General features: G+C 39.4%; 2 protein-coding genes across 3 annotated transcripts; both read right to left on the bottom strand.

The window, feature by feature from the left end:
* Positions 1 to 55,835: 55,835 nt before the first annotated feature.
* Positions 55,836 to 57,811, bottom strand: LOC147637608 (protein PLANT CADMIUM RESISTANCE 10-like). 2 transcript variants are annotated; one of them, XM_086798917.1, is made up of 4 exons: positions 57,472 to 57,811; positions 57,240 to 57,311; positions 56,900 to 57,145; positions 55,836 to 56,481 (listed from the first exon to the last, which is right to left on the bottom strand). In XM_086798917.1, exons 1-4 carry the CDS (start codon positions 57,653 to 57,655, stop codon positions 56,420 to 56,422), a joined length of 564 nt encoding a protein of 187 aa, XP_086655043.1. In that variant the 5' UTR covers positions 57,656 to 57,811; the 3' UTR covers positions 55,836 to 56,419. The 2 variants fall into 2 exon arrangements, with proteins under 2 accessions (XP_086655043.1, XP_086655044.1); XM_086798918.1 differs by having other exon boundaries at positions 57,487 to 57,811.
* Positions 57,719 to 94,853, bottom strand: LOC147637607 (uncharacterized). Its single transcript, XM_086798997.1, has 3 exons — positions 94,638 to 94,853; positions 94,270 to 94,530; positions 57,719 to 57,868 (listed from the first exon to the last, which is right to left on the bottom strand). Exons 1-3 carry the CDS (start codon positions 94,851 to 94,853, stop codon positions 57,719 to 57,721), a joined length of 627 nt encoding a protein of 208 aa, XP_086655123.1.
* Positions 94,854 to 144,179: the final 49,326 nt, after the last annotated feature.

The raw sequence follows: 144,179 nt of genomic DNA, 5'->3' as shown, positions 1-144,179 counted from the left end.
AGGCATTGTGAATGCATAATCGATATGGCACTTAAGCAATCAATCAAAGATTCTCATGAATGCATGAAGTGTGCAAAAGTGAATATTCTTTAGTCAAAAATTAATGATGGGGATCCAATTTGAATTCTTGTTTGGTTCTCCTAGCATATCAGGAGACATGACACCTTCCACCCATCTTGCATTTGGTTGTTTCTCATCTTCATCATCAGTTGACTCAGTTGGATCTATTGCATCTTCTTGTTGCTTCTTCTCTTTCTTGAGACCTTTCCAGGCATCCTTCCCAACAGAACCAACCTTTTGTATTACTTTTCCATTTGTCTTTTTCTGCCTAGGAATATCAATTTGAGCATTGCAGTATGGACAAGGCCATCTTGATGTCACGCCTTTAGCATAACCCATCATGCATTTATTTATATTCAAATCTCCCCCACGATGCCAATCCACCTTGAACTTTCGTATGTTTTCTACATCTAAAAGTTGACCATAAATTTGCTTTTTGATTACATCTATTATCCAGGGAGTCCTTTCAAACATCCATGTCAATACCTCATGTGTCTCCTTCAGTACCTCGAATGCACCAAGCCACTAGACCTCTTTCTTAGATTGCACACTAAAACTTGGTTTGGTAGTCTCTTCCCATGCACAGATCATGGCCTCATTCATGAGTGTAATGCTCATACATTCCAGCTTCCCACCTTTCACAATTTGGCACTCATCTAGCTTGAGCACAAATGAAAGTGTGCTTCCCAAAACTCCAAATAAAAGGTAATTTACAATATTCAAAACAAAATAATCGTCTTCATTTTCTACTGAAAAACATGAATAGTAGTAATTGCAATTTCTCACCTTCTAGTGAAAGACCATAGAACTTCACCATAGCTTGTTGTAGTCTCTCAATATGAACAAAGATGCTATTGTAAACATCATAGTGAAATTCTGTACTTGTTGTCTTGATTTTCTTTCTGCTCGACCCTGTGTCTAATGTTAGTCTCTCAATACGAACAAAGATGTTATTGTAAACATCATAGTGAAATTCTGTACTTGTTGTCTTGATTTTCTTTCTGCTCGACCCTGTGTCTAATGTTAGTGTTCCCTCAATGTGATAAAACTGTCCTATAGCTCGCTGCACATTATCATTATTGATACGCTTGACATTGTGAATCACCTTGAGTGTAGGAAATAAAATGCCATTGATTCCTTGTCTTAGAAATGCATCTTTTATAACCTGACGGATTGCTTGGTACCCTTTCATGATGATTCTAGCTGCATCACAAGCATGTTGAATCAATGAAGAATCGATGGAGGTGGTAATCTCACTCACTACATTGCTGACAACAGCTTGGCGTATTTTAGGATGATGAGGGTCAGTAATAATTGAGAGAATATCCTTAGTAATCAGAATGGCTTTGACCAAATCCTTCCAACACTCTTCATTAGAACCATACACCTCTTGGTTGCAGAAAATTCCTCGCAGAACACAAATCATGACTATTTTGTTTAAATGACTGAGTGTATAATGAAAGTTTATGTTACTTACTTTGTTGTACGAATCCTTTTCTTCCGTGCTCCACCTTTAAATGCAAGAGATTCTATACCAGCCAATGTCTTTTTGCATTCACGAGTACCACTTGGGGTTGCTTTGAGTCGTTTGATAAGTTCCTCTAGCCTTTGAATCTTTGCATCCTTCTCCACATTCTCTGCGAGGATCTCTTTCATTTTATCTGATGATGTTTTAAGTCCTTCTTAACATTGTAAAAGGCTGAATTATGATGCTTGCAATTGAGATTGGAGAATATGGGTTTGCCAAGCTCTACTTGTAGTCAATCTTCTGTAGTATTCTAACAAGCCAAGCTCTCCTTCACCAAAAAATTGCATAAAAGATGATAAATTGCAGAAAGGAGGGTTTGCTCTTAATGGAGGGTCAACTAGATAGAGATGCCCATCAACCCAAAGATCTACATTTTTCTCCTTAGCTATCCTACGAGCTTGGACAGATTGTGCATCAGTATGATGGGTTTTTTTAGAGTTGCCATACTCTTCAGGAATACGAATGTGTAAATTAACCTTCCATTTTCTAGCTTCACAACGGGCTACACACACAGCTTGCAAAGAAAAGCTCCATAGCTAAGCAGAGGAAGAAGCTAAAGCAAAGAGATTCTCATTGGGAGAGAGAGAGAGAGAGAGAGAGAGAGAGAGAGGGATTGAGTGAGAGAGACTATTAAAACTTTGCTGTTGCAGGTTTAACACAAATCCGTTTTTCTAAGTAGAAAATGATATTTTTGATATACAAATATACTAACATGGAGTTTTTCATCATAAATTACATTTATGAGAAAAATTTAAAAATACTAATTTTTGGGGTCTTCACAATTTCAGGATGTAGTGGTTCCTGATAGTTAGTTATGTTTATGGGGTTGTGGGGACTTGACAGTTAGTTATGGATGTACTGGCTCCTGACAAGCTTCTGACGTGACCCTTGAATTACAAGATTTTTTGAGGAAAAAATTTATTTTCATCATACATATTGGTTGGGTGGTGTTTTTTCCACCTTAAAATGTAAAAAAAATAAAAAAAAATCACTTTTTGGGGCCCCCTAAATACGAGAATGTTTTGTTGATGTGGAAGGGAGATATGGCGGGAGTTAATGAGAAAGGAGATTTCAAAGTGACAAGAAAGATTCAATTTGTAGTGAGTGAAGATAAAAAATTCAAAAAGTAAGAGAGAGAGTATGAGAATATTCCCTTTAAAAAGTGAAACTAGGGGGGTATGGTTGATGTGGCAAGGCAAAAAATAGGGGTCATCATAGCCTTTGTCTCCCTTAAGCCCAACTTTTTAAACTCTAATCCCTTAAAACTAGGAATCCTTAGAGGCCCTTTTTGGGTCCAACAAATTCCTAATGTTTGTGAGACTCTAAACTTCATTTTTAATTATCACTCAGATTGTTTTGCTTGTGGCTAATGTGTTTGCATTGTATCACTATTTAATGCAAGAAGATGAGGATGTTGAAAGTGATGACGATCATGAAGGTGATGGTGCAGGTGGTGAAGATACAGACGAAGATGAAGATGAAGACGAAGAGGAAGACAATGCATTAATTTTATTAAGGTCTTTGTCTTCCTCTTTTTTGGGACATAAACACTTTATGTATTTTGCAACTTTGTATATTATTTGCAAGTAATAAAAACCATGACATTGTTGTTTGCGGGGACACATGTCTCCCATGTATCTCACCCATTTTATCCCCGTTTATTTTTTTTACAAACAGTACGTGGCTATAGCCGTATGTGGGTATCCTTACTGTTGTATACGTGGTTTCTTGAATTGCTATAGATGCGGGGCTATATGCACTGCTATATAGAAGTCCATATATGCGCTGCTATAGACACAACTATATATGCTGTTGTAGACGTGGTTATTTGCATAGCTCACAGTGCAGCTATACACACTGTTATAGCCATATATATAGCTATGTTTATAGCTACGTGATTTTTTTTTTCATTTCAAATCCTTTGTAAATTTCACAGCTCTTCATGTGGTTGTTCTCTTCATTTCTTGTAGCGATCAAACAAATGCTGAAAATTACTAGGTGTCAAACTATGAAGCTCAAACATCCAATACTAGTATGAATATGTTGCCTCATTATTGCACAAAGTTGACGAGTAAATATGTAGAGGTCTAAGCCTTAAAATGCCAAAGATATGTGCGTATGTGGACGTAAACCTACAAGTAATGTAGCCGCTCATGCCTATCTTCCACCATTGGAAGTTACTGATAGAAAGTTAGATGGTTGAAATTACACTCTTTGAAAGTTTAGGATTAGCTCCATTATCAATTCATGGGAGACTTCATGTGCCCTACTCTGAATGCAACACATTCATTATTACATACTATACTTCTAGATCTTGCTCTTACTTTTGCATGGAGTTGAAGGAATGTAGATATGTTATAGGTGATTTATATGAGCATCACTAATTTGGTGATGATTTTAATTAATCGTACTACCATAGCTTCTGAAGCATGGAAAGTCATTAAGAACTAATATAAGACGAGTAATCAAACAAGAATACAAATTCTTGAGAATCATCTTGCTATAGAAATGCATTCTAAAGGAGAAGTAATAGAGGATTTTTTACCATGGAAAAAGAATATAAAAAATCAGATAGTGGTGGTAGGAATCACCAATATGGTGAAGAACTAGCATTGAGGTGAATTATGATAATTTGATGACTTCACTAAACATGTAGATGCACAACCTACCTCTCTCTTTAGAGAAGTTTTGATGTAACTGTTAGTGAAGGAGGAGATGTGTTTTAAATCTAGAGATTGTGGTAATGCATGGTGGTGATGATGCATTCTCACAAATGCAAAGAAAGGCAAGTGGTCTTGAATAACCCCTATGTGCTTCTGAAAAGAAGAAGACAAATTTTAAGTGTTTCTACTATATGAAAATCTTGGTCAAGTGATTGAATTATGTAGAATAAAGGAATAAGATGAGAAGAACATTTTTGAAGCCTTTGAAGAAGGCTTTGAAGAAGGAATCCAAGAATAGTGTTGATGCATGGTGAAGAAGACGAGTTGAAGAATAATTATAGTTGTTTGTTGAAATTAAAGAAATATTTGCTAAGGAAAAAAATTCGTCAATCAACACTTGATGGCACACCTACTAGCATTTTTGAGATGTCATATATATGTGAAGCTTATAGTAGTCTCGGTATGCATTTCCACAAGATAAAAATAATTGTGCAAAGGATCATCTAGAAATTTTCCATGTAGATCTTTGTGGTAAAATCCAAACCACTATATCCCTGTCGTCGCCGCCAATGCTCGGCCGTCGCCGGGGTGCCCGCTATCCTGTGCCTCTGGATCCGCCGCCCCAGCCTCGCTGTGTACTGAAAAAAGGGGGTGCCTGGGCTGGTAGGAGCCGAATAGGGATCTCACCAAAGCCACTCGCCTGGATTCCACTGAAGGCGAATAAGAGGCCTGCTGTCCCAAGCCCATAATCTCCAAGAATAGTCCTCCCCTATCGAGGCCGGTGAGGGGTCTACATGCCACTGTCTCTGATGAAAGCCGACCACCCGCACCCTCTGAAAGATATAACCCTGGAACTCATCCAAATCTAGTTGGGTCCTCTGAAGCTGGCCTCCCTCTCCCACCTCGAAGGTGAGTGGGGCGACTCTCTCTGCTAAGCCGCAGACCGCTAGAAGGATCTCATGCTGAGTAAAGATGCCCATCCACTGTGGAGGCGGAGGGTCCTGTACTGGAGTCCGCCACTCCCGGGTGATGGCCGCCTCAATGTCCTGCCTCATCAACTCTCTACCCCTCATCCCGCTGAGTCTCCTCTCCTGAACCTCTAGAGGCAGCTGCTGAAAACATATCCAGTCGTCTAAGGACTGGGCTGGGGGCCGGAGCTCAACGGGCCCCACGACACATGAGATCGCGATCCAACCATATGACCACTGGGAAGTCGGATCAAGGGGTTCCAGATCAATGGCTGCCTCAGGCGCTCCTCATCGGTGCCCGGGGGAGTCTGGAAGAGTGACGGCCCTCAGATGCTCCCAGGCCCTCAAAAGGCTAGCTGCAAAACGCTCCTTGAAACCAAGGCCCACTCCTCTGGATCGCTGCTCTGTAAAGATCCACTTGTTGATGCTGGGGGTCTAGGGGCCACTAAGAGAAGGAGTGCGGCTGAGAATCCTGGAAACAAGAAACACCTTCCACGGCTCAGCGCCTGGTAGGAGGCCACGAACCACCAACTTGCCAAGCAAAGCTCGGCTCTGACAAATAGGATCAACTATGCCCAGGCCGCCTCTCTCGCTCGGTTGAGTGATTACAGCCCATGCCACCTTGGCCCTGGCGGGCCGCCTGTCGCGCCACCGGACCAAAGAAAGTTCCTAGTGAGCCTCTACACTTGGCCAATGCACGCCCGAGAGAAGGCCCAGCGAGAAGTGATGTACCACATGGTAGCAAGCAGAACCTGGTTGGCCACAACCACTCGGCCAGCCAGAGATAAATGAGCGGTACTCCAATACAGAAGCTTCTTCCGAATGCTCAGAAGAAGGGGGGCTATCTGCTACTCCGGAGATATGTCAATGCCCACATAGCATCCCAAATAGCGCACTGTAGTGCCGGGGGCCAGCCACTGAAACCCACAACTGGCCTCCAAGTCGGGGGGCACAGAACTGACCCACAACCCACACAACTTGTGCCAGTTGATCAAAGTGCCCGAAGCTCTGCAAAACTTGTCCATGGCTGAGGCGGAGGTTCTCCTCCCCTCCTTGAAGATAGATAGCAGTGTCATCCGCAAACTCCGAGTCTAGGAGCTCCTCCGAGGTGCGGATGGGGAGCTGGAGGCCCCGCAAACCTATATCCTGTGCCGTCAAGAAAGTGCTCATGGCCTCCGCCACAAAAAGAAAAAGAAAGGGCACCAAGGGGCACCCCTGCCGCACCGAGCGCGAGAGCTGGAACCTCTCTCCGCGCATGCCCTATATCAGCACATGGCTATGAGCCGATGTGTAGAGTGCAGAGACCCCACGGACCATCCTCTCCATAGTGCCTTCCAAGAAGGCCCAGTCCACCCGATCATATGCCTTCTCGAAGTCGAGAAGGAGCACTACCAGATCCTCCTGTCGAAATCTAGCCAAAGTCGTAGCCTCCCAGAAAGAGAAGATGTTATCCAGGATGCTCCTATCCTAGATGAAGCCTGTCTGCGTGGAGTGGATGATGTCCGGAAGGTGAGGCTGAAGCCGCCTGCTGATTGCCTTAGCTAGGACCTTGTAGGCCGTGCCTAGCAAGGTGATCGGTCTCCACTGTCTAATCTCCAGTCTCTCTCCTCCCTCTTTGGGGATCGAGTGAATCAACCCCTCTGCCATTCTGTCTGGCATGCCTCCCGACTCCATGATCTCCTGGAATGCCAATCTGAAACCCCTATGCAAGAGACCCCAGTACCTCTGGAAGAAAGCCACTGAGAGACCGTCCTCTCCTAGACATTTGCCCCGAGGAAGTACCTGAAGAGCCGCCTCCAGTTTCGAGAAGGGGGAAAGAAGGGAGTGCTGCAAATGGGCCGGCACAACCGGTCTCGTGAAGCTCCAGACTGCCTCCCGAGCCTCTCTCACCGAGTGAATCAACCCCTCTGCCATGCTGTCTGGCATGCCTCCCGACTCCATGATCTCCTGGAATGCCAATCTGAAACCCCTATGCAAGAGACCCCAGTACCTCTGGAAGAAAGCCACTGAGAGACCGTCCTCTCCTGGGCATTTGCCCCGAGGAAGTACCTGAAGAGCCGCCTCCAGTTCCACATCCGAGAAGGGGGAAAGAAGGGAGTGCTGCAAATGGGCCAGCACAACCGGTCTCGTGAAGCTCCAGACTGCCTCCCGAGCCTCTCTCACCCTACCATCTGCTGGCTCAGCAGAGAGCAAATCCCTGTAAAAATCTATGGCGAACGCCCGAACCCTGGGGGGATCCACCACTACCCGGCCATCAGCCTGCCGAAGACGCCTGAGACCCTCTCGTCTGAAGCGAGGCCCTGTCACCTCAAAGAAATCCAGAGTCACTCTGTCTCTAGCCTGTGTCCAAAAAGATGCCTGAGCATGGAATCGGAACTCCACCCTCCTCGATGGATCTGATCTCTGTGCGAGCTGACTCCATCTGCTCTGAAATCCAAGGGCTCGTAGGATCCCTCTCCTGAAGTCTCTGAAGGGAAGCCAGACTCCTCCGCAGGCTCCTCTCCTGCTCTCTGAAAGCCTCCAGACAATCCAGGGTAGCCTGTCTGAGCATCCTACTAATCTCTTGCAAACCCCTGTCAAGATCGCTGGCTGCTGCCTGCCGATCCTCTCCTGAACTAGAGCTCCTGCCAGACCTGCTCAACTCTGGTCGCAATCTTGGGCTCCTCTATGAGACAATCTGGAATCCGGCGCTCGCTCTCCTCTCGTAGGGTCCTCGATCTGGAGAAGCACTGGAAAGTAGTCTGAAAAAGAAGAGCCTGCAAGTATACCCACAGTGCCACCTCTATCGCAATCCCACTCATCAATGTAAAACCTGTCGATGCGGGAAAGGTTAACTTCTGTGGCCCGTCTATCCGAGCGCGAGAAAGATAAACTCCCCTGCATCCTGCCAAACTCCGAGAGAGTCCACGGATCCTGGCCTCTCACCTGCAGCACTAGCTCCTCCTAGGTAGCGAGCTCTGGCCCATGAATGGTCTCTTGGCTGCCCCCCATCCTATCCTCTACATCCTCCAGCATGTTGCAATCCCCCCCTAGGCACCAATGGTCTGCCATGGGGAGGGACTGCCTAATGGTGCTCCAGAACTCAGCTCTCCCAGCGGTCGCCCCATTAGGGGCATAGAAGTTGAGGAACCCAATGCGGTCTTCCCCAACCCGAAGGATGATCCACTGCGCTCGACCCTGAACCAAAGTGCCAGAATCCACAACTTCCGATAGAAGCTGCTCGCTGACTGAGATGCATACTCCACCCTCGTTCCCCTGCTGGTGGGAGCCATATGCCGGTGACCAAAAAGTGTGACTCCTGTTAAGATTCTAGAAATGGGATTGATCATGGTGAAGGACATAGATTAAGCATAAGATTAAGGTGGATTAAACCACACTAAAAACTCCATGACGAGAGAGAGAGAGAGATTGCACACTCAACACTTGATCTCTTGTATTGCATATCACAATGAACCATACAATGATATAGGCTCTCTAGCCTTATCCCACTTTACACATCATCATCCATGTGGCAACTCCTTTTCCACTCTTTTGGTCAACTCTCACACACCATGCAATATTACATGTGGCATTCCTATCTCACCACAATATCTTGCACCTCTAGGGTGCTTTCCTACATACACATCAACACCACGATTACATCTCTCAACACCCCCTCTTAATCGAGGTGTTCCACAACTCACCCATCATCCATCACCCATATCAATGTAGCATTGCACAATCGCAATCGCTACCTCTCAACACTCCCCCTTAATGATACATTGGAGTGTCCATCAACCAAAATGTGTGCCTGTGTCTACCATCTTAGACACCTAATCCATTTTGAGCCGACTCGCTCACAGCGGAACCACTGAGTCCGATTTGAACATGGAAGTTCGGGTGGAAACCAACCCATGCGCATGCACCTCACATGTGCATCGATCTTGCACACATCACACAACAGCCATTTCGAGCTTCCAGGTGAGCTCGGGCAGGGCGACCCTCATACCATGGATGATTACAAAAATGTCCGTTTTGAGCACGCATGCTCGTGGATGTTTGTCCATCATCATTTTTGGGTGAAAAATAAAGAATTACAAAGCCTTTTTTAGCCAAAGCCGGGCAGCGGACCCTTATGCCGATGAGTGATCTCCATACATGTATGCATAAATTTTTTTTAAACCATGTTAACACCACCTAGTGGGGAACATATAAGGTGTGTGTGAATCAAAATCTAGGGGTTAAGGAACCTTAGATTTTTTATTTGATTTAAAAAAAATCCATTGAAGGGAATATACCCTTATTGCCAATAAGGGTTATATATAATTCTTTTTTTTTTAAAACTCTGAAATTCTCTGCACGCGCATTGAATGCATGAACTGCAGAGTCTTCTTCTTCCTCGTAGCTTCTTCATCTGTGTTGTTTCCTTCATTCGCCTTCTTCTTCTCCAGCATATCCTGTGCTTCTTCTTAGTTATCAGGTCGCCTCCAGCATTGATGTTTGATGTTCTGCTGTGAGGAAATGTTGCTGTTCGCTGCCCGCTTTCTCTACAGTTTCCACCGGTCTCACTGTCACGTCATCTACGACTTCCACCAACTTTAGTGCTCTATTGTTTTGAAGGCTCTTGCTTGCTAGGTCTTTTCTTAGCGCTATCGTTCTCTGCAGCTCACTTTGCTACGATAGTTGTTGGCCTTCCTCATTTATCTCAAGACTATAGCTTAGAGCTCTGTCATCTCTTGATTCCTCAGCCATTCCTTTATCTCTTCTTGTACTGCTCAGGTTGAGCAACCGGTTTAATCCTTCTTTCTCTGAGTTGTTGCAACCGTTGCTTTTCTCTGCAACTCGGTAATGCTACCGGTCTTGTTTCCTTTCTAACTACTGCTACTGACGCTTCTGGCGCCGTACACCATTGTCTATTCAAGAAGGCATAATAGACTTGCTTCCCTACCACTCATTCTTTGTGTGGTGGCAAGTGTACTCACGTTCTCATTTTCACTCTCTAAGTTGGCTAGGGCAGCTATTGCTACTTGCAAACACTGAGTTGTGAGTTACCTTTGTAGCAAAATGTAATCCAGTGTGTTGTCTTCTTGCTGCAATTAAGTTTGCCTCCTTAACCTCCAAGTTGAGGTTTTCCACATAGCCATTGACATGGCCTCTATGAGCTCCAAAATTGACCTCTAACATGCATGCTTGTCCTCTACATGCAAATCTTCAAGGGTGCTTTTCTGCAAGTTTCTCCCATTTGAGAAACCATAGGTGCATTCACATGTGAAAGTTTCTACTACTTCCACCACTCACTCATTTTCTATGAGCGAACACATGTGCATCCTTCTCTTATTCGCTCATTTTCTATGAGCAAACACGTGCATCCTTCTCTTGATGCACATACATGGACTCCATCTTGAGTCTCAAACCTTGCTTGCTTCAGCCAAGCAAAACATGCACCTTAAAACATGCTCTTTGCACAAATGCAAGAGCCATGGGATCCACATATCCCAACAACCAGCAACCCTTCAACATTGAGCATTTTTCCATGCTCAAATCCAAAACTTTGAGGCAAAACTTCACAAAACCAACCTTCTTGAAGCATAATCAGCAGCATATCTTCTCTTGGCAGCTTCTCCTTGACGATGATGAAGACTCCATAGCCTTCATAATGCTGAAAGCTCCATTTTCAGCTTCCTTGATGATGAGAGCTCTTCGTGTTGCAAAACTCCATTTGCAACTCTCTTCTATGCAACCTCCTTGTTGCAAGTCTCCTCTCAAACTTGAGAATGGTAGCTCACAAATCTCTCTCAAATCCTCACAAATGCAAATCCAAATGATAATATGAGTGTGCATAATTTTTTTTCATAATAAGCTAAAAATAATGCTTGATCAAAGAAACTCACAACCAAGCTAATATACATAAAAAACACCATGACCAAGAGCCCATTTGGCTCTGATACCATGTTAAGATTCTAGAAATGGGATTGATCATGGTGAAGGACATAGATTAAGCATAAGATTAAGGTGGATTAAACCACACTAAAAACTCCATGACGAGAGAGAGAGAGAGATTGCACACTCAACACTTGATCTCTTGTATTGCATATCACAATGAACCATACAATGATATAGGCTCTCTAGCCTTATCCCACTTTACACATCATCATCCATGTGGCAACTCCTTTTCCACTCTTTTGGTCAACTCTCACACACCATGCAATATTACATGTGGCATTCCTATCTCACCACAATATCTTGCACCTCTAGGGTGCTTTCCTACATACACATCAACACCACGATTACATCTCTCAACACCCCCTCTTAATCGAGGTGTTCCACAACTCACCCATCATCCATCACCCATATCAATGTAGCATTGCACAATCGCAATCGCTACCTCTCAACACTCCCCCTCAATGATACATTGGAGTGTCCATCAACCAAACGTGTGTGCCTGTGTCTACCATCTTAGACACCTAATCCATTTTGAGCCGACTCGCTCACAGCGGAACCACTAAGTCCGATTTGAACATGGAAGTTCGGGTGGGAACCAACCCATGCGCATGCACCTCACATGTGCATCACTCTTGCACACATCACACAACAGCCATTTCGAGCTTCTAGGTGAGCTCGGGCAGGGCGACCCTCATACCATGGATGATTACAAAAATTTCCGTTTTGAGCACGCATGCTCGTGGATGTTTGTCCATCATCATTTTTGGGTGAAAAATAAAGAATTACAAAGACTTTTTTGGCCAAAGCCGGGCAGCGGACCCTTATGCCGATGAGTGATCTTCATGCATGTATGCATAATTTTTTTTTAAAACCATGTTAACACCACCTAGTGCGGAACATATAAGGTGTGTGTGAATCAAAATCTAGGGGTTAAGAAACCTTAGATTTTTTATTTTATTTAAAAAAAATCCGTTGAAGGGAATATACCCTTATTGTCAATAAGGGTTATATATAATTCTTTTCTTTTTTAAACTCTGAAATTCTCTGCACGCGCATTGAATGCACCAACTGCCTGTAGAGTCTTCTTCTTCCTCGCAGCTTCTTCGTCTGTGTTGTTTCCTTCATTCGCCTTCTTCTTCTCCAGCATATCCTGTGCTTCTTCTTAGTTATCAGGTCGCCTCCAGCGTTGATGTTTGATGTTCTGCTGTGAGCAAATGTTGCTGTTTGCTGCCCGCTTTCTCTACAGTTTCCATCGGTCTCACTGTCACATCCTCTACAACTTCCACCAACTTTAGTGCTCTATTGTTTTCAAGGCTCCTGCCTGCTACGTCTTTTCTTAGCGCTATCGTTCTCTGCAGCTCACTTTGCTACGATAGTTGTTGGCCTTCCTCATTTATCTCAAGTGCAGCTTAGAGCTCTGTCATCTCTTGATTCCTCAGCCATTCCTTTATCTCTTCTTGTACTGCTCAGGTTGAGCGACCGGTTTAATCCTTCTTTCTCTGAGTTGTTGCAACCGTTGCTTTTCTCTCTAACTCGGTAATGCTACCGGTCTTGTTTCCTTTCTAACTGCTGCTACTGACATTTGTGGCGCTGTACACCATTGTCTATTCAAGAAGGTATAATAGACTTGCTTCCCTACCACTCATTCTTTGGGTGGTGGCAAGTGTACTCACGTTCTCATTTTCACTCTCTAAGTTGGCTAGGGCAGCTACTGCTACTTGCAAACACTGAGTTTGTGAGTTACCTTTGCAGCAAAATGTAATCCAGTGTGCTGTCTTCTTGCTGCAATTAAGTTTGCCTCCTTAACCTCCAAGTTGAGGTTTTCCACATAGCCATTGACATGGCCTCTATGAGCTCCAAAATTGAGCTCTAACATGCATGCTTGTCCTCTACATGCAAATCTTCAAGGGTGCTTTTTTGCAAGTTTCTCCCATTTGAGAAACCATAGGTGCATTCACATGTGAAAGTTTCTACTACTTCCACCACTCACTCATTTTCTATGAGCGAACACATGTGCATCCTTGTCTTGATGCACATACATGGACTCCATCTTGAGTCTCAAACCTTGATTGCTTCAGCCAAGCAAAAAATGCACCTTAAAACATGCTCTTTGCACAAATGCAAGAGCCATGGGATCCACATATCCCAACAACCAGCAACCCTTCAACATTGAGCATTTTTCCATGCTCAAATCCAAAACTTTGAGGCAAAACTTCACAAAACCAACCTTCTTGAAGCATAATCAGCAGCATATCTTCTCTTGGCAGCTTCTCCTTGACGATGATGAAGACTCCATAGCCTTCATAATGCTGAAAGCTCCATTTTCAGCTTCCTTGATGATGAGAGCTCTAAGTGTTGGAAAACTCCATTTGCAACTATCTTGGGAAGCTTCTATGCAACCTCCTTGTTGCAAATCTCCTCTCAAACTTGAGAATGGTAGCTCACAAATCTCTCTCAAATCCTCACAAATGCAAATCCAAATGATAATATGAGTGTGCATAATTTTGTTTTCATAATAAGCTGAAAATAATGCTTAATAAAAGAAACTCACAACAACCAAGCTAATATACATAATAAACACCATGACCAAGAGCCCATTTGGCTGTGATACCATGTTAAGATTCTAGAAATGGGATTGATCATGGTGAAGGACATAGATTAAGCATAAGATTAAGGTGGATTAAACCACACTAAAAACTCCATGACGAGAGAGAGAGAGAGATTGCACACTCAACACTTGATCTCTTATATTGCATATCACAATGAACCATACAATGATATAGGCTCTCTAGCCTTATCCGACTTTACACATCATCATCCATGTGGCAACTCCTTTTCCACTCTTTTGGTCAACTCTCACACACCATGCAATATTACATGTGGCATTCCTATCTCACCACAATATCTTGCACCTCTAGGGTGCTTTCCTACATACACATCAACACCACGATGACATCTCTCAACAACTCCTGCCTGGCAAGATCTTCCCACAGGTGCGGGTGTGCCCGGCAGAAAGGTGGTGCTCCTGGATGAAAAGGATATCTATGGGCCCTCCACCAACAAGAGCCCTCTGGATCTCCTGGCGAAGTCTGCCCCGACCAATGTAGCAGGGAGGTCCACCAAGACCCTGGATGTTCCATGAGAGAATCCTCATGGATGAGCTATGGCAAGTGAAGCAGTCGCCACTGGCTCACCCCTCTCAGCCGGATGAGCTGCCCTCCACTCTGTGAGTCTTGGGCGCCGGCTTGGAGGGAGAATAATCACTGTCTATCCGGGTGTGGAGTCTCTCCAAAAAGAGGGTGACCTGTCTCTGTGTCCAGCCCCACTCCACCTTCGCCCTGTCCAGGGCATAGGCGTGAGACCAATGCTCTGCACATATGTATCTAAAGGTAGGCTGCATCCTTGGGGCGGCGTGGAGGAGAATCAGCAGCACCGCCTCAACTGAGGTGTGGACCGGATCCGCCCGCCAATCTCCTATACCAAACAAGCTCATGCGGGCTGAGTGTAATCGGGTCTGCAATAGGTCCGTGAGCCCCAAGTCACTGAAGTGGTGAGAAAACTCCAGTATCTGATCACGCAAAACTTCCTCTATACAGAGTTGCAATCCCATGCTATGTCTGGGGCAACACTGAGAGGAAAGGAGAAGGCCACCGTGCTGCTCACCACTGAAGGAGAACGAGAGGGATGGCACACCACGCATACTCACAAGGGCGTGACCAGTGTCTCGAACGGGCCAACATCCAGCTGGAGACACCTGAAGAAATCGTAATACACTGGGCCCCCCCAGGGGAGGCTGTGGAGAGAACTCTATGTGGCGGGCGAAGCTAGGATCGCCATCTCCACCGGCCGGGAGTGGCGGTGGAATAGCCGCTGAACTGAACTCTGGCCTACCCAGCTGCGCTACCCCGGGGCAGTGGGTGGTCTGGAGGAGTATCCTAGAGAGGCCGAGGGAGGGATGGTGTCTCGCGGAGAGGAGGGGGGAGAGCGAGGAGAGGATGGAGAGGCATCTGCCAGAGGAGAGGTGTCAGGGGGGGCCATCGACGGGGGAGGCGGGAGGGGGGGCTGGGGGGGTGGAAGGAGTGCTCTCCGAGTGAGGGGAAGAGGGGCCGGGGGTCGCGGAGTGCGGCCCGGGATCCTCAGGAATCTGCTCCATGGAGGGGGCAGGGGGCCCTCCATGGAGGGGGTGGGGCCCCCCGCGGGGGGAGGCGGGAGCGGGGTCTCCACATGGGGGGCTCCACCGGTGGCCTCAATGGGCACTGAGACTGAATCCTCGTCCATCGGGGTGGGACCTGCTGGTCGCCTATCCCTAACTGGAGCATAAGTGCGGGTAGGTGCCTGGATGCCAACCGGAGTCGCCTGTCCGCCGCCTACCAGCCTGTGCTGCCTACCTGGCGTCTGCAAACGGTCCCTGCGGGCCAGGCGTTTCCGTCGGCAAATCTCCTGCCATCCGCCAGCCTCCTGGGTCTGTGCGGCATTCTCCGCCAGGGCCTGCTCGTTAGATGATGGCGCCTGCTGAGACGAGCCAGGGATGTCCGGTCTCTCAGGTGGATGGCCACCCCTCGGGCCTCCTGAAGGGGGCCCAGAGGCGGCAGAGCGTGAAGGATGAACCCCCTTGCGGGGACAGGCGCGTGCGAGGTGGCCCATCTCCTGACAGATGTAGCACTAGCCGGGGAGGCCCGAATACTCCACACGCTGTATCAGATGTCCTCCAGAAAGACAAGGGAGGAGGATCGTCTTCGGGAGGGACTCTGGTGATGGAACCACAACACGAATGGCCGGGAGTCCTGCTGCCCGAGCTATCACTGAAGCCGCTGTGTGTCCGAACGCCTTGCCAATGGATGACAAGAGGGGCAAGTACTCCCTGTGCGGAGTCCAGGAAAGCAGATAGTGATGGGAAAACCTGTCCCGCCTGCTAGCGGGTCAGAAGCGGGGTCGAAACCGTGAGTCCATTGTGCCAGAAACGCCCGAGATGAGCGGAGGGCAATGGGGCTTCGAGCCAGCACCGTCTGAGCTGCCTAGGGGACTCGAAATCCACATGGTAGTAGCCACATCCCAAAAAATTGACGCTGACGATCTTGGCAGGCATGCCAACGAGGCTGCCTTGCAGAAGGTCACGAAGCTCTCTCCGCATTCGGATGGCTACCCACTGTCTTGCAGACCAAGGAGGAGGCCTCAAGAGCGGATACTGTGGAAACAAACAACTGATGATCTGCATTTGTGAACTCCAGACGGAGATCAAAATCGGCAAGGGTAGTCGGAGCGGCTTCCATGGAGTCCTCCAGAGGGAAAAGGTCAGAGACTGGGGTCACCAACGGGAGGGACACAGTCCTACGAGGAAACGACGAGGCGGAAGGAGAGAGGATAGCGGGGGCGGAGGGGGGAGCTGAGGTGGGGGAGGAGAAGGGCTTGCACACCAGTTAGTTGGTTAAAGCAATTAGCTTTTCTATTTCATGAGAAGATAAACCATTAGCTTCTGCATAAGTTGAAAGATCTTCACAAACATCCAATACGTGATTAAAGATTTCAAGATCATCATCATATACATGATTTACACCGTGCTCAAGTTCAATAGGAAGATCAACATAGATATCAAGATCTGTAGAGCAGCCTCCTTTGAAACCGTAGGATGAACATCAATAGACTTGTGTCCCATATCCATCAAAAGAGTGTTGTCATCATGAAATCATTGTCCAAAAGTAGAAAAGGAAAAGAAGTGAGTAATGTTTTTGTATCATTAGCATCATCTGTGGACCATGAACCTCCCATCAAATATAGCATCTCGACTAATAATTACCTTTTGAGAACTTGGATCGTAAAACTTGTAACCCTTTGAGTTGTCAGAATAACCAATAAAAATAACCTTCAAACCTAATGATTCTAGCTTGTGTCGTGTCTCTTTTGGGACATGAATATAAGCAATACATGCAAAGACTTTGAAATGTGCAACAAAAGGAATTTGGCCTATCCAAGCTGTGATTAGAATCTTACCAGAAGGTGCAGTAGTTGGAAGATGATTTTGGCTGGCGACGAGCAGTGTCGACAATTGAGGCAAACCATTTGGTATCATCACTTTTATACCAATCTTTTAATACAAGATTCAAACTATGAGTATTACAGCCTACCGGAAAAACATGTGGATATTGTCGCTGTAGGATTTTGGATGCATTCTTGCAATTCTTTGCATTGTCCATGACGATTTGGACTACATTTTTGGCACCCACTTCCTCTATCATAGAGTCAATGACTTGAGCAATGTAAGCCCCAGTTTTGATTGAACCAGCAAAATCCACGGCACGGATGAAAGTCTCACCTCTAGGTGAAATAACCATTATATTAATTAATGGTTTTCTTTGTACATTAGACCATCCATCACTTACTATACTACATCCAGAAAGCTCTATATTGCTAAGAATTATTCTTTGTACACGTTCTTTTACTTGCGCATAACATTTCTCTAATAGATCATTTCGCATAGCATGGTACGTAGACGGTGAAAACCCTAGTCCAAACTCACCAATTTTCTTCCATTCTCTCTTCCAATGCTCACTGTCCACCATCATCATAGCACTCCCAGAAAAGTAAATCGCTTCAGCAAGGGCGAGTTGTGCATCATCGAGCCGACCTTGACGTAGGCTTTCTTGCAATGAAGTTTGACGCATGGGTATATTTCCTACATCAAAGTTCCGCTTGCAAGAAGATGCACTAGGTAGATTACTTTCTGGTTGCACATTGACGTTCGGAGTACAAGCAAGCGATGTAGCGAGAGTTTGATGATTAGAACAACAGTGTTCTTGCTGCCTTGATACATTAACGGTAGGAGTGTCATGTTTTCTTGAATCTTTCTTTTGAATTTCTTCTCTTATGGGTTTGGCCAAAACAGGTGCAAAGGGGTGGGTACATGACTTTTTCTTCGGTCCGCCTAAAAAGTGTTCTCTTAGTCGAGGCGCCCCACCTGATTTTACTGCATGGCATAGCTCACACTCCGAATCTATGAATTGATCACCAACGTTAATTGCATATTGCCACTCTATCCCAAGTGTCTTTTTTTTCCTACTATTTGGAATTTGGACTCTATTGGGGGTATCACTGGATCCAACATTGTCCTCCATCTCAACAAATAACCTATTCAACCAAGCATATAACAATGAATACACAAATGAAAAAATAACAAAGTCACTCACGTATTACAAAACATACATTAGCAGACAAACTACTTCAAAACTATCTTGACGAATAAAAAAGATCATCACATAACATAAAACTACTTCGAAACTATCTTGCAAGGTTTGACTACAAAACTACTTCAAAACTATCATGCACATTGCACCTCCAATGAAGGATGCCTTTTGTACCCAATTAAGGATACTTTACACAATCAAAGATCTATGCTTGCCCAATACTCTAGTATAGGACAATAGACCTTCTCTAACATTCACAAAGAAAATCAAAGATCTATGCTTGCCTAATACTCTAGTATAGGACAATAGACCCTTGTCTACTCTAAACTATATCAATTATCAAGAACCAATACAAGCCCCTAAGCAGGACTCTTGGCTCCATCAAACCATTCATAAAGTAGAATGAGGTAGATTACCTACGTAGCTCAAATGCAAAGCTGAATGACTCCAAATTTGTCCCTAAATCTCTGCAAGTATTAGCTACGAGTGCCCCCAATTCAAAGAACTAAGGACGAGTGGCTCAATAGCCTTAGGAATGCCTACAAGGAAAGACGACAGCCCCTAAGATAAGGACGTTCTTCCCAAGAGGACACTTCTAGCAACTCAAGAGCTCTACAAGTACTTTGAGGAGAGATATCATGCCCCCAAAACAAGGACTATCTCCCCAAAAGTTCCACGATGGGTGTCGGGCAGAGTTTATAAACAGAACAGAACCTCCGAGGGGTTATGGGACTAGTGGGTTCTGGCAGGTCATTGCTCAGGTCATGTGAATATACAATGTGATCACAAGTTTTAATATGTTAACAACAGGTTTTGTTAACGTGATCACGAAATTGTGAAGACGTTAATGAAATCCCTGTTGGTTATGCATAATGGTCAAACAAAGTCTATGTCAGATGTATTGTATGTGCCTTTGATTACAAAAAGCTTAGCCTCAGTTGGTCAAATGGTGGAACAGGGATTACAGGTCCGTTTCAACGAGCATGGTTGCTTCGTTGAGGATTTCAAACATGGATGTAGAGTCATTGCTAAAGGCAAGAAAGAAGGCAGGTTGTTTAAGCTGGATGCTGGAATTCCTGAGTTAAAATCAGCCATGTTCTCTAAAAGCAGAAATGTGGTACAGGACATTGATTGAAGCTTATGCATCTCCTCATGCATAATATCATGCATACTATATGTCAGGATAAGGTTTATGCATAGCGTGATGCATACTATACATACTATGCCTAGCCGTATGTATACTATATACATAGTATAAATGAGGCTTATGCATAGCCCCATGCATCGTTTGTATAATATGCATAGCCATATACATCCTATACATAAGGCTATAGCCTATCCCAATGCATACTATGCATAGCCTCATGCATCGTTTGTATAATATGCATAGCCATATACATCCTATACATAAGGCTATAGCCTATCCCAATGCATACTATGCATAGCCTCATGCACACTATACATACTATGCATAGCAGTATGCATACTATACATAAAATGTATGAATCTTATGCATCAACTCATGTATACTATACATGAGGATAAGGTTTATGGCATAGAATCATGCATACTATTCATAGCCATATGTATACTATATACATAGTATATACATGAGGCTTATGCATAGCCGCATGCAGACTATACATACTATGCATAGACATATGCATACTATACATAAAATGTATGAATCTTGTACATCACCTCATGCATAATATCATGCATACTATACGTGAGGATAAGGTGCATGCATAGTCTCATGCATATTATACATACAACCCATTTAGTTACATAGTATGAAACCATGATGATATAGCACTTACATGTTTTTTATTTTATAGAACTAAAGGGTTCAATATAATCCATTCCCCGTTTAGCAAATAGTTTGGCATACATGATTGATTATAAGGGCACCCTATCTCTTTATTCTGGTATTGTGAAGTGCTGGCACTAATCACATCTTTTGGCGTATCCTACAACATCTCGAAATAGTGTCAACCCACCATAATCCAAGATAGACGACTCTACGAGCAATGATTTCACTCCCAAAGTATCCCCCACATCAACTCCTACATTATCTTATTTAAGAATATCAATATACTCACACACACACACACACACACACACACACACACAATCTTAGAGTCCCTGCAAAAAACGCTTTTGGATCTTTACCAGCATGATCAAGAAACATAGGGTCACTCATCATGGTAGCCATCTTGTCTACTGAAAACCTCTCAACCTTGCAAACACATTGAAGGGTACTTCAAAGGCTTCCTTAGTGGGGGCACCAAAACAATGATATGTTGGGGGATACTTGCCTCTATATCTTGTCCGAACACACCACCATGAGGAGGAAACAACCACCTAGTACCACAATACCAGTAACACCCCAAATCAAAGCACCAATATAGTCACTCGGGGGGGGGGGGGTCACTCACAAAAAAATTTGAATATCACGTGCGTTCAACAGAAGCATATTTTTAATTTATGAAACTTATAGAAATATATTTACATAGGGGTATGATTTAAAAAAATTAAAAAAATTACATATTCATAAAGAAACGGGGATATTATATAGATAAAAAATTCACAGATAAGGGATTTAAAATATAGGCCTTGAACGCACACGATAGGGGTATTCTACATATAGTGATCCCCCCGAGTATAGTCAGCTGATGTCCTCTATCTTCTAGCTAACACAATCGGACACTTGAACACTCTCTAAACCCCTCAAACTAGTTCAACTCACTCCTTAACTGTCCTCCAAAGTTATAGTCCTGACCTCAAATAGCTCTTATCTTCACGTCAAACCCCTAAGATGACCTTAGTTGACCACCAAAAAAACTCCCACCTCACACAATCTAATAAGATGTGGTGACTAGAAAGTGAATCAGACACCTTCTTCTATTGACTAGGCCAAGATTCCTTAAAGTTCCTCCCACCTCTCAGCTATCTGTAAAGTACTTTCCTCAGGGCTTTACTAAATCTGTCACAGCACTTCCTACTGACTTCTTGCTAACTTCCTGCTAACTTGCTGACTTCTTGATGACTTCTTGATGACTTCTTGATGACTTCCTACTAATTTCTTCCTATGCTGACTTCTTCCTGCTAACTTCCTCCTATTGACTTCTTAACTTCCTACTGATTGTAATCTGACCTATCTAACTCAATTGAATCAATTTTGATTGAGATATTCACATGCTAGTGTCTGCTGACTCCTCCAATCCATCAAATACCTCAAATCCTACCAAGGCTCAACTCCATAGACCTAAGGATTACAACATCTGACACCTATCTAACTTGAGACATCCTCTCAGCTGACATCTAGACCATAATCCAACCCACAACCTATTCGACTGACTTCTGATTATTCTTTGATTATGAGATGAGAGTCACAGGCTTCAAACAAGACAAAATCTATTCTTTCACAACATGAGATGACTAATCCAAACACATAGCTGACACTAGCTAACTCTATCAAATGATGACTTCAAAATGATAACTTAAAAATTAGAGCTTTCTGACACAGACCTATTTGAAAAAACCTCAGATCCTCACTCACACATATTTCCTCAACAATCTTAAACCAAACAACAGAACGTAGAGCATATTATTTCATCCATCCAAACACATAAGGCACATATTGCATATAGATGATTAATGAGCTTCTCTCAACAACCCTAAGACATGGGCTTCAAACTGTAGACAGAGAGAGAACCTCAAGAATAAAGGGGAATCCACCTTACAAAATCCCAACAAAACTCTTAAAGTCTTCTTCTTCAATTCCACAAGAATCAGTATAACAAAGGTCTCTCCAACCACACTCTGCACAGCAGCAGGCCGTCACCCTCAACCACACCAAGAACAATTGAGAAAAGCCTTGGACCCACCCAGGTTCTATTAAAGATGCAACTCTTAGAGATCTTAGGGCACCAACCTCCTACAAGATCTTTTGTCACCCCTTGCACTCTCTGCTCTGACTGAGACCCACGATCCTAAATCAAATCCTGTGTCTCCTTCTTCCCAAAACGAAAACAATCACAAATTATCTTCCACAGAGATCTCTCTTAGAATTCCCCTGGCTTTCTGACAACTCTTGTCTTTGCTTCCCAATTTCTCTCCTCCACACTGCTTCCCGGCAACTATGCACCTCTCCTCCGACTCTCGAGCATCTCCTCTTTTTCCACTCACACATGCAAGAGTTATTTCTTCTTTCATTGGCATCTAACCAACGTTATTTCTTTTTAGAAGGTGTCCATGCAATAACCAATTACTTCCTAAGCTCCTAAACATACTCGATAATTTATTTTTATTCCTGGGTTTGGGTGGGGACACATCTATTGGGCACAATAGTCTTGACACAAAAAACCTTTCAATGGAATAGGGATGGTGGATGCGAGGAACTCTTGTGTTTATCTCAAAATATATCTCTCGCATAGATCCTTCCATATGCCATGATTATGGAGCAAGAGGAGGATGACCAACCAATCACTAATGTGCCACAAGGAAAAGGAAGGCAACAAAGACTAGATGTGAAAGATCCCTGCCCCCTCCGCACAACTAATTTCGGGTTGCTAGCAGCAGAAGTAGAACTTCTTGTGCAGCGCAGAAGCTCTCACTCGGGGCCTCACCCATGGATATCTAGACAAGAGACTAATCCCTCGGTTCTTCCAAAACTAAACCCAAAAAAACTTCCCTCACCCAACGGACATACGCGATTCCTCCAGGATATTTTATTCCAACGTAGTCAAGGTCATCACTAACCAAACTGATCCGACCGAACCCATAAGTCTCATGGTCAGCAGATCAAGGAAAAGTCTTGCAGTTGGATCATAGGGTCCAATGCTTTTTTTCTTATCAAGAGGCACATCTATTGATTATTTTCCATAGAACAAGGGTTATCTGTACTTCAACTATCGTAACTTATCAAAATTGAGTCTCATTTTAGGGATCCATTAGTCTAGCCTAACCCCATCCGATCCCATGGGTTAGCCAACCACCCAACCACTGTAGTGATAGGATCCATTTAGAAATTTGGTTATGTTTTACCTTGGGTACTAGGGAAAAGAGTTCCCAGGCCCCCTAGCCGGCACTTCAGGCAAACTTCAAGATAGTCACACCACTTAAACACCTAATATAAAATTGCCTGATTCTTTAAAACAATATGTCTTTAAAACAATCTTTTAATGAAACCATAGTATCACGGATCATATTTTCTCCAAAATATCCAGCTTAAATTCTAGTTTTTAATCATTCCTTCATCGGTGTACCTATGGCATCATTGGTACCCAAAACGCTCACCACCTGTTCACTTAGGGGCCTTTTCAATAGTTCCTAGCTCATAGTACCCGACAATATGATCACATAAGAAAATCCAGATGGACTCTCTGTTGAAGATTAGCAAGATCAACCAACAGATCCATAGACCAGGGATTTAATATTCACGTGATCACAAGATTTTTTGTGATAATAACACATGTGAACAAGTTATTCACATGTTCTCATGTTACCGTTCACAAAATAACAGGTCACTTGCCATTTGGGAACCCCTTAAAAGCTTGGCTACACATGGGAATAAGCTATTCACATGTTCTCATGTTACCATCTTCACATAATAGCAGGTCAGTGGCCACCTAAGAAGATTTTTTATGCCCGACAAAGATAATTTTTTTAGGCCCTTGTGAAAGCTTTGTCAATATAACATGTGATCACAACATTTTTTGTGTTATTAACATATGTTATTAACATGTTCACATGTTTTCGTTTACGTCACTAAAATACCTGCCATAGACTCATCCGTTGAGGACCAGCAAGGACAATCAACCAGATCCATGCCCGAGTTCAAAAAACAACTCTAACACCTTGTTCCATTTTTCTTCCCGACGCATGCGTGGGTATCTTCTGTGACCCAGAGCCCGAGCACCATATGGTCAGCACCCTCTAGGCTTCTTCACAGGTCACCTAGCGCTTCACTCATAGCCCGCTTCCTTGGTCCCTCATCCACCGTACCAGAAGCTCACCATTTAAATCGAAGCGAGGCTAGTCAAGACCTTGGCCGACCTTACTACGCGAGACGTCCTCCATTGACTGTCTGTCATCTGTTGCAACTTATCACTTAGGTCTCCACGACCTCATTCACAAGATGGTCAAAATGCTTCCCCAGCATTCTTGACATAAAACAGTCATTTAAAAACAGGTTTCATAAATACAGTTTCTAACAAACTCTCATCGTTCCACATTGTTCCACATCATTTCTCGTTATTCCACATTCTTCTACATCAATTCACATTGCTTATTCCACATCTAGTCATATGTATTCCCATCGTCCTTCATTTATTCTCATACAGTCATATCATATTACATCTCATCACATCATATTACATTCTCATACAATCACATCATATTACATCTCATCACATCTATCCTCATCACATCACATCACAATATATCCACATTGCATCTCATCCATTCATATCATATCACATCTATCTACATTCATTTTCAGATCCACATCACATCCACAAATCATCACATCACGTTCACATCTATTTACATTACTTCACATCCATTCACATCTACCCAAGTCCACATCAAATCACATCTCATCTATCCACATCATATCTCATCCATTCATATCTAACTAGATCCACATCACATCACATCCATTCATATCTCATTACATCACATTCACATCTCACCTAATCCACTCACATCTCATCACATCTATTAACATCCATCACACCCATTCACATCCCACATTTATTCACATGCATATCTATCACATCACATCTCATTCTCATCCATTTACATCACATCATATCCTTTCACATATCATCACATCTCATTCTCATCCATTTACATCACATCATATCCTTTCACATATCATTACATCTCATACATCTCATCACATCCACATCCATTTACATCACATCACATCCCATCCACATCTCATCACGTCCACATCCACATACATTTACATCACATCACATCTCATCCACATCTCATCACATCCACATCCACATCCACATCCATTTACATCACATCACATCACATCCATTTACATCACATCACATCCACATCCATTTACATCATCACATCTCATCCACATCCACATCCATTTACATCACATCACATCTCATCACATCGCACCATTTTCTACTTTCGATACTGATAAGACTTTTCTAAGTTTTTGCCAATTGCTTGGCCTAGTTAAAGGTACTTTTTCTCGATCGATATTTTCATATTCTTTCTCAAATTTCTCAAGTGAAATATATTCAATATTCTTCTTTTGAGTAAAAGATTCATGGGATTTACAAAAATCAATTCCACCCATGTTTTTCAATAAAATTAATAATGCTCAAAATTTCACTTTTGATAAATACTCATAATTTAAATTATGCCAAAAATTCCTCTTTTACCCTTTAATTACTTGGATCTCAAATATCATGGGAATTTCTCTTTTTGCATAAAAATAAATTTACCAAAAACTACTCTTCTACCATTTAAATACTTGGATCTCAAATATCATGGAAATTTCTCTTTTTTCATAAAAATAAATTTACCAAAAATTACTCTTTTACCATTTAAATACTTGGATCTCAAATATCATGGAAATTCCTCTTTTTGCATAAAAAAATTTATCTTTTACCATTTAAATACTTGGATCTCAAATATCATGGGAATTCCTCTTTTTGCATAAAAATAAATTTACCAAAAATTGCTCTTTTCTCTTAATCAATTAATTAAGCATAATTATTAAAAAATTATTTCTCATGAATATGATGAAAATCATTCTTTTTGCATAGAATGTCAAATCCTAGAACATGGTAGGAAGTTCTCTTTTAGCATTATGCATAAAAATAAGATATGTATTATTTAAAAAAAAAATTTACCATAGCTTCGCTACTATTACTAGTAATTCTTAATTTTTTTCTAAACAATAAAAGCTTGTAACTAAAATATGATAGTAGTTCCTCTTTTATGCTTAAAATCAAACTATGAATTTAAATCATAATTTTAACCATAATCATAAACTTAATTATGATTATCCCACTACATTAAGCTCATTCCATTATTTCTCTTTTCCCAAATTGATAGGATAATCTATTTCTCATTTAGAATCAATCAAAGTAGTATTAAACTACTTATAAATAATCTAAAAGAAATAATCATTATTTTGTAAACATAAAATCATAAAAATACCATTTTCTTAATCTCTAGCTTATCAAGCCTAGAGTTTAAGACTATCATTGAGAAGCATCCTTTTTCAAGGGATTTAGCTATAAAAATGGCTATTCTTTTAGAGAAGGAGATTTATTTAAAGAAATAATTACAAACAAGCATAAAGATTAACTTTCTCTTAAGGGAAAGCTTGATTTGAATTAAAACATTCATTTAGAAAGCTTCTCAATCTTGAGAAGAGTTGAGAAGAAGAAATTCATTGAGATAAATTGGAAAAAACCATAAAATTTGATTTTACCTCTAAGTTTGGCTTGATTGTCTATTAGCAGTGAAGCCCCCCACCAATCAATTGGTCCACCAAGAGGAGAAGAGCAACTCCAAGAGTTAGAGAGAGAGAGAGCTCCAAGCTCCCAAGAGAGAGAAAAATTTAAGGGATAATAAAAAATATGATTATTTTAATATAATATTGGCATAGTATAGCTCCAATATTTTATTATAAATGACTCAGGGGGGTGGTTGCAAGATCAGGGTGCCCAATTTTGTCCACTCAGGCACCTTGTAAACAGTAAAAAAACAGGCATTTGTTTACCTTTAGTGGCTAATCTCTCCTAGTAAATGAAGGAATTTTATTTCAAGTTCTTTTGTTGGAACATCATATTCAAAGTTGGTAATATAGTTGCATAATTTGATTAAGCATTAGATAGTCAAAAGTCCTCATTTTCTTAGGTACAAAGTCAATGTATACACCCTGTCCCAAATTTGAACTGATTCCATAAAATGCTAATATCTTTTACATATAAACTCATATGAGATTCCCACTTTGTACCTTAGATCTTCACATAATATGGAGCTTAACTTGATTTTTTGAGAAAATTTTAAGATATTTGTCTATTTACTTTAAATATTTCAAGGTCTTTAAAGTGTTATAATATACGCCACTTTTTGTACCCACAATAGCTACCACTTAGAATCCTCAATCTTGTACATCAAAAGAGTGGGTAGATACTGAGACATTAGTAGAATGTGGTGGTTAGTAAAAATTGCAAATCCAATGGTTGGATTTTTAATGATCTCTTTTTCAAAATTCTTCCAGACTATCAGAAGGCCTGCAAATATTAATAATCTAATTAGTAAAATTACATTTTTGATGTGAATCATCTAAAACCTATAGGGACTAGTGTACTTGTAATGGTGCATCTATGGAAAAATAAATTGGATCACTCTAAGTATGGAAAGATCATTTGTTTATCATTTGATCATAGTTTTGATTGATTTTGATTAACTAGACTAATTTATATTGATTTAAGTTATATTGGGTTAATTTAAGGACAAGGGTATTTTCTATTATTTGCTTGATCTCATTTTAAGTACCTTGCCCCCCAAAATTTTCTCTCCAAGCATTGTCCCATTCCAGCATAAATTGGATAAAACTGGACACCCTGATCTTGCAACAACCCAGGGTCTATTTATAGGTGAAGGAGGCCACTAACCAAGTCAAATTAGATTCTAGAATTTTCCAAGTTAAGTTTGACTCAATTTGGACCAGTTTAGCTCCCTTTTGTATTTGGTTTGATCCAGGAGAGAGGAGAGATAAAAATATCATAATTTTTTGAATTAAAAATCCTTCCACACATGTGAAATAGGCACCTACCTCAAGGGTCCCCCTTTCCTTACCAAGGTGTCAAAAATGCATCATTATTCTAAAATATCTTATTTTTTTAGTAATATCTCATAATTATTAACTAATAAACCTTGTACTTAGTCAACTCTTCATCTTATGTGAGCATTTACTCATTTTTTGTTGTTTTCTTTTATTTTGTTGGATTTATCTCATCCCAACACTTAGATTAATCCAATTGGTCCATTGGAACCTTAATTGGACCATAATCCAAAAATTTCTAAAAATGTAGACCCTTAGGCTAAGCTCCCTTATACCATTTTAAATTAATTCCTAATGCACATTGGAAAGTTCATTTTGAACTTTTATCTCAGTGGTATCTGTCGGGAGGCTGGGAAAAGAAGAAATGCCTCTAAAGCTACCTAGCAGCCTTGGAAGACACAACCAACATAAGGGGCACCACCAGCACAATGCTGGAAACAGAAATTTCTCAAAATACCACACAGAGATACCTCAAAAAAAACCTTGTATTCCACAAGATAATGAAAACCCGCACACTTATCCACAAATAATGCAAAAAGAAGATCCCTTTTTCACAAATCAACTGGCTCCACTCGGCTTCCTTCACTCCCTTCGGCCATGGCTCTCCTTTTACAGCACCTTCACAATTCAAAGCTTCTAAAAAGAAAAACTTTCAAACTTTCCACTTCGTTGCCAGCTTACTATCCTGTATGTTCAGTAGCCCTCGCCTCTGCTCTCCTTGTTTCCCAACCTGAGGCTCTCTCTCTCTTTCTTCACCTTTACTCTGCTCAATGACCCAAGAGACCTTTCTCTCTGTTCACAAGGCGGCTATATCCCTTCTCCTTGCTGCTGTACTCCAGCCAGGCTGTTTTTTCCACAAGGCGGCTCCATGCTATGCTCCCCAGAGCCCTTGACGGCCACCGTTGTTGACGACTAGCCCTTATACCCAAATGGCTATTTGCACTGCGCTCCTTTCACACCAGGCGACTGCTTTCTCTGTCTCGCTCGCTGACCACACCGGCGCACCCAGCCAGCTACCACACCAGCCGACACTTCACACTCGTCCCCTTGGCGACCACCACGCCTTCTCGCCAGCTTTGCAGAGTCACCTTTGAGCACCAGGCGGCTCCTATCCTTCTTTACGATGTCTGCCTGCAGTGCCTTTTCAAGGCCGACTCCCTTCTGGACGGCGACCAGTCCACTCTTCACGCCTGTCAGAGTCACCCTCTGCACTTGTCAGCAGCACCACCCGACTATCTCCACAAGGCTCTCCTATGTCCCTTTTGTGCCTACAAGGCCATTCCTACCTTCTACTCGGCGACCCGGGCTCTGGCGACCAACTTCTCCATGCTGTCGTGGCTGCAGAATTCCCCCTGATGCTTCACACACACAAGGCGGCTAGCTTTTCTTTTTCTGCACATTGATGACCCTAGCAAACGATCTCTTTTCCACCAGCGTCCCTGACGAGGCGGTCACCTCCTCTTTTCTGTCTTCGCGCCTCACACCCAGCAGAGCAAAAAACCATGTCCTTCTGGACCCCGGCAGTTTCATCTCTAAGCGGCCACCTTCGCCACCTTCTTGCTTCTTCGCCAGCTTCTAGACGACGTGCTGGCAACCACCGAGGCTTCCACATGGCCAACAAGTTGGCCACACTTAATCTATATATATATTTTAATTATTTTCCAAAGCCTCACTAATGGCTACCATCCCTTTCATTACCTTGCTTCCCAACCTGAGGCTCTCTCTACATAACCAGCATATCTACATTTATTTCCACTAGAGGCTCATCAAAACCCTATCATTGACATCCTCATGCCCTTCCACCTCTTATTTACACACATCCAAGACACCTTCTTGACAAATAAAAAGCTCATACAATAAAACTTCAAGTCTCCAGCAGCAGCTGCTCCAAAGAAAAATGCATGCACTAACTCACTCCAAAGCCATTTAGTCTGTACATTTGCTACGGTATTTAGGTCAAAGTTTTATTGCACACCATGCATCCCATATGTACACGGACTCAAAACACCTCTACAGAATTTTGCCTGACAGTATCCATTTTAGACACTAGGAGGATTTTTATATCCAAAGATATCTCAATTTAGGATTATCTTTCTCTAGACATTTTCTTTCTCTAGGCCAAAACAGGGTAAAACAAGACCTTTCTTCTATTTCGGAGAGGGGAATAATTACAAGAACAGAAGGGGAGGTTCTTACACCTTTACACCTCAAAAGCTATAGGGAGGAATCTTACAGGATGAAGCATTACACCAAAAGGTGAATACATTTTGCATTCTAAACAGTTCCATCACAAAGAAGTGGATTGGGAGATACAAGGATGCAATAAATAAACAAAAGGATGAGAGAAGAGCTTTTACGAGAGCAAATAGATGCTTTCCATTCTCGCCGGCGACTTAGAACCTCCACCAAATATGATTAATATAGAATGTCTTTGTATGCAATATCGGATGGCATCCAAAAATGGAGAGATGATCACAAGAGAAGACCATGAGTATGCATGAGGATGTGACCCTTAAGTAAGTTTATCCTTCATCTTCATTTGTTATATACCTTGTTTAATGCACTATCTTAAATATCATGCTTTTGTTTATTGCTAGTGCAAACTATATATTGCAATATGGTTAGAGGGAAGGCACTTTTGCATGGATCGTGTGGATTCTAAAATAAACACATTTGATTATGATGTGATGCTAACTTTTGAGCAAGAAAGTCGAGCTAGTAGACATGATACCAATGTCATAGAGAACAATCTTAAGGATTGTAGAATCAAGATCATGAATCTATCCCATCTTGTAGTAAGTCAATATGTGTTGCTTCATGAATGTCTATATCTAATGGAAGCTCAATGAAAAGATGGGGTTCCATATATCAATACCACTATCATTATCCAATGAAGCATCATCATGATTGATATGTGACTCATCATCTTCTTCGGGTTGATGTTACTCATGTTCTTGATGGGCCTCCTCCAAAATGTTTTCTTCATCGTCTTATTCCAATGAGCCAATTTGAGGTAGTACTTGCACCTCATCCAGAGATTCAACCTCAAGATCTTGATCTTGAAAGATATGTTTTGACTAAGGGAAAACATTCATAGCATACCACCACTTTGGAGCGATTCGATCAGCACGAAACACAACCTAATATCACAAAGCAAAGGGGTTACACTTTCATTATATGACATCAAGGTTTATCTCACTGGGGTTGGTTGGGTTACTAACTTGTTTTGATAGTATTGAGGTAGTATAAAAGTATCTATCTCATCATTCCAACACTTGGTGGAATCAATTTGAAAGAACCCATTTGGATGTTTCTTTACGGTTTCTTGAGCATCTCTATATATCACCTTGATCCATTTGACATCAAAGAAGAATAGACTAAATTCTCTAAACCCAACCTCAAGAATATCTTGAATAGTTCCACAATACTCAAGATTGTCCTCTATCACATTGGTATCATGTCTATTAGATTGACTTTCTTGCTCAAAAGTTTCCATCACACAATAATCAAATGTGTTTCTTTTACAATCCAGATGCTCCGTGTGAAATTTCCTTCCCTCTTACCATATTACATTATATAGTTTGTACTAACATTAAACAAAACCATGAAATTTAGTACAGTGCATTAAACAAGGAATATAATGATCGAAGGATAATACATAGATAAAGAATGTACTTACTTGAGGGTAACATCCTCTTAAATACTCATGGTCTTCTTTTGTCATCATCTCTCCATTTTGTGATGTCATTCTATATTGATCCCATTTTTTAGAGGTTCCAAGCCGAGCAGGAATGGCCAGCGTCTATTTCCTCTTTTGAAAGCTCTTCTCTCATCCCTTTGTCTACTAATTGCACCCTTGTATTTCCCAATCCACTTCTCCATAATGGGACTATTTAGAATGCATAATGTATTCACCTTTTGGTGTAATGCTTCACATCCAGTAGTTTTTGCCTTCCTCTTCCTTGTGGCACATTAGTGATTAGTCGGTCATCCTCTTCATTGCTCCACAATCATGGAATGCAAGGGTCTATGTGAGAGAGATGTTTTGAGATATACACAAGAGACTCTTGCATCAACCATTCCTCTGCCATACTTTCTTTTGGCCTTACACTTTGTCTCACAAAGTCCTTTAAGGTTTTCATGGACCTTTCAAGAAAAAACATACATCAAACATAAAAAATACCACAAAGTACCACTTCATCCAAACGCACTATAAGATGCAATTGGCTCTAGTGAGAATTTTTATGGGAAAGTTGTCCTCGATCATACCTCATGTAGCTTCCCATTTTATAATTAGTGTCTCTCACCTTCTTGTCTCCACAACCAACTATAACAATTGGAAGAATAAACTATGCATAGAAAAAAATTGAAGTTAGTACATGAGCCTACAAGTTATGTAACATTAAGAGAAAAGCAATAAGTGAATATCTATATACTTGTAATATCTTGTGCCAATCATGTGTCTTGAGGCCATATAATTGTACATGTCCTTTATTTTTGGTCTTTATGAAGGTAATATTCAATGAATGCATTACTCCCATTGGTGTATGAAAAGACGCAATCACACTTTTCACCTTACTGTGCTCATTCTTAGTTAATACCCATGGTGCCTTTGGTAGGACCATGTTACAACTCTCAATTTCAATTGGCCATGCACTTTGAAGGTGTACAATGTTTTATAAGTCATCCCTTGCACCCTTTGTATCTCTTTTAACAATTAAATATATTTGTTGCCACATTCTTGAAGATATTCAAGGAATCTAGAGATGATTGATCTTCATGTCACACCAATATGGAAGTCCAAAGAAGATTGAGTGTATAGACATCCCATCAGGTGGTGGATTGGGGGTGCTTCTCCATGCCTCAAAACAATATCTATCTCTTATCACATACTTGGGATCTGAAAGAGGGAGAAATCAATGATGTTTGTCATATACCACCTTCTTAAGTGTGGAGGGTCTTTCCAAAACAAGTGATGGTCCACAAATTGGACATGCATGATGTTTGGAAGTTGCCAAACCTATTATAAAATTGAGATGATTGAGAGGTAGAGATATAAACTTCAAGTTTAAAGTTTGAATCTTAAAGTTATTCGGTTCAAGTATGTACTCCGAGAACACAGGATAGTCATACATCATCCAAAGCAAAACTCCTTTCACCTCCACCTCACGCCTATATATTGGCCTTGAAACATACATGATGTGGAATTGAAGCCAAATGGGTTAACACCATCCATGCCCAATCCAAGACATAAGTAACGAGGCTTATCTTTAAACTCTTGCCACTATTGCTCCACATGTGGCCATGCCGGTGGAATCAGCTAGGATCCTCATGACTCCACTGGTTGAGAAATGAGTAGCATGCCACGTTATGAGTTCTACAATCCCCTTATATTTAAACATGTGTTGGATGCAAGGAATGATAGGGAAGTTCGGAATACCTTCCTGAGAATTTTGTCTCCTTGAAAAAAATCCCTATAGCGGCTCTCTCCACATTGTATACATTGTTTTGCATCTATATTCACCCCTCTAAATAGCATGAAATCATTGGGACATACATTTAGTTTTGTGTAATCCATACCTAGCATAGAGAGCATTTTACAACACCCATGTCATGAGTTCAGTAGTAGATTTAAGGGGGAAGAATCTTGTTGGAAAGCCTACAATATAACATAAGAAATCATATGTCAAAATATTTGCAAGGAGACATGAGACATTTCCTATTTAAGAGAATAGAATGAGGCCATCTTACCTAAGAAGACTTGTGACATTGCATCACTCCATCCATAAGTTGTTTGCATATTTAATAGCTCCAAGTTTTCTTGCAATGTGGAGTACAAACATCCCTTATACAAAGGGGTGTTTTCCTCTCTATGCAAGGTTTCCTCCTCTTGTGACATTGGAGCTTACTCACTATCATCTATGACCTCTTGTCTAAAGATGTCATTCACCATGGTGTCCATGATGAGATTCTCTTCCTCCTCATGTGGGAATGCTGGAGGCACCTCATTCATTGGTTGGGGAAGATGAGTCTCATCCATGCTTTCCATATGAAGCCTTGAAACCTTTTGGAATCTACCCACCAATGCAATCAAATGGTGTGGCATGTTACCTAGTACTCTCCTAGGGTTCTCCTCCATGCCATCATCTGCATTTGGTCATGCCAATGTCTCAAGATGCCCATACATCTAGACATGATCAATTGTTATACACCTTCTCATATATATTGGCCCTTGCATTGATCACACATACAACAAATGTTTTCTCTCAACCATGATTTGAAACCAAATTCCGGCCCTTGATCATTGTCAGACATCTGAAATCTAGCCAGAAATGATTATGTGTATAAAAACACGAGATATTCAGAAGTGGCACAAATAGAAAATTGCCTAGGGTTTCTCTACGAGACAATGATTACAACAATGTTTTTTTACTTCCCACGGTTTCCCTACTAGACAACAATTACAACAGGGTTTTTTCGCTACTCACAACACCGTAGTTAGTAGAAACATTTTGATGTTGGAAGACTCCCGCCTAAATCTCCATCAAGGGGAGTCTTTTCTTTCTACCTACTTTGACTCCTTGCACATGCAAAGAGGATGCCTATATAGCAACATTTCCTCCCACTAAACCTCTTCCATCAAGCCTCTCTTCCTCTCCAAGGTAAGTGCCCCTTTCCTTTCTTTCTTTCTCCCAAGCTTTCATGGAAATCTTAAATTCTTTCCTTCATTATTCTAAGCTGTCATGTAAAGCTTTTACATAGCTCTATGTGAGCTTTTCTTTCTCATCCCCTCTCTTTACTTTCCCTTTCTCCCTTCCCCTATCTTTCCTCTCCCTTCCCCTAACCCTAGCTTTATGATTAGAATGCTTAATAGATATCTTGATGGAGAGCTCTCCTTTCTTGCTAATATTTTATAATGAGCTATCTTTTTTATTTATTATATTTCTTTTTTGTAGGTTTATTCAAGTAAACAACTAAGAAGGGTTTAGGCCACTCGTCTCCTATGAGGTAAGCCCTCTTTTTCCATTATTTGTTTATGCTTTTCTATTTGTGTTATTTCACGCTAGGTTGTGCCGAAATTAGGGTTAGGTCAAGTTATGCATAAGCCTTATGCAAGTTTATTCATAAGGTTTATGCATAAATATTATGCTATAGGCTTATGCATAAGCCTATGCACAAGACTACTCTTAAGGCTTATGCATAAGCATATGCTTAAGGCTTATGATTAAGCCTTAAGCCCTATGTACAAGACAATAATTAAGCCTTAAGCCCTATGTACAAGACAATAATTAAGGCTTGATCATAAGCCTTATGATTAAGCCTTAAGCCCTATGTACAAGACAATAATTAAGGCTTGATCCCTATCCATAAGGCTTTTTCATAAGCCTATTCTTAAGGCCTATGCATAAGGCTTAAGCTTATTCTAATGGCTTATGCATAAGCCTCATGCTGAATGCTAATGCATAAGCCTATGCTTAAGGATTATTCTTAAGGCATATGCATAAAGCTTAACCTTACGCTAATGGCTTATGCATAAGCCTATGCTTAAGGATTATGTTTAAGGCTTATGCTTATTGCTTATGCATAAGCCTATGCTTACGGCTTATGCATAAGGCCTAAGGATTAAGGCTCATGCTTAAGGTGCATGCATAAGCCTTTGCTTGAGGTTTATGCATAAGAATATGCTTAAGGCTTCTGCTTAAACCTTATGTTTAACGCTTATGCATAAGCCTATTCTTAAGACTTATGCTTAAGAATTATGTATAAGCCTTATGCATAAACTTAAGCATTATGCTCAAGCTCTATGCATAAGGATTAAGCTTATGCAACGAAATTGAAGTTTATGCATAGAGATATAGGGCATTTATGCATAAGCCTAAGGGTTCATTATTTTTTGATGTGGCATGCTATGTATGCATGAAGTCTAAATGTGTTAATAATTATTTTTTCTCATGTTCTGTTTTGTAGGTCTTGCATTGTTGTCCTCTCCTTCGGCTTGACCTTGTCGAGGTAAGCTCTCTTGTTCATGTAATTGTTAATGCAGCCTCATGTTTATTTCACCCTTGGGTGCTAGGTTTAGGACTTTGGCTTATGCATAGAGATATGGGGCATCATTTGTAGGCCATCTAGAATGCTAGCTAAGTCAATTTAGGAGTGGTTATCCACGAGTAGGTGGTTATAGTGGAGGTGGAGCCCTCAAAATTTTCACTATCCTTCTCTTGTAAAAGAGAAGTTTCCTTTGGCTTTAATAGTGGGGAGCGTGTGGAAAGTCCTCAAAGCTATCATCCAAAAGGGGCAGTGTCCACCCTTCTTGTCTAAGCAGTATTGTAGAAGGTCTTAACAATGTTCTAATATCACATGTTTCCTCTTTTGTTTAAGCTTTAAGCATTCTTCTATAGGAGCATTCTTGTGTTGTTGCCTCTTTGTTTTTTCAACTCTTACACTAATCCTATCTTTCGGCTCCACATAAGAGCGGTAAGCTCTTATGTGACTGCTTACAACATGTTTTTCCTTTATTGCGCCATTCTTCTTTTGATTGTTTATATCATGTTTTTCCTTAATCCATTCACTCAACTAAACCATAGGACTAGAATCCACGTTACCCTCTTAAGAAAACAACCCTTTCACAAAGATTTTAGCATTTCAACTTGAGATTGCGATAACACATTCTTTATTAAGGCATATGCTATTGTTTAAAAGAATAAAAACTTTATTAAGGCATATGCTATTGTTTAAAAGAATAAAAACTTTAACTAGTAAATCAATCAAATAGATCACTATTGACAATTAATAGAGAAGCCAAGGCCATACCTCAGTCCCTAAGAATGATATATAATTGAAAAACAAAATATATATATACCCTATAGAAATTTGTTGTTTATCGTTGTCTTTGCTCGCTATTAATAAGAGATTCAGAACTTGAATTGCTATCATAGGTTAGATTGCGTAAAGGATTGATTCCCTTACGTTTCTCCATGACAAATTGTTAAGTTGAATATTACATGAGAGTATAGAATAAGGAATTCTTAAGGAAGGATTATGATATTAAAAAACAAAGGTTCATATCATATGAGAGGTATATAGATGCATGAACTTAGGATAATAAGGACAATTAACTCTAGAACAAACAAAACGAGCCAAACACATGAAATAAGAGACTCTTTAGGAACAATTTTTAGATAAAATAAGATTTCTACCTAGTGGAGACACCACTTTGGAAGAGACAAGAGGATTTACTTAGGTATTACCCGAGTTCGCGAGATGAGGACATCTCGAATCTTTTAAGTGGGGGAGATTGTCAAGTCCCTCCCAAACCATGTATGTGTCTCTAATATAGATTTCAAGAAGGAAAGAGAGTGCACCTAGAGAAGAGTGAGACAATAAGGCTAGAAACATTAGGAAAGTGATAAAGTAAAAATATTAGCTCCAAAAATCCTAAAAGAAATAAGAATACAAGAATAGTTCTATTAAGAGATAAGTATCTCCAAATATAGAAATTCGAATTTAGGTGATAGGAGATCATATTTAGAGTATTTTTACATATTTAGAGTCCATGCACACTAAACATGTGAGAAAGCAACGCATTTCTAAAGATGGTGCGTTTTGCGGCTATATACAAATGTTTTTGTCTATTTTACCTCTACAATTTCTTGTAGACCAAATGCCTTCCAGTTCTTTTGAGTGGTTACATAACCATGTTCTGAGTTTTAATCAGAGCTTTATGGCCAAAACAATTCGCTAGTTCTCTTCAAGGTCTCTACACAGGGAAATTGTAAGAATGCAGCTAGTAGTCACACAAGGTGATTCTAGACTCTAAGATGCATATATACCTTCATTCTTATATAATATCTTGGAAGAGAAAGATAACTTACTATGAACTTTATGAGGAAGAGACTACTACTCCATAGCTTTTCTTTTAAAGAAAGAATAGTATGCCGTAGCCCTACAAGAGAAGGCTACTTTGCCATACACCTTTCGTCGAAAGACAGAAAAGTCAGAGTATGAGTAAGAGGAGATAAAATTTGGGGATGATCGGATGATTTCAACACATCCCATTTATATCTTATCACATCCCATTCACATCTTATCGCATCCATTCACATCCTATCGCATCCCATTTACATCCTATCGCATCTATTCACATCCTATCGCATCCCATTTACATCTTATCACATCCATTCACATTCTATCGCATCTCATTTATATCCTATTGCATCTCATTTACATCTTATCGCATCCCATTTACATCTTATCACATCCATTCATATCCTATCGCATCTCATTTACATCCCCATTTACATCTTATCACATCCATTCACATCCTATCGCATCCCATTTACATCTTATCACATCCATTCACATCCTATCGCATCCCATTTACATCTTATCATATCCACTCACATCTTATCGCATCCCATTACATCTTATCACATCCTATCGCATCCCATTTACATCTTATCACATCCATTCACATCCTATCGCATCCCATTTAGTAGCTTTTTATACTTCGATACTAACATTAGGAAATCAATGGAGTCTTTTTGGGCCCTTTAATTTGCCATTGCCTAATGGAGGTGGTTAAGAAATAGACAAATAGGGAGATTACATGTGGACTGAAACCAATGGTTTGTAAGATCCTAGAAGGTAGTGGTCAAACTTAGAATAATAGGCTAAATAGGCTCTTTTTTAATTTTTAAAATCAACTAAAAATCAAAAATTTTATACGTATATGAATTTTTTCCCTATTTTTTATAGAAAAGGATAGCTGCAACCTGCAGCCATCATTAAGTAAGGTCTCTAAAGTGATAGAGGCCCAAAAACGAGTTCCCATGCATTCAATGCACATTCCCCTTCACTTTCCACTATCCCTCTCTCCCATGTTCCCTCCAAAACGCTCTCTCTTCCCCCTTTCTCATAGCAGGGCGTTTTTCACTCTCTAGACTGCTTCTTTTAGCTATCTACCTCTTGATCTACCTCTCTCTTCACTCAGAAACCTAGATCTATAGCTATGGAAGCTTCATCTGCAACCTCCTCTTAGAAGCTATGGAAGTTTGATCCTCACTTACATTTCCTTCCTTCTTCCTTGTCCAACCTCCTTTTACAGAGTGTAACAGCAGAGCTTAGCTATGGAAGCTTGATCTGCAACCTCCTCTCAGAAGCTATGGAAGTTTGATCCTCACTTACATTTCCTTACTTCATCCTTCTTCCTTGTCCAACCTCCTTTTACAGAGTGTAACTGCAGAGCTTAGCTATGGAAGCTTGATCTGCAACCTCCTCTCAGAAGCTATGGAAGTTTGATCCTGACTTACATTTCCTTACTTCATCCTTCTACCTTGTCCAACCTCCTTTTACAGAGTGTAACAGTGGAGCCAAGCTATGGAAGCTTGAGTTGCAAATGCTTTGGCTCTCATAATCTTACTCATTGTCTCGTCTCACCCCCTCTAATATCCTCTTTCAAAGTGCAGTAATAGCACAACCAAGCCCTTGGAACTTGCTCTACAACTCCTTCTCTTTTGTACATCTCCCTAGTCTAAGCTTTTTTCTCACCATTCAATTTTCCTTTGCCATCAAGGTTTATAATCTCCCTAATATATATATCTGATGTCTTCTTCTAGAGCTCGAAGGCCTCCGATCAGTATTCAATCTCTCTCTTGTAGCAGTGGTCAAGATGAGGATGGACACTGGAACATCAAACAGTACGAGAAGTGGAATTGGATTACGATGCAGCCTAGTACAAGAGGAACCCACAAGGTGTCAAAGCGATACGTTGATATACAAAGTCACCATTGGAAAGGGCGGATATTGGAGCTCAAACAAGATCGTGATGAAAAAAACCTAGCCAAGGTCCAACATGTTTATAAGGCAACAGAGCTGAAACTAGCAGACCATGACCAACGTCAACGATTTCTTGCAAATTGTAAGTTATTTCACCACTTTATATTCTTGTTTTTAAATCAATTGTGTGCTAATAATGGGGTACTGAGCACTGCTTTGATTGTTCTTGGGTTCCTCTGCGTAGATATTTTTCCCTCAAACTATAGTGAGTGGGAGCCTATGGAGGCAATTTCAGGAACCTTTGAAGCATACCATGTGGAGCTTGGTAGTTTAATCTTTGGAGGGTGTCCAGCTGCACAACTTCTTGCACGAAACATCTTCTTCTATGGGGATACATATGTGGTTCCCACGACAGCAAATGGTACTGGAAAAATAGTTCCAAAACCTACGCCAACTCTCACATCTATTGAATGGCCAATTCCAGACAATGCTTTAGTGGCCATGGCTTGTTTGCAGATCGAAAGCAAGGTGCAAAATGCTATGAAGTGCACATATGGATCTCACAAAGCAACCATATCCTGCTTCATACCTCTACACCTCTTTGTGTACCTGTTCCGTACAAGTGACACACATCGTACCCCAACTTTATGGATTGCAAAGGGGGAGAGAGCTCTGACTTGTTTCTTATCACCTGCATGGGATAAAAAAGTTGTTCAACACAATGGAGACACCATCAGATGCGGAGTAATAGTTGAGAAGGTTGTGATGCGCTACCATATTGCCAAGCAACAGTTGTCCATTGCGTTTCCTTACAGGCGATGGAAGCTTACAAATGGAGAATGGGAGGCGTTAGACTCCGACACAACCTCTACAGAACAGGGTGTGCTACATATATCCATGCAAGGTGGGGATGTAGAAGATGTTGCTATGAATGATGATGACTGGTCCCTTGCCAACTTACGCGACTACTTAGTTCTTCGATTCTCACTGAGTGGTGATTTTGCTTTTATAATCAATGGTAGAGTAGTGCGCAAAAGGCAGGAAAGATCTTTTCTTTGTAGAGAAATTACTTTCCCTGGCTGTGTAGCTATCAAATAACCACTGAATATGTAATCTTGAATTGAAGTAAATACAATTTCAATTTTTTTGCCTCACTGTCTTATTAAGGTTTTTCAATTGTCTTGTGCAAGTTTTATTTTTTTGTGATAGTGTAAGGTTGGTCACACAAGCATCTGTGGCTTGAGCCACTAGTAAATTAGAAATGACCTTGCGATGGAAGGATACGTTCTTGCGTTCGCATACCATTTTTTGAAAATTTTTTGGTACTTAAAAATTTTAAAAGTTTTTAAAATTTTTATAACAAGGCCGCCCATTTATAAACGATACTTTACTCATTTTTATCAATTGACAATTATCGTTCTCTCCTAACACTTGCTCTCAATTTCGCACCTCTTTGTGTATCACACACTCTCTATTTCTTGCAATCACTCATAGTCATGGCACCTCTACTTGACGCACTTATTGCACAGCTAGGAAAGCTTGAGTTACTTCATAGGGTTGATGAGATCGTCCCTATGTTTGAGGGAGCAATTGATGTGCGTGCAACAATGCATCTACATGCGGATGCTTTTACAGATGTCATTCAGTATATGGATGAACACATCAGCACGTACTCCATCATGTTTGAGGGTGATGAGGGCCTATGGGTTCCAGTTGACCTCATTAAGTACATATTCAGGGAAGACAAGAATTTTAGATTTCGTCTAACAAGGTTTTTAAAATCCCTCACAGAAAAGGACTACAGGAATGAGGAGGAAGACTTACTCTTGGATCTACAAATGGGCAACATCGGCACTTCTTTCCTGAGCTGGGACATGGCGTTGGTTCTTCTGTTACAAGAGGGTGTAGCGAAAGAAAGTGGCAAGGAAAAAGAAAAGGGCAAAGTAAAGCTAATGGAGCAGGTCCAAGAGGCCCATGCTAAGGAAGAGAATGTTACAGAACAATGGGAGGCCTCGATGGCATTGGTGGCTCTACAAGAGAATGTCCCCGAGGAGGTTTCGGACCTAGTTCTAGAGGGGGATGAAGTACTTGAGGAGGTGCCAGACCTTGTTATCATGGCTTTGCATCCAATCATTATTGATGGGAAAGAATTTTTATTTTTGGATGACATTGCTAAGACACTCGGGTTTCGCGAGGATGAGGCACTGTCTATTATTGCCGTGAATGCTGGGGGTCAAGACAAAGGAAAAGTGAAAATCTCTTTTGAAGATGACAACCTCACAAAAGCGCTTGCATACGATATTGGTAGCAGTTCCTTGGAAGATGTAGTGGCCAAAGCGCTCGTTGAAATAAAGCAAGATGTGCAATTCTATGAGAGCGTAGCTGCCTTTGAACCACACATGCCCTGGGTTGCTGGCGATGCTCAAGACCAAGGAAGCATAAACTTGACAAATGAGAAACTAGTTGCAAGTGACGATGCAACTGAGGTATGTCCTAACTTCTTAGTTGTAAAGCAAATTATTTTTAGTTGTATCAATTCACGCTTCCTAACTTCTATATTGACATGTTGACAGACTGCTTTTGAAGTGGACAAGTTTGCTATGCGCGTAGGAGGAACGCGACCAAAGTCGGAGGGTCGAGATGCATCTCTTTGCCACTACATACCTGCCCTCAGAGCCGACATAGTGCGGGTTTTTCATTTAGACTATTCAGAGATCACCTATGCCGAGCTCCTAAAATGTAAAGCACTTAGTGCAGTCTTGTCGGAGAACCCCTTAGCCTCGAACATAAATAAATGTATTTTGGTAGCTAGGGAAGCTGCCTTGTATTGCTTTACGGGCAAGCATCCCGGCTCAGTTTTAGGCCATTGTGCCCTTTCTCAGGCTCAAGGAATCAATGAGCCGAGTGATATATTCCAAAGCTTAGGCCAGAAACCAGCCTCTAGAACTCTCTCTCCTGAGCTCTTCCAAGAGCTTATTAAAAAGATGTAATGCAAACTTTTCTTCCAAGTTTAATAAAATTTTTTTGTTGTGCATTGTAAGTTGTGATTTTTCCTGGTGTACTTGTGATATACCATTTCAAGCCTCGCAATTTTAAGATTTTTTCATGTGTTCATAGAAAATATTGTTTAGGATTCATTTTAAATGTGATTGTGATTAAAAAGTAATCGAGATTGGGTTAGAGCGGTACGCAAAAATGTTGTATTTATAGATGTATACACACTCACATATATGTATATATATACATATATATACATATATATATGTGTGTGTGTGTGTGTGTACCTATGTATATATATAAGATTCTGGGGCTATTGAAAGATATATATATATATATATAAAAGATATATAGGATATATATATATATATAAGACATAAGATATTATAAGATTTTGGGGCTATTATAAGATATTTATAAATATATATAATATCTTATATAAATATATAAGATTTTGGGCCTGTAAGGGCACCTAAAGGGCCTTATGAGCCTCACCAGACAAAAAATATCAAAAAAAAATAAAAAAAAATACCATGTGCGCTATGGCGCGAAAATTGACAGTTTGACCTGGTCAAACTAGCGATTAACGCGCCATAGCGTACATGGCATTTTTTTTATTTTTTTTTTTATTTTTTTGGTCTTGAGGCTCATAAGGCCCTCTATAAGGGTCTCTAGGTGACTTTATAGGCTCTATCTTTTTTGTATATATAAATATATATATATATGTGTGTGTGTGTGTGTGTGTACATATATATATATATATGTGTATATGTATATATATTTGTATATGTATATATATATGTGTGTATATATGTATGTGTGTGTATATTTATGTGTGTGTGTGTGTGTTTGTGTGTGTTTTTTCCTGTGTGTATAGTGCTTTTATATTTTTTTAATGAAATGTTCATTGGCACTGAGCATACAAAAAAAATTGGACTCAACAAAGAATGTAACACAACTCAAAAAGCTTTCATTAATGTGTGAAAATGCTACAAAGAAATTTGGGAACATTACAAAATTTTGTAGGGAGAATTACAAAGTGGGTTAGCCTATTGAGGTAGAAGGCTACACTCTAAATGTAGACGTAGGGCTAGGGACATATCTACATGCTTCAAAGTAACTCTCTTGGCATGTACCATAGCCAGCACTGAGTCTTCAAAAATAGAAACTATAATATCTTCAGCAGCTTCTTGAAGAGCTTCAAGAGCTGTACTCTGTATGCAATCAACCCTGTTAGTAAATTTTTCCATTGTTTCTCTCACCAGTCAAGAGAATGGTGCCTTGGGGATGAGAAGATCTGTGCTTTTCTGATATTTCCTAATTTCTCGTAGCGCGACTGTCCCTGGCCTCCATTTTCTCTTCTTCTTTGTAACTGGTGGAGGCGGTGGTGGTCTTTGATTCTCTCACGGTGGTCGTTCAGACCTGAACTTCTTTTTCTTTTGTGCACGCTCTTCCTCTTCTTGCTGGTCCCGAAACTTGCCCTCCATTCTTTTGCCACACTTCTTGACTGGACGTCTGGATGTTGTGGCTGCTTGTGGCTGTGCTTGGCTTGCCCTCCTTGCGTCCTCTTTGGGCTGCTGTCTCTTTTGCATTTCTGTCTCCCAAGCCGCCCTCACAAGAGCAAACTCTTTGTCAATGGTATCTTTCGTGATGCCATAGGACAAGAGCTCGACCTCCCTGTTTTGTAAGATAACCTCTAGCTGTTCTAGGGTGTCGACCTCAATAACAATCTCCGGTGGTTGCCCTTGACCTTCCTCGGCTTCTTTTCAACGCTGCTCTTCTTCTGCCTCTCTACTAGGCTCGGCTTCTTCCGCTTCCTTCCTGCATTACGCTTCTTCGGCCTCCTTCCTTCGCTCTTCTTCTCTCATCTCCAATGCCTCTTGCTCTGTTACTATAGGTAGATTTGTCCTTTTTGCTGTAGCAGGTAGTGGGCCGAGTTGATCGAAAAACTGCAAGTCTTGCTCCTGTTCTTCTGGCATGGCCTAGGTATGTACAAGTGCAAGAGATAGTGGGAGGGCAAGAGAGAGTAGAGCACAAAGAAGAAATTGAAATGTGGTGGCTATAAATGAAAAATGACTTAAATATGTCTATAAATATAATTTTTTAAAACTTTTAGAAAATTTAAAAACACAAAAAGATTATAATCAGAGAGTTTAAGCCCATGAGGAAACACACTGACGCTTGCTTGCTACCCACTACCATAGTCTCTCCCTAGCATTTGATCTGTTGTATCCTTCAGTTCTTCTTGCATTAACAGTTTTCATTATTTGACACCTAAGACACACAAATTACCGCGACTTTTCTGCCTTTTTTTGCCAACCAGAACGCGATAGAACCAGTTGAACATTTCATGGAGCGCATTACTCTTGACTTTGCCACCACCATGGCGAGTGCCCTTAAAATACACGGCCTTTGCTTGGTAATGTGATTTCTCCATGCCTTGATTGCTCCAAAGTGCTAAAGAGCCATATCTATCGAGAAAGTATGGCCCATGTGCATACAATATATGCTGCATAGAAAATTACAAAAAGTCAACAAATAGTATGAAGAACATACTACAAGGACACAAGAAATATATAACATTACCATGAGTAATGTGTGTTTCTCCCCATGCCTCGACCATTTCTTCTATAAATCTACAAGTGGCTTGTTTAGGTGCCTCAATACCATGGTCATCCAGGTGAGGTCGCTTTAGAAGATCGACCATTTTATTACACACCTCCCATACATGTGCACGTTTTAGGCCAAGCCTGGCATCATTTCCTCGATATGTTGTAACATCACATATCTTCTTCCAAATTTCAAATTCAGTGTGGCTATGAGAACCCAAGTGGTTTGATAGCAAGTGTCTTGCCTTTGATCCACCCATGCAAATTTTATTAGGGTTGTCTTGTGTAGGGTTTGATTTTCTGTCCTTTGTCAAGACCACTGCTCCAGCATGTAATCCCATAGAGGAAAGTACACCCTCTAGTGCACGTATTGACTCTTCTCGTCGATCTTCGGGCTCCATGTTCCAGACATAGTTTATGTGGAGCATCAATAGCTTATCCAAAATCCTGAGTCTTGCATGTAATGTGCACACATGCACTTGGCATAGTGGAATGTCCAAGATTGGGTTCCAAGCATTGTCCTCCTGGTCACGACTAGGTGGCTTGCTCTGGTCACAATTTAATATGCCATTATGCCATACCTTTGATCCTTTCCTCTGTTCAGCACCAAAAACGATTGCTTTTTTTGCACCCACCTGTTTTTGACTTTTGCCTTTGCTAGGTTGTTTCCCTTTTACTCTTGAGTCTACTGCTGTCTTGGAATGACAACAGTAAACACATGAGAATATAGTATTCGCACCTGTTTTACAATCCAACACACTTTAAGGTTTTTAGATCGCCACCCAAGTGCCATTCAATGTTAAAGCAGCCTATTCCGGGAACATCAAGCTTTTGACCATTGACCTGACAAGAGACGACATGTTGAATGCCAGACCATTCAAAATACCACCTCAAGGTATCATGGTTCTCTTTTGGGAAGACCCATGCTGCTTGCCAGATGTTCTTCTCTGATTGAATGCCGTAGTAGTCTTGCTTATGCCCTTGACCCCTATTGTTGCTGTCTTCAGTTGCATCCAACTCTTGGGTCTCTAAAGGCTTTCCTCTAAGTGCTCGGCTCATCAAGGTTAAACTAACACGCTCCAGTCTTTGACCTTTAACCACTTGACATTTATCCAGCTTCAAGACAAACACGGCATTTCCACCTGTCTCTTCAAGTGTGAGGCCATAGTACTGAATCATTGCTTTTTGTAGCACTTCCATGTCAATGTAGACATTGTTATATGCATTGTATTCAAAGGGTTTGATTGTTGGCATTGGCATAATATCCTCAACCCACTTGTACCCACCATTAAACATGGATGCAATATCACCATTAGCACACTTCTTTGCCATCTGTAAGCTATAAAGTGTTGGAAGCAAGGATTGCGTAACTCCCTTTGCTCGTAACCCTAAAGTGATTGACCTGTACATTGCTCTGTAACCTTTCTGGCTAATACCTCATATATCAAGCATCTCTTTGGGTGTGACAATTTCTTTGATTTCCTTCAAGAAATGTTGACGAAGGGTCTCCCCCGCAGCTTATCATTACCATAACCTGTTATCATTTCCATGATATCCTTCTCTTGAAGGACATGCTGAAGAAGGGAGACATTAACATTGTCCTCAGCGTTGTTACATCCTAGTATACCTGTTGCACATGCCCTACAATCGCAAGAGTCACCCATGAGAGATGCTTTATTCATTAATTGCTTCTCAAAGTTGCTATAATTCCTACAAAAAATTTTACCTGGTTGTTTGTTTACGCCTCTTGCATGCGCCTGTTGTCTTAGAAAGTAACCCAACAACTTTACGTTTTCTTTGCCTTGCGTGATATCCAATGGGAAGATGAGTGAAATGGTGAACACGACACCGAAGATTACGAGTGGAGTGTTGAAGACGAACATAATTATCGGTAAATTGATTTATTGTGCGCACACGATCCGCTAGATTATTCTTCTGCACCTCAAGCTCCTCTGAGAGCTCTTTAATCCTCTGCATCAAACTATTGATCTGCTTAGTCAATGCCGCTTGAAGCTGGTCGAAGGCAAATTGTGTTTGCCTCTTTTCAGCTGCCTCATCTAGCCACAACATGTGTAATCTCCTACAATAGCCAAGAAGCCCATTGAAACCATCACCAACAAACTTAAGAAAACTTGTAATGCTTTTGAATGGTGGAGGGGCACCAGATATTGGATCTGGTGGGATAAAGATTTCCATCAATCCAAAGATCAATGGCCTTTGCTCCTTGCATTCGAAGCTGATCGTATGAAATATTGGGTAGAACATGCCTACTGCGTAGGGTTGCGTATTTTGTCTCCAAATCAACCTAAAGGTGGATCTTAGAAGGCTTATTGGTGATGTCTTGTAGTGCCATCTACAAGAAAGTAGGCTTGTAAGCTTGGGTTGAATAGGAGTGGAAGGAGCAGGATATGGTATCAAAAAATAATGGGAAGAATGGAGATGAGGGTTGCTTCTCTAGAGCTGCATTGTGGATAGAGAAAGAAGCCAGAAAGGGAGCCAAAGAAACATAGAGAGGGTTGGCAATGGTGAGACGAAAATGCAAAGGAGACAATGCATCATGGGAAGCTTCTTTAGTGCAAGCTATGGCTGCTAAGCAATATAGAGAGAGAATACATCATGAAAAGGTTCTTCTGTGCAAGTCATGGCTACTACTGTGGGTTTGGAGAGAGAACCAAGTATTGTAGAGAGAATGCTCCTGGTAAGCTTCTTCCTTGCAAGCCATGGCTACTACTGTGGGTTTGGAGAGAGAAGGCTCATTTAGGAGTATAGACCTGCTAGCTATGGAGAGAGGACCAAGTATTGTAGAGAGAATGCTCATGGTAAGCTTCTTCCTTGCAAGCCATGGCTACTACTGTGGGTTTGGAGAGAGAAGGCTCATTTAGGAGTACAGATTTGCTAGCTATGGCTTTTGGAGTAGAGAAAGACGCTTTTTTCCATGGAGAAGGAGTGCAGGGCATTTTAGAGAGAGGATTTAGAGAGAGAAAGAGATCTGGTGCACACACAAAAAAGGAGAGAAGAAAGTGATGAATTTTTGGAATGTTTGGAGTTCGAAAAGGTAGAGAAGGATATGATAACTGACTGACAGGCCATTACAAAGCTTTAAAGTCACCTAGGTGGCCAGATCTAAGAATATCTCCTTTTTTTCATTTTTTTTTTGTTTTTGTGAAAAATCAAATATATGCTTTTAGGACTAGGCCTCTAGGCTTGGTCAAAGATGGATTAGCATTTTAAGCATTTCACTAAACGTCCAAATTAAAGGGCCCAAGAAGACTCCATTGAGTTCCTAATGTAACGTGACTTTTTCTAAATTTCTACCAATTGCTTGGCCTAGATAAAGGTTGTTTTTCTAGACGACTATTTCCATATTCTTTCTCAATTTCTCAAATGAATTATATTCAATATTCCTCTTTTGAATAATAGAATTCATGGGATTTACAAAAATCAATTCTACCCATATTTTCACTTTTGATAAATAATCATAAATTGAATTATACTAAAAATTTCTCGGTCCATCTGCTTCTCCACCTTGAGGCTAAGACCCTCATCTATAAGTAGAGATGCCAAGCCTTCATTAGGAAGTGAATGGGGTCTTCTTGGGCCCTTTAATTTGCCCAAGCCTAATCAAGGTGATTAAGGAATAGCCAAATGGGGGGTTGCCATGTGGACTGAAATGTTGGGTTTTTAAGAGAGGTGTAAGAGTGGTCAAAGGGTGCACTTTTTTCCCCAAAAAGGGGGGGGGGGCAATTTTACAATTTTCGGACCTCCATAACTTCTACATACAAGCTCCGATTTGAGCGGAGATTACAGATCCGTGATCTACGCATCAAGAGCTTTCCATAGATATGTTACATGATATGGTTTTATCCGCTAGATTTTAAATTCCATTTTTCCCCCAAAATTCAAATTCAAATAAAGTAGCCGTTTTGAAGCTTCTAATTAGAAAACGTTTCTTCTTAAGAGAAAAGGTTTGACTCCCTTAAACTGCCAAATAAAAGGGCCCAAGAAGCCTTCCATTGAGGTCCTAATGCAAAGACACCCTTCGCTTTAGCCAGTGTTGTTGAGCCACTTCTAGACCACATTAATGATGATGTCTACTACCACAATGAGGATGATTTAGTGGCTTCCTGCACTCGTAATTTCTGTGAGCATTTCATCATGGTGTCGTCTGAGTGATACCCACCATCTGACTACTGACTTTTATCAAACTCCTGACTGTCAACTAAACTCAAAGCTTCTATCCTTCAATCCATAAAGATTAAATACACCCTTCTAGCCCTTTAGCTGATCATCTTGGACACACCACTGATAGTAGTTGACACTTATTTGACTCTAGCTAGCTCAGAATCCTCTCAACTACTAATTTAGCTAAGAGTCAGCCCTGGCTCCCAAAAAATCAGACATACAGGCACAACTATTCTACCTCAACAAAATCTATCAAAATAACTCAAACCAAGTCCCATACCACAAATTCTCCATAATCTCAACATAATTTCAAGATTTTTACTCTTAGATTTCTTCACGAAACCAAAATCCATACCTTGTCTCTACACCCCTGAGGCATGGGCTAAAACATATTAGAACAACACATTAAAAGCTTGGAGATCTTCCATTTACAAACCCCATTGACTATTCAAGCTATAATGAATTTACAACCTCAAACTACTGGCCTTCCCTAGATAGATACAAATCAACACTCAGTTGATAGCAGCTATAATTGAGCTAGAATTGGACTAAATCACATCTCTAACATAATCGCCATGCAAAAATTAGAGAGGAACCTCCTCCTGCCTGATCATGTGGCTCTTCATTAGGGCCAATTTAGATGAAAAAAGGGCTGTTTAGGGTTTCTCTATTCTTGATCTAAGGGTCAAGGAGGAGCCACGTGTCAAGAAGTATGGCATTTTTGTACACGTGTCAAGATCTCCTTCACTTACTTTTGGAACATTTTGCACTATTTTAGCCATAACTTTTACATATGAACTCCAAATTTAGCGCTCAAATGGTCCACAGGTGGCGCTTGATGAGCTCTATCCAATGAGTACCCATGTTGAATAGTTTTGGTAAGATCTTCATGGTCTTTTTTAAGTTGCCCCTTTTTAGATCCTTAGACAGCCCTTCTCTTGTCCAAATTGGCCCTAATGTGGCACTTCATCTACTCTGATTTATGTAAATTCCTCTCTTTGCTACTTTGAATTTCACCTCCACAACCTTCGAAAATTGTAAGACCTGCAATCTGCAAGTAGTCTCTTCAGTCTCGTCTCTCTCTTCTCACACTCTTAACTCCCTTTCTCCTCTTTCTTCTCATCTCTTCGTCTACTCGTCTCTATTCTTACACTCTTCACGCTCTTGCTCATCTTGCTTCTCCTCTCTTTGTCAAATCATCTCTCTTCTTGTGAAAAATATCTCAATTCCCCCTTTTTGGACCGTCTCACTGCCCCGTCGCCTTTTGGATTGTTACGTCGTTGGCTCCCTTGTTTGTCATCTCACATTATGCACATTAGATGTTCCCACACACCATGTTTGTTTTCCATCAAAGGCTCTTCTCACATATTGCACTTCATACCATTTAATATATTCCTTTCTGTCCAACAATAAAGAATATAAATTCTTTAACCTTTTTCTCTCGTGCTCCTCTTGGATCATACTATGTTGCAACAAAAAATCAAGCAGTGGTAGCATCACATTCATTAGCAATACACAGTCTTCTCCATACACCAAATGATATGGGGTGTATCCAGTTGCATTCTTTTTAGTGACACTAAATGTCCATACTGATTTGTCTAGGTACATGTTCCAATCATTGGCATGGTCTTCCACTTGTTTGAATAACAACTTCTACAAAAATCTATTAAAGCTCTCAACCAATCCATCACATTGGGGATGGTATGGTGTGGTAAACCTGTGTTTGATCCGATATTTGTGGTCGGATCTTCACTTAATTAGCTCTGAACTCCCTTCCTTTGTCACTTACTAGCTCCAAAGTAAGACCAAACCTACAACAAATCATTTCATAGATAAACATGTAAACCTATTGTGCAGTAGCACTATTGGTTGCTCTAGCCTCTCGCACCTTGTCAAGTAGTCCACTGAAGTGGATGATATAAAACTTTATACTTTTAGTTCCTGCAAGAGGACCTATTACATCTATTCCTCACTTCTCAAAGGCCCCATAGCTCGTAATGTGATGCATGGACTTAGGAACTAGTACCTTCTTCTAAAAAGCTTGCCATTCATGACACCTTCTACACCAATGCTGGATGTCTTTGTTCATGACACCTTCTACACCAATGATGGATGTATCTATTCATGCTTGGCTATATAAGCTTTGATGTTAAATGCTTACTCTTTGTAATATCAAACCCATAGTGGCCTCCACATCCCTCCTCATGGCAAGCTCTCAAGAAATTCAAAATCTCATCTTGATACCCAACTCTTCACAAAACTCCATCATCGCCTTTATGATACAATATATGTCTCCAATCAATACATACTTCATAACTCTTTAGACAACTGCCCTTCTTTTTGAACAATTCAATTCTCTTGTAGAAAAACATGTCAAAAGTTCCTGCTCTTCCTCATAAAGGTTTTCTCTACCCTCATATGTTGTTTGCACTTATGAGAAATGTTTCGGTAGGGGGCACACAGAAGATATGTGTTACATTAAGATGCGCCATTTGATGAATAGGAGCACCACTTTGCCACCCCCCGGCCCCTTTAATCATTGTATTGGTGCCGAGAAACCCCCGGGCCCTAGTTGGACACTTCTTCAGAGGGGTCTCCTAGTTCTCCAATAGTTGCTTTGTCTAGTGTACCACCTACCACCACTGAGAACCCTTCGATTAATATGATTGAGTTAGATTCATCACCCGTGCAAGCCATCACACGAAAGGGGAAAGAGAAGGTTGTTGATGAGGAGGGAGATCCGAAACCTATCGTTGCTACCCACGCACCCACCCATGTCGCTGTTCTTGTTGTTTGCCGACCCCTTACCTTGACCTCGCCACACTCGTCCACGCCTTACTCCAAATGATGTTGAATCTTCCATGTCTTTTTGGAGTCTATACTTTGATGGAGCATGTAGGGGCAAGGACAAACTTGGTAGTTGCGGTATTGTCATATATCCACTTGAAGGGAATGCTATTCTGTTGGGAGTTCTTTTGGGAGATCATTTGAGCAACAACATTGCTGAATATCAAGCACTTTTGATTCGTTTGAGAGCACTACTTCTTTTGGGAGCATCTCATGTTCATATCTATGGAGATTCACAACTCGTGGTCCACGAGTTTCATCATAGCCCGCACTCTCCACCCTTTGATGCACTACTATAGTCTTTTAGTCCGTGACCTCTTCACCCATTTCACCTCCTTCCTTGACTTTTTTACCTCGTCATGAAAATCGTGTTGCAGATTCCTTAACTTTGATGGCCCTTTTTGGTTCCTCTATCCAAAATTTTGATCGTGCCTTGCTGGATACCCATTCCTTTGACATTGATCCTTGGGAAATAGTGCAAGACCTTAAGTGTTTGGGAGTTGAGGAGTTGGGTAGTCTTCTAAGGGTTTTCAAGTCATCCCATCCTTCCACTTTTTCTTCTCTCATTCTATCCATGACCCGTCGATTGATTCACTTGTCTGATGTCACCTTTCTCACTGTAGATCCTAGCCATTTGCTCATGATCTTGTAGCCCAATGGAAAAGGCACTAGTATAACCGGAGATTCTAGATTCACACTAGCCAGCTAGTTTTCCCCGCAAGATACCACTGTTGCATTTTTTTTCCACCTCTCTGTATTTGTTTGAATGTTCCGCCATGTGTTACCTTCACTTGGTCTTTGGTCTTGGGAGCGGGCTCATTTTGTAGGCAATGAGGATGAAGGTATGTGAGCTTGGGAGCCGCAAGTGTGTGCGAGATCGCCAGCTTGGCCACTTAGCAATTTAAGGTGTAAACCTTAACCTTGCTGGAGGAAAAAAAATGACGAGCAGGTATATTCGAAACGCGTCCAGCACACTTGCAGTGAAGCATCGCCAGTCCGCACACGTGCGCTTGAAGAGAGAGAGAGTGCAGCCATTTTTTGGGCCGATCCTTGTGCTGTGAGCAAGAGAAGTGAAGCAAGGCTTGCTAGTCGCAGCTGCATCCTGTCATGCCAAGATTGTGAAGGAGAAGGAGAGGAACTGGCACACTCCCTCCTCACACGCGCAAAAGGAGAGAGAGGGAAGCGGAAGAGGAGAAGATGTTTGCAACAAAGAAGCAAGTGTGATTCTCGGCGACAAACAATAGCATAGCTTCGCACTCACGCACTCACATAGTCACGCGTTAGCGAAACCCACTGCAAATTGTTTGTAAATTCAAATTTAAAGCTTTGTAAAATTCATTCCTCGAGGGTCGTGAGGGCACCTCTCTCGTGACAGAAGGCATCATCGGCAAACGCGCAAGGCTCCACTCGACGCCAAAAAAAAAGCAAACAGCAGCTAGATAAGATCTCTCTCTTTTTCTCATATAATAGCTACATAAATTTGCTTTATGAATCAAGCATGCGCACATCAAATTCAATATACAAGGCACATTGCACATTATATCTCGCTTCGCTTGGTTGTGTCGTGGTGTCATCTCGCTCTTTTGTCATTTAGCACAAAGCTTGTTTAACATTTGTGTGTGTATACATCATCAGCATTCCATCATTGCAGTGCCGCATTTGTCAGAAAGATCCATAGCACACATTCCTATCTACTAGTGCCTTCTCCTTTGGGGTGTTGGGAGAGTGTAGCTCCATTCTTTGTTGAATATCTGGGGGGGTTATCGGGTTCCTCTTTGCCTTGCTCATCCAGATATTTCCCAGACAGACATGGATTCCCAATGAATCAAGACATCAAGAAATATATCGGGGACGTACACAAATACTCTTAGTATTATTTTGTTTTAAATTCTTTTGATATGAAATAAATAAGTCGATAAGTGCACATGAGAGAATTTGAGTCCATATAGGGCGTTCTTAACGATGAGTAATTCTTATTTTTCTCAAGTATACATGATCATCCTAGTCTATGAGACTCATAGAATAAACACTTTTGGAGGTAAAGAATTAGGAGATATAATATTTAACTAGTTTGTGACTAGATTTTAGGTATAGTCTTCATTAGAGGATATTTTGCAAAGTGTTTATCTTTCCGTGTGTTTAGAATCATATTTTGATGTAAACATGAAAGTTTTAGATGGCAAGAAACTCTACAAGAGTGTATGAGACTCTAGAAAGCCAAAATTCCTTTTGATTTTGAGATATTCGAGTGCAAAGTGGGACACTCGGCTGTTTTTTATAGTTTCATGCTGAAAATACAACTTTGGCCATTTTGAATGCTCTCAAAGAGACCTTAGATTTCTTTTTTAGAGACCCATCACTAAGATATGTTTTATAGAGTATTAGAAGTTCTGTAACTTTATAGTTTTGACTTTTCTCTAATTTCAAATAGATTGAAAGTTATTACTCTACCAAAGAGACCAATTATCAGGCTTTGCCTTAAAAATTGCTATTAAGATTGACTAAGTTGTCTATATAGACCGGTTGTTATGACTTAGTTATCGAAACTAGAGATGATCTTACTAAACTTGATAATTAACTATGTTAAAAATAAAGATTCATATATGGCTTGAAAGAATTAAAAGACTAATAGAAGTTAAGGACCATTTGATTTAAAAGCTTATTTCTATACTTAAGGTTGATTTGAATATGCTTTCCTTAAAAGATTATGGACTAGAGATCAATATAAGATGATAAGCATGACTTGTGATTGCTTTGTTTTGAAATGAATAATTCCACCTCTCCTTACTTTGAACCTTATTGATGAGCAAACATAAGTACTTCATGCATGCTACAAGGAAATAGATGTTAATTACCAAGAAATCATCACTATAAATCACCACAACCTAAACACTCACATTACTTCACATGCCAACTCTGCATTGAATGACACATTCCCATGCTAAAAAGTGACCAAATTATAGCTCACACTATTTTGGGAAGGAGGGTTTGGATGGGAGGGTCGTTTGGCAATGTTAAGAAAGGTCTCGATATTTTTCTTAAATCTTATAAATATGCATTTTTTGTTATTCTATATTATTTTGGATTTATTTTCTAAGGCTAGATAGGTTTTAAAGCACTTAAATATATAAGGTCTGTACGTTGACTAGAATCTTACATGGGCTTAGAAACGAATATCATGGTCCGCGTCAAAGTTTAATCTTCCCTTTCAAATTTTCAACCAATGGCTCCAAATTTTAAACAAAGTACATGTATTCGATTGCTTGAATCTTGTAAGGACATAAATGCAAATTACATAGCAAAATGTCTTATGTCCCCCATCATGGGATGAATTACTTTGTGTCTCAAAGTACACTTCTTCACATACCAACTCTCAATTTGGCGAAAACATAGCAAAATGTCTTATGTCCCCCATCATGGGATGAATTACTTTGAGTCTCAAAGTACACTTCTTCACATACCAACTCTCAATTTGGCGAAAACATTGAATGACACATTTCCATGTTGAAAGTGAGCAGATTAGAGTTTACACTTGCTAGCACTTATTTCCACCATTACGTCGAAGAATTTGGAATAATGAGCATGGGAGTTTAGAGAGATATGAGCTAAGTAGAAGAACCATTTTAAGAACCAATTTTACGACATCACCTATAGATGCACCTATAGATTTGCATGTTCAACAAATGAAAAAAGATAATTAGCATGAGAGTTTAGAGAGATATGAGCCAATAAGGAGAAGGTTTAGAAGAACCCCACCACTCCTTATCTAAGAACTCAATAGATGCCGCTATAGATGCTGCATCATGAGCATATGACAAAAGATTATTTGGATGATTCTTCGTGGGATTGTTATGGCGTGTCATTTGTTGCACTTGGGGTGGAGCGTGTCATTCGTTGCACTTGGGGTGGAGCTGTCACATACACAAACAAGCATCATAAGTATGTATCCACCACACAACCCCTAATAAGTCACATTATTACATCGATTGTTATGTTGGTGCCAATTGCAACACTTGTGATATTTGCTCCTACGTCCATGAACACCACTATCTTGATCTTTTTAGCAACACTTGTGCCAATTGCAACACTTGTGGTATTTGCTCCTACGTCCATGAACACCACTATCTTGATCTCTTTAGCAACCATTATCAATAAGAGAATGGTCACACGTATTTTCGCTCAATCATTTATTCTTTATAGTTGACTGCTTACGTACTCTCTCTCTCCCTCTCCCCCGGCCCCTCTCTCTTGGTCTCACAAGAGCGCGTACACGCACAATTATGTGTAAACAGGCATAACACACTTATGGAGTGAAATGGAAGGATTTACTTGGTGGAGGCCGAGACCGTTGGTATTGTGACTCTTTGTAGAGCTGAGTGATGGAGCAGCAGGGGCACAGCAGGTCGACGCAGAATCCCGTTTTAGTTAGGTTGTGTTTTCGCCTGAGTTGGTTCCTGTAATACCGCAGCTGCAACCCGCAGCACAGCGGGGGCAGGAAATATAGGCAGCCAAACCTGGAGCAAGCGCAGCAAAACGTGCAGCGTGCGCGCCACGGTTCGGAGCAGCAGCTGCAAGCTGCCATCGCAAAACACGACATAATATGAAGAAATGGTATAAGCAACTCAAATGAATGAGAGAGAGAGAGAGAGAGAGAGCTTGATTAACTGACCCGCATCTGCTTCCTCCATGTTCATTGCGATCTTTCCAACCATGCAGCACGGACAAAATAGCGAGCCACAGACTGCAAATCACGAAATTGTAATTGCTTATGATCCATCAGATCGACAATTCCATAAATTAGCGGCCCTTTCCATAATATTTATATGCAAGGAAGGGGCATAACACTCACAAGCACCGTAATAATATCTCCATAATATTCAAGGAAGGGACATAACACTCACAAGCACCGTAATTACCGAAGAGACTACCCAGTACTATGTCTGGCTGTTGCCATGGTGTTCCTTGTGGATTTGGCTCCTTGTCTGGCTGTTGCCATGGTGTTCCTTGTGGATTTGTCTTGGATTTACGACATAATAATTTGAGTAGCGAACAAATGCAACAGACAGCGAGAGATTCAATCCACATAATTTCCTGTCCTGAAGTTCACGCTGGTCGGTCTATCTTCTACAGCTCCTCCACGTAACAGAGTCACTTGAAGCCCACAGGACAGCCGTGTTTCGCACAACCTACCCACAAGCCAGCCGTGTTTCGCTGAAATGTCAAATTTGGACCCATCAAATTGAAGCCCACAAGCCAGCCGTGTTTCGCTGAAATGTATCCTATGGAGTCTTTCAAAGTCTTTGAAATTTGGACCCATCAATTAGACTCACAGTGGGCCAGAAAAACGCGGTTTCGAAAGGTTATGTAAAAAAAATTATCCTTACAACAAATTCACAAAAATGTGCTTGCTTGAAACAAAATCAATGGAATTGCTGAGTTGAAAAATAGGGAGCTCCTTCGGCCCACAAGGCTATTCCTCTTCTTCATGGACCAAGGGAGCTTTAGTGATAATGACTTGCAAATGATTATTCACTATGGAATTTGGATACCAATGAAACTCTTTACTGTGAATTTTGGGCACCAATGAAATTATAGGCCTAAGGAAACTACACACATACATATATAGGTCAAATCCTCACTAAAATTCTTCTAAGTGATAATGTGTGTGTACATACATACGTACATATATATATATGTATGTATACATACATACATACATACATACATACACACACACATACACATACGTATATGTATATATATATATATATATATATATATATATATATATATATATACGTATATGTATATATACATATACATACACACACATATGTATATAAATACATTGGCTATCACCCTTCACCAATTTTGAGAAATAAAAAATTATTAGATTTCTCAAGATTAATCAAGGTGTTTCTATGGATAAGGATGAGAGTAAAGTTTTATTATTGTGTAACGTTTGATTGAAACAAGAATAAGGTTAACCATATTAGTTTTTTCTTTAAGAAAAAACCAATAGGAATAATTTTATCCCTTGACGCTCACACACTAAACAAGGGCAAGAAAAATAATAGTCTCTCTTTTGTGAGCAAGAATGTATTAGAAATGTCCTTTTTTGGATTTTTATTTTTTTCTCAAATGATTGATTAACCACCTATTTAAATTTTAGACACCACTCCATAAATCTACATAGGCATAGAAATTACACTAAGTTGTTATTTTATATTTAATCCCCTCTTGCATGTAAACATCAAGTAAGTTCTCTTATTAAAAAATACCCCTCCATTAATTAATGTGTTATGTTACATGTTTGTGAGTGACTCCCCAAGGTCTTCTACGGTCTCCACATTCACTCAAGATAGGCTTGGCAAGCCTTTCCATCACACATTGGATCTTGGAAGCCTTTCCATCCCAAGTAAACATTTAGGACATCAAGGCCATATTATAAAATTCTGGAACCTTTATAATTCCCATTTATTTTATTTATTAAAGATTCATACAAATTTTACACATTCGATCAAATGAAAGAAAATTCTATAGCATAACATGGGAAAACATACATTTACATAAAAAAGACTTCTACATATTAATGATGGTGCAAATTCCTTTCAAAAGAGCTTCACAAAAAAAATCTTTAACTTTATACCTTTGAGAGCTGTCTCTAGATGTGGTTTGAAATAAAACATTCTCACCAATTCAAGGTTTTCAATATGTATAACCTAGTTGGAGGATATTAAAGATTGTACTACTTAAGATTAGTTAAACTCTTTCATTCACACAGACCATTAAAAGTATTCTTTCACAAAATTGAGCCATTTATATGATTTGAATAAAATTTGTTGAGAACACCACCCTTAGCAATTTTTCTTTTCAAGTTTAAAACAAAGTGCACAATTGGACAAGACTATTATCTTGTTGTAAGTCATTGATCATCCTAAGAAAAATATGGTGTTAAAAAATCCCCGAGACATATATGTGGAATTCGTAGTTCTTTCCAAATCTATTATAAGACATTGTTGATCTCATAAATTAGTGGTGTTGAGAAACACATGGGAAAAATAACTTGAGAAAGTTGATTGAGACATATATGTGGGATTCATACTTTTTTCTAAATTATTATAAGACATTGATGATCTCATAAAATGTTGGTGTTGAAAAACATCTTAAAACATATGCGAAGTCATGTAGTTGCTACATAAAAAATTTCCACTTAGCTACTAAAAGTTCTCTCAGGTCTTAATATCTCTTGATGTTGGTTCCTACAAAAATGAAGCCAAATTCATCTCCTCAAAACGTCTTTGTGCGTTTCTGTAAAATTCCCTATACTTGCATAATTAAAACTATAACTACCATGCTAATCTGATAATCAAGCAAACTTATCACAACAATGTATAGGCTTGCAATATACACCACTTACTCACCAATACTAGATAATTTCAAGTAAGACGGCATACTTGCATTATGAAGAAGTATGTAAATCAAGAAGAATTTGATATGCATAACACAAATGCATCATAAATGCAATACAGCCCGAATTTCCAAGAATAGGAAAGTCTTGAACTTGAAATCGACAGACTGCATCTTCTTGCATTAATAAGAAATACAAACTAAAATAGAACATAAGCAAAAATGTGAATGTCTTAACATCAAGCACCGCCTGGATATATGTCCTAATATGCCTTTGGACTACTCTTTCCTATGACATTCATCAAATATGATTCGGTATCACAACTGTCAATGCTTTCCCATGAACTTAGAATCTGATATTTCACCTAATCTACTAATATAGCTTATTTTAGATTAAGGTTCAGCACTTGGCACAGCCTGATGGTTGGATTTAGAGAATCCTAACCTAAACCCAGTTATTTCCCCTGATCGTTCTTATGGAAACTGATAGACCCTCAACTTGATGCACCACACCGAGTAATTGAGTAGAGATCCTAGTGCTATACCAAGATTCACCCAACCCCGAAAACCAAATCCATAAAAAGATTTAAGCATTACAATGTATTTTTATGTGCATTCCCCCATAAAAGTAAGCGATTATAGTGCACCATGGAATGTCATAGAACAAATTCTACGTAAAACCATGAATGAAGGCTCATAACAGAACTCCACTAACACAGAGTAATGCCCTCAAATTCTACATCCTTATAAAGATATGTCAATTGCACTTGAGTATCCGCTAAGCACTCGAACAAAACCCACTCCATGCACATCAAAAAACAGCCACTCAAGGTTACACAAAATTATGTGTTGAATGTATCAAACATCAGCTCCATATCAAAACCATTGATATCATCATCTTCATTGCATATCGGATCATAAATGCGATCAAATATTGGACCCAACTTGACTTCAAGTGAAGTTGTCAAAATATTTGAAATCAGAAAACAACAATATAATTTGAAATATCAATAAAAACAATGATGAAAAACACTTCAATATGATCCAATTGTTGTCCACTATAGTTTATCTGTAAAAAATCCACTTCGGACCACTTTTGCTGTAATTTAGACTTTGAAAAATGGCCAATTGAACTTTGTAACAATAGCATTTCATAAATCAAACTATGCCACAACGAGAACATGGATTGGACATAAGCTTCCATCATGTCCAAGTCAATTTTCTAATATTCAAAACATACCAAAAATCTGGAATAATTTAGCTTCCTTGGATAATTCAGCTTCCTCCAAGATTGTTCTTGTTCTCTTCCATCATACAGATCTGCAAATAGACCAACTTTTTGACCTTCAAATTTAACTTTGGAAACTTCAAGCACACCTCTATTATGACTTTGTTGTGGATGCAAATATGAACTCCAACTTCAAGGCCGGATTGAACTTTTGATTCTAATAGACTTTCCAAGTCAAGTTCATGTAGCATCATACATATTTCAACACGATTGAGGATAGCAGAATCTACAAAATCAAACTACATACACCATTGGCCTTAAATTGCATTGCTTTCACCTATCCATCTGCCTGGCTCCAAAACTCCATCATGCAGCATCATACGTATTTCAACACGATTGAGGATAGAAGAATCTACAAAATCAAACTACATACACCATTGCCTGAAATTGGATTGCTTTCAAAATTCTGGTTTGCTAGAATCAAATCTCTTTTTGCAGTCAGATTGCCTACATTTTGACTTTCTGAATTTTGACTAGTTGATTTGTGATTTCTGTCAGACTGTGGACTACTATCAGAGTTTGGATTGTGCTGAAAATATGATCATTTGTTGATTGGACATCTAAAATTTCTTCCTGCACATCAAAAACTATTTGTTGCAAATCAAAAACCATGAGATGAATATTAAAGACTGTCGAAACTCTTAGGTGGCTGTACTTCTTCTAGCATGTCATCTTCTTCACATACATGCTAATCATGCAAGAATAGAACCTCATCCACAACATCATGACCTTGCATCTTCAGAGTCTTGTGATTTGAATCATGCTCCTTGGATTTTAGGTGATTTGCAAATAGAATTTGGAGCAATATCAATTGTGCCGCCACACCTCTTACCGACTCGAATATGTCAGCCTCTTGCAAATCTATGGTTCTTTCTGGTGTGAGGGTTAGGGACAATGAGGGCTCTCCTTGGCTTTTTTGGCTCTTAGACTCCTTACTTCCTCCTTCATCCATCATCAACATCTCGACTCCATTAAACTGACTTTGAGCATTAACACCTCCTTGCATTAGGCATGCTTTCAAATCCATACAATCATCCATGCGTAGGGCATCAGAAAAAAAATCAAGAACATGAATATTAGGCTATATCAATTTAGGGTTCTGGTATTCTAGCTATGAAGACTCAAACTCTAGCACTCCATTCTAGCTATGAAGACTCAAACTCTAGCACTCCATTGTCCAACTTTGGTACTGGATCAAGTGCATTGTAGACTTTGTTTTTCCTGGCAACACTCGTCAGCTGTACTCCCTTCTGTTCGATCACTATACTAGCTTTGGTGCGGGCCACCAATCATCATCGTCACCAGAACACTTGAACACGACTTCTGTCTTTGACCCTCGTGCTCGGTGTGCCAATGGCATGCCTTATCTAGTAAATCAGAAAACATACCTAACTCTTCATTTTCTCTCTTCATTTCAACAATTGATGATGCATTTCGAAACTGCTTAACAATTCGATACAATTTGCACAAATCCGGCATGCAATACTTTCAACATACATCTGGCTTGTGACATGCATCACATAAGTAATGGCATTCCTTAGCGGAATGATCATGATGTAAATAGATGTTGCACTTTTTCATTTTCTTCTTGGCCATTTATGAGACAAATTAATTTTCAAAAGTACATTTTAGGTTGGAAACCTGATCATACTTAAGTGGATATTTAGGGATAGATGCTACACCAAACCGATAGCAAAAGCTCTTTGGTTATTGTATCAAGGCCTTTTTGTTGACCGCTACTCGAGAAAAGACCATGTCCCTTCCCCCAACAGATCCGAAAAAGATATGTATGCCTTAACACATCATCATTCTTCTATTGTTACTCGTAGTACAACCGTGTTAGGAGTCTTAGTCAGCACCACCCATCTCCTTTAACAGATCACTGTTTTCTTCTTGGATTCACCCCTAATCAATCATCGAGATTGAAACCCAAGAGAAGATATGTATGAAGTACATTGTTGACTTCTTTTCAATCCTCCTAACTAGACATTTTCAATGCACTCATGAAACACAAATATACAACAAATAGTAACTCCTACCATAACTCCTCCACACACCTAAATCTATTTCCCTACCCATAATCTAGCTAGGTAATCGAAACCCACATGATCCGTAATGTGTACATGGGTGAATAATGCCATGTACTTGCATAACAAAACTATAACTTCCATGCTAATCTGATAATCAGGCAAACCTATCACAACAATGTATATACATGATCCGTAATGTGTACATGGGTGAATAATGCCATGTACTTGCATAACAAAACTATAACTTCCATGCTAATCTGATAATCAGGCAAACCTATCACAACAATGTATATACTTGTAACGTAGCTTCTTTGTACCCAATGGCTTTGTGAAGATGTCAGTCACCTGATTCTATATGCTAACATATAAACACCATATTAGTGAATTTGGGAATTTCTCAATTCCCATTTTTGAATACTTAAAAAAGGGGACATGGATAACATGTTTGTAAGTTTCTCAAAACCCTATCATATGACCTATCGTTGGAAAGCGCTTGAAAAATGGAATCTAAAGAGCTATAAAGCGCTCATTTTGGATTAGTGGTGTTCAAGTTATGGTGAATCCAAACTTTTGACCACGTGTCCCAAACTTGTGAGAAATTCCCATATTCCCCAATATGGTGTTTATACCAAATCTATGTCACTTGCTAGAACTTTCTCCCTCATAAAGTGATAATACCAAATCTATGTCACTTGCTAGAACCTTATCCCTGATAAAGTGATAATGCACCTCAATGTGTTTTATTATAGAATGGTGGGGTTACTGGCCAATTGCATGATACTCATGTTGCCATAATAAATGACAATTTTCATGTCCATCGGCTCACTTCTATCACCAATAGCTTCTCAAACCAAGCTACTTCACAAGCTACCATAGCAGCACCCTTGTACTCTACCTTTGTACTTGACAAAGCAACTACTCACTGTTTCTTATTGCTCCAACTCACAACATTAATCCCAAAAGAAAACATAAAGCCACTAGTAAACCTCATGTCTATGACACTACCAGCCTAATCAGCATCTATATACTCATGTAGCTATATCTTTGTACCAGCCTCATAGAAAATTCTAGAGGCAACTATGGACTTATGTACCTGACAATCCATCAAGCCCCGCATCTAAGTGTGGTTTCCTAGGGGTCTACTTCAACTGACTCACAAGTCCAATAGCATAACTCAATTTTGGACTAGTAATGGTCATGTAGATCAAGCTACCCACTATGCGCCTATATGTAGTGGGGTTCTCCAAAATCTCACTTAAATATATGGAAAGCTTTGTGTTCTTCTCTCCAATGGCATTGAAATAGGCTTATAGACTATTATACCATACTTAGACAACATGTCCAAGCCATACTGCCTCTGTAATAACAAAATGTCATAAGGTGGTCTCACCACCTTCTCGCATAGAGGTGGCCTCACCTCTCCTCTATGCCATATTGCCTTTGTAATAACAAAATGCCATAAGGTGGTCTCACGACCTCTATGCCCAAGAAATACCACAGCTCACCCAAATCCTTCATCTCAAACTTCTACTTCAAAATCCTCCTAACATCAGGTATGCCAACATCGCTATCACCAAAGATAATCAAGTCATCCACATAAATGAATAATAGCATAATCCCTCTATTTGTCTTTTTCACATCAAGTGAAAATTTTTCATTCGATATCTTAAATCTAATGGTAACAAGATACTCCTAGATCCTGTTTGACCATGCTCTCGGTGCATGCTTCAAGCGATACAAGGCTTTACGTAATCTACACACAAAATCTAGGTGTGCATTACTCTTATAACCTTGTGTGGTTTATCATGTATAATTCGTGTGGCAATTCACCCCATGAAAGAAGACATTCTTTACATTCATCTGATGTTAAGACCAACCCTTTGCTATAGCCATACCAATGAAAGCTCTGACGGTTTTCATTGTCACAACCAAGCGGAATGTGTTCTCATAGTCATTGTCACAACCAAGCGGAATGTGTTCTCATAGTCATTGCCATAGGTCTGTGCATAGCCCTTGGCAGCTAATCTTGCCTTATACCTCCTCACTCAACCATCTGCATTATGCTTGACCTTATACACCCACTTACATCAAATTTCCTTATTTTCCTTAAGAAAAGGAACCAACTCCCATGTTGCATTTGCATCCAATGCTGACCTTCATAGCATCTTCCCCCTATTTCTTTAACCACATAAGCATAATGATGGGTTGTATATCCATCATATCTGAACTTGTGTGAAGAGGGTACCTAAGCCTTGTAGACGTATGTACACCTAGATCACTATGCCAAGTGTCCTTAAAATAGCCACGGTTCTCCTTACACTAGGAGTAACCACAAATGAAATGCCAAGTTCCTCATCAAGGCTTTGTTCAAAGCCACTAGAGTCACCATGCACATATGAGTGACCTACTGATAGATCATGCACAAAAAATTGATCTTTCTTTTTCTTCCCTTTGCATAATACATGTGTATCTACATCTGTCCTTAACTTGCTTGACCATGGACTAAGACTAGATCCAGTACGAAGGACTATCCCGGTCCACTAAGCGCTTATGATTGCTGCTCTAGAGGTGGTGTAGCATCACTACTTACATCTGTAACTTTTGTTACCATCACTCACTACTGCTGTATACCAATTACTCATCTCATCAAAGACAACATCTCTACTTACTTGCATCTCACAAATGGTATAGTTATAACATGTATAACCTTTCTGCTCCAAAGCATAAGCAATGAATATGCATTTATCTGCCTTTGGATCCAAATTTTTCTCACTTCATTGGGAACATGCATATATGCAATACACCCAAACACTTTCAAGTGAGACACATCCAGTTTTATGCCTATAAACTTCTATTCAGGCATCCTACCATGAAAAGCTACAGTGGGGATCTTGTTTATAATGTACACAACAGTTGCTTCTACCAAAAAATAATGTGGCATATTCTTTTCAGACATCAAGGCATGTGTAAGTTCTGTAATATGCCTATTTTTTCTTTCTATAGCACCATTCTGTTGTGGCGTGAACTTGGAATGTAAATTGTCTCCTTGATTCCTTCCTTTCTCAAGAAATCACTAAACTCATTGGAGAAATACTCTCCCACACTATCTAATCTCAGGCATTTTGTTTGTATGTTTTTTCCTTTTCAACCTGTAATGTAAATTGTCCCTTGATTCCGTGCTTTCTCAAGAAATCACTAAACTGATTGAAGAAATACTCTCCCCCCACCATCTGATCTGAGGCATTTTATTTGTATGCTTTTTTCCTTCTTGACTGACTTTAAATCTCTAAAAGTGAGCAAACACTTCACTTTTATCCTTTATGAAATATACCCACACTTTTCTCCTTTATGAAATATACCCACACCACTTTTCTCCTTTATGAAATATACCCACACTTTCCTAGTGTGATCATCAATGAATGTAACTTAGTACCTGCAATTATTATAGTCTTGGTCAGTACCCATACATTTGAATGTATAACATATGATGGCCTTTCTTTGAAATTCTCATTAGTGCCAAAAAAATTTTAAGCTTGTATTAGATTTGGATTAAGATTTGGACCAATAAAAATGTGAGACTCAACTAATAATATGACATTGGGTGTCATATTATTAGTTTTAATTATTTGTATTAGATTTGGATTAGGCTTTGGACCAATAGAAATGCGACACTCAACTAATCATATGACATTGGGTGTCATATCTATTTATCAATAACTTCACTAGTTTTGGCTATTTTAGGGGGTTATCACCACTTAATCACTTGCATTACATTTGGACTAAGCTTTGGACCAATAGAAATGTGACACTCAACTAATAATATGACATTGGGTGTCATATCTACTTATCACTAACTTCACTAGTTTCAGCTCATTTAGGGGATTATCACCACTTAATGTAATTTCGCACAGCTATTTGTGGGGGTTTCAACTTCAAAACCAAATCGCATGTATAAAATTTTATTACTTAAGAAAATAAAATTTTAAAAATTAGGTTTTCCCTGAAATGAGTCATACATTTGAGTGAATACATTTCAAATTCCCTACTCTACCATGGTTGCACCTCTTTCTCATCATCTTTCTACATCATCCTCTCCTGTATTCATCATCAAACAATGTTGAAACAATAGTCTAACTCAGGGTGCACTCCTAATGCCATTTCATCATGTATCCTTCAGGGTCTGTGGAAAGGTAAAAACTTCAAGTTAAACAATGACACCATCATGCAAAGGTCCTCATAGGATAAAAAGTAAAAGAGGAAGCTTACTACAATACCATTGAAAGGGGAATATCTTGGATTTCAAGATAGCAAAAGATAGGTGGAAGGCAAAGATGCAACATGTGTACACGACAAGAGACATGCACATGCATCCTTCTACTCCAGCATCTCCATTGCAAGTTCATTGTAAGATATTTTCATAATTTAATGTATGTTCTTTATGATTCATTAGGGCCAAAAACGGCTAGAAAAGGGCTGTTTGTTAATCTAAGGATTAAGAAATTGTCCAATTGTGAATTGACACGTATACAAAAGTATGGCATTCTTGTCTCCTCTAAATGTCTTCTTAACGGTTCTATTTTAGTGTGGCGAACGGCTAAAACGGCTTAATTTAGACGTTTAAGATGGCTAACATTAAAGTTTGGGTCCAAAATAGTGACATCTTGTTCCATTTTATATTTCAAAAAATCAAGCAGGAAGACACGAAATCTTCTCTTTTCAGGCTCTGAAAACAACGCTATTAATAACAAATCACCAAATTTTTTCAAACGTCTACTTTCCACCTTCCCTCCATTTTGGCATATGGCTTATTCTCCTTTCTTTGCATTTTCAAAAGACTCACTATTTTTCTCTCATCTGTGAGCTTCTATGGCGTCCTCACGTCGTCCTTCTCATAATATAACTTCTTGTGATTTTCATAACACCAGAGAGGATGGTGTTTGGAAACCCATGTCTTTTCGTATGAATGATTGGGTAACAATGCTTCCCTCTTGCAAAGGTGCCCACCACAGGGTGAAAAGAACCAAGCTAAATGAAGTGAAATCCCATTGGAAAGGTCATGTTCTTGCCTTCAAAGTGACCGACAATGTGGCTGGCTTGCAAAAGTTCAACATGTCTACATGCCCAAAGACATGGTGTTGAACTTGGATGAGCATCCAATTCTCCATTCTTACTGTAATTTAACAAAACTTTATCTATTTGATACAACACAATATTTCTCCTTCTGATATATTTGTTGTTTGTTTAATTTCAGTTATCTTTCCATCAATAGCTGTGGAGTGGCAGCCTGTTGAGAGCTTAAGTGGCACATTCAAAGCAATTCACAAGGGGATTGCAGATGTAATGTATGCAGACAAACCACCTTCATTTTACAAATCAGTTGGATATATTTGTGTATTTTGCAGAATACAGGGTTCAACACCATATTCGTGAGTTTGGGTATCTCCCAAGTCCCATTTTTGTAATACTAAAAAGGTGGGACCCGATTAACATGTCTATAAGTTTCTTAAAACCCTATCATGTGACCTATCATTGAAAAGCGCTTGAAAAGAGGAATCTATTAAGCTTTAAAGCGCACAATTTGGAGTAATGGTGTTCAAGTTATGGCAAATCCAAAGTTTTGACCACGTGTCCCAAACTTATGGGAAATTCCCATATTCCCCAATATGGTGTTGTTCCATCAAGAGAAGGTGTTCATGGAGAATTATATGACATACCTATTCCCACATTAATGTCACTCGAATGGGAAGTTCCTGATCCAAATACCATAACAAGCTTCAAATCCAAAATCAAAGATGATATTCTTAAAGCTATGTCTCCTGGAAGGATTTCAAGAAGGATAAAAATTCAATGGTTCTTGCCTATACATGTCTTTGTGGCATGTTTCAATACAATGGAATTGGAGAGGACAAGAACGATGTGGCTTAATAGAAGACTATCTACGACTGATCTGGACACTGTACTTGGAGAAGGATGGAGTACCAAGGAAACTTTTCATATTGGCGACAATATCAGTTGTAGAGTAAGCCAAAATTCTATGTCTATCTCATACCAACTATGTCGTCAATCCCTAGTTTTGGGCTATGACTATAGGAGATGGAAAAGCAAGCTTGGTAGTTGGGTCCCTTTGGATTCTGAAGAGAATTGTCCAGAGTTTGAATTTAACATCATAGTCCATCCATTCATAGATCCTAGGAACCTTATAGTAACATCAAACTGGAGACTACAACATGTAAGAGAGTCGCTTGAGTTTCTAGACGAAACATCACCTGAATATAGATTCAAAGTAGATGATATTGTTGTCAATACAAGGATGGAGAGTGTAACCTCATGCATCACATGTCTTCCCCCAAAAAAAGTTGTATTTAAGCCACTTGCAAGGGCAAGTTTGTAAAGCTGAAAAGGATTTCTCCAATAATGTAATCAATATATCCTGCTAAATTTCGTCTTGACTTCTTCACAAAAATGGTCAACATATTGTTCGCAACACAAAACAAGGTTTAACAGTTGAATATCAAATTATTGATATTGAATTTAAGTACAGAATATAGTCCCAAAAAGGGTGTGTTCATATGGACAAAATGAACAAAACAAAAGCCAATTTGTGGAATCACTCAACAAAATCAACTTTTCTTTTGGCATGGGATGACCCTGGATCTTTAGAGAATCTTTCTCTCTTCTGTTTTCTTCGATCAAATTTGGCTGATTGAGGTTCAAGTTCCGGTGTTTTGAGCTGTTGAGGTGTTGGAAAGGCAGACTTTGCAGTGGATTCCTCAACTGGTGGTAAGTTGGGCTCTTCTCTGAGATCTTTAGGTATTGGCGAGGGAGATTTGGCAGTGGGGTTTGGTTTTGGAGAAGGTTCTTTGGAGGTTGGCTTTGGAGACTTGGCAATCTTCTTGGGGAACATGAAAAAGAAATTGAATGGAGAGCCAACATTTGTCCTCTTACTTTCTTTGTTGGATGAACGACGCTTCTGAATTTTAAATTTCACTGGTGAGTGAAACGGAAGACCTTTAGTAGCACTCTTCTCTTTGACAGGGGTCTTCTCTTTGATTGGGGTTTTCTCTTTGACAGGGGTCTTCTCTTGGATAGGAGTCTTCTCTTGAGCTGGTGAAGAGCTCTTCTCTTTAGCAGGAGGGCTAGGACTCTTCTCTTTAGCAGGAGGGCTAGGGCTCTTCTCTGTAGCCTGAGGGCTCTTCCCTTTAGAATGGGTCTTCTCTTTAGTAGTGCTCTTTTTTCCCTTGGAAGATCTGCTCTTAGTAGGGCTCTTCTTTCTCTCCTTCTTCTCTTTGGCAGAGGTTTTTTTCTTTTTGAATGAGCCATCCTTGACATGGCTTTTCTTCTCCTCCTTTTTTCTTTTCTTTGAAGTTGTACCCTTGGCTCCTTTCTCAGGTGGAAAGGGGGAATCAGGATCAACTGGATTGATAGATCTTTCCAAAACCATAGACACTGCCTTCTCCCTTACCCAACTTACCCAAGAATCTGGATATTCATGCAACTAAGGCAAAATGAAATGATAAGATTTCTTAATATGAGAGTCACTAAATGTATTGACCTAATCAATCAATGCTATCATTACATGAACTTACAGTAAGTGTTGTCATTCTAAATCCTGACTCAAGATATCTCCAAGCATTAGCAAGCACCATCCATCCACAAGATGTTGAGTCTTTCTGCAAAGGAACTTCCTGATTGTAGTACTTAAAATCTTCAAGTTTGTAGTCTTCATAGGTGGAACCTAGAAAACTCAAGATAAGTTTGGCAGCACTGCAAGCATAAAATATTGAGGGTCAACCAAACAATTGAAAACTTACAAAATATTGCTCTAGAACATAAACCATGGTAAAGTTGATTCTTACATTTTTCTTCTCCCCATGAATGGATGCTAAAGAATTCATAAAGATTACATCTCTATCCAATAGATTGAAGATAATAAGACTCCAATGGCCTCTGTGATAAGATGAATACTGCAATTAGTTGTGAATATTGTAATGATGGACAAAAGATAACTGAGTGTGAGTCTTACACTTCAACATAAGGGTAATTGCATGTCAGCATATCAAAGTTTTTTAGAAAACTTACAAGATCCCCTTGCCTATTGAAAAGGCACTGTGTAACAAGGGGATCAAGAATGGTCACTTGCATAGCCATTGAGTCAAGAAGATCCCTCATAAGACATCTGGAGACATAAACAAAACATATCAATAAAATATGGAATCTGAGAAATTCATCAAGAAAGCAAAAGGAAATCCACACAAACCTCAGACAGATGAAGAGGACTGTGTCAGATATCTCAATATTGTGATTCACAAGCATACTTGTGTCTTCAGGGGCAATGTCACAATAAACCTCATCCTCTCCATGCATGGAGACATCTACTACCATTTGACCTGTTACATTCTGATAAAGTTCTGAATAGGATGCATGAAGAATTTCAGCTTGCTAAGAAAGAATGGAATCCTATGTAATCTTCTCCTGCTCTCTCTCTTTCTCCACTTCTTCTTTAATATTGTGAGCTTTTCTTGTACTATAAGTATGCGAAACATCTTCAATAACAACTGATTGTTTGGGTTGTCTTGCTGGAGGAATATTTAGAATTTCAAAAGCCCTCATAATGGGTTCCAAAGCTTTGTCAAACTTGTATCTAAGTCTAGACACAAGCACAAAATCTTTGCTCATGAGAGTGATCCTATGAGCAAATGCAGCAGCAATGTATCCATCATTCATAAAGTCGATAAATCCTCAGCAGCCTCTTGAAGACACATAAGGGCCTGTGACTCCCATCGGACTTTATCAAGATTTGTGTTTCTCATTCTGCCAATTAACCTTTCTGATATGTCCCTGACAACCCGCATAAATGGCAGTCGAGGGATGAGAAGATTAGTAGATTTCTGTGCCGCTTTGATCTCTCTTAGTGACTTCACCTGATAGTTTAATCTATTTCTTGCTGTTGCCCTAGCATGAGGCTTTGGAGGAGGCTTTTGTTGTTTTTCATCGACAACTGGCTTTTTGGAAGATCCTAGTTTGTCTTGAGCTTTTTCAGTCTCCAAAGGGGCGTAAACTTTCCTTGCAGTCTGTTTTGTCCTCGCCATTGAAGTTAAAGAAAAAGAATAGACCCGATCGGAAGGATTTGTGAGTTGAGAAAAAAAAACTTACAGTGGCCTGAACTAAGCGATGGGGCGGATCCGAATAGGTTGGATTAGCTCTATCGCTTGATTCGGGCAATGACAATAGGAGATGGAACTAGGCGATGAGTAGCTTTCAAAAGGACTGGAATAGCTTAATCGCTTGATTCGGGGTATGGCCAAGTGATAGGGGAGGATTCGGAACCAGGCGATGAAGAAGGTCCGAGAATTTCGGATGAGCGTTATCGCTTGATATGGGTGAGAAGAATAAAAGGAGATTCCGAGAATTTTGGAGGAGCAGTCTCGCTTGATACCATGTCGGTGAAAAATAGAAATGTTTTCAAGAAAATTAAATTTTTACACCTCGAATCCTTCGTACATAGGACCGTTGGATACACGTGTCATGCAATCATTTTTGCCATGTGGCACGAACGGTCACTATTTAAGGTATTTTTGCCACGCTCCCCGTGCTCCATCGGATATTCTCAAAAACTCTCTCTCAATTTTTTTCGAACCTTCAAATTGCCAAAGCCCGCACCAGATGATAGAAACATTCCTTTACTTTTGGACAACTTATTTTCGCTTAGTTGGGCTCTATTTTGCAAGCTCTATTTTGCAAAAACTCTCTCAAATTGCCAAAGCCCGCACCAAGCGACAGAAGCATTCCAAATATTTTGGACCACTTATTTTCGCTTAGTTCGGGCTCTGCCATATAGTGACTTCCAAGCCTTCTTCAGAATTGTTCCAGCGTTTTTCTCAAATATCACAATGAGTAAAAGTGTTGAGGGAAGACATGAACTTGTTGAAGAAAGCCCAAGTGAAAGGCTCTTGAATGCTATTTTGCAAGATGGTCATGACATGAAGGTATACGCAGATGCAGTGGAGATATTCAATCCAAGGTTTGTTCTTTCAGATGTTTTGATGAAGCTTAAGGACATTCTTGAAGAGGAGTACAAACAATTTGAAATGTCAATTGAAGGTCATTGTTTTCATATCGGAGACAATGATTTTTGTCACCTTACAGATTTTACTCAGCTGTCAGTGGAGAAAGCCAAAGTTACAAAGAGGTTCAGTAGATTTTCAAATAGAATCTCTTTCACATGCCCTTCATCCATTTCTTGTCCAATTCATAAGAAGCTTTGTAACCTTGTCCCCAAAGATGTCTCCTTTCTTTTCTTTCTATTTTTGAGAGCAGAAATAAAAGATAAAGAGCAAGAATCAGATATTGATGCAGAGAAGGAGGAAGAAAACTTAAATGTCACCACAGTCTCAAAGCTAGAGAAAAGTGAGATTTTAGAAGAGGAAGAAATTGATGTTCAAGCTGAGGAGAAAGAAAGTGCAAATCTTGATGTTGCTGAATTTAGGGCTTTCACTGTTACTGAAGTCCTCAGAGGAAGCAAGCATATCTGAATCCTCTATTACTGTTCCAAGCCTTCCTTTCTTCTATATCAATGAGAAAGATTTTATTCCTTTGTCCTATCTTCAATGTCTCTTCAATATCAGGGAAGACTACTGTATTGCAGCAATTTCAAAAGCTTGTGAGGTGACCAAAGACTTTCTTGATACAGAAGTAGAGTCAAAGGAAGAGTTTTTGGCACTTGATTTGCAAACATCTGACCACTCATTTATCCCTGCTCTTGATGCACTTGCCTTGTGCCTTAAAAGAGTGGATAAGGAGAAACCTTCCCTTAGAGATGAGGATTTTGAGAACAGGCTTATTGAGTTAGGTGTAGAGTGAGATTTCAAGCTTCACGTAGACTCTGATAAAGTGGAAAGGGTTGGCTCATGCAACTTGATGAAAGACAAAGTAGTAAGTGAGGATGAGTTGCAGAAGGTAGTTTCCTTTTAATCTTTTGCAAAATGTTATTGAGATTGTAATTTTTTTAAAGTGAGGTTTTTGTCTTGCAGATTGAATTGCTTGATAAGGATGATTTTCTAGGAAGAGCTAAAGGCAGTAGAGTGAAAGCTACAGAGACTAGGTCAAGAAGGCCTTCATCTGCTCTCATGCACTACTTACCTACATTGGATAAGGCTGTGTTCTGTGCATTCCACATGAACTTCTCTGAAGATGCTGAGTTGCCAATATTTGCCTTGAAGGTGTTGTCAAGGTTCATGGGATACACTCCCCTTCAAATAATGCTAACAAGGTCTTGCTTTTAGAGAGAGCTGCTGCTCTTAGAATCTTTGGATATGCTGCAGGTTTCAATGCCTCAAGAGCAGGATACTTTCTTTGCTACTCTAGCTATGCAGCTGCAGACAAGTCAGATATCAATCTTCTTGGAGGTTATAGAAGGAGAAAATTTTTGAGATACAGAGGTGACATGCCAAATAGTCCCAAGAGAATAAAAAACTAATGTACACACAATATTTTGCAAGGACTGATTATAATTCAGCATATATTTTGTAAGAGGTACAAATGTGTTAGTAAATCATTAGTCTCTATCTTGAGGTGTTTGTGTAGTTTCAGATTGCTGGTTCTTTGATCTCATCCTTTGTAATTGCCTCCTGTAGAACCAATTGAATAATTCTTTAACTGCATTGCTTCTTCTTTAACCATCTCCTCTTCTGGTACATCTGAAAAAGGAAGTTCTCGCTTGATAGTGAGACTTTTCCATTCCTTGTGTGTTCCATGTTGCAAGGGGTCCTTCTGTAGCAAAATATGGTCCATGCAAGTAAAGAATATGCTACAAACACAATTCTTTGTTAGTAAATTTAAGAAATTACACTTTAATTTTAACTGTTTTGATAAGTCTGAACACTCACCAAGTAATAAGTTATGTCTTTTTCTCCCAGGCATCTATGATAGCTTTTGTTGGCTACATCTGGTCTACTTTTGACATTTGTGGTAATGACACATAGATGTTTCCAGCAGTTCCACATTGCATTGACTTGTTTGGTGTCATGGTTGCTCAAAAATCTTCTTGCTTTTTTTCCTCCCATTGAAACATCTTGCAGAACATCACCTGTACCTCTAGAAAGAACACGATCTTTTTTAAGATGCACTTCGCCACCATGGAAACCCATTTGAGAGAGCAAGGCTTCGCATTTTTCTATGCACTCATCTGCAAGTTTAGTCGGCTTAATAGAATATGCATAGTCCAGATGAAGTCGGAGCAATTTGTCCAAGATTCTTATCTTTGCATGCAATGTACATATATGCACATTTTTTAAATGTATTGGTAGAATTGGATCCCAAATTTTAACAGAAGTTGGATAATCGACAACATTCACATTATTTCTGGATGGTGGTTTTCCAATCTCATTTTCTGCAAGCCATTCTCTTGTCCCTGTGCTTGCCATACAATAAAGACATATTTGGTATTTGCTCCTCCACATACACCAAACATACACTTCAACACCTTGAGGTCGGCACTCAAATGCCATTCCACAATGAAATCACCTATGCCGTCTACATGAAGGTGTTCACCTGCATTTTGGCCCTGAATAACTAAAGGAATGTCTGTATGTGAAAAGAGCCACTTTAATGTTTCATGACTCTCTACTGGCACATGAGCTGATCCAATCCACCATAGCTCCATTTCTGATTGAGTTTTGTGGTATGGAGAATCAAGCTTACCTTGACTATAGTCCAATGCTTTATTCATTAGGGATATAGATATTCTTTCCATTTTTTGACATTTTTGGATTTGAGCTTCATCTAATTTTATAACAAATACAAGTTTTCCTTCACAATCTATTTCTCGAATGTTGTAATATCTCACCATAAAAGATTGGACTTTTCTAATGTTCATCCAAATATTATTATAAACATTGTATTCAAAAGACGATTTTTTTTTTGTCTCTCATATGGCATTGTTCCCTCAATATAGAAATACTCTCCGAAATGTTTGGAAATTTTCTCATTTAACAGAGTTCTATATTTTCCAACATTGTGAGGTCTAGGCAACCCAAAAGCTTTGATTTTGTAATACTTAGGGACCCTGAACCAGGTTTTAGAGATGGCTTTGTATCCCTTTCTACTCACTCCCACTATGTCACAAACTTCTTGCATTTGGGAAGGCTGGACCAATAAGTCCATATCTTTTAGTAGATGTTGAAAGACTAGGTTTTTTTTTAGTTTGATTTTCAGGAAGTTTCAAAAGTTTCAAGATATCCGACCTATTCATAAGCTCATTCAAAAATCCTACCCTTTCCTGAGCATTAGACATGTCAAATCCTAGAAGGGTAGTAACATGATCTCTTACAAGTTTTAACCTTTTTTTCCTTTGTCCAGATCTCTCTGTCAAGTTAACTACATCCCGCATTCGTTTTACTCGTGCTCTTAACCCTATTGGAGTTTCTTTCAAGGTTTTCAATTGATCATTTTCTTGTTTCAAAGACACTATTTTGTTTTCAAGTTCTATAATTTTTGTTGCATTCAAAGATAAAGTATTTTGAAGATATGTAATATGTTCTGCATGTGATTGAGATAGTCTTGAACTATAACCAAGTAAGCCATCCACCCCATCACCAACAAATCTCATCAAATCATGTGGTGTGTGAAAAGAAGGATACCTTCCTGTTCTGGGATCCGGTGGATATAGACTTCCATCTGTCCATAGGTCAATATGCTTCTTTCCTTCGTTGCGAAGATGTTGAGCTTCATTTGCACATAAAGGGGGTCTTGGTAGACACTCTGTGTAGTTGCATACTCTTGGTTGAGCTTGATATTCAAATGAAACTTACGATTAGATGTATCACTCATTACTAATAACAGAGCTAAAAATATTAGCAGAGCTATTAGAAGATGAGAGACGCAGAAGAATGAGAATGAGATGTAGCTTGTGAAATTCTTAGAGAAGCAAGAGGAGTGAAACTAAGAATAAGCTTGTGAAATTTTTTGGAGAATGGATGAGAGCACGTTCGGAGGGAATGGTCATTCAAAAGTAAGAGAAATAAGTATTTGTCGCGAAGTCACTAAAAGAAGACAAATTTCGAGACGAGCCATTAAAGAGTAGCATGAAAATGATATATTCTTTTAGATTTTAAAATATGTGCTTAGATACGTGTTCAATCACATAGATACGCTTTAAATATCCAAAACGGCCAAATTTAGAGCCGTTTTGACCGTCAACGTTCTACTAATTAGCAAGTTAGCGAATTCCTTACACAGCCCATTTTGAGACGTTTTTGGCCCTAATGTTATGGTTTATTTACATGTGTTGTATATGTGATCGATGTTTATCCATCAACAAGACTTGAGTGGAAACCTATGGAGTCATTCACCATGACTTTCAAAGCTTGCATGCTGATCTTGGGAAACTATTATTTTTTGATCAACCGTCTTCTTTTTTCATTAACAAGAAGATATTTTTATACAACTTTAAGTATATTTTCCCTCCAAGACCAAAAGCTTATGGGCTCGGGGAGTGCACCTTTAGATCTGTTAATGTACCACGTGTGTTCAAAAGGAGGGGTTATTTTATTGCTTGGGATAATAATTTTGAAATACGAGTTGGGTTAAAAATACAAGCCCTATTAGATTAACATAAGGGGTATTTTTATACATAAAATTTCACAATGACCATCGCCGTGAAACTTCAAGACTATAAGGTCCCATGAACCCTTTTTCTCATGGGTGGAGTACTATGATTCAGATAAGTGATTTTCCATATCGAGTTTACGAGGAAAACCTAATGAAGATGCGTCAGTTTCTCACTAGCTTGCCCATGTTCGTCTCTTCCGATGCAAAGTTGCCGGTCTTATGCAGTTTGGACTTTCTTGCATTCATCACCGGTATGTATTTTTATAAGAACATCTACGAAGGTAACTTAGGATTGTTGCAAGATCAGGGTGTCCAGTTTATGCTAGATTGGGACAATGCTTAGAGAGAAAATTTGGGGGGACAAGGCACTTCAAATGAGACTAAGCAACTAATAGAAAATACGCATGCACTCAAATTAACCAAATATAACTTAAATTAATATAAATTAGTGTGATTAATAAAAATTAATCAAAATTAATGTAATTAATAAAAATTAATCAAAATAGGATGAAATGATTAAAAATGATCTTTCCATAGAGTAATGCAATTTTTTTTCCATAGATGCACCATTACAATTACACTAGTCCCTATAGGCTTTATATGATTTACATTTTTTATTTACATCAAAAATGTAATTTTACTAATTAGATTATTAATATTTACAGGCCTTTTGTTAGCTTGGAAGAATTTTGGAAAAGATATCATTAAAAATCCAACCTTGGATTTGTAATTTTGACTAACCACCACATTATATTAATGTATCACTATCTACCACTCTTTTGATCTTCAAGATTGAGCATTTTAAGTGGTAGTTATTGTGGGTACAAAAAGTGGCATATATTATTACACTTTAAAGACCTTGAAATATTTAAATAAAATAGACAAATAGCTTAATTTAAAAAAAAAACAATTTAAGCTCTATATTATGTGAAGATCTAAGGCCCAAAGTGGGAATCTCATATGAGTTCATATGTAAAAGACACTAGCATTTTATGGAATCAGTCCAAATTTGGGATAAGGTGCATACATTAACTTTATACCTATGGAAATGATGACTTTTGACTATCTAATGCTTAATGAGATTATGCAACTATATTCCCAACTTTGCATGTGATGTTCCAACAAAAGAACTTGAAAGGGAATCCCTTTGTTAGCTAGGAGAGATTGGCCACTAAAGGTAAACAAATGCCTATTTTTTACTGTTTACAGGGTTCTCAAGTGGATAAAACTGGGGACCTTGATCTTGCAACAACCACCCCTTAACCCCCACTAGAGAGAGCGGCCACACACATAATGAATTTGTTCTTTTTGAACATCCGGGAAGGTCTCCCGTTCTCTCAACTCCTGCATGTAGTTTGGAAGTTCAGATGATGATGATTATTATGATCATAAATGAGGTGTTCCTTCAAACCTTGTGTGATAAAGGACAACTAAACAAGGAGCTTGATGTCCTTTGTCGCATGGAGATAGCCCCCTCCACAGCACCATCCACCTGTCCCGACCTTGCCTCTTCTTCATATTCTCACAAGCCTATTCTTGGAAAATTTGGGCCTATTCCAGAGCTGGTATGTCATTCAAACTCTCTTATTTAGGATTTGGGTCCCCCTATTTGTCACTCAATTCTTCACTAATTTATTGAGCTTACAGGTTATCCGCATGTACAATCAACAGTTGTTGAGAGGCTTAGAATACCTTCACAAGACTTAATCATGCACTGAGATATCAAGGTTTGTTTGATAACATTATCTCTATTTGAAATGCTAAGTAACATTCAAAAGGTTATTCTTAGACAATCTCTGTCAGTTTTTACAAAGTTCCTGGTCTTGCTTTTTTCGATTTGTCGGTGAAATTTTCAGTTGCAAAGCTTGCTTTTGGTAGTTTATCCTAAACCCATCTCTACACTTGCTCATGGACCTTAAATCAAGAACAGGGTTGCTAGATCAACAATATGTTGGAAACCATGCACAGTAGTGCCTAATGAGAGTTGGACACATCAACATCTATAAATGTTGCACGCAAAGAGAACGAGACACATCAGAACATGCATCTAAAATTTCAAGCTCTATTTTACTCTATGGAAACTGTGATGGTCAAGAATGGACGCCAATAGTGTGTTAAGAGGCTTTCTAATATGGCTCTTGACTAGGCAGCCCATGAAATAGACATATCTGATAGGCATCCTACTACCAAATCTAATGTTGTTAAATGTTGTGTTGTTCACTACACCATGAATGCTTTCCTAAAGGCTAAATACTTGAAGAACCCCACCCCCAACTGCTCAAGTTTAGGCCATGGTGGATAAGGTTATGACCCGTGCTTGGACGACTCAACGCAACTTGGTAAGGAAACAAAGCAACTTCAAGGGAATGAGCCTTGAATTATTGGTTAGGGCCACATCCATTGCCAAAACTACGTGCATACGAGTGAACAAGGAGAGGGTTATCCTATTAGCAGAGGCAGGATATGGTGTGGGTTCATGTCTTACTTGGTGGCTATTTTGAGTCCTTGAGTTATCAATATTGCAAGTCACAGATGGAAGATGGTTCTATCCAACCAAGCAAGCACATTTTTCCACCAAAAGGGTTTTACAACTTGCTGGGTCCTAGTTTTTTAAAATTAACTCACACACAACCCAAGCACCATAAAGAGTACCATGTCAAGATATACGCCAATTGTTTGCAATAACCTACTCAACCTATCATACATTCGAGTAGGAGAATGCAGTTTACAATAGTGAGGCTATGAGCTCATGTCTGCTTGATGCATGATAGGTACATTAACGAGACATATTAGACCTTGACAATGGAATTGTTACCTAGAACTAGGATTTAAACCACCATGTTCAACATATAAATTCCTGATTCATGCTTTGATTTCCTGTGTTAAACTTAGCATCCTGGAATACTCCCAACCCCTATACTTTGTTGTAGTAGATGACGGTGCATTTACTTCCTTTTGTGGCAGGATGGCAATATTTGGTAGACAACAAATGTTGCATCAAGCTTGTTGATTTTGGGGCATCAAAGTAGTTGGTAGAGCTCGTTAGTGTATCAACTCTTAATCAGGGTTTTTTGTGGAATTTATTTCTTAGATGATCTCTTTCCATCCACCTTCTAAGTTGTCAATTGTAGGTCACTATTTAAGGAGAAAAGATAATGAAAGGAACTCCTTACTGGATGGCTCCAAGGTTATAAGGCGGCAGAATGGGCATAGCTTCTAAACCTTCTATCTCTGCCTCATTTTGAGTATATACATGTGCTTCTAGCATAATCTATAATTCCAATGTGGAATGTCAAGTTTGCACACCTTGTATTCATCTCTTCCTATCAATATGCATGTGCATATGTTTATGTCATTTAGATTTTGTTGATTGTGCTTGTTTTGTGTGAGTACTGAATGGTGTTTAGTTTCCCTTTATCAGGCCAGTACACATTTGGAGTGTTGGTTGCACCATAATTGAAATGGCTATTGGTAAAGCACCTTGGAGTCAATTGTTTTAGGTGGTGCTCACACTATCTTCTAAACCCTATCTTCAATGTATGCTTGAACTTGTGTGCATGGGCATGTGAACTTGAACACAAGGCGTGAGCATGTGCTTGTTAATCAACTTCATTCATCTCAATAAGGTCTTATTTAACTGAAAGAGAGTGCTTGTTCAGGTGGCTGCACTCTTTCACATTGGAAGGACAAAATCACATCTTCGAATCTTGGAGCATCTTTCCCATGAGACACATGATTTTCTTCAAAAAATCTTAAGGAAGTAGGCCCACTGTTGGAAACAATAACAATTCTTTCAAGGCCTGGCTTTTATTTTGAGATACAGTGTGCAAGTAGCTATACTTTTCTTGGTCTTTTTCTTTCACTGCTTAACCTTTCCAGGGAACCACATCTTTGGCACACGGCATGATAGCTTCTACAGGTGAGACTCTTATATGAACTTAAAAACAACATAAGTTTTCTTTCATACATGCAACATCCTTTCATCAGCATAGAGGGTATATCTAGAGCCCCAGGTCCCACTCAGGTACTTGTCTGCATGGGTTTTATCTCTTTTCTTAATGGATATGTGCAGACAAGTACCCAAAATAGATAAAGAACTGTATGTTTATGAAAAATTGAGCATGGAAAATACCAAATATTGTTGGTGGACTAATGAAAGTAGAAATGTGCACTTATTTATTTTGGGGGATCCCAGAGCAAATGTGTCTATGAAAAGCTAAATATAGGTTAAAAATTATGGTTGGAAGGGTTTTTTCCACGTTTGCATTGGACATCACGAGCCATTTCACATGATAGAAAGGAATATGTGCTATGTGGGCATAGTGAGAATTGTTAAGAAAACGTGGTGCTCATGCTAGATTCAAACATGTGGAGGAGAGAGACCCAAAAATTCAAGAACAAATCTTGTTTATTAAGTTGATTATGCATACAACATGGCCTTTGCACACACAAAATGCCTTCTAGCTTTGCCTTTAAATAGGTGAGCTAGTGGACCATAAGTCCATTCACACACACACCCTTCTCCTACCCTTTTACATGACCTTAGTCTTTTAATACCCCCCTCAATACCAACTATGAAAAAATTGGAATGGGTGGTATTGTACATAGGTTGCCTTTATAACATTAACTAAGTCTAAATTGTCAATATATACGATGGTATTCAGCTGATCTTTTATAGTGAGAGGAGGTATAATTCCTCATCTCAACACTATTAGATAGTTATTAGAATACATGCAAAGTCTTTTAGTATAGTCAATAAACTCATAATAAAGTATCTGATATTGGATAAGAAGAATCCTATTGGTTGAATTATAATGTATAGAGCTTTAAAGAAAAAAAAGGTGCAAATATTTCATGTCATGAGAGGTAATTACATGTGAAAGATCTAGATAGCCTCATTATAAAAATGTCTCACATAAAATCAGTGTCAAATATATTTCTATGGGAATAGAGATTTACATGAAATATGGTATAGATGACCTCAAGAGCAAAGTTCCAACAAACATTTTTGATAGATCATTGACATTTTGGAAGTTCTATTTAGAGCATATTTTAGAGGTAATATTTTTTTAACAATAATTAATAAAATGATCAAGATAGGAGAAAACTACCCATATTCTAATTATTTAACACCACGTCAACCAAAGAAGAGGAACGGAGCTCGCAAAAGTTAAATTATGCTTTATGGAAGACAATGGTATATACATCTAACACAACAATGACAGATATATGATATTTTTATTAACAAACCAAAATTTTGATTCTTCATATCCAAGATTGGATTGGTTCTAGAATAGGTGGAAAAGTAATGAGAACGAAGAAGATGATTTAAGGGATGCTAATAATATAGATGAAATAGTAGAGAATGTACACAAGACTAAAAGTCAAACAATGGAGGGAAAAAAACACATAGACCTGGTAAAGAGACGGTGAAATGAAGCAACATTAGAAAGTAAAGGTGGTGATATTACCAATGAGGAGAACATCCACAAGATATAATATATTCCGGTGTAAAAAGAGGAATACTAGTATTGTAATCATACAAATATTGAAGAAATGACTTTTTACCAAATTAAATCCATGGGAATTTTCATTATGAATATTAAAAAATACCTATGGTTTTAGTTTTATGTTTGTCTTATTTAGTTTAAAGATATATATAATGAAGGCAAAATGCCATTTTCCTAAAAGGGCTCATATGGAAATGCTTCATTTTTTTGGGGGGGAAAGCATGATTACAAGGGTTTTTCAAACATAGGTGAAATCATCCTTCCTCAAAGATATACGAAAGTGGTTTGACAAGAATCCATGTCATAAATAAGGAATTACTAGTCCTATAAAGGTAGAAGAATTGCTAGTCCTATAAAGGTAGAAAAATTAATAGTCCTATAAACATGGTGGACTCGTGGAATTTTGGAGTAATAGGTGAAATTATCCTTCACATAAGATATAAGAAAGTGGTTTGAGAAGAATCCATGACAAAAAGAAAGAATTTCTAGTCCTATAAAGGTAGAAGAATTAATAGTCCTATAAAAATGGCTCTCGTGGAATTTTGGAGTAATGTTAGGGGGGTGCTTCTTGTAGAAAAATGAAAAATTTAGGGTGGTTCCTATCTAAGTTTCATTAATTTAGTAGAATTCTAAAAAAATTAATTATATGTCTTTAATTTGTGTTTTATTCAAATTGTAGATCAATTAGGAAATTTTACTATTTGTTTCAAATGAAAAAAAAAATTGAACTAAATAAATGTTTCAATCGAAAGATATTTTTTATTAAAACAATATTTCTATTGAATTGTTTTATTAAAACAAAATTTCTACTGAATTGTTTTTAATTGAAAGATTGTTTAGACCAAAACACTTAAGCTTTTTATGGAAAACAATGGTATATACATCCAACACAACAATGAAAGATTTATGATATTTTTATTAACAAACAGAAATTTTGATTCTTCATATCCAAGATTGGATTGGTATAGGTGGAAAAGTAATGAGAATGAAGAAGATGATTTGTGGGATCCTAATAATATAGATGAAATAGTAGAGAATGTATACAAGACTAAAAGACAAACAATGGAGGACGAGAAAACACATAGACCTAGTAAAGAGACGATGAAAGAAAGCAACATTAGAAAGTAAAGGTGGTGATATTGCCAATGAGGAGAACATCCACAAGATACAATATATTCCTGTGTAAAAAGAGGAATACTAGTATTGTAATCATACAAATATTCAAATTAAATCCATGGGAATTTCATTATTAATATTAAAAAATATCTATGGTTTTAGTTAAATGTTTGTCGTATTTAGTTCAAAGATATATATATATATATATATTAAATAGTGGAGGCATTAGGCATTAGTAGGAGTTCTAATGAAGGCAAAATGCCATTTTCCTACTAGGGCTCATATGGAAATGCTTCATTTTTTGGGGGGGAAAGCATGATTACAAGGGTGTTTCAAACATAGGTGAAATTATCCTTCATGGAAGATATAAGAAAGTGGTTTGACAAGAATCCATGTCATAAAGGAAGAATTGCTAGTCCTATAAAGGTAGAAGAACTAATAGTCCTATAAACATGGTTGACTCGTGGAATTTTGGAGTAATAGGTGAAATTATCCTTCATGTAAGATATAAGAAAGTTGTTTGACAACAATCCATGTCATAAAGGAAGAATTGCTAGTCCTATAAAGGTAGAAGAATTAATAGTCCTTTAAACATGGTTGACTCGTGGAATGTTTGCGTAATAGGTGAAATTATCCTTCATGTAAGATATAAGAAAGTGGTTTGACAAGAATCCATGTCATAAAGGAAGAATTCCTAGTCCTATAAAGGTAGAAGAAATAATAATCCTATATAAAGGTAGAAGAATTAATAGTCCTATAAAGGTAGAAGAAATAATAGTCCTATATAAAGGTAGAAGAATTCCTAGTCCTATAAATATGGTTGACTCATGGAATTTCGGAGTAATATAAGGGGGGTGCTTCTTGTAGAAAAATGAAAAATTTTAGGTTGGTTCCTATCTAAGTTTTATTAGATCAATAGAATTATTAAAAAATTAAATTATATGTATTTATTTTGGGTTTTATTCAAATGTAGATCAATTAGGAAATTTTACTTTTTGTTTCAAAAGAAATTATATTTTGAACTAAATTAATGTTTCAATCGAAATATATTTTTGATCAAAAAAATATTTCTATTGAATTGTTTTGAAATATTGTTTAGCCCAAAACACTTAAGCTTTTTATGGAAGACAATGGTATATACATCCAACATGACAATGAAAGATATATGATATTTTTATTAACAAACAAAAATTTTGATTCTTCATATCCAAGATTGGATTAGTTCTAGAATAGGTGGAAAAGTAATGAGAATGAAGAAGATGATTTGAGGGATGCTAATAATATAGATGAAATAGTAGAGAATGTATACAAGACTAAAAGTCAAACAATGGAGGAGGAAAAAACATATAGACCTGGTAAAGAGATGGTGAAAGAAAGCAACATTAGAAAGTAAAGGTGGTGATATTGTCAATGAGGAGAACATCCACAAGATACAATATATTCCTGTGTAAAAAGAGGAATACTAGTATTGTAATCATACAAATATTCAAATTGAATCCATGGGAATTTTCATTATTAATATTAAAAAATATCTATGGTTTTAGTTTAATGTTTGTCTAATTTAGTTCAAAGATATATATATATATATATATATATATATATATATATATATGGTTTTAGTTTTATGTTTGTCTTATTTAGTTCAAAGATATATATATATTTATATTTATTTAAAACGTAGAGGCATTAGGCATTAGTAGCAGTTCTAATGAAGGCAAAATACCATTTTCCTACTAGGGATCATATGGAAATGCTTCGTTTTTTTTGGGGAAAGCATGATTACAAGGGTTTTTCAAACATAGGTAAAATTATCCTTCATGGAATATATAAGAAAGTGGTTTGACAAGAATCCATGTCATAAAGGAAGAACTGCTAATCCTATAAAAGTAGAATAATTAATAGTCCTATAAACATGGTTGACTCATGGAATTTTGGAGTAATAGGTGAAATTATCCTTCATGTAAGATATAAGGAAGTTGTTTCCATGTCATAAAGGAAGAATTTCTAGTCCTATAAAGGTAGAAGAATTAATAGTCCTATAAACATGGTTGACTCGTGGAATTTTTGCATAATAGGTGAAATTATCCTTCATGTAAGATATAAGAAAGTGGTTTGACAAGAATCCATGTGATAAAGGAAGAATTCCTCGTCCTATAAAGGTAGAAGAGTTAATAGTCCTATAAACATGGTTGACTCACGGAATTTTGGAGTAATATTAGGGGGGTGCTTCATGTAGAAAAATGAAAATTTTAGGTTGGTTCCTATCTAAGTTTCATTAATTCAATAGAATTATTAAAAAATTAAATTATATGTCTTTAATTTGTGTTTTATTTAAATTGTAGATCAATCAGGAAATTTTACTATTTGTTTCAAATGAAATATTATTTTGAACAAAATAAATGTTTCAATCGAAAGATATTTTTGATCAAAACAATATTTCTACTGAATTGTTTTTAATTGAAAGATTTTTTAGACCAAAACACTTAAGCTTTTTATGGAAGACAATGGTATATACATCCAACACAACAATGAAAGATATATATGATATTTTTATTAACAAATAAAAATTTGGATTCTTCATATCCAAGATTGGATTCGTTCAAGAATAGGCGGAAAAGTTATGAGAATGAAGAAGATGATTTGAGGGATCCTAATAATATAGATGAAATAGTAGAGAATGTATACAAGACTAAAAGTCAAACAATGGAGGACGAAAAAACACATAGACCTAGAAAAGAGACGATGAAAGAAAGCAACATTAGAAAGTAAAGGTGGTGATATTGCCAATGACGAGAACATCCACAAGATACAATATATTCTTGTGTAAAAAGAGGAATACTAGCATTGTAATCATACAAATATTCAAATTAAATCTATGGGAATTTTCATTATTAATATTAAACATTATCTATGGTTCTAGTTTTATGTTTGTCTTATTTAGTTCAAAGATATATATATATATAGTAGAGGCATTAGGCATTAGTAGGAGTTCTAATGAAGGCAAATGCCATTTTCCTACTACGGCTCATATGGAAATGCTTCGTTTTTTTTGGGAAAGCATGATTACAAGGGTTTTTCAAACATAGATGAAATTATCCTTCATGGAGGATATAAGAAAGTGATTTGACAAGAATCCATGTCATAAAGGAAGAATTGCTAGTCCTATAAAGGTAGAAGAATTAATAGTCCTATAGACATGGTTGACTCGTGTAATTTTGGAGTAATAGTTGAAATTATCCTTCATGTAAAATATAAGAAAGTTGTTTGACAAGAATCCATGTCATAAAGGAAGAAATTCCTTGCCCCTTGGTATAGCGCTTGATTGCCTCCAACATGTTTCCCTCCAATACCACTCCACCCTCCAACAAGTCTTCTGTTGATTGCAATTCCTCATCTCAAGCCCACCTTCTATCAAATGAGAAAAAGGTCAGGCTACATAAATTGTTATGGTTGTATAATATAATATATGCCTCGGTCCTTCCTCCCTGGTAGGACCCCTATGTGTTAAATCTATGATGCAAAGTAGAAAGCTTAGGATAGGTTGGTTGCCCAAGTGCTTGCTTTGTGGATGCGGACTGTAGCGACTTTAGTGATGACGAGCATTCTCCCCTCCCTTAGATGGGATTTGTACATGTACATGATGGCACCAAAAGCTATTGCCAGACAGTAGTGAAGACATTGTGATGGATGCTTCATCTACGGAGTGTGTGGCCTGGTTGCCATGGCTAAACGAGACGTGGAAGAAAAGAAAGTCATTGCTCTCACTCCCTGTTTTTACCCATGGACTGCCTCTATATTGGCAATGTGTTGCTGTTTGAAAGAGTATTGTTTTGCTTGAGGGATGGGATCATGTCTTCTTGGAAATTCTCAAGTGTGCTTGTGTGTTTAATTTCTCAAGTGGGCAGTGGAAAAGAGGCTGAGACATGCTCACCTTGCAGCAGTCAATTTTTGCCTTTGGCAGCATATATGGAAAAGTCATAATAGTTGGTGGCCTTGATGATATCAATAATGCCCTCCGCAATGCAGAGATGTATGATGTGGAGAATGATATATGGGAGCCATTGCTGGATATGGGCCAAGAGAGAGATCAATGCAAAGAGGCTATGATTACTGGTAAATTTATTGTGATGATGAGTGGGATCTTAGCAGATTTACAAGGCCACATGCCACAAATTGAAGAGTGAGACTCTTGTTTGCTTGCTTTGATAGCAACCACCTATAGAGCTGCCACCTTTAACACCTTGGACTTTTCCAAAAAACAACCTGTCCGCTATTCCGCAAACAACCAAAATTCTCAATTCCCCTAGGGATGGTGGGGTCAAAAGAAGAGGACGGGGCAGAGGGATGGAGGAGGCAGAGTTGATTAAGAAGAGGGGGAGGAGGAGGCCTTGGCCATGCCCCCCAAAACTCAGTTTCTGAAAATGGATCTTGCAGATGAGCCATTTCCTAACATGCCTACTTCCAATATTACAGATTACCACCAATGTTATGGGTATCTCATATTTGATTCTAGAGATCTGCACACTCCAATGCCCTCCACTTGTGAGGATGATGTTGGACAGTTTAAAGAACATGATCATCCCATAGCCTTGCATACTCTTATTCCCTCCATGCACGAGGATGATAATGGGATGATGCAAGAGATAGATCCTTCCAGAGATGTGATTTCTTCAATGCCCACATGTATGGTGGATGTGTGCAATCGCTTTAATATCCAAGCTATGATCAGTACATGGAGCCCAATCATAGGTCGAAGACGGAGTGCCATCATTCTGCTAGGTCTCTACTTTATGCAAGTTGCTTTATGGATGATTGGTTATGCTCTCCCCCGTGCTTATGCTGGTTAACATTGCCATGATCTTCCCTTTAACTTGAAGGGGGAAAGTATGGACAATCAAGCTCAAGTGAAGATGGAAGATATTATGCAGACTCATAAGGTAGAAATGAACTTAGCCTCGATGATGTCATTGAAGACAATGATAACCGACTCATTTATTAATTTCCTATACATTCAACACATTTTTATTGACCCTAGATGAGATTTAATTGTCTATAAGCTATTATTATAAAGCTATAGACTATAGCTATACACGGTTGAAATTTCAACCACAAAAAGAGTACATTCACTTTTCATGTACGCACATAAAAATAGTTACATTTTCCCAATAACGGTTTTCATCTTAAGGGGACATGTTGGTGTTAATACACCGTGTTAAGTATCAACCATCATGCATCATGTATAAAAATATACTTTTTTCAAGAATAGAATACAACCGTTTTGTGCAAGTCTCTGGGTCTCTGATCTCTTTTTTTCTCTCTCAGCATGGTTTCTCTCAAGCTCCAGCCTGCACTTAGCAAAGTATGGTTTTTAATTGACATTCCAATCGTTAATGTAAGACTCCAGATTATGGCATGAATTTGTACTTTTATTTGAGAAGTTGTCTACTTTTCAAGTAAATTTTTATCAAAAAATCTCAAATTTTTGAGTTTATTGTCATTTTGTATCATGTCAAATTTATACATAATGCCCAAAATTTTATCATTTTTTGGACATGCGTTACTCATGAGTGTAATGTTTTCAAAAAAAACCCTTAAAAAAGGTCTTTTTTATAAGGAATCTTTTAAATATACCAAATGTTTCTTTTTTGAGAAAATATTACCTATTATACTCGCTAATGTGTTTTGTATTAGGTTCTATGCATAGAGCTATATGCAAGAAGCATACATGCTTATCATGCATATAGCTAAATGCAAGAAGCACGCATGCATTAAGCATGTTTGCAAGACGAAATGCTTAGAGATAGATGCAAGAAGCATACATGCATTAAGCTGTAATGCCAGGAGCATGGATAGAGCTAGATGCAAGAAGCACGCATGCATTAAGCTCTATGCATCTAGCATAATATAAGAAGTCTGCATAGAGGTGAGCCTAAGATTGCATAGAGCTAATTGCACATATGTAAACCTAAGCATGATCTTGCAAGGCTATGCATAGTTCTTGCGTAGAAGGATTACATAGCCGTAAACCTAAGCAAGAGCTTGTAAGAAGGCTATGCATAGAACTTGCAAGAAGGCTATGCAAGGTCTATGCATAAGCTTCATGCAAGCTTGCAAGAAGCCTATGCAGAGAGCTTCATGCAAGCTTGCAAGAAGCCTATGCAGAGAGCTTGCAAGAAGCCTATGTATGGAGAATTTGTTAGTATCACGTCACTCAAAAATAGAGAATTTGTAATAACCATGTATGCATATAGCTAGTGGAACATCTACAAAATCTACGTTTTCACTTTCATGAGGACCGTAGTAATATTGATGATCATGCTGTAAGAGTGTATTTTCAAGGAAGGGCCTCGTAACATTTGTCTAGGACTAGCCATGGATGGTGTGAATCCATTAGGTCTACGGAGTTCATCATGGAGAACATGGCCTGTTTGCCTTGTAAATTATAACCTTCCACCATGGTTGGCAATAAAGAAGAGACACCTCTTACTATCATTGATAGTTATTGGGAAGTACAAAGTAAAGAACATGGATGTATACTTGGTCCCTTGGTAGAGGAGCTTCAAACACTTTGGAATGGCATTCAAGTTCACGATATGTCCAAGAGCTATGGGAAAAACTATGCAACGTATACTAATGTGGACCATGCATGATTGTGAGGTTTTGCACACACAATTCCATGTGGTTTCTGTAATCACCTTTTTTATCGATTTGAAGGCTTTAGAATATCTGGATACATTGCATTTCCCTTATGTGGACATCATTTGGATGCTAGTTACTCTACATCACTTCAAAAAGACAGTGTACCAAGGTAATGTTTCATATCTCCTTGAGAATCACAAATTGCGAGAGGGAAATCTAGGCAGACCACCTCAGTGTTTAAGACAAGTGACTGGAAGAAATCATGGAGGGATAATGGAAATTTTGCACCCCCAGGGATGAAGAGGCTCTCCATTCTTCACCGACTTTCTTATTGGAGCAATCTTTCTAATAAACCATCTACTAGAACCAATGGACATCTTCAAGAATGTACCTGAGGTGCTTTGGAAAACCCTAAGTGGCGAAAGAAAGCAAGGGACAAAGTGATTCGGTGTTTGTAGGTCTTATGGAAGAATTTTGGCCACAACCATGACCCGATGGGAAGGTGGTCTTACCTAAAGCACTGTGGGTCTTAAATAAATTGGAGGAAAAACAAATAGAGAGGACCATTGAAGAGTTTTGCACTGCAACCAGATATATGCATAGCCTAAAGGATGCATTCACAAATAATGACAAGCTTAGTGGCTTAAAGTCACATGATTGGCATAAATTTTTACAATTGGTACTTCCAATTGTAATAAAGGGATGTCTCACCAAAGTAATAAAGGGATGTCTCACCAAAGAAATAAGAGCTAACATATACAAGATTAGTACATTGGTGCATTGGATCTCCACCAAGGAAATAAAGCAAGATACCTTAGAGTCAGCATGTCTAAACTCCTTGGAAGCCATGTGCATAGTAGAAACATTTCTACCAACAAGCATATTGATCATTTAGATGCACCTCTTAGTTCATGTCATTGATGAGGTTGTAGGGACTTTCCATAGTCGGTGAATGTTTTTTCTAGAGAGATTCATGAAAACCTTAAAGGGATTTGTACGGTAACAAGCTCGGCCAGAGGTTAGTATGACTGAAGGATGTATTGTACAACAATCTCTTGTTTACATAATAGAATTTTTGAGTACATCTAACCGAGAGATGCCTCGGCTATGGATCCATCTTGAAGATGATAGAGTAGCTGGGAAAGAGCCACAAGAAAATGGTCTCGTAAGGGCAAGCACAATACCTTATACGAGATACGATCAATAAATTTTGCATCTTGAAATTAAATGCCATGGTGAAATGGATTGAAAGATATTAAGAGGTCAAGGCACAACGTATCATAGCCCAACAAAATTAAAGAAGGATTCGAGTAATAAGAACCCTACCATACTGTCCAGAGCTTGCACAACTACCTACCTTTGCTTCGAGTAGATGGCTTAATGCAACAATAACGCAAGCAAAGTATAATGGTGAGATCATCACATAGGAGGAGGAGCTTGCAAAAGGTTGTGATTGGCGTGTAAGTAATTGTTCTTCTTGACTACTATCTCATTAATAAAAAAAAGAGTTTATTTATCATGCATGTTGATTCTTGTTGTGCTTGCAATACCATAAATATGGTGAACTTTGGGGTCACACAGGCATCATTTTTGAGTGAAATGAATAGATCGCAAAAGAACAGCTTTTGATAGTAGCATCAAAGCTAACTTTGTGCAAGAAAGCTCGTCAAGCACAAGTGACCAGATGCATTTCTCTGTCTTTGGATCCAACTTTGTTTGCACTTCATCAAGAACATGCACATATGCAATACACCCAAACACTTTCTAGTCAGACACATCAGGTCTTATGTGTGTAAATTCTGTTCAGGTGTGATATCATGAACAATTGCAATGGGTGTCCTGTTCATAATGTACGTAGTATTTGCTACTGCTTCTATCCAAAAATAATGTGGCATATTCTTTTCAGCCATCAAGGCACGTGCACTTGCCACTTCTGCAATGTGCCTATTTTTTTCTCTCTGCAATAACATTCTGTTATGCAGTGTACCTGCATGTATATTGTCTCTTGATTGCCTACTTCCTCAAGAAATCATTGCACTCATTGGAGAAATATTCTCTCCCACCATCTGATCTCACGCATTTTATTTGCATCCCTTTTTCTTTCTCCCACCAAGGCTTTAAATCTCTTAAAGTGAGCAAAAACCTTACTTTTCTCCTTCATGAAGTAAACCCACACTTTCCTCGTGTGGTCATCAATGAATGTAACATAATACCTATAACCTACAAACTGTTACAGTCTTTGTTGGTCCCCATACATCTGAATGTATAACATCTAATGGCCTTGCACTAACATGCTTTTCATGCCAGAAAGCTTGTTTAGCCTTCTTACCAAGCAAGCATGCTTCTCATACTTTCTGCATGCCATCAACCTTAAACTTTGGCAAACTTACAACAATATTTTGGGCCTCCATAGACTTTAGTCGTTGTACATTCACATGACCAATGCGCTTGTGCCATATGTCAGTATCTACCACTACAACACAATGCTGCCATACACGCGTTTCATACACGCGATAAATTACGAACGCGTGTATGGTCGCGCCTGTATTTGAATAGAATCGAGCGCGTGTATTTTAGCATTTAAGTTTGCGTGTATGTTTGCATTTATCAATGCATGTATAAACGCATTTATATACATGCAGTAATACACGCATCTATACACGGTAATATTCACGGATTAATACTCGCTATTATACACGGATAAATACACGCTACTATACACGGATTAATACACGCATGGCAGAGAAAAACTGAAGAAAAACTGAATTCCTTTACAAAATTAAAAACTATTTTCCTTAAACCATCTCATAGTACATTACAGTATACATCATTACACAATCCCACTACATGCATTTACAACAATGAAATATATTCAAAAATAAATCATGCATATGAGATGATAGAAATGTCATCAATTTAGAACATACAGTGACGGATTGGTTAGGGTTCGATCTCATCTTCAATAAGATCCATCCTTGCCAAACGATCAACATCAATATCCATTTGATCAATTGGTAAGGCTACGATTAAATTTATTCCACTATCGATATTCTGTACTCCATTGATAATGGTATCGATGTCCTGATCATCCTCATCAACATCACCATCATCCTTAATGGTAGGGTCATTCTCATGATCATGAGAAATGGCATGCTCATCCTCATTATCATGATCATCTCTTATTTCTTGATCATCGATCACAACATCTTCAATGGCATGTTCGACATCATCTTCATTGCGACTTGTTACATCCTCCATATGCTCCATATCAATGAATGTATTATACATCACTTTGGAACGTGGTGCAATAGGGATGACGTACCACCATTTGATGTCATGCACCATTGGTAGATAGATAACCTACTCAAATACACACAGTACAGTAATTAATTAGCATATCAAAAGTCAAGGGGTACGCGAGCTTAGATATATATGTACATGAAACACATTAGTAAAAAAATGCATACCTGCTCACATTGTTGTGGCAATACGAGCCTATCTTTCTTTGTTTGCCAGAACTTTGTAGAGTCAATAGTTACATATCCACTTGCATGGCGTTTTATCGTTGCATCAGGCCCCTTTTCCACCACGTTCATTTGCCATTTGACATCCAAAACATACACAAAGAAGCGACGAAAGTCAAGCCTAAATATGTCTTGGATTATGCCACAATAATCATCCATTTTTCCATTAGCTCCCTCAAAGCTACTAATGACACTGCAATCTTGTGTATTTCTCTTTTCATCAATTCTTTGTGTTCGAAAATGCTTGCCTTCACACCATATAGCATTGAACATAGTGTACTGGACCAAAATAGAAGCAATATTTGTGTAAGCAATGTGAATAAATATTAAAAGCAAATCACTTACAACTAATGCAAAACATTAGTTCTATGTACCTTTGACATGCATCCTCGTGCATACTCCCATTCTTCCGCCGTGATATGCAGCCCCTCGTTGCTCTCTGCTCTCTCCATTTCCTCATGCAACCAATCAACATGGATATCATTCGGAAGTGTTGCTAGATGCTTAGGGTACGCCTTCCGAGAGCCATGTTGCCTCCGAAAGAGAGCTCTTTCTGCTTGCCTTTTTGTCTTTGCATCCTCATATCTTGTAACCCATCTGCTCATCACATCACTATTAAGGATACAAGTGAAATTGAGATCATCAATCAATGTTCTGTCAATTACTTTACTCTGTCCTTTTCCTTGAGGCACAATAGAGGTCATCCTCAAGTCCTCTTCATTGCTCCATAGTCGTGGCAAAGAGCTGTCCACCTGACCAAGAAATTCTGAAATATATACAAGAGACTCTTGTATCAACCAACCCTCGGCCATGCTTCCTTCAGGCCTTGCACTTTGCCTCACAAAGTCTTTTAAGGTCTTCATGAAGTGCTCTAGGAAGAACATCCAGCGTGCATGCACAGTACCACATAAAGCAATTTCGTCCACTAAATGCACAATGAGATGTAGTTGACTTGTGAGAATGGTTCGCAGAAAAGTCTCCTCTACCAAACAAACCACCTCCACTGCCATAACACGCGCATCATCCAACGTGGCTGGATCAATTGCTTTGGAACTAACATATCTGAAAAATAAATAAATAGTACGTTATACCTCATGCACGTTCATTTTGCAAGGTATAATGAAGGGTGATCTGAGCATGGGTTTTACATACCTCACAAGCTCGCCCATCTTATAAATACATTTTTTCAAACTCTTATTTGCATAATGGTCGATGCTAGTAGGTAGTATGAACTGCGCACATAAGAGCATATTTATGGTTTATGGCATTACAAAATTTAATTTCAACGTACGTACAAGACTTGGAAAACACTTACTTGAAGCATCTTGTGCCAATCGTGGGACTTCAACCCATATAGTTGCTCAACGCCTCTTTTCTTAGTGGTTGTAAAGGCTCCCTTCAATGATCTCATGCATCCCCAGTGGGAGTACGCAAAGTGGTGATGGCCTGCTTTACCTGCTTCTCCTCTTTCTTTGATATAATCCATGGTGCAGGCAGAAGACGAACGTGCCCACCCACCTCTCGTGGCCAAGCTTGACGCATACGTCCTGCGACCCGCAAGTCCTCACGTACGCTAACATTGTCTCGTTTACCAATAATATGTTCCCAAATACCAGATCCCACATTCTTGAAGATGTGCATGGGATCAAGAAGATGGTTGATCTTAAGATGGGTCCAATATGGCAGCCGAAAAAAAATGGAGTACCTACACAAGGGATTGCTCTATGTGACCTTTAATCCAATTAGAGACTACACAAAACAAGATTGAAAAAACATCACTATACCTGTTCATGCCATCTGGAGGAAGAATAGTTGTAGACTCCCAAATACGCTTCCAATCTTTTGCACGAAGTGTTTGTGGAGGAATGTTACTCTTACTAGCAACATATTTAGGATGATCTGAGGGGAGAAATCGATGATGATTATCAAATATAGTCTTACACAAACCGTCAGCATACTCATGTACTAATGAAGGGCCACAAACAGGACATGCATGTTTACCCGATGTTTTCAAACCTGTTAAAATATAAATAAAAGTTAGAATAATAAAGTCAAACCGTCTAATTAATATATATAGCCAATAGTAATAGAGTAGGGAGGTAATTAGAATTCTTACCAGAACAATCGCTGTATCCTAGAAAGTCATGCATTGTCCACATCAACACTGCTTTTAAGTCGAAGTGTCGAGAGGAGGGAGGCCTACTAATGTCCACCACCGCAACACCTCTCCATAGTTCCTCCAACTCATCAATCAGTGGTTCAAGATAAACATCCATATGCTTGACTTTATGTTTCCCTGGAATTAGAAGGGATAACATAAGATGTCCCTTCTTGATCGCCATTGATGGTGGAAGGTTGTAATTCACTAACACAACTGGCCACACGCTGTATGCGGTGCTTTTGAAACCAAATGGATTCACTCCATCCATACCCAGGCCAAGTCTCAAGTTTCTGGGCTCTGTTTTAAAGCTGGGCCACTCATCTTCAATATGCCAAGCAGGAGTATCTGCGGGAATTCTCCACATGCCATCATCCGATCGATGTGAGGAATGCCATGACATGAGCTCTGCTATGGATTTGCACTTGAACATGTGTTTGATGCGAGGAATTATAGGAAAGTGTCGCAAGACTTTACGAGGTACATCAAAACTCTTCATATCTGTTCTGTACCTTGCTTCACCACAAGTGGGACAATGTAGAGCCTCCTTATGCGTCCCACGAAAGAGAATGCAATCATTGACGCATGCATGTATTTTATCATAATCCAGTCCTCCAAGAGATATCACATAGCGCCTCGCTATGTCTCTTGAGGTGGGTAGCCTATTTTCCTTTGGAAGCATGTTTGATAATAGCCTGCATCCAATATCATCAATTATAATTAGTCTTAAATCCTAAAACTTAAACCACTAATTCAAATTTGTAAGTTAGAATGCTTACTTCAACAATGCGTCAAGACTTGCATTGCTCCATCCATAAACTGTTTGTATATTAAGTAGTTCAAGTGAAGCACGTAAAACTGAGAATGTGCACCCTTCAAACACCGGTGTCGATGAAGCCTTATAAAGATGCTCTTGTTCCATATCATCGTCATCCATACCTTTGGGATCATCCTTAAACAGATTCCGCACCATATCATCAAGCACCTCCTCTCCCACAACTTCGTGGGGTGCAGGGCTATTGTCATCCCTTTCCCACTCATCTCTGACAATAGATCTCGAAGCTCCAGCATAATCTCGTCGACGCTTTACGTGCTCTCGTCGCGCGTAGGGTACCATGTTAGGGTGTGGTACTGCATCCTGCTTCAATTAGAGTTTATATATTACAACTCTATTAATTTAATTTGGATACCATGAGTCATTTGAATACCATCAATTTACATCTACTCACCTCTAAACCTGTTTGATTCCATTCTCCATACATGGAGATGTGATTCAAGGTAATTCGACGTGCTCGTACAATGCATCCTTGACATCGGTTACACATACATTTGATCCGTTGTCCCAACCACACATCGCGATTATGATGACGCATTGTCTCATCTTCCCCAGAACTGCTTAAAGAGGTTGATGACATCCTGTGTACAAATCAGAAAACACAAAATCATAATATGTTTCTAATGAAAGCACAAAAATCGTGTGTATTGACGCGGCTATTTCCTAAAAATTGCGTGTATTAACGCGGCTACTTCCTAAAAATCGCGTGTATTAACGCGAGTAATTTCTGCAAAACGCGTGTATAAACGCAGCTAAAATCCATACACGCGAATATAAACGCGGCGGTATGTTTAAACTAAAAATAGCCCGCCTTCCCCAAATATAGATTTTGAACTAACAAATCAACACTGCTTGCGTTTTCGCCTGTTTTCGCCTCTTCCAACAGCAAGGAGGGAGCAGAGAAAGGAGCACACACACGAGAGAAGGAGGGAGCAGAGAAGGAGCAGAGAAGACTCACTTTTTCAGAGGTGAGTCACTTTGTCCTGTGCCTTGTCTCTTTCCTCAGATTTGTTTATGCTATTTGCTCTTTGCTCTTTGGGTTTGTCTCCGTCCTTTTGTTTATGCTATTTGCACACGATTGGGTGAATGATCCTGACAGGGGCGACAATAGTCCTTTTATAAGGACACTCTGTCTTTGTCGGGGGTCGGTCTTTTTGAAAAAAAAAATTCGCAGGTCGCGTGTACAAACGCGTGTAATCTGTCTGCAGAGTCTGTTCACGCGGATATACACGCGTTTCTGGACGGGTGTATACATGCATTTTTTGACGGGTGTATACACGCGTTTCTGCAAAGATTGCGTCTCAGAATTCATGATTTGCAGGCAACACAACTGACTTGAATGATGATATTTGTGTGAGTCAAGAGATAGCCCATGATGTACATGAAGATGTTTGTTGCAGGTTCTTTATGGATATTCCAGGTTCTTCATCCAATCCATTTGCGTACAGCAATTGGCTGATGGAGATGCTGAATCATTTTGGGCGCCATCCTGGTCCGGTTGAGCTTACAGAGTATATGTATGCCCATCCCCCTCCTTCCCTGCCTGGTGTCTATACCCCTACCGCGAGTATCCAGGGCACTCCAGTGCCGTCTATTCCTCCGAGTCCGACGAGATGGCATGCAGCTTCTCCTCTTCCACGTCCACCGAGGAGACATACCTCGTCCCAGACACACTCACGTACACCCTCACAGCCACCATCACGTGCTCCCTCAGAGCCACCGTCACGTCAGGGCTCACAGCCACCGTCACGTAGACAATCCCCCAGTCGTGACTCCACCCGCAGGCAGTAGGAAGAGTGGGAGTGGAGGATGCGGCGGGTGCTTTGGTGGGGGAGGTGGGGGAGGTAGTAGGGCACGCGGTGAGAGAGGAGATAGAGGGAGAAGAGTTAGAGGAGACAGTTCGGAAGAGGAGGAGATGAGAGAGATGGAGAGAGTGGTCTGCTATGATGTGACGGATAGGGGTGGGATAGTGATGGATGCGAGGGGGAGGGAGGTAATGGAGTACATGCGTGGGGTAGTATCAAACTCATATAGAAATTGTTTTATTAAATTTAAAGATCAAAATAGCCGATTAGTTGGGGAAGTGATAGAGGCTGTACATAGTCGGTACCCCATTCCCCCACATGCTACATTCTCGGATGTATGGGGAAGGACGCGAATAAGGGAGATCTTAAGTAATAAAAGATCTCACCTTAAAAAACTCGCGTACGATGACCGGCTAAATGTAGCTACGGGTGGCTATCCTGCCGAGAAACCTGCCACTGCGCACAAATGCGAGTGGAAGGAGGCAAAGAAACGAGTAGAGGGTGGCGTGAAGAGCAGGCAGCATGTGGAGGCACGACGGATCCAGATGGAGACCATTGGATCTTCGCATTTCGGATCTGGCGGCGTCGAGTCATGGGAGGCAGAGTTCGTAAGTATCTTGCCACTTTATTTGATTGTTTACTTAATTCATTGATTCTGTGATTGTTTTAATCTTACAAATTGTGTTGATTATGATACAGCGACGGGTTACGGGGAGGAATCCCACAACCCACGATACTGCGTATGCTCACCGGCATAGCAGACGTGACACGTGGGCCATCTTCAGAGCCGAGGGACGTATTACGGACGCGCAGTTTGAGATGGCCATGAGACCATACGATCGACAGGTACTTGAAAATTCTAAACGAATGGTTTTGGTTTATTGAATTACATATATATATACTTATATACTATATATTACTTGAACAGGCACAAGCTGCTGATGATCCACCGGCCGCCGCTGCAGAGGGTGGACGTGAGCACTACTCATCGGACATTCCGACCGATGTGAGCTCATCTGAGCATGGAGGGAGCACCGAGTCATCATCTGGGTCTGAGTAGTACTCAGACTTATAGTATCACATTCCATATTGAGGATGTGATTGTATATATTTTTTTGTAAACTCAAGCCATGGGCTACTTCGAGATATGGACTCCCTTGTATACATGTATGAAATTTTGATAGTAATATTGAATTGATTGATCGATAGTATTACATTCATGTCTGTCTTGAATCGTGTATTGACAATGTATGCATTCATGTCATTCTTGTCTTAATCTCCCTCGTGCATATGTTCTTCGTGGATGGTCTAATGCACAAAAAAAAAAAATCCAGAGAGTGCTATTGGGTGCTGGAATGCTGGAACAGTATTCAGGCACCAAATAGCACTCTCTGGATTTTTTTTTTGCTCTCTGTTCGCGTGTATAAACGCGTCAAAACTGCTAAAACTCGCGTGTATCTACGCGGATACCTTGTAAAATACACGTGTATTAATGCGTCAAAACTGGTAATTACGCGTGTATAAGCGCCATTAAATTTAAAGAAACGCGTGTATAGACGCAGGTATAAATGCGTCTAAGACATCTGAACTGAACAGAAGGCGGCTATACACCCGTGTATAAGCGCGTCTAAAATAAGAAAAAGCGTGTATAGCCGCATGTATCAACACGTCTGTAAAAAGAACGCGGCTACACACCCGTGTATAAGCGCGTCTGAAAGGTGCTATACATGCGCTTTTACACGCATGTCTATGGCCGGGATGATACACGCGCTGATACACGGGCCCGCTACTTTTTTTCACAAGTCATTTTTAGCGGCTAGGAGCGCGGGTATGAGCCCGATCCCTTGTAGTGTACAATGACACAGGTTCCATGCGCAAACATGTCTGCCTTTACAGACATGTTCACATCCACCAAAGTAAACATCTTGCCATTTGTGTTACCCTTTGCAACTAGGCGACATGGATTTTTAAAGTCTTCCACAAAACATTGTTGAAAAATTAAACCTCACTTGCAAACCCTACTCAACCATCTGTCCTATAGAAACCAGGTTCTTTGTAATATTTGGAACATGAAGTACATCTGTCAAGTACTTCATTTTTCCATCCTACATAGACAGTGCCACTTTACCAACATGCGCACTATCATCACCTGTTTCTAGATAACTTGGTTTTTCCATTTTATGCATATCTCTAAACCACTCAGCAGGATTGGTCATATCGTTAAAGGCAGCGCCAAAATTCACATACCATGTATCTTGAGATCTTGAAACATCTCTTGTTATGGAACTAAGCATCTATTGCATCGCAAGTAGTTGCTCACTTTTGTGATCACCTGCCTATTTACTAGATGATGCATAGTTGCCTTGTTGTAACTTTCCACTTTTAATGTCATTCTACGTTTTATAGCAGTCCTTTTCCATGTGTCTTGGTTTGCCACGATAATAGCAGTCCTTTTCCATGTGTCTTGGTTTGCCACGATAATAGCACTCTATGCTATTTGAATTTTGATTTATTTGACAAACACCTCAACTTTTTTGGCTCCTCCTGCCTCTAGACAAGCCTCTAGACAAGCCTCTTGCACTTGTGTATGATTGCTGGTGTTGCAAATCATTGGATTGTTGTTGTCTAAAATTTTGATTTCCTTGTTGGCCACCATCTTGGCCTCGACGACATCTACCTAAATTTGAGAAGAAGGCCTATTTTGATGTGTTCTTGCTTTGTGAATAAGATTCCTCACCTAAATACTTTTCTTTTATGATCAACATAGACACCAAGTCTCAAAAGTTGGGAATATTCTCCCTGACTGCAATGGAGGTCTTGAATGGCTTATACTCTTTGCTAAACACATTCAAATAGACACTCACCAAATCATCATCTTACATCGATACATTGATGGACCCAAGGGATTCAACAATTCCCTTGATATTTAAATCATACTCATTGATAGATGTGCTTTTCTTTTCCACAATATGTAGCTCTTACTTTAGCTACAATTTTCTTACCTTTTTGTTGGTCTGGAACACCTGCACCAAATTCTGTCATGCAACTGCTAGAGTATTCGCATCCTGTATGTGTCCTATCATTGTGTCTGTGACACTAATTAAAAGCTAATACATGACTTTCATTTCACCTTGATTTTAATCCTTGAATGCCTTTATATCTGTTGGAGTGGCATTCTCTTCAGAAAACTCTAGAGGCTCCTCATTGTCGCCTTCCACACATAGTCCCAAAATCCTTTACCCCATCGGTCATTTGATTGATTCCGTCAAACATGTTTTCCTACAACAATAAAAAAACTGCAATAGATAATTTTTGTATGCAACCTGTAACACAACAGTATCTTTTGTGACTACTGTAGTGGTAATTCTTCACAACCTATAAGTCACCAGATTTGATGAAAGCGCATGTACATAAACCCAATGTCAACAATACATGTGCAAACAATGTTTGCACTTCCAAAATGCAATGCTGCGCTGCAAGAACCAGATTTTGACCATAGGCAGTTCTCAACCAGATTGTCAAAAACACCTTGTAGTGATAGAACGGAGATTGAGAGGTGCCCGAGATGCATTTTTTGTTGTCTTTGTACTTTGTACTCAGGCACCTCCCAAGCTTATGAAGGCATCTTCTCAATCGGAGATGTGTAGCTCCCAGAGCTACTGAGGGGTATTGTACCTGAACCAAGAAGGGAAAGAGATGGTGATGCTCTTACCCATGTACCACTTCCTTCCTTGATTGTTCTTTCCTCTTTTTTTCCTTCTTAGCTCTCACAGGATCCAGAGCTTTGATACCATAAAGAGAATTTGGGAGAGAGAGAGAGAGAGAGAGAGAGAGAGAGCTTGAGTTCCTTATAAGCAAACACACACACACACACAAGAGAGTGCAAGACACAAGAGAGACATGGATGGCTGAATTTTTTTTCTGTCTTCTTCTCTTCTCTACAACCATGTAACTAAAAGATAAGAGTACATACATAAAGGGAAAGTACTCTCCTACAACAACATACAAAATGGTCGGTCTATAGTGTAAACCCGAATATATGAGCTGGTGCTATAACTATGACGTAACTCTAGTACTCCAAAGTGGCTGTCACATAGCTTGTCATCCATTGGCAGCATATTAACCATAATTGCACCAACCGTGCTAGTAACATAAGTGTGGGATCTTTCACCCAAGCGGGCCATCAATGTCCACCATAGCACTAATTGAGCTTGATATCTCAACAAAGTATAGCCATCCTCATCATCAACAAAATAGGTAATGGCATCCATAGCTGCATGTATGCTCACAAACCTCTCATGTCCCTGCATCAGATACTACACCATGACTTTTACATGGTGTAGTTCTCTACATGCCACTTCAGCTCCAAGGCTCCCTGGTAAGGTTCCAATGAATAAGAACATATCCTCTTGTGCATCTAGCATGACATCCTCCATCAACTCCATCTCTTGTTTCATACATTTGAATCTCCAAGGCTCCCTGCTGGGGTAAGGTTCCAGTGAACAAGAACTCCTCTTGTGCATTGGACATGACATCCTCCATCAAATCCATCTCGTCTTTCATATATTTGAATCTCCAATAGTGTATCTGGACATCCTCTTATCTCTCCAATTGCAATTGCCCTTGCATTTGGTTATTCATTCTTATCACTGCATCACTAAGACTCCTCATGACTGCATCAGACATATGCATGCAAAACTACTACAAACTGAAGGTCTTGATAAAGATCCTCTATATGGAGGCACCAAACAATGAAGCATCAGGGAGAACTGACTCTATAGCCCTATCCCAATTCTCCACCACGAGGAAAATTCTCTAAGCTAGGACCCAACAACCCATCAAAAGTAAGGATAAACTCACCCTTGTTCAAACCCATACATGCCTAGCATCTCATCCTTAATAAATACCTCAAGGACACCAAAAACACATGATCAATAGCAACCTCTGTTTAGTGAAAACTGTAAAACATGAATTAATGGATACTCATCTACGAAAGAGATACAACTCTGCAATACTGGCACTTGTGGGTGCACCAATTCAGCTACCTACAACATGTTCAATTGACACATAATACGTAGTTGATATATCTAAAATATCCTCATACAATCGACCTTTCCACCATCTCAAACAACATCAACAAAAGACATCCAATGCTCCACGTCTCCAGCTTATTCAAGAAGGGCATCTCCAAGCTAACTCTGTAAAACACCACCTCATCAAAGGGCATCCCTTTGTCTTTTATTTCCCCACCTTACAGATCAACCACCTCACGGCCACATAGCCAAAGGCCCCAGACTGTCCGCCTCATAGAGGAAACAATATACACCCCTTCAGAATCCTGGAATTGCAACACGACGTCCTGAACAAAAGGATCCCCTCTTGTCTTCTGCTTCTAGCTTCCCACATGTCCATACTATAGGCTTCAAAGAAAACAACACAAACTTCCTCTTCAAAACCAAGGCACTAACCACCAACATGTTATCTCTCAATGTGCTCTAGCCAATCAAGATAACTGTAGCACAGAAGGGCACCACTTTTGTCTCCTCTCTATTTCAACAGACGTAAATCCTTGCATAAAACCCTAAGTTGTTGGCCTTAAAGGAATTCAAAAAACAAATGCTCTCTTCAGAACCCAAGGCATCCCCTCACATTGTTTTGTTGCGCTTCGTGGCTTGTAATCCACCAGATGCCATCAACTACATGGCTTCCCACATGCTGAAAACACATCATTTGCTAAGTCCTTTTAGTCGCCTACCATGTAAAGGCTTCAGTCACCTTCCACCCACGTCACCTCACGCAATAGCATTGGAATATGAGCCATTCCTGCCTTTGATATATTTTGGAAAAAAACTTAATTTCTTTGGTCCCCCATAGGAGGTGTTCACACCGGCCATTATTTCTATGTTGTGGTTAGACCATAGGAAATTCACACCTTGGTTACACCTTGATCCTCATTCACAATGGGAGTGGCTCCATCCCTCTAGCACACAAGCCCAAAAGCCTTACATACCATGCCTTACTACCATCTAGGTCAAGCACATTGAGGTCGTCTTCTTGACCAAGAAAAAACCTATCACCATGAGTGCTTTTGGTAAAGTAGTATAGGAGGGGATTAGGTACTTGGATGCAAAGAATTAGCCCCAACCACTACAACATAAAGCAAGCATAGACGCGGTACATAGACGCGCAAGTTATGGGGCGTCTATACTAGCGTCTATAGACGCATCTATAAGCGCGTCTAGTTCCTTTGAAATTAGATGCTCTTATAGACGCGTAAGTTACGGCTAAGTCTATACTAGCATCTATAAACGCGTCTATAAGCGCATCAGTTCCTTTGAAATTAGACGTGAGTATAGATGCACTTATAGACGCAGTTTGCAACAATTTCCTATGTAGTTGCAATTGTGGACCTTACAAAGAAACAAAGAATCTTCAATCCCCAAAAATATCATTTGTTGAACTATATGCACAAGATTTTGATAATATGCATGATTTTTTGGTGCATTTATATACAATCGCTAGAAAGCATATTTTCAAGGAAAAATATACTAAGGCAAGAGAAAAGAAATAGGTATAAATTGAGTAATGTGGTGAAAGGGATGGATACATGCAAAGTCTTAGGTATATCAAGTAATACCATGAAAAACAATCCAAAGGACAATGATTCATTCCCCACATCTTTTCATCAAAGTGAAGCTTTTAAAAAAAATCTTAAACCTCCATGAAAAGCACTCCAAAGGTGAATGATTAAGTAATGCCATGAAAAGCAACATATCACAATAAATCTATACATGTAATCTCAAAAATGCATGAATATATACATGTAATCTCAAACAATCAATCAGCAATAATAAACAACCAAAAGGAAGAGGTCAAAGCCATAATAAAAGTACAATGAAAGAACTAGAGTTCAACCTCATCTTCAGTGAGGTCAACCCTTGCTAAAGTATCTATCTCAATGTCCATGCCTATATTCAAATCTACAAAGAGATCCATCCCACTACTAGAATCATCACTATGAGAGGCAATATCATCATCTCCAATAGCACGATCATCAACTCCAAATCTACAGAGAGATCCATCCCACTACTAGAATCATCACTATGAGAGGCAATATCATCATCTCCAATAGCACGATCATCATCTCCAATGGCACGATCATTATCAATGTTTTCCAGGCTATCTCCCTCCATAGTTAAGTTGGCATGCTCCTCCATATGCTCAATGTGGGTGAATGTACTTTAAATGGCTCTTGAACGTGGTGAGATTGGGTTTATATGCCACCATCTCTTATTGTCAATTATTGGTTGATACACAACCTATTCAAGCACAAAGGTACATCATACAAAAAAATTACATCTCTACTATCTCTAAATGCAGATATTGTAATTACCAATAATTATATGTACCTATTCACAATGTTGTGGTAGCACTAGAGTCCCATCCTTTCCTTGCCAAAAATTTGTAAAGTCAATGGTCCCAAAGCCACTTGCATGACACTTGATTGTTGCATTATTAGGACCTCTTTCCATCACATCCTTAATCCACTTGACATCCAAAATATATACAAAGAAGCTTCGAAAGTCAAGCTTAATGATATTTTGGATCAATACACAATAATCATCCATGGCTCCATTGGCTCCCGCAAAGCTTGCAATTAACCCACAATCTTGGGTGTTCCTCTTCTCATCAATCCTTTGTGTGTGAAAATGTTTACCCTCCGACCACAAAGAATTAAACATTCTGCACTATACCAAGACAAAAAAAAATTATAAATACCTCAAAATAAATTTTTACAAGTTTAACATACTAAAATATGATTGAGAACACAAGTTTGTTTACCTTTTTGAAGCATCCTCGACCATACTCCCACTCCTCCAATGTGATATGCATGTTTTTATCTTGCGCCACTCTCTCCATCTCCTCATATAGCCAATCTACATCAAGATCCTTGGGAAGTGATTGTAGGTGCTTAGGGTATGGCACACTACATCCATGGTACTTACGGAATGCCGACCTTACACTTTGTCTTCTTGCCTTTTCATCCTCATATTTTTCCTCCCATCTTCTCATCACATCACTATAGCACACAAAAGATATTAAGCTTACTATACATCTTTGTATCCATAACTTTGGTCTTTCCCTTTCCTTGAGAGGAACATGAGAGGTCATCCTCAAGTCTTCTTCATTGCTCCATAGGCGAGGGAGAGAGGGCTCCACTTCGGAAAGGTATTCTGAGACATAAACAAGCGATTCTTGTACCAACCAACCCTCAGTCATACTACCTTCTAGCTTTGCATTTCGCCTTACAAAATCCTTCAAGGTCTTAATGAAACGCTCAAGAAAGAACATCCATCGAGCATGCACAGTGCCACATATGGCAATCCGATTAATTAAATGAACCATAAGATGTAGTTGGCTTGTGAGAATTGACCCTGGGAATGTCTCCTCCACCAAACAAACCACCTCCATCTCCATGACCCTTGCATAGTCAAGTGTACATGGATCGATTTCCTTTGCGCTCACATATCTTCAATGCAAAATAATAAACAAATAATTTTGAGAAAAACGCGTGTAGAAAATTGGCTGAGAGTTTGGGGTACAAGCCGCATGCATAAGCCTTATATAGGCATAAGGCCTCATGCATAAGCTTTATGCATAAGCTCTCATGCACCATAAGGCCTCATGCATAGTTTTATGCTTAAGGCATCATACTTAGGGCCTCGTGCATAGCTTTATGCATAAGGCCTCATGCATAGCTTTATGCAAAAGCTTCATGCATAAGCCTTAAACATAAGCTTTATGCTTTATGCATAAGCCTTATGCATAAGCTTTATGCTTTATGGATAAGCTTTATGTTTTATGTTTAAGGCCTTATGCTTAAGCTTTATAATTTATGCATAAGCTTTATGCCTTATGCTTTAAGCTTTATGAATAAGCTTCATGATTTATGCTTAAGCTTTATGCTTTATGCATAAGCCTTATGCATAAGCTTTGTGCCTTATGCTTTAGGCTTTATGCATAAGCCTCATGCGCTAAGCTTTATGCATAAGGCCTCATGCATAGCTTTATGCATAAGCTTTATGCATAAGATTTATGCTTTATGCTTAAGCTTTATGCTTTATGCTTAAGCTTTATGCTTTATGCATAAGCTTTATGCCTAATGCTTTAAGCTTTATGCATAAGCCTTATGCATAAGCTTTATGCTTTATGCTTAAGGCCTTATGCTTAAGCTTTACTCTTTTGCTCACCCTTTTGTTGGTTTTGTAGGTCTAATCCTCTCTTTCAACATCACCAAAAAGAGGTAAGTGCTTTCATCTCTTTCCTCTATTATTATTGCACCCTTGCCAGTGTGCTGGATTTGTTTTGTAGGTTTGCGCATAAGGCCTCATGCATAGTTTTATGCTTAAGGCCTCATGTATAGCTTTATGCATAAGCCTTATGCTTTAAGCTTTATGCATAAACCTTATGCATAAGCTTTATGCTTAAGGCCTTATGCATAAGCTTTATGCTTAAGGCCTTATGCATAAGCTTTATATTCCCACCCCCCCTCGAGCAGTTGGCAGCCTATGCAACAGGCACCCCTTTACCATTAGGTTTGCCCACAGCCCAACAGATTCCCTTGCCACGCAATTTACCCCTGCTAGGCACTTCACCTATCTTTACATTCACCCCTCATCCATCAGCCCCAATTAGTGCTACATCTCCTACACCTGCACCTTCAGGGGATGTGACACCTCACAGTCATCATGGCTCTCATGAGAGTGGCAGCCATCGTCGTAGGGAGGGTAGTTGTGGAGATAGTGGCAGTCATACCTCACGCCGCACTAGCACTGAGAGTGGACGCCAAGAAAGAGATCCTAGAAGGAGTAGTGAACCAGCAACCCAAAGAGAAGCGCGGTAAATACAAATGGAGCGATATGGATCGTCGCACTTCGGATCTGGAGGTCGTGCATTATGGGAGGCCGAGTTTGTATGTATAGTGCAACTCCATGTCTTTTCTTTGTATTCTCTCTATTTGAGTTGTGTTATAATGTTTATCTTCTTGTGATGTAGCGTGACATTGTGGGTAGAGATCCTACCCCAGCAGAGATACCCCAGCAGAGACTGGCTACCATCGTCCAACAGAGTAGAGGAGATACATGGGATTACCTTCACAAACAATGAAGGGATCATCTCTGAGACAAACAATACAATCGAGCAAGTGGAACACCAATGCATGTAATACTTTTTATTTTTATTTACAAAACATGTTTCGACCTTTATAATACATTCTATTTTTATTTATATATATCTTTACTTTGTGTAGGCAGCACAAGGTGGACAAGATGAATCGAAGAGACTCCTCCAAGTAGTTTTCCTTGTAGGATTTCTTCATGTATAGTTTTGGTTTATACAACTATGTTTTGTTCTCAAAGTCTCATGTGGCTACCATCATGTATGTTTTGTTCTCAAAGTCTCATGTGGCTACCATCATGTATGGATAATTTCTTGGATATAAGATGAAATTTTTCACCTTCTTTATCATCCACCGTACCGAAAGCTCACCATTTAAATCCAACCGATGCTGGTCAAGACCTCGGCCGACCTTGCTACGCGAGAGGTCCTTCATTGACTCTCCATCAGCTGTTGCAACTTTATCACTTAGGTCTCCACGACCTCATTCACAAGATGGTCAAAATGCTTCCCCAACATTCTTGACATAAAATAGTCATTTAAAAACAGGTTTCATAAATATAATTTCTAATGAACTCTCATCTTTCCACATTGTTCCACATCATTTCTCGTTATTCCACAATCTTCTATATCATTTAACATTGCTTATTCCACATCCAGTCATATGTATTCCCATCGTCTTTACCCATTCTCATCGAATCACATCATATTACATCTCATCACATCTATCCTCATCACATCTCATCCATTCACATCTACCCATATCCATATCACATCCATTCACATCACATCTCATCCATTCACATCAAACCCATATATCCACATCACATCCATTCACATCACATCTCATCCATTCACATCTATCCCGATCCATTCACATCACATCTCATCCATTTACATCTATCCCGATCCAAATCACATCTCATCCATTCACATCTACCTAGATCCACATCACATCACATTCATCCACCTTACATCTCATCCATCCATTCACATTACATCACAGCCATTTATATTCATCCATATCCACATCTCATCACATCACATCCATCCATATCACATCTTATCCATTCACATCTCATCACAACATATTCACATCCATTTACATCTCATCATATCATATTCACATCACATCACATCCATTCCCTTCTACCCTTATCCACATCACATCCACTCACATCACATCACATCCATTCCCTTCTCATTATGTCACATTCACATCTCACCACATCCATTTAGATATCATCACATCACATTCACATTTATTCACATCTCATCGCATCCATTCAGATATCATCACATCCACTCACATCTCATCATATCCATTCATATCTCATCACACCCATTCACATCTCATCACACCCATTCACATCCATCACATTCATTGCATCCACATCACATCACATACATTCCATCCACATCTATCCTTATCACATCACATCCATTCCATCTATATCACATTACATTCATTCCATCCCCCACATTACATCACATCCACATCTATCTATATCTGATCACATCCATTCACATCTCCTCACATTCATCGACATCCATCCATTCTTTCACATTCACATCTATCCACATCCATCCATTTATTCACATTCACATCTATCCACATCCATCCATTCATTCACATTTACTTCTATCCACATCCATCCATTCATTCACATGCACATCTATTACTTCACATCCCATTCTCATCCATTTACGTCACATCACACCCATTCATATATCTTCACATCTCATCACATTCACATCCACATCCATTTACATCACATCCACTCACATCACATTAACATCTTATCACATCCATTTACATCACATCCACTCACATCACATTAACATCTTATCACATCACATTCACATGTCCTCTTATCACATTCAAATCTCATCTAATCACATCGCATCCATTTACATGCCATCACATTCATTCAGCTCCACATCACATCCACTTTTAGTACCGTTTTCTACTTCGGATACCGATAGGATTTTTAAAAGTTTCTGCCAATTGCTTGGCCTCGTTAAAGTTACTTTTTCTTGATCCCATTGAATCTACGTAGTAACAAAGTGTTATTGAAGGTTTTAAAAAGGGAAAATAAACCTTATTAGAATTGAAAGTAAAAACTAAGAAAGAGCATTTACATATTGTATTTTCATTACTTAAGCTTCATTAATGATGAGAACTAAATGTAAACTTTCGTTTACTCATTGGATCCTCGATCCTCCCAGGGATTCTAGATTCTTTTTTGTGAATAAGAATTATCCAAGTTTTCTCGATGGATATTTTCATATCCTTTCTTAAATTTCTCAAGTAAAATATATTCAATATTCTTTATTTCGAGTAAAGAATTCATGGGATTTACAAAAATCAAATCTACCCATATTTTCCAATAAAATTAATAATGCTCAAGATTCCGCTTAGATATTTTATTCTGACATAGTCAGGGCCATCACTAACCAAACTGATTCGACTAAACCTGTAAGTCTCATGGTCAGATCAAGGAAGAGACTTGCACTTGGATCATAGAGTCCAATGCTTTTTTCCTCATCAAGAGGCACAACCATTGATTCTTTTCCATAGAACAAGGGTTATCTGGGATTTACTTCAACTATCGTAACTTAACAGAATTAAGTCTCATTTGAGGGATCCATCAGCCTAACTCCATCCAATATCGTGGGTTAGCCAACCTCCCAACCTTTGTAGTGATAGGATCCATTTAGAAATTTGGTTATGTTTTGCCCCGGTACCAGGGTAAAGAGATTCCCTGGCCCCCTAGCTGATGCTTCAAGCAAACTTTGAGATAGTCACACCACTTACACACCCACCAATATGAAATTTCCTATTTCACAGATTCTACTGTCTTTAAAACAATCTTTGAATGAAACCATAGTATCACAGATTCAGTTGTCTTTAAAACAATCTTTGAATGAAACCATAGTATCACTGATCATAATCCTCCAAAATATCTAGCTTGAGTATCAATTTGCAAATCATTCCTTCATCGATGTACCTATGGCATCATTGGTAACCATAACGCTCAGCACCTGTTCACTAAGGGGCCTTTTCAAAAGTTTCTAGCTCATAGTACCCGAAAATATAATCACATAAGAAAAATCTAGATGGATTCTTCGTTGAAGATTAGCAAGATCAACCAACAGATCCATATAAAAGAGCCATGGACTCATCCATTGAGGACCAGCAAGGCAAATCAACCAGATCCATGCCCGTGTTGAGAAAACAACTCCAACGCATTTTTTCATTTTCTTCCTCGATGCACACATAGATATCTTCAGCGACCCAGAGCCCGAGCACCGTATGGTCAGCACCCTCTAGGCTCCTTTGCAAGTCACCTAGCACTTCACTCATAGGCCGCTTATTTGGTCCCTCATCCACCGTACCGGAAGCTCACCATTTAAATCAAATCGAGGCTGGTCAAGACCTCAGCCGACCTTGCTACGCGAGAGGTCTTTCATTGACTCTCCATCAGTTGTTGCAACTTTATTACTTAGGTCTCCACGATCTCATTCAAAAGATGGTCAAAATGCTTCCCCTACATTCTTGACATAAAACAGTCATTTAAAAACAAGTCTCATAAATACAGTTTCTAACAAACTCTCATCTTTTCACATTGTTCCACATCATTTCTCATTATTCCATATTTTTCTATATTATTTCACATTGCTTATTCCACATCCATTCATATGTATTCCCATCGTCTTCATCCATTCTCATCCAATCATATCATATTACATCTCATCACATCATTCTCATCCACCAATCATATCATATTACATCTCATCACATCATTTTCATCCAATCACATCATATTACATCTCATCACATCATATTATATCTCATCACATCTATCCTTTCATCACATCTCATCCATTCACATCTACCCATATCCATATCACATCATATTACATCTCATCACATCTATCCTCATCACATCTCATCCATTCACATCTACCCATATCCATATCATATCACATCACATCCATTCACATCACATCATATCCATTCACATCACATCTTGTCATTTTACATCTACCCATAAGGCCTCATGAATAGCTTTATGCATAAGCCTTATATAGGCATAAGGCCTCATGCATAAGCTTTATGCATAAGCTCTCATGCATAAGGCCTCATTAATAGTTTTATACTTAAGGCCTCATACTTAGGGCCTCGTGCATAGCTTTATGCATAAGGCCTCATGCATAGCTTTATGCAAAAGCCTTAAACATAAGCCTTATGCATAAGCCTCATGCATAAGCTTCATGCATAAGCCTTTAACATAAGTTTTATGCGTTATGCATAAGCTTTATGTTTTATGCTTAAGGCCTTATGCTTAAGCTTTATAATTTATGCATAAGCTTTATGCCTTAAGCTTTATGCCTTATGCTTTAAGCTTTATGAATAAGCTTCATGATTTATGCTTAAGCTTTATGCTTTATGCATAAGCCTTATGCAAAAGCTTTATGCCTTAAGCATAAATCATGAATAAGCTTCATGATTTATGCTTAAGCTTTATGCTTTATGCATAAGCCTTATGCAAAAGCTTTATGCCTTATGCTTTAAGCTTTATGCATAAGCCTCATGCTAAGTTTTATGCATAAGGCCTCATGCATAGCTTTATGCATAAGCTTTATGCTTTATGCTTAAGCTTTATGCTTAAGCTTTATGCTTAAGCTTTATGCTTTATGCGCTTAAGCCTTATGCATAAGCTTTATGCCTAATTCTTTAAGCTTTATGCATAAGCCTTATGCATTATTAAGCTTTATGCTTTATGCTTAAGGCCTTATACTTAAGCTTTATGTTAGATTTGATAACTAAGCTATGAAGATTGATCAAAACATCCTCAAGGTGGATCAAAGATTGTACAAGACATCATAAATATGAGGGACAAAAAACGGTATATGCAGAAAATTGATATGAGATTAACACAATAAGACTCTAATTGTGATTAGACATGAACCAAACTTACATAATCACTTGATCATGACTTGTACCTTATTTAGAGACTCCTCTACCCTATTTTTAGTTGCATGAGTTGCATGAACAACATGCACCAACCATTTGTAGGCTTTACATACCAACCCCACTGACCACTAGCCTATCAACCACATATTAATTTGGACTGAGTTGGGATTACATTTATCCAACAATCCCCCCTTAAGACCAACTTCTTACAAAACATGAATCAAGTCTAAGAAACCATCTTGACACAATGAGTAAGAGTCCCCCCTGAGAACAACAACATAGGGTAGTGTACTCTCCTCTACAACTCGTCAAGTTGGAACAACATAAGTCTTGACTCAACCACATACATGACATAATCTAAAAAGCATATTCCTCATCTACATCTTTTATACTGAGACTAGAACAAAGATTTGTTTCTTCTTGTTGGTTGACTTCTTCAACCACATGTGCCTTTGCTTGCTTTTGATCTTTTTGGTAACACTTTGAGGATGGATGATTCGTCTTTCCACAATACTCACAAGGATGTTTGGAGAAACAATCCTTAGTAAGATGATTTGTACGACCACAAATAGTACACTTCTTCTTTGTCGATGTCGTAGTAACAGTATATGCATAAGGATCTATCACATCCTTTGTAATTTTCTTGTCTTCTTCCTGCAAAGAATTTATGATACTTTCCAAAGAAGGGACTGGCTCCTTCTCTTTAAGTACCGTCACAATTTGTCTAAAGCTTGAAGGTAAGCTTTTGAGTAGGATAGTGTTGCATGACGAATGAAGATCAATACAAGGGTGCAACAAAAAAGACACTTAGGGCTCTTGAAAAGAGTTCAAAGTTGTAGATGAATGTGGGAGAGGGCTTGACAATAATCCCACATGGGAACTTTTGGGAGTTCTAGAATTTTTGTATAAAAGGTGGCCCATTTGAGAGCTATAGAGGACTCTTTGGTCATTTGGTTGAGAGGCTCATAGAGAGAGCTTGCTCCATAGCTCCTTCTCAAGTGCTCTCCCAAGGCTCTCCATCTCCATTCATGCTTCAATCTTGTACTCTCTATTCTTTACATTTTCAATGATATGAGGTTTTGGTCTACATACTTGCTAATCTAGATTTCTTAATGATGTTTTGATTTGTGAGTTGTAGAGTGCATGTGATGAAGCTTGTGCATGAAAAGATGTGTAGTTGAGGCTTGTGTGATAGCTCTTTGCATGTTAGGTTCTTTGCATAAGTTGCATTTTTATGCTTAAGTGTAGCCTAATCTTGATGCTTTGATTATGTAAGATTGATTGCTTGAGTGTTGAAGAAGGATTGAGTAGGACTAGAAGTCATTAGTGTGTGGTTAACTCTTCTTCTCCCATTCGGGATAGCCTCTATGCGCTAACCGGGTTGCATTCACGGATTGACAAGTGTGTGGGTTGGAGTGTAGCCTCCGCTATGCTATGATGTCCCAAACAATGGCGCCGCTGCCGGGGAACGCACACCTAAGTTAGTGAAGGGTGTTAACCATTACTTCTTACTAAGTGCTCCATTGATTGCAAAATCGTGGATTAGGATAGATTAGAGTAGAGTTTGCAAGGGCATTGAGTGTGTGATCTCAAGGGCGCCTTGAGTGTTTTCGGTTTTTAATTAGAAGCAAAAAATAAAATAAAATTAATTAAAACCTCATTGCGGTAGAGAAATCCCGCCACTAATCAGATTTAAGTACTTCAAGTTTTTGTATTTTTGACGGGGTTGGCGAGTGGTAGATAGGAAGTGTTGGAGGCGACCTTTCTTTTATTGTTTTGTTGTGTTGTTATCGTGTGGGGAGGCATCTCCATAAACGCAGCAAAGAGTCGAAATCACCTTTAAATTTTGGTGCTTACTACATTGCTACAACACTCAACATATAAATCGAAGCATATATATATATACATGCAGTGTGGGTGGCCGGTTGAAAGGAGACCAAGGAGGTTTGTGGGCGGCCGGTTGAAAGGAGACCAAGGCGGTTTGTGGGCGGCGGGTTGAAAGGAGACCAAGGCGGTTTCATTTTAAAAAAAATTATATATATATATGTATATATATATGATTTCTTACGTCTGCATTGTGCGCCTGCAGTGGGCGTAGCCTGCAGACGACAGCAAAGGAGTAGGCGGCCGGCGGCGTTGGCATAGGCAGGCGATTCACCTTTAAATTTTGGTGCTTACTACATTGCTACAACACTCAACATATAAATCGAAGCATATATATATATATATATATATATATATATATATATATATATACATGCAGTGTGGGTGGCCGGTTGAAAGGAGACCAAGGAGGTTTGTGGGCGGCCGGTTGAAAGGAGACCAAGGCGGTTTGTGGGCGGCCGGTTGAAAGGAGACCAAGGCGGTTTCATTTAAAAAAAATTATATATATATATGTATATATATATGATTTCTTACGTCTGCATTGTGCGCCTGCAGTGGGCGTAGCCTGCAGACGACAGCAAAGGAGTAGGCGGTCGGCGGCGTTGGCATAGGCGGGCGTAGCCTGCAGATGACAGCAGAGGAGTGGGCGGCGTTGGCATAGGCGGGCGTAGCCTGCAGACGACAGCAAAGGAGTAGACGTGGCGGCGTTGGCCGGAGTGAGACGGCGGTGTGTGAAGGAAGTGCTGGCCGACTCAGAGCTGGGGAGCTGTAGAAGGCGGGTAGCAGCAAAAGCAGCAGAGGCGAAGGCGACTGGCTGTGTCGAAGGCGACTGGCCACAAGGTGGTGAAGTGGCTGCAGCAAGGGCTGGGGCGAAGGAGTAGGCGGCCGGTGAACTGTGGAAGCGGAAGCAACTGCAGGCGAAGGAAGCAAGCGTCGCCTGCAGTGGGAAGAGAAGGCGGAGGACGCGCCGGCTGTAGAAGAAGGCATGAAGGCAACCCACGTGGGAGCGGCGATGAATTCGGCGAGCGGTGAGCGGCGAGCGGCTGAGGATAAGGTTAGTAGTTTAATATTTTTTTAATTTTTTTTTTAATTTTTTTTATTTTAGTTATTTTTTAGGTTTTTGTATTTTTTTAAATAAAAAAATATAATAATAAATATTAAAAACATAAAAAAATAATATTTTTTAAAAAAAAAGAAAAAAAGAGATTTTTTAAGAAAAAAAAAGAAAAAAATAATTTAATTTAAAAAATATATTTTTTAAAAAAAGAAAAAAAGAGATTTTTTAAGAAAAAAAGAAAGAAAGAAAAAAGAAGAAAAAAACAACTTAATTTAAAAAAATATATTTTTTTTTAAAAAAAAAGAGAAAAAACAATTAAATTTAAAAAAAGGAAAAAAAACAATTTTTATTTTTTTGAATCCATTGTTCCTTATTTAAATTTTTTCATAAGTAAAGTAGCGTGCATTTTTTATTTTTATTTTTGTAATTACGTGCATAATTAGTAGATTTATATTTTTTGTAATTAGGCACGAAATTTAGTAGTTTTTAAAAAAACAAACAAACAAACAATTTAAAAAAAACCAACAAACGGAGAAAAAAACAAAAGAAAACAAAAGAAAATTTTTTAAAAAAAATTTCTATAAATTAAGTGTTTTTAGGAGTCTATTTTTTTGCATATTTTGCAATTCTTCATTTTTTTTAATTTTTTGCATAATTAGTGTAACCTGCATTTTTTAATTTTTGTAACTTTGTGCATAAGTAGTATTTTTTTTAGTGTGATTCATAATTTTTGTGTTAAAAAAAAGTAAAAATCATAAAATCATTAAATCATTAAAAAAATCATTTTTAAAAAAATAATAATAATAAAAAATAGGATAGATAGTTACGCCACACATACTCATTTTAGTTGCATTTAGTGATTAGGTAGGTTAAAATATATATATATATATATACATATATATATATATATATTATTTAAAAACAAAAAAACAAAACAAAACAAAACAAAAACACATAAAAATCAAAAAAAAAATTATGCACTTGCGGTCGGGACGTCTTGTAGATTATGCCATAGGGCCTAGGGCACCTTCTAGAGTACCTACGCAGGAAAGTGGGACCCAATCGGTAGGAAATTTGGCAGATATTGCTGAAACCCTTTCTGAATCCCAATCCGATACCCTTTCCTCTAGAACAACTAGTTCATTGTCCATGGACAATCTAGGGCCGACAAATAGTCATCCCGTAGCTCCAAATAGGACACCCTCAAGATCCTTTAATCCATTTGAAGCCGACACCATGGGGTTAACACTCAATGTGAGACTCCAATATGTCTACACAAATGCTCAAGAAGCTGAGATCTTTAGGGATCCACAACAACGGTATCTTGTTAAGATCGCAGACATTTTCTCAGAACTTGATAGAGCACCTCTAGTCAATGACCAGGGTAACATGTACATGGGTGGAGATGGTGTTCGCTACGAAGTCACCTACCATCCAGAAAAGGTAGACAAATTAGGGGAGCTCTCTAGAACCGAGTTCTTAGACTTATCAGAACGTTCCAAAGCAAGGGAGTCTAGAGATGATTGGCTCATCGAGCCAGACATGCCTGGACCCTCCAATGCCCAGTCCTCAAAACCATCCATAGATGATTTACTTCTTGTAGATCTAAATTTGGAAAGGGATAGGAAAGGCAAGAGCAAAATGGATCAGGGGGCTGAAAGCCAATGGGAGTTTGTACGACAAATTCCTGTGACAAAGGTCTTACAGGATGACCCACTTCAAGAGGTCTATAAGGACTCGTTAGAGGGATATTATGCCACAACTAGATTGCCACAGGTGGATCTTCCTCTAGCTCATGTGGTGGTAGTTGAGAAGCTTGCAGGACACATGAACAGAATAATTGATAAATGGGCCAATGAATACCGAACCTTAGATTGGAAAGAGATTCGGGAACTCACGTGGAAAGGACAACCATTATTCATGGAAGTGTTCTCAACAAATACAGCCAAACCAGGAGAGATAGCCTTTCTTGGAGAAACTGTTGCTCCTCCCCTACGAGAGTCCATTAGAGAGGGACCCTCAACATCTAAGTGGACCAGTGCTAGTAGCCCAACTCTAGCACCAAGATATCGTCCTACACCAAATGTGCGACCACAGGTCACACAACAACATCTTTCTCACTATAACAATCGGAGGGTAGGGGAGCCAACTCGGCTTCCCATTAATGCACCTCCTGAAATGCGGGTGACAAGATCTTTGGAGGGGTTTGGTGAGGCTGGTAATAGGGTACCCACACCAATTTTAGAAACATGTGGACCATCTTTCCAAAGGAAGGAACAATTCCCACTGAGAGTGAGAGGCCGTAGGCCCTATGATGAGTATTCAAGACAAGTAAGGCCATCAACTCTTCAGAAACTGGTAAAGAAGTATGAAGGGTCGGGAGATCCATACGACCATGTAGCAGCATTTAGGCAAGCAGTTTGAGCTGAGCAAGTGGCTGATAAGCATACTCAAATTGAAGGATTTGGACTCACTCTTGAGGGAAAAGCCCTGGCTTGGTTTCAGGCATTAGAGGCTTTAGGCAAATCTTCTTTACGAGTTTTGGAAGAGAGATTCATTGCTGCTTTTTCCTTGATGGGAATTCAACATGACATGGTAGCACACATCTACTCTTTCAAGCAAGGCGAGAATGAGAGTGTTAGAGACTGTGTAAATAGAATGAAGTAGTACATTAATCGTTGCCCAGAGGATGAGAAGCCCGCCCAAAGTCGATTAATTTCTCTCTTCTTAAAAGGACTCAAAAATTCGACTCTGCATACACATCTCTATGCGAAGAAGCATACAAATTTCAATGAGTGTTGCCATGATGCTATGGATTTCACCGATAACTTCAAGTTCCAAGATGGTTCTGGCCCAGAGGTGAAACCTAGAGATCAGTGGGGTGATGACCAAAGTTCAGGGTCTAACGTGCTAGTAAATCCAGACCAGATAGCTAACCTAGTACTACGGAGATTGGGACAGACCTATCGTCCACCCATGCAGCCACAACAACAGCAGCAGAGAATGAGGAGTGTACTTCCTACAGGTCCTCATCTTTGTGGAGCATGTGGCGGTAACCATAAAACAGAGGAATGTAATACCTTTTCTCCTCTAGTCACAAACCAACCCACAAAAAAGTGGTGCCAAGCCTGTGCTTGGAACTTTACCCATACCACACAGGAATGTACTCGCATTGCGAGAATGAGACAGGAACGTGAGCAGCCAAGGGGTGGAGTGGCTCCACAAATGTATCAACAGTATACTAATTTTGAACGTAAGCCACCGATGGCACAAGAGCAAGCACGACCTGTTCTTGGTGCTCAACCTCCTGCTCCACGGACTGCTCCTGTGAGGGTTGTTGACTACAACAATTCAAATATGTGTAGAGACTTGGTAAATCCAGGCTATGTGGAGGAGGAATATGTATCATATTCAGCCAAAGAAAATATCTTTGAAAGTCCCACATACCACCCAAGCCCAGCACTAGACGCTCAACCAGGGGAACAAAACTCTTTAATGTTGCTAGGCGGCTACCAACCTAGGACTCCAGGCCCCTCAGGTCAATGGCAGCCAAGGAAAGTAGAGGCCAAACCAATGGGCCCCTGTTATGAGTGCGGAGAACCCCATTGGGCTCGTGATTGTCCACATCGCTCAAGGCAAGCATCTCGGTCCAATACAACAGTACAACAGTTTCCACCAATTGAAAGATATTGTCTAGGGTGTTGTGTAGAACACTTTCCAAAAGACTGTCTCTGCTGAAACCACATGAGGAGGGCATCTCTCAACCAAAGGTCTCACTCAACCTTGTAGGCGTAGTTCCATCACCACCTTCATCTGAGAATGAGGATGTCATGCCACTTAGAGTCATGACTAGATCACAGACACGAAATGCCGAAATACAAACTGATGAGACACCTCGAACTAGGGACGCAAAGACAAATCTAGTGGACAAGACCCTACAGTCCAATTAAAAAAAAACCACTCGGAGGAAGAAGAACCGAAACAAGCAAACTAAAAGTACATCCACTAGTTCTCAAGAAGCCTCAAAACAAAACATGAGGGATAAAACTTTTACATCCCAAGAAGTGCATGAGGAACATCAACCTCAACCTGGGCTTAGTGTTAAACAAAATGAGGCTAGTACGACTGAGGATAGTTCTGGGGGTTCTGTTTTTGTGGATAAAGTGAATGAGACTCTAGAGGCCAGTATTGATGCTCATAGAAGTCGCATTGCAGCTTTATCTGAGCTACCCAAGAAGCTTCAAGAATACCCAAACCCTCGTGAGGAGAAGATCAATCTAGCTGTACATCAGCAACTCATTAGGGAAGCTCAGTCAATACTTGAGGGACCACCACCACCTATTCCTCGGGGCCCAACCTCTCTTAAGCCAACATTAGAAACCATACCAGAAGTGTCATCAAGTCGGGAAATGAAAAGTGAGCTCATTTCACAAGCTCATAGCGAAAGGTTTGCACCAATTGACACCCGATTGAAAGGGGGTAAGCTGCCACCACCTAGCCTTGTCTTCCCATGCAATGATGAAGTTATTGATGCTAATGAGGACATGGCAAATGAGATGTGGGCCGCAGTTCATGAGAAAGTTCATGAGAACATGTCTTCTATTAGTTCGCCTCCATTCTCTGAGGTGGATTTTACCAGGGGCACGGAAAACAACTTTAGACGCCCAAGCATCCAAGAGGAAGTTCAAACAATTGTTTCTCCTAGAAGTAAGCATACAATGAAAACCTTACCATCATATCTGGGAGAATATGAGAACTGTTCTCAAACCTTGAGGATACCCTCCATGCATAAAAGGTTGACAAAGGAGAGGGATATGAGTATGGTGCAAGCTATTTTGTCAGCACCAGTGGCTTGTACCTTACCTTTGCTTGATTTGATAAAAATTCGACCTGAGTTGTGGAATGATATTGCCACATGTTTGTCAGAGCAGGTATTGCTACAAAAGGGTCACCATGAGTGTACTATACACCCTGAGACAAAGCATGTAATGCCAGTTCCTATCAACAAAGTAGGAAAATTTTGTGAGGACGATCAGGGAAATGCTACCCTCCCATTAGAAGTGCGAAAAGTATCTTCAACTGCAATACTTGATAGTGGCGCAGGAGTGGGCATTGTGACAAGGTCCATTTGGGAAAAGTGGGGCAAACCAGCTATTAGGAGTACCAGGATGTGCTTGCAGCTAGCAGATGGAAGCTTAGAACATCCCCTTGGGCTGCTTGAGAACATATTGGTCACCACATGTGGGATTGAATATGAGCACACCTTTGCAGTAGTGGATTTTGGAAAATATCCAAACTATGAAGTGATATTGGGTAGACCGTTCATGCGACAATTTCAAATGATTCAAGATTGGGGATACAATTATTTGTACCTCCGACATGATTCTGTCATCACAAGGGTCAACCTAAGGAATCACTCATATCGTGATGTAACAAGGTCTCCAATAGATGAGTTTGATTCTGCTTCATCTGAGGGCTCAAGAGTTACATTGTCAGACGGACGAGAAGATCTGTGGATGTGTGGAGCCTCATGTAGGGATTTCAACACTGAGAGACTTAAGGGTAATCGAAGTGTATCAGACGAGGCATACATTCCACAACCCTTCCCTGTTTTAATTGATCCACTAGAATGGAGTCATGTCCTTGCAACATTATCGACATGTGCTTTACCGAAGCCAATTCAATTTTGTGACTCAGATGGATATGATATTATTCCTATACGAATGGTACAACCACGTGCCCTTCTAGATGATTTGTACTATAGAGATACATCCACAACAGCTCTGCATGTCGAGGAAGTCTCAGTAGAGGACTTAACACTCGAATCTGCTAATGATGCTGATAAGGAAGATGGATGGGACTCTGATTTTAATAATGATGTGACAATCCCTGAGGAAGAGTTAGGAAAGGCACGCCTACTCTTGAGAGAAAGGGAGGTTCAGGTAGAGATCCCTCGAAGCCGACCTAAACGTAAATGCTGTAAGAGCCATAAAAGAATCCGTAGACCAGATGAGCGTGAACAACGTGAGAGAGTACAAAAAGAAAAGGAGGAGTCTAAGAGTGAAAACTCTCGACCACCACCTCACTTCTCAGGAAAGAACGAATATCTATACTATGTCCAAGCACAAGATAGTATCGAAGACCAAATAAGACGATCAGATGGATTCCAAGCAGGGGAAAAGCTAACAGCTGTTAGCAAAAATTGTAAAAAAACGAAGAAACAAAAACCAAAACTCAAGTCTAAAACCGATTCAAAAAAGAGTGTGGGAAGTGCAAAGACAACGGTTGAACAAAAAAATCCGATGCAAGATGGCAAAGGAGAGCTCAAAACCGCATGGTCTTCAATGAGTGAAGACTCAAGTGGATGCGAGAGGATGCAAAACCCTCCAAGCAACGTCCTTATACTTACAATGAAAACTTCGCACGGAAGATAAAGGAAGAAATAGACAAGCTCTTAGAGGCAGAATTTATCTATGAGATTGAACACACTGAATGGGTCTCCCCTATTGTAGTGGTGCCCAAGAAAAATGAAAAACTTCGAGTATGTGTAAACCTCAAGAAGGTAAATGCAGCTACTGTGTGTGATCATTACCCACTACCAATCACGGATCATGTTCTGGAACGAGTTGCAGGGAAAAAGGCATATAGTTTCTTGGATGGATTCTCCGGGTACAATCAAGTGTCAATTGATCCAAAGGATCAACACAAGACAGCCTTTGCTACTACTGAAGATGGCATCTTTGCCTATCGTGTTATGCCATTTGGTCTAACAAATGCACCAGCAACCTTTCAGCGCGGTTAATGAGTCATGTATTCAAGGAGTACCTTAGGCAATTTCTTGAGATTTTCATGGATGATTTATGTGTTCACTCACAAGAGCGTGATGATCATATAGAACACCTGAGACTTGTGTTTCAAAAGTGTCAACTTTATCGTATATGCTTGAATCCTGACAAGTGCAAATTCATGGTAAGACAAGGGAAAATTTTGGGCCATATTGTTTCTCGCAATGGGATTTCAACAGATATGGATAAAATTGATGTCATTGTCTCATTACCTCGGCCTATCAACCCTAAAGGGGTACAAACATTCATGGGACATTGTGGCTATTACCGTAGATTCATCTACATGTATGCTGTCCTAGCCAGACCATTATATGCTCTTCTTGTAAAGTTTAATTGGACTGATGAGTGTGAGGAATCCTTTGAAAAGTTGAAGCAAGCATTAGTGACTGCACCCATCTTACGGGCACCAGATTGGAACCAAATCTTCCATGTCCATATTGATGCTTCCAACTTTGCAATTGGATGTATTTTGGCTCAATCTGGAGAACACAATAAGGATTTCCCAATCTCATATGCTAGTCGACAGCTGAACAATGCTGAGAAGAATTACACCACAACAGAAAGAGAAGGATTGTCCATGATATATGCAGTGAAAAAGTTTCGCCATTACCTTTTGGCAAACAAATTCATATTTTTTGTGGACCATCAAGCATTGCTATATTTGGTGAATAAGCCTTGTGCAACTGGAAGGATAGTAAGGTGGTTTATCATCCTTCTTGAGTTTGATTTTGAAGTTGCAGTTCGAAAAGGAACAACTCATCTAAGGGCAGATCATTTGTCTCGAATCACCTCTGGCGAAGCTCCTGTGGGTGTGGATGATGATATGTTAGATTCAACACTTTTCCTTGTAGAGACAGCTCCTAGATGGTCTGAATCCATTTTAGAAATTTTGACAAGTGGGCAGATACAACTAGCGGGTCCTAATGTGGACCTATGGCGACCATTCAAGGGAGATTATATCGTCAGGGTAATGATGGAGTGTTGAGGCTTATACCTAACCCCGACCAATATGAGGAGATCTTGGAATGGGCACATGCAGGTATCGATGGAATCCATGCATCAGCTACTACTTGTGTGCGACGTATCTGTCAGGATGGGCAATGGTGGCCTACCATGCATGCAGATGCTGAAACATTTGTTCATAACTGTGCTTCATGTAAAATTCAGAAGCCAATTCATAATGTCACATTATTCCAAATTTCAACTACACCAAGTTGGAGTAAGTATATTGTGGACTATCTTTTGGATCAAACAATTCCTAAACATCGAAAGCAGGCTATTAAAATTGAAGCGGCAAACTATATGTTGATAGAGGGCCAACTCTACAAGAGGGGCAAGGATGGCAACTTACGCATGTGTGTATGTGAAGCTGACTATCTGAAAATCTTAACTCACGCACATGCAGGTGTTGGTGGTGGACACTTTTCTGGCAATACCACAGCTAAGTTGATTAGGTGGTCTGGGCTTTGGTGGCCAACCTTACAAATGGATGCCGAAGAATATGTGAAACGTTGTGACGATTGTCAAAGGACCAAACCTCCCATCACAAAGGACAATATGCCATTGCGACCTATGTTAAGCACACGTGCTTTTGCAAAATGGGGTATTGATTTTGTCGGTCCCATTAAACCTGCAGCTCGTCACACGCATGCAGAATATATTATAGTCGCAACCGACTATTTGACCAAATGGGTAGAGGCAAAGGCAACAGTCAAAAATGATGCCAGAACCATAGCCAAGTTCTTGTATGAGTACGTGTTTACACGCTATGGCTTACCTATTGAGATCGTTAGTGATCAAGGTGTACACTTTGTAAATGAAGTCATAGAATTTTTGCTTCAAGAATTTATGGTAATTCATAAGCGTTCTGCACCCTATCATCCCCAGACCAATGGACAAGCTGAGAGTACTAACAAGATTCTCTGCACAGCACTCACAAAGATTGTTGAGGGACATAGGACTGATTGGGAGCAAAAGTTGCACTCAGTTCTCTGGGCATATAGGATAGCCTATAAAACATCTGTGGGCACAACCCCATTTGAACTTGCTTTTGGGCTAGATGCAATTCTTCCCATTGAATTTCTTATACCTACTCTACGAGTAGCTAAACAATTGGATTGGACTGGTCATGAGCTTTCACAACGCGTTGACGAATTGGAAAAGCTTGATGAGACCCGCTTATTGGCGGTAATGGGGATGTATGTCGAGAAGAGGAGACAAAAGCAATGGTATGATAGAAATGTAACAACTGGCCGATTCAAAAAAGGAGACCTGGTGCTCTTGTACACACTTAAGAAACATAAGAGAAAGCTCAAAAAATGTGGCTTAGGACCGTTTGTGATTAATGAGCTTACTCAAAGTGGTGCAGTGCGTTTAGAGACACTAGACGGTGAGCAAATGCCTAACTTCATTAATGGAAGTCGTCTCAAGAAATACAATGAACCATTAACTGAAGCCATGCTTCAACAGATGCATGTTGCACAAAAACGAAAAGAAGCACTTGACCTACTTAAACATCAGGCTCAAGAGGAGGCTAAAGCTAGAGTTGCAAAAGCCAAGGAGCGTCGCAAAGCTTCTATGTTAGCCATACAGTTGGCTACTGATGAGCCATATGTCGATCCATTCAATATTCAAGTGTGCCTTCATCTTCATGAGACTACCTACTTTGTCTCTGCCTTAATTGACTCTGGTGCAGATTATAATGTTCTCTCGTTTGACACCTGGAAAGCCTTGGGTCAACCACCACTTGTGCAAATTCCTGTGGACCTACGAAGCTTCTCAGGAGAAGATAACCCTATAGAGGGAAAATGTGTCATTATGATGACCATTCAGGATCACCAGATGTCAATGTCCTTTTATGTGGCACGTAAGTCTAGGGCAGTAGTAGAGGTTGTTCTCGGTAGATCGTGGTTAAGTGCTACCAATTGCTCATTAGATTGGAAGAATAGACAATACAAGTTGCAAATTGATTCTGATTGCATCTTGGGATCTGCTACTCCACGAGCTTTATCGTGTCAAAAGGGTGATGTTTCTACCTTACCCAACCCACAATCCAAATCTACTCTTGAAGCTCCAAAACAAATGATGTGGATAATGGATGAGTACTCAAGTGAGGGCCATGGCTGGCATGTTCCAACTACTCTAGTTGCTGCTCAAAGAAGGCCAGGCAAGAAGGAATTATCAATGTGGCTACCCAAAGATGCGTACAAACTTGTACCATCTAGTCCAGTTGCTAAGCCTCCTAAGAAGCACATCATTTCTAAGCCTAAACCTCGGATTGTTAATCGATGGGTCCCAAAACATGTTCTTAAAGCACAAGGCTATTATGAGGGTACAACAGCAATTTGGCTTCCAAAATGCCATGCTTTGGCAGGGGTAAAAGAGTGTTTCAGAAAGATTCCAAAAGCCACCCTTGATTGTCCATATCAGTGGGTGCAAAAGAAATCAACACAAACTCTTCAAGAAAGGAAAGGTGGCTGTGATAGCACCTACAAAACTACTTGTGTTGATCTTCCTAAAACATGTATTGAAACACCGGTTGTCCCGATTTCTCCTTGTTACACAATTCAACCATCAACTTGTGTACCTAAGACAAGTCCAAATGAGTCTCATTTCAGCATAGATTCTAGCATTTCAATGCCTAAATCCTCTTATCTTGCTCAAATTCCAAGACAATATGCTAAAGTTTCCACCTCTTAAAAAGGATATACCAAAAACCAAAGATAAGGCATTAACACTACAATTAAAGCTCTTTGGTAAATCAATGTTTGAATAATGTGGTTCCTTATGCCTTTAGAAGATGTGTTCTCTTTGAGATAATCTTGTTTTTTATTGGAATTGTCATGATGGATATGAGTGTTCTAAATTTCATTGTTCTATGTCCAGATAACTCCTGATGGATATTTGGCGAGATACATGTCCACCATGCATTGACCCCGATAGTACTCGACCTGATCATCGCGGGGATTATAGTGCTCCTCCGTTTCAAACACATTCTAGGTACTTCTATGCTCCCTTAGGTGAAAATTGCTGTGGACATCACTTTGTCACGTTATTCTATCAACAGCATCACCCATTTCCACATTGTCAAGAGTGTGCACGGCTCGTATTAGAAGAAGCTTCACATATTTGTTGGATATGCCGCTCTTACTTTAGACGATATGGCACGGGCTTAATGAAGCAAATTGTGGGAGTTACACCCCAACGCCATAATCTTCTTAATGTGAGAATACCAGAGAGAGGACCAAATCAACGTAGATTACCTGAGGAGGTTCAAGCACAACAATGGAGGGATACAAGCTTAAATGACTTGCAACCACCGATCTTGCAAGCCCTCCTTCCCCAAGCCTCAACATGTCAATATTGGATAAATATGAGTACCTATATTGCGCAGTTCCAAAATCGAAACTGTCTTATTAACCTTCCCATAGAACCAATGCCATATTTTAGTGAGGAAGCACTCCTTCCTCTACCACCTTCTCCAGCGGCCGGTTTTTGTGAGGGGTTGTCTCTGCATCCTGAGGAAATTGATACCATCTTTCCAGCAGACGAGGACATGGATCCACCACCAGCGCAAGGGTAAGTTCAACGACTCCACAATAAGATCGACAAGCCAGGGCACTTTTCTCCCATTGGGTTTTTCCCCTCGGCTATATTCGGTGTTTGGCACCAATGGCGAATTTTATTCTTTTCTTTTCTTTTCTTGTTTGTTAATAAAAATTTTGCAGAGATCTTCGCTAAAACAAGAGCATCAACACGCCCCAATGTCCACCTATCATGCACACAAATTAGGAAAGGGGGAGACATGCTACGCCTACAAAGATCAAGGAGGAGCAATCTGCACAAAATCATCAATGCATCAATGCAAACGAACAACATCAACAGGGCACTACAACAGGTGTATTCAAATCTTAATCTTTATTTCTTTATGTGCTCTTATCTTTCGAATATATAGTTTGCATGTTCACAGAATGCTGGCTGGTTTAAGTTTTTGATTAGTTGTTAAAATATGGTGAGTGAATTCTAGACTCTTAGAAGACTTAGTAAAAGATATTTCTATCTAAAGACAGTGTAGGATATATACCAAGGGAATATGCCAAGTTCTTATGCTTTCAAGGTATATTAGTTATCCCTAGTGGTAGCTACCTCTTAGATATGAGCTAGGTGCTAGGAGTAATAAAAAATGTATAAAAAAATTATACCCTAAAAAATATATATACAAAGTGAATTGAGACATGATGTGTCTACAGCCATGTGGAATGCTTGGTAGGACCTAGGGTTGTCCTAGCACCTTGGGGCCGATGCCTTGGTTTCCATGGGGTGAACACTGATGTCTAAAAGCCTCAGAAAAAGACCTTTGAGGAATCTATCGCCTTGATGGATGTTGGTAGGACTCTGGGGTACACTATGAGCCCTCGAGACCGATGCCCTCATCTTCAAGGGGTACTCCTTAGGTCATAAAAGAAAGAAAAAGGATCTGTCGCCCTTGAGATACTTAGCGGTCTTTAGATTCTCTTGGCGGAGGTCTCTTGGCCATTGCTTGGGTCTCTTTGGGATGGAACCTTAATCTTTATCACCTTCTACACACACATCAAAAAGAAAAAAAAAAGAAGAAAAAAAGAAAAAAAAATGAGTTCCAATCACCTTTGCTCATATTTAGGAGTAGGTTTGCCACTTAGGAATAACTTACATACTTGTAGGACATTGAGACTGCGGTCATAACCGGCGGTGTACAAAGCACACTTGCCTTTGCATAGCACTATCTACCACTTAAGTCTCACTTTGACTAGTCTTTACTCACCTATTTTAGTACTCATTAAAACTTTAATCAGCCTTGCACTTGTATGCTCACATGTGAAATTATCATTGCTGATTTTTTTTTTCTTTTCTTTTTTTTTCAATAAGAGACTTTACTTGTATCCATTGTTTTTTTGTTGCAGCTCTTGCTACTACCGCGCTCGAGGACGTGCGCAAAATAGGAAGGGGGGAGTGTTGCATGACGAATGAAGATCAATACAAGGGTGCAACAAAAAAGACACTTAGGGCTCTTGAAAAGAGTTCAAAGTTGTAGATGAATGTGGGAGAGGGCTTGACAATAATCCCACATGGGAACTTTTGGGAGTTCTAGAATTTTTGTATAAAAGGTGGCCCATTTGAGAGCTATAGAGGACTCTTTGGTCATTTGGTTGAGAGGCTCATAGAGAGAGCTTGCTCCATAGCTCCTTCTCAAGTGCTCTCCCAAGGCTCTCCATCTCCATTCATGCTTCAATCTTGTACTCTCTATTCTTTACATTTTCAATGATATGAGGTTTTGGTCTACATACTTGCTAATCTAGATTTCTTAATGATGTTTTGATTTGTGAGTTGTAGAGTGCATGTGATGAAGCTTGTGCATGAAAAGATGTGTAGTTGAGGCTTGTGTGATAGCTCTTTGCATGTTAGGTTCTTTGCATAAGTTGCATTTTTATGCTTAAGTGTAGCCTAATCTTGATGCTTTGATTATGTAAGATTGATTGCTTGAGTGTTGAAGAAGGATTGAGTAGGACTAGAAGTCATTAGTGTGTGGTTAACTCTTCTTCTCCCATTCGGGATAGCCTCTATGCGCTAACCGGGTTGCATTCACGGATTGACAAGTGTGTGGGTTGGAGTGTAGCCTCCGCTATGCTATGATGTCCCAAACAGATAGCAATAGCATCTTCTTCAAGAACAGGAGATTTAACATAAACCAACTGTGTCATTAAGCTCTTCAACCTGTTAATCAAAGCTGCTAAATTTTCATTACTCTCCATGGTTAGATCAAAGAGTTGCATCTTCAAACTGATTTTGGAATGCTTTGCCTTTGCACCAAAAGTACGTTCTAATAATTCCCAAGCTTCCATAGCTGACTCAACATCATCAATATAATGAATAAAATCATCTCCTAAAGCAGTAATGATAATACCAAGTGCTTGCTCATCTTTTGCTTGAAGTGAAGCTGTTGTAGCTCTTGTAATTGCAGCAGAAATACCAGCTTCATCTTCAGTAAGTGGCTTGACCATACTCCACAGATTTTTCTTCATGAGGTAGCCCTTCACCTTGATTTGCCAGGTATGGAACCCGGTTCCATTGAATTTGTCGGGGAACTTTGAACCCATGATGAAGAAATATGATCCTTGATGTTGAAAAAATTGCTCACATGGATGATTTAGACCCAAATAATAAGAATATCATCAATAAAGACCAAAATAATCATCACCATGTTGAGGGAGCAGAAACTGCAGAAAAGGGGTGACTGGAAAAACGGTTCGTGTAGCTGCTACAGTGGACCAAATGGCATAAGATTTGAGATGCACAATCTTCACTTGATTGTCTTGCATCACCTCAAAGGGATTGGCGCAATTCGTAGTGAGGAGGGAGAATTTCTGCGCTAAACCGAAAACAGACTAGCGCTGAGAAATTCGTGCCACTGCGTTGAAATTGGAGGGTGAGCTTCAAATTGTAGCATTCGTGGGAGCAAACCAACAAGTCTATAACAAAATATTAGGGTTTCATCCCCTCAGCAGGTGCACACACAGAATTAATCTACAACAAGGGGTTCAAAATAGAAAAACTGACTATGGTGGGATTAGGGTTTTTGGCTAATAATCTAATCCTAAATTGATCATGCTCTGATACCAAATGTTAGATTTGATAACTAAGCTATGAAGATTGATCAAAACATCCTCAAGGTGGATCAAAGATTGTACAAGACATCATAAATATGAGGGACAAAAAATGGTATATGCAGAAAATTGATATGAGATTAACACAATAAGACTCTAATTGTGATTAGACATGAACCAAACTTACATAATCACTTGATCACGACTTGTACCTTATTTAGAGACTCCTCTACCCTATTTTTAGTTGCATGAGTTGCATGAACATCATGCACCAACCATTTGTAGGCTTTACATACCAACCCACTGACCACTAGCCTATCAACCACATATTAATTTGGACTAAGGAGTTGGGATAACATTTATCCAGCACTTTATGCATAAGCTTTACTCTTTTGCTCACCCTTTTGTTGGTTTTGTAGGTCCTCTAATCCTCTCTTTCAACATCACAAAAAAGAGGTAAGTGCTTTCATATCTTTTCTCTCTTTCCTCTATTATTATTGCACCCTTGTGTGCGCATAAGCCTTATGCATAAGGCCTCATGCATAGTTTTATGCTTAAGGCCTCATGCATAGTTTTGTAGGTTTCCGCATAAGCCTTATGCATAAGGCCTCATGCATAAGGCCTCATGCATAGTTTTATGCTTAAGGCCTCATGCATAGCTTTATGCATAAGCCTTATGCTTTAGGCTTTATGCATAAACCTTATGCATAACCTTTATGCTTAAGGCCTTATGCATAAGCTTTATACTCCCACCCCCCCGAGCAGTTGATAGCCTATGCAGCAGGCACCCCTTTACCATCAGGTTTGCCCACAGCCCAACAGAGTCCCTTGCCAGGCAGCTTACCCCTACTAGGCACTTCACCTGTCTTTACATTCACCCCTCATCCATCAGCCCCAGTTAGTGCTACATCTCCTAAACCTGCACCTTCAGGAGATGTGACACCTCACAGTCATCATGGCTCTCATGAGAGTGGCAGCCATCATCCTAGGGAGGGTAGTTGTGGAGATAGTGGCAGTCGTCGTACCTCATGCCACACTAGCACTGAGAGTGGAGGTAGAGGAGATAGAGTATATAGAGGCCGATGCCTAGGGCAATGCTTTGGGGGTGGGGATAGTTCTTCAGAGTCACCACCACATCATGGTGATATATCATATTATGATATCAGAGATGTGGGCGGCATAGTTGCGCCAAGTAGTTTTTGCACACTATAAAGACTGCTTTATACATTTTAAGCAGTAGCAAAGGGAGAGCCTAGTGGATGATTGCATTAAAGCTATCCACCAGAAGTATCCTAATCCTCACAACCAAAGGTTTAACAATAGATGGGTGCAACACAAAATCAAAGACATACTTAAGAATAGGAAGTCTCTAATAAGGATACATGCAAAGGAGGAGAAAGCCTGAATAGATGCCAGACAAATTGGACACGGCATAGGGGCGAGTGGAAGAAAGCCAAGAAAGAGATCCTAGAAGGAGTAGTGAACCAGCAACCCAAAGAGAAGCACGGCAAATACAAATGGAGCGATATGGATCGTCGCACTTCGGATCTGGAGGTCGTGCATCATGGGAGGCCGAGTTTGTATGTATAGTGCAACTTCATGTCTTTTCTTTGTATTCTCTCTATTTGAGTTGTGTTATAATGTTTGTCTTGTGATGTAGCGTGACATTGTGGGTAGAGATCCTACCCCAGTAGCAGAGACTGGCTACCATCGTCGCCACCACAGTAGATACATGGGATTACCTTCACAATTAAGGGATTATCTCTGACGAACAATACAATCAAGCAAGGAGAACACCAATGCATGTAATACTTTTTATTTTTATTTACAAAACATGTTTCGACCTTTATAATACTTTCTATTTTTATTTATATATATCTTTACTTTGTGTAGGCACAAGGTGGACAAGAAGGAGGACAAGATGACTCGAAGAGTGATGACTCCTCCAAGTAGTTTTCCATGTAGGTTTTCTTCATGTATAGTTTTGGTTTTCCTTATAGGTTTTCTTCATGTATAGTTTTGGTTCATGTATAGTTTTGGTTTATATACAACTATGTTTTTTCCTCAAGTCTCATGTGGCTACCATCATGTATGGATAATTTCTTGGATATAAGATGAAATTTTTCACCTTCTTTATCATCCACCGTACCGGAAGCTCACCATTTAAATCCAACCGAGGCTGGAAGCCCTTGCTACGCGAGAGGTCCTCCATTGACTCTCTGTCAGCTGTTGCAACTTTATCACTTAGGTCTCCACAACCTCATTCACAAGATGGTCAAAATGCTTCCCCAGCATTCTTGACATAAAACAGTCATTGAAAAACAATCATTTAAAAACAGTCATTCTTGACATAAAACAGTCATTTTAAAATAGGTTTCATAAATACAATTTCTAATGAACTCTCATCTTTCCACATTCTTCCACATCATTTCTCGTTATTCCACATTCTTCTATATCATTTAACATTGATTATTCTACATCCAGTCATATGTATTCCCATCGTCTTTATCCATTCTCATCCAATCACATCATATTACATCTCATCACATCTATCCTCATCACATCTCATCCATTCACATCTACCCATATCCACATCACATCCATTCACATCACATCTCATCCATTCACATCTATCCCGATCCATTCACATCACATCTCATCCATTCACATCTATCCCGATCCAAATCACATCACATCACATCTCATCCATTCACATCTACCTAGATCCACATCACATCACATTCATCCACCTTAGATCTCATCCATCCATTCACATTACATCACATCCATTTATATTCATTCATATCCACACCTCATCACATCACATCAATCCACATCACATCTTATCCATTTACATCTCATCACATCTTATCCATTCACATCTCATCACATCATATTCACATTCATTTACATCTCATCATATCATATTCACATCACATCACATCCATTCACCTCTACCCTTATCCACATCACTATCCACTCAGATCACATCCATTCACATCACATCACATCCATTCCCTTCTCATTACGTCACATTCACATCTCACCACATCCATTCAGATATCATCACATCACATTCACATTCATTCACATCTCATCGCATCCATTCAGATATCATCACATCCACTCACATCTCATCACATCCATTTACATCTCATCACACCCATTCACACCCATTCACATCCATCACATTCATTGCATCCACATCACATCGCATACATTCCATCCACATCTATCCTTATCACATCACATCCATTCCATCCATATCACATTACATTCATTCCATCCACATCTATCTATATCTCATCACATCCATTCACATCTCATCACATTCATCCACATCCATTCAGATATCATCATATCATATTCACATCACATCACATCCATTCACTTCTACCCTTATCCACATCACATCCACTCAGATCACATCCATTCACATCACATCACATCCATTTCCTTCTCATTACGTCACATTCACATCTCACCACATCCATTCAGATATCATCACATCACATTCACATTCATTCACATCTCATGGCATCCATTCACATCCACTCACATCTCACCACATCCATTCAGATATCATCACATCCACTCACATCTTATCACACCCATTCACATCTCATCACACCCATTCACATCTCATCACACCCATTCACATCCATCACATTCATTACATCCACATCACATCACATACATTCCATCCACATCTATCCTTGTCACATCACATCCATTCCATCCATATCATATTACATTCATTCCATCCCCCACATTACACATCTATCTAAATCTCATCACATCCATTCACATCTCATCACATTCATCGACATCCATCCATTCTTTCACATTCACATCTATCCACATCCATCCATTTATTCATATTCACATCTATCCACATCCATCCATTCATTCACATTCACATCTATCCACATCCATCCATTCATTCACATGTATCTATTACTTCACATCCCATTCTCATCCATTTACGTCACATCACACCCATTCACATATCATCACATCTCATCACATTCACATCCACATCCATTTACATCACATCCACTCACATCACATTCACATCCACTCACATCACATTCACATCTTATCACATCACATTCACATGTCCTCTTATCACATTCAAATCTCATCTAATCACATCGCATCCATTTACATGCCATCACATTCATTTACATTCATTCAGCTCCACGTCACATCTTATCACATCCACTTTTAGTACCGTTTTCTACTTCGGATACCGATAGGACTTTTCTAAGTTTCTTCCAATTGCTTGGCCTCGTTAATGTTACTTTTTCTCAATCCCATTGAATCTACATAGTAACAGAGTGTTATTGAAGGTTTAAAAAGGGGAAAAAAATCTTATCAGAATTGAATAGTAAAAACTAAGAAACAGCATTTACATATTGTATTTTCATTACTTCATTAATGATGAGAACTAAATGTAAACTTCCGTTTACTCATTGGATCCTTGATCCTCCCAGGGATTCTAGATTCTTTTTTCTGAATAAGATTTATCCAAGTTTTCTCAATGGATATTTTCATATTCTTTCTTAAATTTCTCAAGTAAAATATATTCAATATTCTTTATTTCGAGTCAAGAATTCATGGGATTTACAAAAATCAAATCTACCCATATTTTTTAATAAAATTAATAATGCTCAAGATTCCACTTGGATATTTTATTATAACGTAGTCAAGGTTATCACTAACCAAACTGATTCGACTGAACCTGTAAGTCTCATGGTCAGATCAAGGAAGAGACTTGCACTTGGATCATAGAGTCCAACGCTTTTTTCCTCATCAAGAGGCACAACCATTGATTCTTTTCCATAGAATTAACTCTTTAATAGAATTAAGTCTCATTTGAGGGATCCATCAGTCCAACCCCATCCAATCTCGTGGGTTAGCCAACTGCCCAACCATTGTAGTTATAGGATCCATTTAGAAATTCGGTTATGTTTTGCCCCGGTACCAGGGAAAGAGTTCCCAAGCCCCCTAGCCGGCGCTTCAAGCAAACTTCAAGATACTCACACCACTTACACACCCAATATGAAATTGTCTGTTTCACAGATTCAGCTATCTTTAAAATAATCTTTGAATGAAACCATAGTATCACTGATCATAATCCTCCAAAATATCTAGCTTCACTTCCAATTTGCAATTATTCCTTCATCGGTGTACCTATGGCATCATTGGTAAACCAGAACACTCAGCACCTGTTCACTAAGGGCCTTTTCAATAGTTTCTAGCTCATAGTACCCGAAAATATAATCACATAAGAAAAATCCAGATGGATCTCCGATGGATTCTCCATTGAAGATTAGCAAGATCAACCAACACATCCATATAAAAGAGCCATGGACTCATCCGTTGAGGACCAGCAAGGCAAATCAACCAGATCCATGCCCGTGTTGAGAAAACAACTCCAATACATTTTTTCATTTTCTTCCTCGATGCACGCATGGATATCTTCGGTGATCCAAAGCCCGAGCACCGTATGGTCAGCACCCTCTAGGCTCCTTCGCAAGTCACCTAGCGCTTCACTCATAGGCCGCTTCTTTGGTCCCTCATCCACCGTACCGGAAGATCACCATTTAAATCAAATCGAGGCTGGTCAAGACCTCGGTCGACCTTGCTATGCAAGAGGTCCTCCATTGACTCTTCGTCTCAGCTCTTGCAGCTTTATCATTTAGGTCTCCACGATCTCATTCACAAGATGGTCAAAATGCTTCCCCAACATTCTTGACATAAAACAGTCATTTAAAAACAAGTCTCATAAATACAGTTTCTAACAAACTCTCATCTTTCCACATTGTTCCACATCATTTCTCGTTATTCCACATTTTTCTATATTATGTCACATTGCTTATTCCATATCCATTCATATGTATTCCCATTATGTATTCCCATCGTCTTCATCCATTCTCATCCAATCACATCATATTACATCCAATCACATCATATTACATCCAATCACATCATATTACATTTCATCACATCATTCTCATCCAATCACATCATATTACATCTCATCACATCATATTACATCCAATCACATCATATTACATCTCATCACATCTCATCCATTCATATCTACCTATATCCATATCACATCACATCACATCCATTCACATCACATCATATCCATTCACATCACATCTCGTCATTTGACATCTACCTCAATCCATATCATATCACATCACATCCATCCATATCACATCTCATCCATTCACATCTACCTAGATCCACATCATGTCACATTCATCCATCTTATATCTCATCCATCCATTCACATTACAAGCCTCATGCATAAGCCTCATATAGGCATAAGGCCTCATGCATAAGCTTTATGCAGCATAAGCTCTCATGCATAGTTTTATGCTTAAGGCCTCGTGCATAGCTTTATGCATAAGGCCTCATGCATAGCTTTATGCATAAGCTTCATGCATAAGCCTTATAGGCATAAGGCCTCATGCATAAGCTTTATGCATAAGCTCTCATGCATAAGGTCTCATGCATAGTTTTATGCTTAAGGCCTCATACTTAAGGCCTCGTGCATAGCTTTATGCATAAGGCCTCATGCATAGCAAGCTTCTTCATGCATAAGCCTTAAACATAAGCTTTATACGTTATGCATAAGCTTTATGCTTTATGCATAAGCTTTATGTTTCATGCTTAAGGCCTTATGCTTAAGCTTTATAATTTATGTATAAGCCTTATGCATAAGCTTTATGCCTTATGGTTTAAGCTTTATGAATAAGCTTCATGATTTATGCTTAAGCTGTATGCTTTATGCATAAGCCTTATGCATAATCTTTATGCCTTATGCTTTTAGCTTTATGCATAAGCCTCATGCTAAGCTTTATGCATAAGGCCTCATGCATAGCTTTATGCATAAGTTTTATGCTTTATGCTTTATACATAAGCCTTATGCATAAGCTTTAAGCTTTATGCATAAGCTTTATGCTTTATGCCTAATGCTTTAAGCTTTATGCATAATGCTTTAAGCTTTATGCATAAGCCTTAAGCATACGCTTTATGCTTTATGCTTAAGGCCTTATGCTTAATCTTTATGCATAAGCTTTACTCTTTTGCTCACCCTTTTGTTGGTTTTGTAGGTCCTCTAATCCTCTCTTTCAACATCACAAAAAAGAGGTAAGTGCTTTCATATCTTTGCTCTCTTTCCTCTATTATAATTATGGATGAGATGTGATGAGGATAGATGTGATGAGATGTAATATGATGTGATTGGATGAGAATGGATAAAGATGATGGGAATACATATGACTGAATGTAATATGATGTGATTGGATGAGAATGGATAAAGACGATGGGAATACATATGACTGGATGAGAATGGATATGACTGGATGAGAATGGATAAAGACGATGGGAATACATATGACTGGATGTGGAATAAGCAATGTTAAATGATATAGAAGAATGTAGAATAACGAGAAATGATGTGGAACAATGTGGAAAGATGAGAGTTCATTAGAAATTGTATTTATGAAACCTGTTTTTAAATGACTGTTTTATATCAAGAATGTTGGGGAAGCATTTTGACCATCTTGTGAAGGAGACCTAAGTGATAAAGTTGCAACAGCTGATGGAGAGTCAATGGAGGACCTTTCGCGAAGGAAGGTCAGCCGAGGTCTTGACCAGCCTCGGTTGGATTTAAATGGTGAGCTTCCGGTACGGTGGATGATAAAGAAGATGAAAAATTTCATCTTATATCCAAGAAATTATCCATACATGATGGTAGCCACATGAGACTTGAGAAAAAAACATAGTTGTATAAACCAAAACTATACATGAAGAAAACCTACAAGGAAAACTACTTGGAGGAGTCATCACTCTTCGAGTCATCTTGTCCTCCTTCTTGTCCACCTTGTGCTGCCTACACAAAGTAAAGATATATATAATAAAAATAGAAAGTATTATAAAGGTCGAAACATGTTTTGTAAATAAAAATAAAAAGTATTACATGCATTGGTGTTCTCCTTGCTTGATTGTATTGTTCGTCAGAGATAATCCCTTCATTGTGAAGGTAATCCCATGTATCTCCTCTACTGTGGCGACGATGGTAGCCAGTCTCTGCTGGGGTAGGATCTCTACCCACCATGTCACGCTACATCACAAGATAAACATTATAACACAACTCAAATAGAGAGAATACAAAGAAAAGACATAAAGTTGCACTATACATACAAACTCGGCCTCCCATAATGCACGACCTCCAGATCCGAAGTGCGACAATCCATATCGCTCCATTTGTATTTGTCGCGCTTCTCTTTGGGTTGCTGATTCTAGGATCTCTTTCTTGGCTTTCTTCCACTCGCCCCTATGAGCAGTAGATGGCTTGCCGTGTCCATTTTGACCGACATCTATTCGGGCTTTCTCCTCCTTTGCATGTCTCCTTACTAGAGACTTCCTATTCTTAAGTATGTCTTTGATTTTGTGTTGCACCCATCTATTGTTAAACCTTTGGTTGTGAGGATTAGGATACTTCTGGTGGATAGCTTTAACGCAATCATCCACTAGGCTCTTCCTTGGCTGCTTAAAATGTATAAAGCAGTCTTTATACTGTGCAAAAACTACTCGGCGCAAGTAGTTTACCACCTCCTTCCCACGAGAGTCATCAACTATGCTACCCACATCTCTGATATCATAATATGATATATCACCATGATTAGGTGTAGAGCATGAAGAAACTTCTATATCAACGTGTGTTTGGCATGAAGAGCTAGAAGCTTCATGTGGCTCCCCCCTTCCTGAGCTAGGTGGTATTGATCGATATCGTTTGGGAATCCAAACGAGCTTTGGAAGAAGTGGTGCGGAGCACTCTGTTACCTTTCCCTTACCACGGTCTTGAATTGTCGTTGGGGTGGCAACATTTGGTTTGCAAGGTTTTACAGGTGATGTAGAGGGATTCAGCTTATGTTTAGGGACCCAAATCTGGTCATTCCCCTCGTAGTACCCTTGGGCTACTAATAATTTTTTAGGGATCCATCATGATGTTACATTGCTTTTACTCGGGTTGGTAGCTGCTTTCCTTCTACGAGGCTTCTTGTCTGAACGAGATTGAGCTGGGGAAGTAGCTGTTAAACGAAGCTTTTGGGACCCATTTGTATGTACTCTTTGTTGGCATAGTAAGCGGAACCTTAGAGATTACCTTGCCTGTTTCCACTCTTGGCATTGAAGCGTTAGAGGGGTGGCAAACAATCAAAGATGGTTTTGCCACTAGACTTTGTGATTTTTCATTATCTAGCATTTGAGTTGATGACTTAGGTGCGGGATTTTGAGCGGTCAGACTGAGTGTTGGTTCTTGCATTGTGACTCGTCTGGTTGCCCAATCGATATTGCACTTGGTGGCCAACATCCATTTGCGCCCTAAGTTTACAGTCCCTTCTATGGTACCAGCAGGCATAACCAAAAAGCTTTGAATAAAGGTCCCATTGTCATAGGTAATAACCGCGGTGTGCAGAATTCCTAAGACAGGGGTTTTCTTCTTGTTGATTCCTTTAACTTGGATAGCACTCTTAGATAAAGGTGGTTTTCCATCTACCCATATCCACATCACATCCATTCACATCACATCTCATCCATTCACATCTACCTAGATCCACATCACATCACATTCATCCACCTTACATCTCATCCATCCATTCACATTACATCACATCCATTCACATCACATCTCATCCATTCACATCTACCTAGATCCACATCACATCACATTCATCCACCTTACATCTCATCCATCCATTCACATTACATCACATCCATTTATATTCATTCATATCCACATCTCATCACATCACATCTTATCCATTCACATCTCATCACATCATATTCACATCCATTTACATCTTATCATATCATATTCACATCACATCACATCCATTCACTTCTACCCTTATCCACATCACTATCCATTTAGATCACATCTATTCACATCACATCACATCCATTCCCTTCTCATTACGTCACATTCACATCTCACCACATCCATTCAGATATCATCACATAATAACATTCGCATTCATTCACATCTCATCGCATCCATTCAAATATCATCACATCCATTCATTCGCATCCATTCATTCGCATTCATTCACATCTCATCGCATCCATTCAAATATCTTCACATCCACTCACATCTCATCACATCCTTTCATATCTCATCACACCCATTCACATCTTATCACACCCATTCACATCCACTCACATCTCATCACATCCACTCATATCTCATCACACCCATTCACATCTCATCACACCCATTCACATCCATCACATTCATTGCATCCACATCACATCGCATACATTCCATCCACATCTATCCTTATCACATCAGATCCATTCCATCCATATCACATTACATTCATTCCATCCACATTACATCACATCCACATCTATCTATATCTCATCACATCCATTCACATCTTATCACATTCATCCATATCCATTCAGATATCATCATATCATATTCACATCACATCACATCCACTCAAATCACATCCATTCACATCACATCACATCCATTCTTATCACATCACATCCATTCCCTTCTCATTACGTCACATTCACATCTCACCACATCCATTCTCTTCTCATTACGTCACATTCACATCTCACCACATCCATTCAGATATCATCACATCACATTCACATTCATTCACATCTCATCGCATCCATTCAGATATTATCACATCCACTCACATCTCATCACATCCATTTATATCTCATCACACCCATTCACATCTCATCACACCCATTCACATCCAGCACATTCATTGCATCCACATCACATCACATACATTCCATCCACATCTATCCTTATCACATCACATCCATTCCATCCATATCACATTACACTCATTCCATCCCCCACATTACATCACATCCACATCTATCTATATCTCATCACATCCATTCACATCTCATCACATTCATGGACATCCATCCATTCTTTCACATTCACATCTATCCACATCCATCCATTTATTCACATTCACATCTATCCACATCCATCCATTCATTCACATTCATATCTATCCACATCCATCCATTCATTCACATGCACATCTATTACTTCACATCCCATTCTCATCCATTTACGTCACATCACACCCATTCACATATCATCACATCTTATCACATTCACATCCACATCCACTCACATCACATTCCCATCCACTCACATCCACACTCACATCACATTCACATCTTATCACATCACATTCACATGTCCTCTTATCACATTCAAATCTCATCTAATCACATCGCATCCATTTACATGCCATCACATTCATTTACATGCCATCACATTCATTTACATTCATTCAACTCCACATCACATCTTATCACATCCACTTTTAGTACCATTTTCTACTTCGGATACCAATAGGACTATTCTAAGTTTCTGCCAATTGCTTGGCCTCGTTAATGTTACTTTTTCTCGATCCCATTGAATCTACATAGTAACAGAGTGTTATTGAAGGTTTAAAAAGGAAAAATAAACCTTATCAGAATTGAATAGTAAAAACTAAGAAAGAGCATTTACATATTGTATTTTCATTACTTAAGCTTCATTAATGATGAGAACTAAATGTAAACTTCCGTTTACTCATTGGATCCTCGATCCTCCCAGGAATTCTAGATTCTTTTTTCTGAATAGGAATTATCCAAGTTTTCTCGATGGATATTTTCGTATTCTTTCTTAAATTTCTCAAGTAAAATATATTCAATATTCTTTATTTCGAGTAAAGAATTCATGGGATTTACAAAAATCAAATCTACCCATATTTTTCAATAAAATTAATAATGCTCAAGATTCTGCTTGGATATTTTATTCTAACGTAGTCAAGGTCATCACTCACTAACCAAACTGATTCGACTAAACCCGTAAGTCTCATGGTCAGATCAAGGAAGAGACTTGCACTTGGATCATAGAGTCCAACGCTTTTTTCCTCATCAAGAGGCACAGCCATTGATTCTTTTCCATAGAACAAGGGTTATTCGGGATTTACTTCAACTATCGTAACTTAACAGAATTAAGTCTCATTTGAGGGATCCATCAATCC

The sequence above is a fragment of the Cibotium barometz genome, chromosome 6 (assembly GCF_041138505.1).
Source record: "Cibotium barometz isolate CiBa-2024 chromosome 6, ASM4113850v1, whole genome shotgun sequence".
In the NCBI taxonomy this organism is placed as follows: domain Eukaryota; kingdom Viridiplantae; phylum Streptophyta; class Polypodiopsida; order Cyatheales; family Cibotiaceae; genus Cibotium; species Cibotium barometz.
The sequence above is the reverse complement of the archived record's forward strand: the minus strand, read 5'-3'. Positions and strand labels throughout refer to the sequence as shown.

Excerpts from the sequence above, each read along its gene's own strand:
- LOC147637608 (XM_086798917.1), bottom strand. The coding sequence starts at position 57,655 with ATGTGGATTGAATCTCTCGCTGTCTGTTGCATTTGTTCGCTACTCAAA. Across the intron at positions 57,146-57,239 it reads CATGGAGGAAGCAGATGCGG|CTTGCAGCTGCTGCTCCGAA; the intron begins GTCAGTTAATCA and ends TTGCGATGGCAG. Across the intron at positions 56,482-56,899 it reads ACGGTCTCGGCCTCCACCAA|CTCCACCCCAAGTGCAACGA; the intron begins GTAAATCCTTCC and ends TGTATGTGACAG.
- LOC147637607 (XM_086798997.1), bottom strand. The coding sequence starts at position 94,853 with ATGGATGATTATTGTGGCATAATCCAAGACATATTTAGGCTTGACTTT. Across the intron at positions 94,531-94,637 it reads TGCCACAACAATGTGAGCAG|GTTATCTATCTACCAATGGT; the intron begins GTATGCATTTTT and ends GTATTTGAGTAG. Across the intron at positions 57,869-94,269 it reads CCATTAAGGATGATGGTGAT|ACTTTGAAAGACTCCATAGG; the intron begins GTTGATGAGGAT and ends CAAATTTCAAAG.